Source organism: Eublepharis macularius, chromosome 18, assembly GCF_028583425.1.
Source record: "Eublepharis macularius isolate TG4126 chromosome 18, MPM_Emac_v1.0, whole genome shotgun sequence".
In the NCBI taxonomy this organism is placed as follows: Eukaryota; Metazoa; Chordata; class Lepidosauria; order Squamata; family Eublepharidae; genus Eublepharis; species Eublepharis macularius.
Window position 1 is genome coordinate 37975962 of NC_072807.1, and position 141808 is coordinate 38117769.

A 141808-nucleotide genomic window follows, 5' to 3' on the forward strand; every position below is an offset into this window, starting at 1 on the left:
GCATGTCTTTCAAGGGACACATGCCTCCTTTGTGACACAGCTCTCTGACTGACTTTTGGCGTCTGGATGCTAAAATCCACAGCACAGGCCAGAGACCGCCTCCTTGCTGAAGCCCAGTAGCTCTTGCAACTGAGCAGCGTCTGGACGGAAGACTTCCACACAGCCCTAGCCGTACCAACTTGATGTGCAGTTATAAGCTGCCCTGCGGATGCCCACCTGGGAAAGAAAATGCGTCTGATTCTTTCCCATTCAAGCTATCTGAGCTAGCACCCATCCCCATAACCTGTGGCAATGATTTCCCCAAATTAATGATGCGTTGTGCAAAGAGTGACTTCTTTTTCTCTGCCCTGGACTTACTGCCAACCAACTCCATCGGAAAGTGTGCAGTTTAGGGAAGGGGCTATTTTTTATTATTTATTTGCTCTGGGGCAGGCCTTTTGATTTTTGCTGTGAATCTTACCCTTCCATCACCTCCCTTCAAAAACCTGCAAAAGGGGGTGGGTGGATGAGAGAGAATGAATGAATCCCCCCTCCGTTCGCACACATCCAAATTTAGGAGCACTTCTGTTTCCACGCTTGGCTACCCCTTGCTGCGTATGACAGCACAAGACCCACAACTGCAAATCATTTACACCAATTCAGAAGCTGTCAGGAAATCTGAACTGGACATTAACAACTCCCAGAATATGTTTTTTTATCCTACAATCAGGTATATTCATTAATATGGCATATGGGTGGAGATTTTAATCCAGAACCATCCTATGGCCAAATTCAATGCCCAGTGGTTCTCGTCCATCTAATCTGTATATTCAACCATAACCACAGGTCCAACATCACCCAATGAGCTTTGTGATCCAGGAGGATTTGAGAGTGTCTCTCCAAACTCCTTTAAGACTAACTAACTTTACTGTAGCATAAGCTGTCGAGAACCACCGTTCTCTTTGTCAGATGCATCTGACGAAGAGAACGGTGGTTCTCGAAAGCTGATGCTACAGTAAAGTTGGTTAGTCTTAAAGGTGCTACTGCGCTCTTTACTATTTTGCTACTACAGACTATCACGGCTAACTCCTCTGGATCTAACTCCAAATCCAATGTTCTAGCTACTACACCACACTGCTCGCTGTCTAGGCAGTCTTACAAATCTTGCAGCCCTGATTTTATTCACAGCACGGGAGTGCCATTATGTCGGGTCAAACGATCAAATAAAACTCTCTCTCTCTCTCCCTCCAGCTTTGCATAATGCAGCGTTTGCTTCATGAGCATCCATGACTGGGGAGACTGTAGTTTAATCTTTTTTCTGCATTTTGCTTGATATTTGGCAGGGCCCCCACGGGGCCAGATCCAGATCGAGGGTTGCTATAGAGCACTTCTTTTTAAAGACTGCATGGGACTACAGACACAGAGATGCGATCCGACGTCAGGGAAGGGAAGGTAGAACATGACTGACTCCAGCCCCCAGTCCCTGTCTAGAATAGCCAGTTATCAGGATCACATATATATTTTTAAAGGCTTGCCCCAGTTACTACCACAGGCTGGGGGGACGGCATGTGCAGCAACCATGTGAACATATTCGGTTAAGAAATGCATACAGACAATGCTTCTATACACTTACGAGATCCAGCCAAACCAGGCTGCATTTCTACACTGGCCTATTTTTCAATCTTATTTGTTAGCAACCGTGTTATTGACTCCTGCAGTCTGTCTACCAAGCCGTGGTTGAACTGCTTTACGCGGCTATCTAAAATTTGTTTTTAATGCAATTACAAACGAAGGCAGATTAGAACCGCGACTCGCACGTTTGCAAAATCAGTCCTTAATGAGGTCTCTTGCAATTTGTAATAATCCCATGTTCCAAGCACATTATACATTGAGGGTGATGAATTATTCAGTTTTGACTGAAGGTAAATTTACAGCAGAAATCAAAGTTTACTTTATCTCTCTCCACTCCGGAAAGTGCAATATAAAACGTGCGAATTTAATGTGCTCTTAATTAAGGGTGCTATTAAGGAGGCGTTTTATACTCCCCTAAAGGAGAAGCATAAAAGCACAGATGGAATTGAAATATTTCACCATAAACCGGGTGACTCAAATAATGGGGGGGGGGGGTAACATTTCTCCAAACACAGGAAGATGCCTTGCTAAGTCAGTAGGAGGAAAGCAGAAAATGGGAATTTGTAATGTCTGAACAAAACCAGCAGGAACCTCCCAAATGAAATCATTATGGCAACAAGTCCTAGTTGTTGTTATGCTCCCTTTCCTGCAAACTGTGGTTTGGAAGGAATCTTGTATTAGCAGCAAGAACTCAAACCACAGTTTGTCATCTTGTTTGATTCTGATGACACACTGGAAATGAAATCCTAGGATTTCGCTGTAAGATGACCAAGAAGTAGGGTCACCAACTTCCAGGTAGCAGCTGAAGATCTCCCAGAATTACAACTGATCTCCGGGCAACAGAAATCAGATCCCTTGAAGAAAATGGCTTCTTTGGGATGTGGATTCTATGGCATTACACCTGCTGAGATCAGCCCCCTCTCCAAACCCTGCCCTCTCCAGGCTCCATCCTCAAAATGTCCAGGAATTTCCCAATACGAAGCTGGCAACCCGACCAAGATGTCTTTGAGCCATGAGTGTGTATTCGTTTGTATGTGAGGGGGAGGCAGAATAGCTCGAGAGGTGGAGGGGTTCTGAAGCACTTTCCTGCAGCCTGTGACTGCTCTGCTAATTGCAGAGAGCAAAAGGAAATAGATGAGAACAGTACAAAATAGCCATTGCAAATACATACCATGCCTACGTCGCACAATGAGACAGTGATTTTTTTTTTTAATTGGCACATATGTTCAGAGCACAATTCTATGTTCCAAGTTTGCAAATGGCCTGACCTACACACTTGTTTTCCAGGATACTTGCAAAATGCAATCTGATTGTTGAAGTGAAGCCTCTCAAAAGGCGCACTTTCCAAGGTCTAGGGGAAGAGAAACTCCTTCTTACTGCTAATCTTTGACCTTTTTTCAAATGTTTACAGACAAATGCTCAAAAAAGCAATCCTGCTGTCATGCCGTTAAATGCTTTACATGGAGAATCTTTGATAATAGATTTCTTTGGCCTTGAGTTTTTCTCTCTCTCTCTTGTTTAATTCTTTGTGAGCTGTTAAATATATCGGAGGACTTCAGTATTCATTGTTCTTAACACTTACATTTTTCTGACATAAGAACTCTTATTTAAGAAGTAGGAAAAATCACCGTTAGTGTGTCAAGAAATTGATGTAAAATAACGGCTAACTTTTTCATGAGGTCAGGAACCTTCCAGGGCAGATTATATCTGAGTCAAAGCTCACTCACAGTGCAATCCTAAACAGACTTACACCCTTCCAAGCCCACTGAAGTTAATGGGATTTGAAGGATATTAGTAAGCTTAGGACTGCACTGTAAGATGCTCGCTGTGCTACACAGACAGCAAATGCGCCATAAATCTGCTTATATTTCCATTCCCTGTAAATGGATGATGTTATAAAAGAGAAAGGGGAGGGAATTGTTCCCAGAAGGTAAAAACACTTGAAATTGACTGCGTGCCAAGAAGTAATCTAAAACATGCTCCATCAAAAAGAATGGGAGACGGGAATGTCCCAGAGAAGGTACAGGAGAAGTTCCCGATGGATCATGTCCCAAGATTCTATGAGTATACAGAATTCGTACCAGCTTTACTGGCTTAGACAAGTATTCTGGCATCCACAAAGGCTGAATTCTTAAATTATGCAAAGATCACACTTCTGAAAACTCACACAGAAAGAGCTCTCTTAGGCCTAATCCACGTGGGCCAGAGAATGAGCTGGTAGAGTCCCAGGATGGTAGAACGACTGTACCACTTCAGACCATAGATTGGGGAGGGATTACATTTTTAATACTCCTTCCATGACAGAGAGGGGAATCCCTTCATGTAGAGAAGTAGCACAGGGGCAGGGAGTGAGGGGAGACTGGCTTACTAGAAGCTCTTTCCTGTACAAGCTTTTTTTTTAGTTGCAGGGATTTTGTTAAAATCGGAGGAGCATTATAACTGGTATCTTTCGCATTCATTAGGAGGTGGGAAAGTCCATTTTACCTCTTCCAAGTGAGTAATCCTTGAACGAGAACGGGCCAACTTTACATATTTATTTCATTTATGTTTTAAAGTTCTTTGTACGTTGCCTCTTCAGAATCGGCTTTAAAGGGTTAACAATAAAAGCGTGTCTTCTATACACACTTGCCAAAACGTCTATAAAGGTGAAGATTTTTATGAGACTATTCCTATCAATGAAAACCGCGGCAGAGATTTATGACTTTGAAATTTCTGCCACGGTTTTAATAAAGTATTGCAGGAAAACTGAACCACTGCAAAAATTGATACTGAGATTTGAAATTTGACAGAAAATTAAAATTTCACACAGGAAACTTGTAGACTATTGCTTGAGTCCGGAAACACATCTTCTTTTGTAATTCGTGATTAGTTAAACTAGACAAAAGGGACTACAGGCCTGCAGGCAATTAAAAATAATTGGAAACTATTAAGAACACGTAAATCCATGTAAATGAGGCACATTTGAAATGAAATACCGCTTCCGCCAGATCCCTGTTTCATCTATGCCTATTTCTCATTAGGAATCAAAAAGGCAACTTGCAAAGATGGTGCTTATTGACAGCCATCAACAAGAAATTGCTTAGCAATTGCAGACACCCGTACACGGATCCTATTAGCGAACGGACCAACTGAAGGAACCAATCAATGCCAGTCCTTAGAATGGTGACAGCAGAAAACATGATTTCCTCGGGATTGATTCGTTAAGGGAACACTGGAGCGGGTTACTAGGAAAAAAATCTCTATTTCTTTCTTATTTGCAAACATGGAGCAAAATAACAGGAAGATGACTTAGAAATCTACCAAAGGGATGCAAAATTATGCCCAGGAATTGCCAGGCAATGGGGAAACACCCTTACACGCACTCAAGTTGTGGTGCAGCTAGGCAGTCCCAAACCACCTGGAAAACAAAAAAATTATTTTGGTAGGTTCAGTCGGCCGAGCAGCTTTCCAGTTGGGAAGGGGGCGGACAGGATACCCCAGAACCATATTTGCAACTTTAATTTTCTTTCTCACGGCCATTCACACCACCACCATAGTCTCCACTCAGCACTTAATCAGGAGTTATGATTTTTAAACCCACCCCAGAATCTGAGCCACAGAGGCTGTTAGTTTCCTGTTCCAGCAGCCAGGATCACAGCTCAGGCTTCTTCCAGTTCCACAAGGACTCCACCGCAGTCTTTCGGATGGAGAAAAATCACCGGTTTCCCGTGGGCGCCTATTTGAGCCTCTTCACTCAATACTCGGATCTGTTTCTTCTTCAGGTCTGCTATAGCAGCTGCAATATTGTCCACCTTAAAGAGAAATGGGCTTAAATAGAAGTATTATAAGGTTTTATAATGTGATAGAACTACCACTACTTTTTTTAAAAAGATGAAAATAATAAAGGAAAACCGTAGCAGGGAATCTACAAGACAAGCCATAAAAATTAGTAGAGCCAGTCTAATACAGGAACAGGGCAACCTTTGTCTGAAAATGAGTGTCTGAAAATGATTTGCGCTGTTAGACATCACTGGATATTGCGCTCTTTTAAGCCTTCCAGACTGTGTCCACACATGGTACACACATGGTACATGTGCCTGCTTACCTCAGACAAAATCTTTTAGGAACGTACTTTGTTTCTTTAAACATACAATCCAGTCGAAGTAAAATACTTTTAAATTCCCTGAACTTTAATGGGAGTGAGCCATATTCTTAATTTTTAGCCTGCTTCATCCTGAAGATTTAAGATAGTTAAATTCTTAACCTAGGAACTCACAGACCCAAAAGCTAAAAAACAGTCTGGGCTTTTCCCAAAAGATCGCCCCTTTGTTCCTGAGCCGTGGTTATTTCCCCACCACCACCACCACTTTCTTCCTGAGGGCTAGAAACGTAACTTCTAAAAATGAAATCCACACACACACATGACATGCTCGGGATTCCAGAGAGAGCCCACGGGTGACAGTTCCAGATGACATGCGACTCATATTGCTTTTCCATGAAGCAAAGTGTGTGGGTTTCACGTAGGATAAAGAAGCTTTCAAATAACAAGAAAACCAGGACACAAAACAATGAATACCTCGATGCAGACGTGGTGCAGCCCTCCTGCTTTGTTTTTCTGCAAAAAGCTGGCCACCGGACTTTTGTCTCCCAGCGGGTGCAATAGTTCCAACTTGGTGTTCCCCAACTCCACGAATACCGTATAGACACCGTGTTCAGGAAGAGGCACGGTCTCGCTCACCGGAGCTCCTAGCACCTCCTTGTACAAAGACTTGGCTTTCTCCAAATCAGGCACCGCGATTGCTACGTGGTTGAGTCGGCCCAGTTTCCACAGACTCCCTGGAGACTTTTGGGCCGAGGGATGGGAAATGGACAACGTTCGTACTAGCGGAGCGGCAGCTTGCAGCCGGGAAAGAAACCCTGAGAAGATTAACAGAGATCAGAACAATCCGTTTGCATCCAAACAACAGAAGTAAAACCGGGGTGGGCCTTTCCCTCCTTCAGTGGCACCCAAATACACTCCTCCTCCATGTCATTGTGTTATGGGATTGTTTTGCAAAAGTGTGCAAGGTGGAGCTATGTGGTGGTAAGCATCAGGGAGGAAGGGAGTTATCTACATCCTGGAATCCTTTAATTCCAGGGCTGACTTCACCTCTGGGGAGCTGCTGCAGTGTAGTAGTTAAGTGGTTGGGTTACGAATCAGCAATCTGCCGATTCGAATCCTGCTACTGCCACAATCTCAGCCTTGAGGTGGCCTTAAGTAAGCTACTCCTCTCAGCCACAACTCCCTAGCTGTATTATGCAGAGGACAATAACACGGACTTTATTCACTGCTCTGAGTGGCTCTAATTGGTCCAGAAGATTAGTATAGAAGCACACTGTCGTTATTCCGTGGCAATTCGAGCAGACCTACATCTAGCAACTGCAAGAAGGCTCTCCCACCAGGATTTCATATTGGGAACGAGTGGCGTCCCAGAAGGCCACAAGTGCAACCTGACACCAGCTCCAACCAGCACCATTTTTATCCAAATGTTAAAAGCTGGGCATGTCTGAATGGTTCTATCCTCTCTGCGCTCAGCCTAAGAGTCTCTCTACACACAATATTTTTGACACATGTTCTTCATGTGTCAGGAGATGCAATGTTAGCCAGGAAGTGTAGTTTTAAATTACAGAGCTGGCGGAGATCGCTCCAGAGGGGACGGATTCTCTCACAGCCTTCCACCACCTCTGGCATCTCCCCTTCTGGGCCCTTTATCCTGCTGAGGCTCGGTTAATTCAAAGTTTTAAGTAGGGTAAAAGCTCCAGAAGGGGAGACAGTCCAGCATGCCAGTGGAGGGCTATGACAGAATCCATCCCCTGCGGAGCGATCTCCGCCAGCTCTGCCTTTCAAGACTACGCTTCCCGGATAACACTGCATCTCCCGACACTTGACGAACACGCGCCGAAGCGTCTCGGGCAGAGACTCTAAGGCAGCATTTGACATTTGCCACAACCCTTAACGGGCCTTGAGTGGCAAGAGATGGCGCTGTCCATGCCACCCATCAGGACTTGGGAAAGATGGCACCCCTGAAGGGAGGGGGCAGTTGTGTATGTGGAAAAAAAGGGTCCAGATTTAGATTCTGGGCGAGACAGAAAATGTCCTGAGTTCTCTCCTCCACAGGTAGCCAATCGGCATAAACACTGCCTGTGGAGCATCTCCTTAGCCGGAAAACTAGTATCCATAGGACAAATTCAGACCTGCTTGGCGTTCCGCCAGAGATTCTAGGCAAAATCCATCCCCACATTCTCCACTGCTCATTCTCCCCCGAGTCTCCAGGAACTTCTCCAGGCCAGAGTGGCAACCCTACCTCCTATGGAGCTCCTTCCTTCTCAGGAAAGCCAGCAACCATCTCCCTGGAGGGTTCTCACATCTAATTCTCCTAACTGTAGTCAGCGGTTGATTTTACTTCAAACATTTTGAGGGAAATTCACCTTCTTCTTTGCTTGAAGGGCCCATTCATTCAAAAATACTGGACTGAAATATTTGGTATTATATCTAGGATATTGGGGCTGGGGGGACAAAGATCCACAATTAGCATTCATTGTTACCAATGGTGTAGTGATTAAGAGAGGCAGGACTCTAATCTGGAGAACCGGGTTTGATTCCCCACTCCTCCACTTGAAGCCAGTTGGGTGATCTTGGGCTAGTCACAGCTCTGTGGAGCTCTCTCAGACCCACCCACCTCACAGGGTGTTTGTTGTTGTGGGGATAATAATGACATACTTTGTAAACCACTCTGAGTGGGTGTTAAGTCATCCTGAAGGGCGGTATATAAATCGAATGTTGTTGCTGTTGTTATTATGCCAAAAACAGCTAAACAAAAAGAGGAATTTGATATTGAATTTACTGATAGCTTCTATACTACAATGACTCAGTCACAGAAAACTAAAACAATACTTAATATTTGGGATTGGTTGAGAGAAGTTTGATATATGACATTAATGAATAAATTCACAGTTTGTAAATATTTACAGGAAAACAAAAGCAGAGACATGAATGGTATTTATCCAACAACAGCAACCATTTATGGACAGTGGGGAATCAGACAAACACATTCATTCATTCATTCATTTATTTTTAGTCCACCTTTCTCACTGAGACTCAAGGCAGATTGCACAGAATGAGGTTAGTAAAATCAGAATCAAGGACATTTCCATAAACAATGCCATAGGGTAAATGAGCCAGTTTGGTGTAGTGGTTAAGAGCCCAGGACTCTAATCTGGAGAACTGGGTTTGATTCCCCACTCCTCCACTTGGAAGCCAGCTGGGTGACCTTGGGCTAGTCACAGTTCTCTGGAGCTCTCTCAGCCCCACCCACCTCACAGGGTGTTTTGTTGGGGGGATAATAATGGCATACTTTGTAAACCGCTCTGAGTGGGCAGGGTAGAGGCCACCACAGAGAAAGCCCCGGTACGGGATACTGTTGATTTCACCGACATGCAGGCTGGCACCTGCAGGAGACCCAGTTTGGATGACCGAAGCTGCCGTGGGGGAGCATAGGGAGGGAGGTGGCTCCGTAGGTATGCCGGACCAAGGCCATGAAGAGCTTACATAGGTAAGATGTATGTAAATACACAAGATGTAACATACTGGTCAGATTTAAATGATGCACAGACTTCGGCTTTTTTGGCTTGTCTTCTTTCACCGCTTTAATTTCTGAAGTTTATAATGATTTTTTTTAAAATGTTACAGGTTTGTTAAGCTGAAAGAACAGCCTTTGGCAAATCTCACATTAAGCAGGCATAAACTGGTCTCCCCCATCTGTAAAGACTCCGTCACAGAAGTACAAACTCACCAGGATAAACCTTTGCAGGAGAGCCCGCTTTGTGTGGACCTCCCCGGCTGTTAAGCATACCGTAAAACAATGGATGTCGCAACGTTCACTAATGTGTTCGAATGTTAGTATGAAGAGGCTTCCGCATTTCAGATTCAACATGGCTCCAGGGCTGTGCGGCTGTCAAGTTTCCTCCATCTCATTTCACAAGACAGAGTTCCCAAACCGAGTTTCAGAGCAACAGAGAAAGCCTCAAGCGCCCCAACTGGAACTGGGTTCCGGCTCTTAGCTTGCTTAGTCCTGATGGTTAATCCAGCCCTGAGTCTACGTTAAAAACACCACACAAAAGTAAACAAAAAGGGCAAAAAGAGGACAGGGAAGGGGTAGTTAGTAGCCACCGGTACAGAATCAGCAAACCAGGGTGGCCCACTCCTACTGAGCTAACAGTATTTGAATAAGACTTCACACAAAAGAGGCTAAAATTGCAATCCCCGTTACCTAGAAGACTCTGGCATCAAACTGATTCTTTGTTCTTAGTCCAGCATTAGAAACCGGTTGGTGGTGGGGCATTTTTTCGTCCCCAGTGCCCCATTTGAAATGCACGCTGAAAGCTTTTCTCAATTAGCACTGCAAGATGCGCTGCTCATTAGCTTCCCCAGTAGTGCACCCACACCATACAATCCGCTCACCCTCACTCGTCTTCCGTGCCCACCCCATTCCCCCAGCCACGGGGGCGAAAGATGAAGGCTAGAGAATCCTTTCTCTTAGGGCCACAAAGGGATAGGCCAAAGCGGCGGAGCAGACCACAGAAGTGCAAAGGAAAGGACACGCCACAACATAAAAATTGGAAGTCTTGTCCAAAATGGGAGGGGAGGGGAAAGCCCAAACGCTAAAAAGCCAAATGGAAAGAAAGAATAATCCGAGAAGGGGTTTGAGGAGCTGCTCAGACTACTAATGATGCTAATGCTAATTAGCGAATAATAATTAATCCAAATACTAATAAGCCAGCCAGAGAAGCAGCAAGAGGAGGCCATCAAGAGCTACAAAGGCATCTCTGTGCGAACAGAGGACAGAATAAGGATTCATATGGCCTGAGCAGCGTTAGAAACGCTGAGGTCACGTACCCGGGGGTGGTGGCCTGAAGTGGGTGTCTGCAGGAAAGAGATCTCGGGGCTTTGGTTGAAGCCACCTGAAGGCCTCAGTTGAGTACAGCTGCAGCCATTTAAAACCAGAGAGAGAAAGAGAGAGAGGCGAACATATTCTGGAATTATTAGGAAAGGGGTTGAAAGCATGCCATTTTATTAAAATCTCCATGATTATTGTGTACAAATGCCCACATGCAATTCTGATGGCCTCTCCTTAAAAAGTATCTGATGGTGCTTGGGTGAGGGGAGGAATAAAAAGATGATCTTTAAAAGAATTGGAACAGCTTCCCTGTACGACAAGGATAAAGAAACTGCAGGGGGAAAAAATCAATGAATGCTTTGGGGAAAAAATCAGTGAATAGGGGCATGAAGGCTGGTATAACGTGGTATAACGTGGAGACAAATTTCTATGTCTTCTTTCTCATAACACTTGAGGTCACTCTCTTAAGCTTGCTGGCAGTAGGTGGAAGGCAGTCAAGAGCAAAATTTAACTTATGGAACCCTCTACCACAAGACGTGATCGTGGCCATCAGCTTAAATGGCTTTTGTAAAAGGATCATATTTATTTAAATATTTACATTCCCATCTTGTCACCCAGAAAACCTGCGGCAATTTGAAAATTAAAAATGTTATCAAAATAAATACATTGATTAAGACATTAAAATAAGTCTCCAAGAGAGCAAAACAACAGAGGGTTTTTTAAAAAAAGCAACCAAAACATTAAAACCAGCAAACAATTGCCAAAGTTAAAATCTATAGTATACTGCCGTGAGATGCATACCAATTTAAATGGCTGGATTCACAGGTGTAGAAGACCTGTGAATCCAGCCATTTCTTTGGACAGCCTTTGATCCAGCCTTATCTTTGGACAGATGAAAGAAGCTGGAAAAATCTAGCCCTACGGGTAAATATTTATGCCATAATGCCCTGAGGAGATGCCATGAACCAGCCCCACTGGAAGGAACTAGAGGTGTATCAGGGCCCACTGTGGACTAGTTCCTTGCTAATATAGTCGGTCCAAGACACTGCTAGGTTCGCTATAATTTTATCTCCACCTAAACAATGCTTCTGAATGCTTGCAACTGCAATTTAAAGATGCACACTATGTATTTAATTCAAGCAACTAAGTGTGCAACCACAACACTCACATTCCCCAAAAAGAGGAGGAGGAAATCTTATTTGGGCCAAAAATGACTTTTCCACGGGGATCTGGTACATTTCCAGAATTTCACCAGCTGTGTAGATAACTGCAAATGATTAATCACCAAACATTCAATTGGAACTGAAGCAGGGCACGAAGTCTGCCAAAAGTGGAGACTCTGAACAATTCTCTTTTGCTTCTATTTATTGCTCCCATGCAACTCTCACAATGGTATAACAATTCATTTCATCAGGATGGGGGGGAAATATTTTTTTTAAGCAGATGGCTACATCCTAGACAGCCACTTTTTATTCAAGTGTAGCTATGTTTGGGGCAAAAGGCACCTTTGATAGCTTGCAAAAAGATTCTTTATGAAAGAGAAAGGCAAAATAATACTTTCAAGAGACGGAGAAATCTGCACACCCACAATGAAGCCACAGAATACAAAAGTTAACCCAGAATGTTTGAGAACAGAGAAAGGAGATCCTGAGTTCTCATTATAAAGGAAGCAAATTTCTAGTCCTCATAAGGTTATTTAAAAAGGCCTAACAGTGAATTGGCTGGATGGATCAATGGAACCAGGGCAACAATGTGCCATGATCAAGAATTCAGAATACATCCTGGCTGCTGTTTAGTTTCTCTGTTGTTTAAAATGTCAGGCTTAGAACTGCTTGTGCATTTTTTCTACTCTGAATTAGATTTCTGCAGGTTTTAATTCTTTGCAAATTTGCATTTATAGACCCTATTAAAATTGTTTATTGAAACGTCCTTGAATTGACTGTACTGAGTCACACTAGCTTTAATGTTCATGTGCTGTGCTTGCCTGCGCACTGGATGCAAGATGCGCCAAGCCAGAAAGGACATAGTGCAGTCCTTTGCAGTGTTACACCAGTCTAAGACAAGTGATTTCAACGGGCTTAGAATGGAGTAACTTTGATTAGGATTGCACCGACAATTCTAGGTACCAGGGGGGAGAAAGCAGGATCCTGAATCACAGCTCTAGAAAAGCGACAAAGTGCAGAAAATTGGAACTGAGAAGACGTGACAATTTGCAAAAAGGATTCTGCTTTCCAGGGGCAAACCCCAGCCTGCTCCGTTGGCCAGTGCAATCCTCTGCAGAGTTACTCCAGTCTCAGCCCATAATCAAAATGCAATACAATAATAAAGAGATTAAAATAAGTCTCCAGTAGACTGCAGAGGATTGCGCTAGGAGGCGGGCGGGGGTGCCAAGAGGGGGGTCGTCCACTTGCGAAGAAAAGGCATACCTGCCGCCAGCGTCCGCATGGAGGCCGCCATCTTTGAGCCTGGCACGTCTCTCCGAGTAACTCTACGGACAGCCGCTCCTCTGAAGCCAAAGCGAAGGAAAAAGGGTGGAAACCGGCAAGGGACATCTGGCGGCCTCTAGAACAGCCTGCAATCTATACCCGATTGTACTATATATTGGATGCCCCAGTCATTGATTGCATTGACTTACGCTGTGTTTATCCACCTTGAGTCCCAGAGAGAAAGGTGGACTATTATTATTATTATTAGTGGTGGTGGTGGTGATGTTAATATTAATATTAAAGTCTGCCTTTTTCATAAGAAAATGAAAAATAAAACAAAATCCAAAACACAAACCACAGTCAGCTACAATGGCACAAAATAGTGCACAAGCTCTCGCAGAAGCGGCAGAACTCTTTCTTCAATCGGGATGGATGCGACACAGTCCTAGAATTGCTAATGTTCTGTTTCAGCATTTCTTCAACTCTGTATTGGATCCTCGCTAATGCCATGTCTTTGCAAACTTGCATTTTATTTATCCTGTGGCATAGTGTATGGAAATGTCCTTGCTACCGATTGTACTAATCTCACACTGTGTAATCCACCTTGAGTTTCAGTGAGAAAGGCGGACTATAAATGACATAAACAGACAAACAAACACTTTATTTATTACATATATTTATCAATATATAATTAATAAATATATTTATTAAATAAAATTCATTGTTAAATATGATTGAATATTGTTAATTATTAAATATTAATAAATATATTAAAGAAATAGTAATGAATATAAATAAATAATACAGCATCATCCCTGCTGAGCCGCCTCTCCAGGCATTATGCTCTGCTGAGATCTCTCCCCTCCTCAAACCCCACCTCCCCCAGACTCCACCCTCAGATTCTCCAGGAATTTCCCAACCTGGAGGTGGCAACGGGCAAGCAGATCATTCTGGCGCTCCTCTTGAGTTCCTTTAGGAGTTATCAAGGGCAGGATAAGGCGGAACCTTTTTCTCTGCGGTGCGCGTTCCCAACCCGGACCTCTTGGGTACCGGACGCCGCCAGCAGTGACGCTCCACGGAAGTCGGGCAAGGCCGCGGCGATGGCGGCGAGAGCGGCAGCGGCTGCATGCGGGCAGCTGGATCGGTGCTTGGAGACGCTCGTCGCCGCCGCGACCCAGCCGGAGCGCTTCCTCAGGTAAGGACGGCGGAGCCTCCCCTTTCCTCGCTCCAACGTGGAAGGGAGAGGGGTGCGCAGCCACCTGCCTTCCCCCTCCCTCTCTCTGCCCACCTTCGCACTGGTTTGCACACCAACCCGGTGAGGTAGGCTCGGCTGAGAGACTGCCGCTCAAATGCAAGGCTGGGAATCCCTCCCCCAGATGCTGCATCAAAGCATAGGGTTGGCTTGCGTTTGCACGCCTTGTGTCCAATAATAATCCATTTGGGTATATCATGAGGGGCATCTTATTTATTATTTTCATTTTTTATTTATGGTCCGCCTTTCAGGGTTGCCTTCCTTTCAAGCAAAAACTGTAGCTCAAGATCACCTATTTGCATTTTTATCCCTTTTTTTTCTTCAAGCTTAGGGTGGTTTAAGTGGATCTCCCCTCCTTCTTTTTCAGTGCAATCCTAAAAAGAGTTACTCCAGTCTAAGCCCATTGGAGTAACTCTTTTTAGGATTGCACCGTTTGTCTAGTGAAGTGGGATTGACTCAAGGTAATCCCAGGGAGGTTGATGGCAGAGTGGAGCTCTGAACAGCATTTTGCTATTTGCATTTTTGTATCTTATCACATTGTTATGCTATGTGATTACATTTAATAACAGTATGCTTAATAATAATAACAGCGCACTTATATACATCTCTTCTAAACACATTAGTGCTCCATTTAGAGCGGTGAACAAAGTCAGTGTTATCATTAACCCCCACAAGTACAGCTCTGGAGCTGAGAGGAGTGGCTCACCCAAGGCCACCTGCTGAGCTCATGGCCGTATCGGGATACAAACCATCAGAGTGCTGATTTGCAACCCAACCACTTAATCACTATGCTACAGCAGATCTCGTCTTTCTTCCCTTTCTCTTGCTGTACTCTGTAATCTGCCTTTCATCTCAGTGAGAAAGGCAGGCTATAAATCAGCTAAGTAAATAAATAATTTACAGACCTCCTGTTTGTTTTGTGAGATGTGGCTTGCCAGTCATTCCTTCTGTGATGCCACTTCTTCCCTCCAGCTGTTTTCTTTTCTAACCCTCTTAATCCAGATAGTTTTAGGTGGGTAGCTGCGTTGGTCTGCAGTAGGACAGCAAGATTTGAGTACAGGGCCACCTTAGAGACCAACAAGATTTCCAGGGTGAAAGTTTTCAAGAGTCTTCAGATATAGAGATATATCTCAGATACTTCTCCCTGTATCTGAAGAAGGTAGCTCTTACTCTCAAAAGCTTATACCTTGAAAATCTTGTTGATCCATTGGACTCAAGTACTTCTGTTATTATCCTGATGCCCTCCTTTGTAATCCCCCACCTACCTTTTAGCTGGGATGTGAAGGCTCATGGATCTCTATTCCTACTCACGTCTGAAGAAGGGAACTCTTGACTCTTGAAAGTTTACACCCTGGAAATCTTGTTGGTCTCTAAGTTTCCCCTGGACTCAAATCCTGCTCCTCTTCATCCAGTGGGGGAGAGAGAGAATGTAGGTGAGGGTGAGTGCTGGCCCAGGCTGCCTTGGCTTTCATTCAGGTAGTCCAATTTATGGCTTCTCTGGCTTGTTTTCCATGAAGTACTTAACCCGTTGCAATCTGTTTCACCTCTCAGCATTCAGGAGGCACTCGCTGACAACTTCAGCTCGCTAACGAAAACACTGTACGACTTCCACAAAGCACTTGAGACCGAGACGGTTCCTGGAAGCCCTTTAAAAGAACTGGTGATAGAGAACTTTGATGAAGAGCAGATCTGGCAGCAGCTGGAACTCCAGAACAACACAGTCCTCAGCCACTTCAAAAAAGCTGTTGCTAGAAACATTGCCGAGGATGATCTCCACCTTCTCCCAGACCTGGAGGAGGAGGAGGAAGATCAACTCACAGAGGACAGCGAGCAGCAGACAGACGATGAAGATCAGATGGAAGACCTCAGCAGTGATCCTCTGGAAGAGGAACATGACCTCGAAGAGGAGAAAGGACAATGCAGAGCAAGGAAAGACCACACATTTAGTGACGAGGATTCCGATATTGACTTTGACATCGACAAATTAGAGCAGCGAACCCGACCGTCAAAGACGGCTGTGAAAAAAACAGGCAAGAAGTCCATTGTGGATGACAGGTTCTTCAGACTGGCCGAGATGGAGGCTGTTTTGGATGCAGCGGAGAAAAAAGAAAGCAGAGAGAAGGATGGGGACAGTGACGAAGGCGAGGAAATCGATTATTTTGAGGATCTTCTTTCTGAAGAGGATGAGGAGGAGGAGGTGGAATTTGGGAAAGGAAAAATGAAGGTAAGAGAGTCGAGAAGCAGTTAGTTGAATGGTTGTGCGCTCATAAGCAGAGGATAGCAGGCTGCTCAAAGCTCTAAGAGCTTGTAGACTCCTGGAGAGGGACATTTCGGGGGGCAAGTTTTCCAAATTCTTCTCTTCCCATGGGCTCGTAGCTTGTCCATCTCTATAACAGAATGGCAGGGATTTATGACCCTCCCAAGCTTGCGCACTGGGATGCCTGTTCCAAGCTGAGCTACTCCCAGTGTTAAATAGTGGGTTCAGACACGAGGTGATTCAATAGCTCTTTATTTAGCAGGAACACAACACACACTGACTGACTGAACAGAAGTCCTCAATATATATACAGCAGCTCCACCCCCAGAATAACTGATAGCCAATGAGAATACATATTTTAGAATACCATCATCTGCATAAACTATATACACTGTTTGAAGTAGACAGGCCACTGATTGGTCTTTATTATAGAGGACCGATTGGCTGCTGTCATGAGAAAGTAACCAGTGATATTGCAGGGATTATGGACCAATGAGAATGCAGGCTTTGGGAGCCTTGACTGAACCTCAAGATCAACACAGTATAGTGCATTACAATCAATACAGTAACTACTTTAGAGGCCTTGCTCGGCCCAGTACACCACACCCCTCCCCCCTTAGTTTGGAATACCCTGTTGTTCGCAGATAGGCTGGGGAAGATGAGCCAGAATACATTAGAGGCCCTGAGACCAATACATCACACCCCTTCCCCCCTAGTGTGGAACTACTTGATGCCAACAGAGTCCTGGAGTGGGAATGGGGAAAGGTGAGCCTGCCAGAGCCTGCCCGGTGCAGTCGCTCCAGAGTTCTTTGGGGCCGACAGCCCCGTGTTCCTTGCTGGCTTTGCTCTGGAGGTGCAGTCTCTTGTGGGAGTTTGCGAGCCACTTGAGGCCGTGGATTGCGGAGAAAAGTCCCAGTTCTGTTTCTGCTCCCATAGCGGCCAAGGCAGTTTAAGCTGATGTGACTGAGTGCGGAGTGGACCTGATGCTCCTTCCGATGGCTTGTCTTCACTGCTGGCGTGGAGACGGGCGGCCCTTTGCGGCGCCCTGATGAAACGTGCCTGGCAGGGAACTTGCTGTGTGCTGCTTTGCTTATGGATGGGCTGCCTTGTTGGACTCCGGTAACGCGGATGCCCAACGCCTTGAACCAATCAAGTCCCAGCAAACTCGTGCAGTGCCCCTTAACCACAACAAGAGGAAGGAGGCCGTGAAAGTCCTTGTAGCCGACCACAACTCGGCCAGCTCCAACCACTGGAACCCGACGACCCTGGAGATCCATCAGGCGTAGACTGCTGGGCTTGAGCGGCTGGTTCTTGCCCTTGGAGCACAGGCGGTTGTAGGTGTCCCTGGAGACAATTGAGAGCGCTGACCCGGAGTCAACCTCCATGACACACAGTGTTCCCTCAATACAAACCGTGGTGTAGATCTTATCTTTGTTGCCTGCTTGTGTGTGCATGATGACAGTTGTGGTGTGGCATTCATTCAGCTGGCACTCTCTTCCTCCTGGCCTTTGGCAGCGCGGAGTGAGGCGAGGAGACTGCTGCGGAGAGCCTCCTTTCCTGACAGTTATGCAGGCCCGAGCGATGTGGCCCTTCTTTCCGCATGCCCGGCAGTTGGCATCCCGGAACCGGCATTTCCTTCTTTCGTGGTCTCCCCCACAACTAGAACAAGGGGAACCGTAGTATGGCTGCCTCTCAGAGTGCTGGGCTTGCACTGCATGGAATCTGTGCACACCGTCTTCTTCCTCAGAGCCACTGTCAAAATCCCCATAGTGGACTGGCTCCTCGTTCAGGGGCAGATCTGGACTCCGCCAACGTCGCACCTCCCGGGTGGACTGGTCTGCTGCTTCAGCTGCTAGTGCTTCTTTGAATGCTGTTTGGAAGTCGAGGTTCTTCTGCGTGAAAAGCCGGCGCTGTAGCTTCTCATCACGAAGGCCACACACCAGGCGATCACGTAGTGCCATCTCAAGGTCAGGGAAGTTACATTGTCTGGCTGCCTGTCGGAGGGCTGTGACAAATGCCGCTATCGATTCACCTTGCGCCTGGTCTCGGCTGTAGAACGCATGTCTGCAGGCTATCTCAGATGGCTGTGGTGAGAAGTGCTCCTTGAGTCTGTTTTTTATTGTGTTGAACGCTGTAGTTTGAAGCTGGGCTGGCGCCACTAGTGCCCGTGCTATATCAAACGTGGAACGCCCACACACGCTGAAGAACGTTGCTCTCACGAGATCTGTGTCTTCAATCTTGTTCGCCTCAAGGTAGAAGTCGAAGCGGGTAATGTAGGATTCCCAGTCCTCGGCTGTTGAGTCAAACGGTTTGAAGTGGCCCTTAGCGGCCATGTCTGCCTTCTGGACGACGCGAGCGTATGTCGGATGGCGGAGGTGACAATTCCTCACGCTTAAGATTTCAGCTTAGGTCTCGGGGCTGCCTACCCAAGCACCTTGTTAGTGATTTCGCTCTGGTATTGGGGCTGCCTACCCAATCAGAGATCCCATCCTCGTCGCCAGTGTTAAATAGTGGGTTCAGACACGAGGTGATTCAATAGCTCTTTATTTAGCAGGAACACAACACACACTGACTGACTGAACAGAAGTCCTCAATATATATACAGCAGCTCCACCCCCAGAATAACTGATAGCCAATGAGAATACATATTTTAGAATACCATCATCTGCATAAACTATATACACTGTTTGAAGTAGACAGGCCACTGATTGGTCTTTATTATAGAGGACCGATTGGCTGCTGTCATGAGAAAGTAACCAGTGATATTGCAGGGATTATGGACCAATGAGAATGCAGGCTTTGGGAGCCTTGACTGAACCTCAAGCTCAACACAGTATAGTGCATTACAATCAATACAGTAACTACTTTAGAGGCCTTGCTCGGCCCAGTACACCACACCCAGGTTCTTCTGCTTGAATCCTCATACACAAGCCTTAGAAGGAAACAGTCATTGGTAGCTGGAATAGAAGCTGTGCTTATATAGAGAGACAGCGTGGTATAGTGGTTAGTGGGCTAGACGGCCTGGGTTCAAATGCGTACTCTGTGACATTAAGTTGTGAGTTTGGTTTTGCCATTTATAAATTACAAAAAAGGTATGAGCAAAGCAGATTTGCCCCCCTAGTCCCCCAGGGAGTTGCACAGTGGGCAGGGGCTTGATCTTGCATCCCCCCCAAGGTGTTATCTGACACTCGTAACTACTACGCCACCCTGGCTTGTAACTATTAGAGTTATGTGTGAGCTGGATCTGATCTGTTTAAAGGGTGATTTAGAACTGGAACACATGGTTTGTAAATTGTGTCTGGGTCAGACCACAGCATGTATAGAGCCACACTGGTGATTTCTGAGTAAATTGTCTTGTGACTCCTTTGAGGACTAAATTGAGAACAAAAACATTACTAGAGTGCTTGTTGACTTCCCCGTGCAGATTGACGAATTTCTGCCACATCTGCTCTTGCTTAGCTCGAAGCGAATAGAACTGGTCACGGCTTAAAATCCACTCCGTTTTTGTTAGGGAATTTTGTAATCTTTCAGCCATATATGAGCGCTATTGAAGCAAGACCTTCACACACACAAGCTAGAATCCTTCGTTCAGGGAACGTTCTTCCAAATAAGCTTAGCAGTCTCATGGTTAAAAGTCATAATAACTTTACAGCAACTACAAGAATGTCAACATTTCTTGTTTTCCTTTTCTCTAATCAAGAAATAGCCTTGGAAAGCAGTCACTGTACGAAGCGAGGCGCCAAACTTTTTGACATGTTTATATCAGGAAGTGTTTACTGTCTTGTCATAATTCCTGAAGGCAGCATTTCCAAAGAATTATTTGTATAAACCCTGTGTTAACCCTTGATCTTTTATTCTGTAAACAATTAGCTTTGAAAGGTATATAAGATTCTCTGCTGTATCAGATCTTTATGCATATGTTGGAACATGGCATTGCATCTTTATGGATCACTATTTTGGTGTCTTAATTACTTGTGGGTGATGGCTGTTGGGAAATATAATCTGAATGAAGAGTACCTTTAAGAAATTTTTCCTTAACAGTTTTGCTCCTTATTGAAGCCCTTCCATTCTTCAATACGTTTTAAGAATACGATCGTTTAATCCTAGTTCCTCTTCTCATCATTATGGCTCTAACGTTTTCTTAAACTTCAGCTGTTCCCTTTAGAACCTTGTGCCAATTTTCTTCTCTATCTCCCACAGCTACCTAAAAGTGCTCGCGATCTTAAATATCGAGATTATTTTGATCCTGTTGATGATAGCGAAGATTTCACAAGCGATGACAAAGGCCGTGAAGATGATGACGACCAGACCGAGGGAGAAGAATGCGAAGGTGAAGAGGAAGGTGACGAAGGCACAGCTGACGAGTAGGTGGCTGGCACCGTGAAGCCATACCCTGTTGAGTTAGTGTAGTCAACTTTGAAACAATTAAGTGAACAATCACATGGAAATTTAAGTTCTTTATTGGTAGAGGGAATTTCATGGGGAGCTTACTGTGAAGTCTTACACAAGCGCGCTTGCCCTTTCTACAGCGCATGGGGGACGGTAATTGCTTTCCATGAAGAGGGGCACAGTGAAACATATCCATTGTCATCTAAATGGATGTAAATTAGGGAGCTAAGGCAAACGTAGCTTTATTGCCCTGGCTTTTTGTATGTGCTTTGGAGGCTCAAGCCTAGAAACTCACAAGTATCGTCTTGTGAGATTTGAGACTAACTAGCCTAGAATTCAGGTGGCTTCTGGATGGGAAACCTCCAATTAAGACCAGGGTTGCAGAGGCAGGCAATGGCAAACCACCTCTGTTAGTCTCTTGCCATGAAAACTCCACTGGAGGTCACCATAAGTCAGCTATGACTTTAGGGCACTCTCCACCACCACTGTGTTCAGAGGTTAGGCAAAATTCTTCCCCAAACTTCCCTTTAAGTATTGAACACATAGTGGATTCTTTTTGGATATTCCTGCAGGGTCGGTAGGGGGAGACCATTGAAGCCCATCACTCATGTGGTGGCAAGAAGTACAGAAAGGGTGGGGTGATGGGGGGGGGCAGTAGGCACAGCTTACCTTCTGACCCTTGAGTCCTCCAGAGGGCTGGGGCCTACAACCAGGCAGGGCTCTGTTCAGTTTTTAGGCTACTGTCAAGCCAGCCCTGGTTGTTACTGCAGCCATGACAACTGTGCTGGGAAGGGGCACCATTATTTAGCTGATGTGGGCCTGAAGCTGTCTTAGCGAGAGCCAGTTTGGTGTAGTGGTTAAGAGCGTGGGACTCTAATCTGGAGAACTGGGTTGGATTCCCCACTCCTCCACTTGAAGCCAGCTGGGTGACCTTGGGTCAGTCACAGCTTCTCGGCGCACTCTCAGCCCCACCCACCTCACAGGGTGATTATTATTGCAGGGATAATGATAACATACTTTGTAAACCACTCTGAGTGGATGTCAAGTTGTCCTGAAGGGCAGTATATAAATCGAATGTTGTTGTTGTTGTTGTTGTTGTTGTTGTGTGGATGTGTAGGTATTACAAGGGTATGTGTCGGGAGCTGAGCTTGGGTTTCCCTTGGCTGGAGTCCCCGCAGAGGAGAGCTCCGTTATGTTTGGAGGGATTTTTCAGTGTGAAAATGCTTGGCAGGTGCTTCGTGAATTGCATGAGATCCCTTTTTCTTGAAAATGTCCCTCAACTACAGAATGGAGGAATCGGATAAAATTCAGCAGCCACAGGAGAGTGAAAGGAAGAAAGGGACTTCTAAGAGGGTGACGTTCACTTTGCCGTACGACAGTGACATGGAAGACAAACCCGATGCCTCGGAGGAAAAGACAAGCCGTTCCCCTGAAAAGAAATCCTCCTTTGAGAAAAGGCAGGAAAAGGTAACACTGGCTGCATGCCGGCTTGTGACCCAAATGCATTTTTTCCTCAGTACCTCAAAATATAACCCCCAACCACCCCCACCCCAATTAAAGCAAAGACAGAGTTGAGTCCCAAAAGCACCGAAGTGTCTTGGGAATTGTCTCAGGAGAAATTTTTCTCTTGCAGCTGAGTGCAAAAATTAAGTCTCTTGAAGAAGAGCTGCTGAGAGAGAAGTCCTGGCAGCTGAAAGGAGAAGTGACGGGACAGAAACGGCCCGAAAACAGCCTCCTGGAGGAAACGCTGCTCTTTGACCATGCAGTCAAAATGGGTAAATCTTGCACTACTGCAAGCCTTTCTCATTGGCTGGTCCATGCTAGTATGAGTTCTTCCACGTTGCATGCAGGTGGCCCAGAGGTGCTCCTGTAGAGCCACAATTTGTGTGAACGGGGCGGGGAGGGGGGGCTGCTACAGGCCTGCGAATCACAGCCTCTTCATCGTCAGCCCCAAGAGAAGGGCACTGGGTTCCTGTCTGTGTTGACAGTTGCAAATCCTCATTATCTTTCCTCTTTCAAAACTATTTAGCTCTCTTCCTCAGACACTTTGGCAAGAAAGAAACTTCTTTATCTCATTTTTGCAGACAATTACAGAAGAGGGAGGGAGGGAGGGACAGGAGATAAAGGACTTCCTTTCTTCCCATTGTATCTGAAGAAGCAAGCTCTGTATTACAAATGCTCATACCGGAATAAATGTTGTTAAGTGTGTTGCGTTTCTAAGTGTCCAGTGGCAATAGGGATTAAATCCGACCCCTAGATCAATTTTTATCTTCTCAGCTCCTGTGATCACAGAGGAGACAACGATGGAGCTTGAAGAGATCATCAAGAGGAGAATAAAAGATCAGGTTAATACAATTGATTACATGCGTGCAGTGCTATGTTTTTGTAGGGAGGGGGCTGCAGCGGCATGTGTAGAAATCCCTCCCCCAAGTTTTGATTTCCTGTTAAGGTGAGGCAGTGGAGCATGTGCTTTTAGTGGCACTCCTAGCAGGAGGGGGGGGGGGGAGAAATAAGGGTTTGTCAGTCTGTTCGAAAGGGTACCTGCCTCGCAGCTTCATACACTATGCTTGCTTTTGCACGTCTGTATCTTTCTGACCATCTTTCTTTTTAGGCTTGGGATGACGTTGTACGGAAAGAAAAGCCAAAAGAGGACCCCTATGAATACAAAAAGCGCTTGACTCTGGATCACGAGAAAAGCAAATTAAGTCTTACTGAAATTTACGAACAGGAATATTTGAAGCTTAACCAGGTGTGTTTTGAAAGATGCGTGGATTGTATTGGCTGTGTCTGAAATCTGGAGAGATCCTCTATTGAAGGATGTAGGCTTAAGGGCCCTTGTGAGCGCTGCTCCCTCTGTTATGTCTGTCTGAGCACGGCCACCACCCAAAGTGGTGTCAGGCAAGGAGCTCATTTTGACATCCTGGGTGCTTTCGTGCTACATAAAAGGACAGAGATACTTTCTCTAACACTGGACGGAGCAGAAATGGATTCATTTTCGAATGATGAAGGAGTAGAGCTTCCTTCTAAGCTTTTAATGTCACCTCTGAAACTTTAGTCTTATAAGCAAAATCTCACACTTCTTTTTTAAAGAAAATCAGGATTGAAAACCAAAGAACAAACCATTTTCTGTAAAATCCTGCTGTGTTCTGCTGCAGTCCTGTTTGTTTATGGAAGATCACATAGTAGTTTGTATCACGTACAGTGTAATTCTGTGTGCATTTACTGAGGAGTAAGCCCCATTATAGTTAATATTCCTTATTCCCAAGTAAGCCTGGGTAGAATTGTTGCAGATTTTGATAATGCAGAATATTACTTGAGGGTCATGAGAAGCAAAAGGACATGAATTGCAATAGATTTCTGCTTCTCTCCCTCTTCTAATGCTTATCTCATTTGAAAGAGTTCTTGCTCTTCTTCAGTTGATTTATTTTGAGGAAATTACTCATTCCTCAAACATAAACAAAAATTATCTTTGTATTTTGGAAACGTTAAACCAGGACTTGACAAACTCAGTTCGTGACAACTGGGGAATTTTTCCTAAAATAAACCGTGCTTCTGTTGTGAAACGTTATAGCATCTGGAGTTTAGCCTCGTAAAAGTTAACATATTTCACTTTGATATTTTGCTACTGTTTTGATTAACTCCACATTATTGTTTAACCCAGAAAAAAACTGAAGAGGAAGAAAAGCCTGAACATGTAGAAATTCTGAAAGCAATGGATGCTCTTTTTCTCAAACTGGATGCCCTTTCCAATTTCCATTTCACACCTAAACCGGTAAGTGGGTTAGCAGAAGTCCATAGGCATCATTCTGTGTTTTAAAAAATATTAAATTGGGGGAGTCAAGGCAGATGTCACTGAGCGGCATACGATTTGTACTTGATGTGTACCCCAAATCTTTGGTGTGGCTGTAGAGACCCGAAAAATCTGTGCACGACGGTTACCTTCAGTGGGACTGAACTGATTTGGGAAATCCAAGTACTTCGGCTTTAAATGGATGGTGCATCAGCCTTCATTTTCACTTAATGTGTTGTGCGTTTCTCTTTCGCTCTAGCCCGTGCCAGAAGTTAAAATAGTCTCCAATCTCCCAGCAATAAGTATGGAGGAAGTTGCTCCGGTTAGCGTTAGTGATGCTGTGCTTCTGGCTCCGGAGGAAATCAAGGTAAGGCATTTTACAGAAGCTTCCAGTAGTAGTTTCTCTGGCCCCTCCTAAAAATGTGCAGAAGCAAAATAAAAACTTGGTAAGTTTTCTGACTTTGCTTCACTTCTGCAGCTTAATATACATGGACAAGCTGGGCGATTAGAAGAAACCAATCTGAGTGGTCCTTGTCGAACTGGAAAACATTGCAAAGGTTGCTTTGCGTGGACTTAGCCAGTGGCAACAATGACAGGTGTAGGTTTGCCTGTTGTGGCGCCTGCTGGTTGGGTTCAAGGCAAGCAACCTCTGTGGTGCTGAATGGCTAGTTTACTCTCGTCTACCAGGCACTTCCCTGGCAAGTCCAAGGGCCAGTCTGCTCCATGTGGCATGGAATGTAAAGTGTGTTGGCACATGGAGAGCGCGCACCCAGACAGCCAGTGCTTCTGTACTCTGGGGCGTGAGCATCAAGTGTCCCTTTAGAAGGCATTGTCTCCTATCCCGATCCTAAAATGTGCCTGTGCTTTAGGAGAAGAACAAAGCGGGAGATGTGAAAACAGATGCCGAGAAAACCTCCACGGACAAAAAAAGGGAGCGGAGGAAAAAGAAGCTTCGGTGGCATATAAAGCTGAAGCAGAAGGAGAAGCGGCAGAAACTCCTGGAGAAGAAGTTGGAGCAAAATCCCAAGGTGAACAAACAAGTTTCAGCGGAGCAGCTGAGGAAGCTCACCAAGGAAGGCAGAGCATCTCTGCTCAAGGTAAGGCCTCCGACGGTCCGTGAGGTGGTTTTGCCTGGGGAAGCTCCTTCCCCACAAGGAATCCCCCAGTGCTCTTAACAGTGGTGCATGGGTTCTGTTCAAATGGCTACAGATAGAGCCGTGTGTTGCCTACCCTGTGGCAATGAGCAATGAGGAGGCTCCCGCTGCGTCTGCGTCTGCAAGGAGAGCTATTTGAGTTGCAAATAACCAATTCGGGGGGGGGGCAGGTTTGAGTGAAAACAAGGGAACCCCCACCTCTGCCCATTTGTTACATGCTGGCGAAGCACGTGGTGGAGGAAACGGCTCCCATCTGCTTTGACCAGAATGCCTATGTCGATCGATTACTGTATTGTTGCCAGGTGAGACCAGCCTCTTGCTTGGTTCAGATCCAGAGTTAGCCGTGTTAGTCTGTAGTTGCAAAATAGTAAATAGTCCAGTAGCACCTTTAAGACTAACCAACTTTATTGTAGCATAAGCTTCCGAGAACCACAGCTGTCTTCGTCAGATGCATCGTCAGCTTTCGAGAACCACAACTCTCTTCGTCAGATGCATGGTGAGGAGAACTGTGGTTCTCGAAAGCTTATGCTACAGTAAAGTTGGTTAGTCTTAAAGGTGGCTACTGGACTCTTTTACTATTTTGCTTGGTTCGGTGTCACTTGCTGCAACTCACTATGTGGGCAGATTGCTCAGAGGGGTCCGACGGGTCGTTCCACTGCCTGACTCTGGCCTTTCTCAGTTGATTCCATCTAGCTGTAATGGAGAGAACGTTTGGCAATCGGGGCCAGTCCCTACATGCCCTCTCCAAGTCCAAAAGAAAAGGAGAGCCTGTCCTAAGTTGGCACTGTGTTGGAAGCAAAACTGTTCCTACCAGCTGCCACAAAATTAATGCATTAGAACGATAGCGTTTCCTGTTTTCTGGAACACCTTGCCAGTGAAATCTTACGCTCTCCGAGCGATTAAAGAACTTTTTAAAATTCACCCGGAGCTGTCTGTTGCTCTTCACTCCCCCCCCGCCCCCGCGATAAAGGGATTTGCTGCTTGCTGGCAGTCTGTGCTTCTCTCTCATTGACATGCGCTAAGCAGACGAGCGCACATCAGAGCGCGTCCCTTCAGCTTTTGGGATTCGTTATGTTGCCAGAAAAAGGTATTGCATAACACAACAGCTGTTTTGCCATATAGGTATCAATTGGAACACAAATGGGGGTGTGTGTGTGTGTATCTTTCGAGCATTCTCTCGGAACAATTCAAGTGGCTGGAACTGGTACGTCGTGCCTTGTGTGTGTGTGTGAGAGAGCGTTTCCATTATGAAGCAAATGTGACTCTCTTATAGGATGACGGCAAAGACAAGACTTTGAAGTCCTCCCGAGCCTTCTTCTCTCAGTTGCAAGATCAAGTGAAAATGCAAATTAAAGATGCAAAGAAAAGCCAGGGGAAGCCGAAGAAACGTGAACTCTCTGCCCAGAAGCTGAAGCTGTGATATATTTATGCATATGCTGATTTGTACCAATTAAAGCCAGTTTTCTAATTTATGCTTACGTTTTTAATTCACTTTCTCTCTCTCTCTCTCTCTGTTTGGTTATACACAGATGAGTTATATTTCAAATATTTCCTGCATGTTACTTAAAGCAAGCCTCACTTGATGGGAGGGCAGGGTTCACAAGTCGCATTCTGGAAGGCACTAAAAGGGCAGGGGCTTGTAATCAAAAATGTAGATTTTCCACAGTCATAGATCTAGAGGAGTTAGCCGTGTTAGTCTGTAGTCACAAAATAGTAAAGAGTCCAGTAGCAGCTTTAAGACCAACCAACTTTATTGCAGCATAAGCTTTCGAGAACCACAGTTCTGCATCTGACGAAGAGAGCTGTAGTTCTCGAAAGCTTACGCGACAATAAAGTTGGTTAGTCTTAAAGGTGCTACTGGACTCTTCTTTACTATTTTCCACAGTGTTTCACAGCTGCCTTTTCCCTAATAAATCAGAGGCAGGCAACCTTGTTCCAGGCTCTGGGGCAAACCCTGATCATCTCCCTGTGAAGCTGAAGATGTGCCCATAAGCAAAATGAGGCTGGAGACAGAGAGAAGGGGATTGCACTCGGCAAGACACTCTGGGACCAAGCTGATATGGCACATCAGGGGGTCACTTCTTTCCTGCGTGGGTCTAGGGGACAACGGCAGGCATAAGCTACACCCAGCATCTTCTCCCAGGGTTTGATTGATGGGGGGGGGGGAGTGTTGCTCTCTCCACCTGTGATCAGCCAGACACAGCGAGAAATGCTTTAGGATACCAACTTCCCTAACACGATACCCTGAGGCCTCAAACACGAGCCACGGCATTCTGTTCTGTGAATATTTCCTTTACTGGTCATGTTTCATAAATGTGGCTTAGAAGCTGTAAAAGTTATTTTGCACTGAGACAAGAGAAATGCTTTGATAGTATGTTCTTTTCTGATCAATCTGGCTGGGGAGCATATTTGCATGCAGACTGCAGAGACGGCGTTAGTGCCATGCGTTTCTGAAGAGACCGAACTCTGGGAGGCCCCTCCTCCGAATCTCACCTCTGCAGTGAGGTTTCTAGATGAAGATACGACGCTGCCCTTTACACTGAGTCAAGCCATTGATTCTTCAAGGTCAGTCTTGTCTGCACTGAGACAAGAGAAATGCTTTGATAGTATGTTCTTTTCTGATCAATCTGGCTGGGGAGCATATTTGCATGCAGACTGCAGAGACGGCGTTAGTGCCATGCGTTTCTGAAGAGACCGAACTCTGGGAGGCCCCTCCTCCGAATCTCACCTCTGCAGTGAGGTTTCTAGATGAAGATACGACGCTGCCCTTTACACTGAGTCAAGCCATTGATTCTTCAAGGTCAGTCTTGTCTGCTCAGACCGGCAGCAGCTTTTCTGGGTATCCTTTGAAACGGAGATGCTGAGCACAGAACCTGGGACCTCCTGCATGTGAACCAAAAGCTCTGCCACTGAGCCACGGCCCCTCCCCTGTGGTGGCTTTAAGCAAATCAGTCCACCCCCACCTGCAATAAGCAGGTGATGGTGACCTACTGTACAAGGTCATTGTAAGCATGAATCTCTACAGCCAGCTCTCCATGCTAAATCTTTTTAAGAGTCCCCTGTCTGTCTGCCGTCCCCTCTCCCAATGACCCCCTATAGAATGCACCTGCTGCTCTGAATTTTCCACCATCACTTGGAAGTGCCTTGTTTTAGTTTAAGGATGCCTTGGATTGGAAGCGATAGGGAGCAATTGGGCCTCCCAGGAGGATAGTTGCACATTAGGAAACAGCTTCTCTGTGTCAACATTGGCTGACCTTCACTCCATTTATTTCTGCACTCGGAAAAACGTGTGCTAGTTTTACTCTCTTAAGGTCAACGCTAGAGAAAGGGAAAATTGCTGAGCGGCGAAGATCGGTACTGAGAGTATCTGTTCTGCTGGAGAAATTACCTTGTAGAGCTCTAGCTCGGCTCCTAATTATCCCCTTTAAAGTTTCCAAAGAAGGTCTGTCCCTTAGATGCATTATGTCCGACTGCTGGAGGGGAGGGAGGCTGGGTCACCCATCTAGCGATGCTATTAAATACCTGAAACAAATGTGTCTCGGTTGGTTTAACAGGGCACTCCAGTTTTTTTTTTCCTTGAGTGACCTCATAAATTATGTGTTATTTGCAAATGCGCTTTTGGGAGAAATTTGTCACAGTTAATTAAAGTCACACAGAGGCTGAAATTGCATTAGTTTAAAAATATCAAGCCCAAGCCAGAGAGCACAATTACAGCTAATAGGGGGAGGCCTTAAGGCCAGCATCTGAAAAATAAATTAAAAGACTCTCTGCTTAATAGAAAGTGATCGAGGCTACCGTCATGCCCACTAATGGAAGTGGCAGGTAAATTCAATCTATGCCAAGTGACAGAAGACAAACGGCAGTTGGCGTGCCTTCTATAATGGAAGAAAGCAGTGCGGCGTCCCTGTGCGGTTTCCCAAGGAAAGTGGGGTTCACTGGAACCTCCCTGAGGCCACAGCTTCTCACATGGCTGTTGCCATTCCTTTTAGGTAATTCTCTAGGCAAGAAAATGACTTTGGGGCGGGGGGAGAGGGACAGACCCTCACTCATAGATCTGCAGTTGTAAACGATGCAGATTTTTAAATGTATTGAAGGCTTTGAGTAGCATGTGCGCACTTCATTTAGCTTTGGGGTCGCAGCACCAGCTTCTGTCCACCTCAGCCTTCGAAACAGAAGTCTCCCATTGTTGGCTGTCAGCTGATGAGTCTGGTTTGCGACTCCCTTGCACAGTGGGGTTGCAATGGTGGTATCATTTCTGTTGCAGATGGTGGTGCTTTTTAAAGAGAGCGAGCGAGTAAAGATTCATGCGCTCCTTGTAGATGCGCATTAGAAGACGGTGCCATTCACTTTACAAATCACATTAACACAACTTCTTAATGTACTGCTGTGTTAACTTCTGATGTCCCCCATACATGGCTTTTGAAAAGGTTATAAAATGCATATCTAATTCAAGACGGCTTGCCCACCACTAGGTGACTATTGTTCAATCCCTGCCTGCAATGTGCTGGAGAGACTGCTGGGTATCTGTCTAGAGCCACCCTCCCACGAGTCACGCGAAGCCACAGCCAGGTACAATTAACTGGATGGGAGGCTCTGGAATCTTCCCAACATTCTTTGCAATTCTGGCCCAGTCGGCGCCTGAAGCAGAATGAGGAGTAGGTCTGTGACTTGGTAGAATGGGCTGTACTATCCAGGCTGTGGGGGGAATGCCATTTTCCCTCCACTGTGTAAAAGCGGGAAAGTTTTATAACCACTATGGTAGAGAGCTGGCAGCCTAAATCTGATGCGATGGATCGGCAGCCTTCATTGTTTCCTACTCGAAGGTGGCCAGTTTTGTAAAGTGCTTCAGGGAAATGCAGAGCTCTAAGAATGCGAAGTGCATTCGGGTTGCCAGGACTCCCGGAGCCAGAGATCCAAGTGGGGCGGCCAAGCCCCTTTCTTCGTTGAGCTGGAGTGGGCCAGAGGGGGAATACCTGTGGAGTCTCAAGACCCCTGCTTCATCTTTGAAGACGTGGAATGCTTGACAGTCTCTTTGAGCCCCCTTTAAGCCCAAAAAAGCTCCCTGGAAGGTTCCTTTCTCCCCCTTTGCCAGATTCTCTTCCTCTCGTATGTGATGTGTGTCACTTAACAAACAGGCAACGTGTGTCTCTGCAGCCCCGCCTTCCTTTTGTTACCGTCTCAGTAAAAATGCACTTTTGTCCAGGTTTGCCAGCTTGTGGACACAAATGGTCTCAATGCCTCCTTAAAGAAATGCAGATGCTCCAATGATCCCTGCTTGGGGAAGGGCCGCGGCTCACTATCAGGGGTGTGCGTGCGTGTGTGCTGTCAAGTTGCCTCCAACTTATGGTGACCCTATGAATGAGAGACCTCCAAAAGATCCTACCATTAACAGACTTGCTCAGATCCTGCAAACTGGAGGACGTGGCTTCTTTTACTGAGTCAAGTCATCTCGTTTTAGGTCGTCCTCTTTTCCTACTGGCTTCCACTTTTCCTAGCATTATTGACTTTTTCAGAGAGTCTTGTCTTCTCATGATGTGATCAAAGTACGATAGCCTCAGTCTTGTCATTTTAGCTTTTGGGGAGAATTCAGGCTTGATTTGATCAAAAAACCCACTTATTTGTCTTTTTGGCTGTCCAGGGTATCTGCAAAACTCTCCTCCAGTACTACATTTCAAATAAATCAATTTTCCTCCTGTCAGCTTTCTTCACTGTCCAAGTTTCACATCCATACATAGTAATGGGGAATACCAGTTTGGATTCTCTTGATCTTGGTCCACAGAAGGATCTTCTCTCGCTCCCTCACAGCTGCTCTTCCAAGTCCCAATCTTCTTCTGAAAGACCTTGAATCGAGACCCCAAAGAGCCACTGCTAGTCTGAGCTGGCAGTACGGACCATGACGGCCCAAGGGCTGATTCAGTATATGGCAAGGACAGTTTTGTCTTCTAGCCCACAACTGTCCCTGCTTACCCTTCTGGGGAGATTTGAACACTTAAAATGTAATTAGCGTGCACTGCTATGAAGCCGGCTTTAAACTCTTTAGGGGGGACTGTGTCTAGACTCCAGCACGCATGTCTGGAAGTGCTTTGCCGCCTGAGTGTTTCTGAAGGGTCTAAACCACCTCTGCTTCTCACTTGTCTTGACAGCCCCTTGCTGGGGTCGCCATAAGACATGGTGGCACTTTACACACACAGGATGTAATTGCACACAGGACGTGCAAATCTGCAAAAATCTGAAACCAGCAGAAATCCAGGTCAGAACTGAAGAAATGTTGAAACGGAGCAAAAAACAATTCTAAGGTTGAGAAGAAGGAAGGAAGGGAAAGAGAAAGAGAGAGGGAAAGGAAGGAAGGAAGGGAAAGAAAAGAGAAGGAAAGAGGAAAGGCAGAAAAGACAGGCAGAAAAATAGAAAAGAAAGAATAAAGAAAGGGAAAGAACCAGCCCCTAAGCAAGAGATGCTAACACTGAGGATCGATCACTCTGCAATTGACCGGCCATGCCTGAAGAGCGACGGCTTGCGTCTGCCAGGCCGAAGAGCAGAAAGAGCGCAGTCCATTCTGGAGCATGCGCACTTGGACTCATACGCTCTCGATGCCCGGTCTCGCGCTGCCCGGGATGCCGGGCTCGTTTTGCGCCTGCGCGCTCCATCGCAGCTGCTGAATTGCAAGAAGGCAGTCAATGGAGGGAACTTCGTAAGCGGTCTCAACCTTTGCACCCGAGTAGCCCTCCTCCCACCGCCCCTCCATTGATTTATTATCTTTGCTTAAGTGCAATAGCCCCTACTTTGATCTTGATGGCTCGAGCTGGTGCTTGCTCGTGCCCTCTGGGGCTCAGGTTTGGGAAGCCAGTTTTTGCCCTTTTTTAAAAAATAGGGGGAAAGTTGCACTTGTGAAGCTACAGAATCTCTCGCGTGTTGGAGTCAAATGGCTTGTAGTTGTCTGGACTGGGATGCACAGCCTGCTTTCCCCCTTCTGAGCAGCAACGGAGAGGGCCCGGTGTAAGACTGGAATGTTTCCTACGCAGGTGATTAGAACAGGCGCTCACCTTATTTTGTCCTGTGAAGGTTAAGGGTGATTTACATAACCCTATCCACAGTGCAATCCTACACAGAGTTACTCCAGTCTCATCCCATTGATTTCAGTGGGCTTATACTGGTGTAACTGTGCTTAGGATAGCACTGCCAGTTTACTTAATGGCTAAAGTTTGCTTTGAATCAGGGTCTCTGGCAGCCTGGCCTACCCACTGCTTTGATACGTTTCATAGTTTTTTTGTTAAAAAAATATGATTAACTTCGTAGTACAGTTTCAGATGGGTAGCCGTGCTGGTCTGTAGCATGGTGGTGGAGAGTGCCTTCAAGTCATAGCTAACTTGTGGCAACCCCTAGCGGGGTTTTCCTGGCAAGAGACTAACACGGGTGGTTTGCCATTGCCTGCCTCTGCAAAGCAACTCTGGTCTTCGTTGGAAGTTACTACCCAAGGCCAACCCTGCTTAGCTTCTGAGATCTGGCTCACCTAGGCTATCCAGGTCAGGGTGCTGGTCTGTAGGAGAAGAGCAAGATTTGGGTCCAGCAGCACCTTAAAGATCAATGAGGTTTCCAAGGTAGGAGCTTTCGAGAGTCAGAGCTCCCTTTGTCAGATCCAAATCTGAATCTGACTCGAACACTCGTACCCTGGAAATCTCGTTGGTCTTTAAGGTGCTGCTGGACCCAAATCTTGCTCTTCACAGTACAGTATAATCAAAAGCACAAAAAGCTAACGATATCTTCATCGTACTAGGGCAGTGTAATGGCTTTTTATTGTGTTCCCAGTGTAAGGAAAAGCCCAGTTCCCTGCCTGAGTGACGTGGTCTTGCTGTTGACAGTGGGATGGTGGGCAGAGCCCTGGAGAGAATATCACCTATAGAGAGAGCTGTGTGTATTTATGCTTTATTTCAGTCAGGGTTTAAGATCTCAGGCATTGAGTCAGAAGCTGGTGGGTTTTGAAAGTAGAGAGCGGTATCTTCCTCATGCTGTTCCAAGACAAATTTGGGGGTGAAGGGGGAGAAACGCAAAAGAAGACGGGAGGGCTGCTCTACCCTTGAGCCTGATATATCACAATCCTGTCTGAAAGTACCCTTAAATTTGTTGATTTTACTGACGCCTCCCACAATGTTCAGTTTGGAAGAAATTCTAGAGCTCTCACAGAAACTTCTGTGCACGCAGTCACTGCCCATTCTAAATGTTCTGTCTCTGCCATGTCCTGATGAATGGCTCCAGCCAGCTGCGCTTGCAAAAGGAATCCAAATGACACCCCTAAGTAAATCAGCAACTCACAAATGATTTGAACATGTTGCAAGGTCACCAGCGGTGAAAATGGTGGGTTTTTTTTAAAGCAAAAAATTGTTCCTAATTCTTTTTTCGCAGGCAGGGCAAAGGAGGATGCTTAATAATGAACAACAACAACACATATTTCAACTTTCAGTACTGTTTGTGTGACTGTTATTGAGTGAGTCCTGTGTTTTGGATTCTTTCAATGGCAGAAAATGGAGTTCCAGAAAATAAAAGGCCTCGAAGAAGCTTATCCCTAGGTAATAAACTCAGGAAAAAAGCAAGCAAGAAGTATGGGGCGGAAGCTGAAGGTGCATCCCCTTCTGCCTCTATTGCTTCGTTTTTTAGTAACACTACCCCTTCGCGAGTTGCCTGTCCCCTGTGCGGGCAGGCAGTGCCAAGATACAAAATCAATCAGCATATTGATGAGGCATGTCAAAAGAGCCGCAGCGCTGAGGAGGACGACGTGATTCTGCTTGAGCCTCCATCGGAGACTTCAGGGGGCAACCAGCGGAGCAGTTCCAGTCCAGATTCTGCAAAGGACACCTCGACCTCAGAGAAGAACCCAATACCTCCGGAAGGCAGTGGCCTTAAAAGAAAACTTGGGGCTGGAGAACAGACAAGCCCTTATTTTAAAGCGGGCGGCAACTTGATAGGGAGTGACAGCAAGCCCGTGGTTCGAGTAGCTAAAAACATCTCTCTGGGAAGGTTGTCATCTAAACTCTCCAGGAGACGCTATGTGCAGGGCGATAATGTGGTATGCGAGCATGCTGAGACCTGTCTGGCTCCTGACACGCAAAATAATGCTGTTGAATGGAACCCAGGAGATACGACTGCTGAGAGTGGCTCCCAGAAAGAAAACTGTTCTCCTTTTTCAACATTTGAGGAACAGCGAAGTCCCAAAGAAAGTTTAAGACATGCAACTGGAACTGTGGGCATAGCACGAGACGCTGATCCAGGAGCGCTCCAGGTTGGGTCTGAGAATTCTACTCCTGTGTTAATTCCTTTGGCTGATCTTGGTTGCAGTGAACTTGCCCTGCCATCAGCAGGGGCCAGTGAGCAGCCAGTTCCTGATAATGGCCAACATGCAGCGTGTTCAGCGGCTTACACAGAAGTAGGGCCATCCGATCGGGAAAGCCAGGAGCTCTCATCTGGTGAGCACGTTCTGTCACCTCTTGCAAAACCAGAGCCCTTTAGGCAAAACCCGAAATCCTCCGTTGGGAAGGGTCATGCAAAACAGCTTCTTCCTGAAGACCATCAGGACTTATGGAATGATGTGGCCGAGGGTCGTGCGAGGCCTAATGAAGAACTGACTTTTGGGAATACAAGAAGCGCCATTTCTGGAATGCTCCTAGATCCGTCTGGCTCTGCCGCGGACTTGGGCGGGCATCCATATTATCTCCAGAACTTTCTAAAGGTCGTACGAGCTGTGCTGGAGGACTCGGATGATGTAAGGCTTTTCAATGCGAATGAATTGCTGCTCGTTGGGAAATTTTATGAGCTCTCAGGTACCTTCCTTGCTTCTCCAGTTTTTTGGGGGGTGATATCATGGGAGAGGTGGTCTGGGACACTACAATGGCCATAGAGGAAGCTTTGCGGGACTGGCGGGACTGTAGGGACTGCTTGGCTCAGACCAGGAAAGCAGGTGTCTGTGGCCACCGCCAGTGGCTGGGCTTGGCTTAGCTTTCTCAGGGCTCCCAGCACCCTCCAACCTATGCTGTCCTGTGTTCCTTGGGGGAAGAGGCTGGTAAAAACAGATGCATAGATCTCAAATTTGGACACCAAAAGTATTTTAGCCTGGCTCAGTCTTACGTCCTTCCTTTTGCTGTCACCCGTTTGAGAGAGGATGTATTCTTGGGACTGAGTGCCAAAGGTCACCTTGGAGCCTTTGAGATCACAGGAAGTGGAAATAAGCTTTATTCCCTTGTAACTTAGCAGGTGGGTGGAATTAATATCAGCAGCATGAGTTCTCCTTTCCCCTTGGCAAAAGGGTAACTGCAATTTCAGAGGAGGGAGTCGGGTCCTTGGAATGGCACCACCTTGTGCTGCCACTGTGCCTTCCGGCCTGGGCCATGCTGCGGTGACGTACCCCCTTTCCAAACGTTTACTGGCTGACTAGGGAGTAACAGAAAGCTGTGAGCAAGATTTTGGATTGCACAGCATTGTTCCTGAGGCTCCAGGTTAAACAAAGGCAGGGAGGGGAGAAAAAGGGAGAAGAATAGAGAAAAAATATGCTGGCAGTGAAAAGCATGGCGGAATATGTTACAGCCTGCCTTCTTTGGATAATTTATGCCTGCTGGCCTTCCTTGGGCACAGCACAGGCACCGGTGGTGGTCTGCCCAGGAGTAAGAACTGGGGGTGGACAAACCTATTGCTTGTGGATCTACAGAGATGGGGATAGAACCACTAAACAGATCAGTCCTTAGAGAAGCCGCAGCACTGTTTCTAGGCACGGATGTAGGGCACCCTTAGTGCAGCTATCTGCATAATGTGCACGCTCTGAAATCCGCTGGTTTCTGCTAAGAGGCGTGCATAATTTCCGCAGCTTCAAGCCTTTGATGTCGGGCTGTTGATTAGGGCCAGGCAAAGAGGCTGCACGGGGGCATTATTACTCCACTTGAGTGAGAGATAATTTCCATTTTAGGAGGCACGGCGGTGGCTGGAAAGCCGGCTTCTGAGCTGCTCTGCGGGGACCTCTTTGACGTGAAGCTGAATTTGCAGGAAATAGGCCCTCCAAATCTTTTTTTCCAAGTCGTTCTTCTTTGCCCGGGTCTTTGCTGAAAAGGATGTGTGAGGGGGAGTGCATACTAACCTTGCTTGCAAAGATATCTGTTAGCCCTGCTTACTTATAGGCTCTGAGGCCATAGGGTGAAGGGACGGCCGCTTGTTTAGCTGGCTTTCAAAGGAGAGGTCCTTCAGTAGCTGTTGGTCATAATGACTAAATGGAACCTCCATGTTCAGGGCAGTGTACCTGTAACACCATTGTTTGGTGGAGTTGATGTACAGAAGATTCAGTTCAGCCATTGCATACCGAAAGCTAGCACATCAGGGACAGGCAAGCAAGAATCTTTCTAAAGTGCTGATTTTCTGTAGACAGAGAGATTTTTATTTTTAATAGGGGGGTTGATTTCAAACCCATGAGTGGACGGGCACGTCCCTTCATGAGTTCCAGGACAAGCGTGAATTTGAACCTGGCTCTTCCCAGTCCCATGTCTGACGCTGTAATTGCTATGCGACAGTAGCTGTCAGGCTTGGCATCCCTAGATAATGAACTGGGGTGTTGAGAGAGAATGACTTAGTGGCAGAGGGGAAGATTGGAACAGGCTTTTCTAACTGCCCTCTCTCATGATGGCTCGGAAATGAATTCATTTCATGTTAAAAGTAGCTTTAGTTAGATTTTTAACCGGGCTGCCTAATTTGTTAAAAGCAATTCCAAATATCTACAGTTATTCTGCATGTGTGCAATCCATCTCTTGAAAGCACTTTTCTCTCTCTCTTTCTGTCCCCCCACCCCCCACCCCCGGCCTGATTTATACTGAAATTTCAGCCAATGGACAAAAATTGTACGTAAGGCTTTTTCAACGCAAACTGAGCTGGATAAAAATGAGCAAAATAAAATATGCTGAGATTGGCGATGATTTGTTGCCGTACGTCGAAGAGCTCATTGGAACAGGATTCCTAGAGTCAGGTATGTCCATTGACAAAAAGCATGCCAGATGCCATAAAGTTGCTTGTTTGGCAAAACTGTATGACTGCTCTTTTTCGGACATCAAGTGGGAGGGTGTAAGCCCTAGTGTAGTAAGAAATCGCAAGAAACAACTTGCATTTTGAAAGCTAGCTCATCAGGGAAAGACAAATGAGAATGTTTTTTTGATTTGCAACTTTTGTACATGCAGGGAACAGTCTCAAAGAATCCTTTCCAGTGCCCCAAGTTATAGCCACAAGAGGCCATTCATGAGATGTGGGCTTCATTTCCCTTTGGAGTGTGTTACAGTAACATTTTAGGCATTAATTGGTGTAGGGACTGCAGATGATCATTTGGGATTGGTAGAGGCAGAGGGCTTTTGTACCGAAATGGCAGAAAAAAGCCTCTGGGTTCTGGCACCGGTTCTGCTCTGCTGCTTTTGTGTTGTACTTTAAAGATTCTTGGTTTCTTTACCTACAGGAAGATGTCTGAAATTATTCTTGCATTTTTTTCCTGTGCATCTGTAGACTTAGATTTACAAGATTTGTCCGAGGTTCTTGACTTGCTTTCCGCCCCTGAGCTGAAAATCTTGGCGCAGACCTTCCACCTGAAAAACCCAAATGCTCAAAAGCAGCAGCTCCTGGAGGAGCTCCTAAAGCTGGCAAAGCAGCGCTCCATCTTTGGCAGCAAGGCCTCGGGCATCGGAAGCGTGATTCTGAAAAGGTGAAGTCCAGAGACGGCAAGGCTGGGTGTGCAGTGGCCTAACCTGCAGCCTCCCCATCACCCACATTCCATGTCAAAATCAGATGCTGCTAATGAGGCGCGTGTGTAACGTTTTTAAATTTGCACCATATATTCTATTTCTGTTGGTTTGTTTTTTTGCACTCTAACCATACAGAATCCTGGGATTTCATTAGCATGAATTATTCCCATATACTTCCATGCACATCTTTACATCCATGAGAACTAGCAACTTGCTTTTTTTTTTTAAAAAAAAGGTGTGAATTAAGCTACTGAATGTTAATAATAACAGCAACAACAACATTTGATTTATATACCGCCCTTCAGGACAACTTAACGCCCACTCAGAGTGGTTTACAAAGTATGACATTATTATCCCCACAACAAACACCCTGTGAGGTGGGTGGGGCTGAAAGCGCTCCAAGAAGCTGTGACTGCCCCAAGGTCACCCAGCTGGCTTCAAATGGAGGAGTGGGGAATCAAACCTGGCTCTCCAGATTAGAGTCTCGCGCTCTTAACCACTACGCCAAACTGGTTCACAACAGAACAAGCAGCCGTTATGCTATGATCCACCTCAACTTCCTTTTATTTACTTCGTTTTTGTTCCAGTGGGGACCTAAAGTGGTCTAAACATTATCTCCCCTTCTCACAGCAGCCCTGTGAGGCAGGTTCAGCTAAGTGCGTGCGGTTGGTCCAAGGTCACCAAGCATGCTTCCCAGATGTCAGAGGGTTTCAAACCCGAGTCTCCCAAACCGTAGTTTGGTGCTCAAAGTGCTATACAACACTTCCTTTTAGCTTGTGGAAAGGGCAAAGAGGCCCTTTTAGAGGCTAAAACATTTGGCTGCTGCTCCCTCTTAATAACAAGCTGCCTCCGCCCCAAGCCCGTTTCAGGAAACACAGTTTTTTGAGTCTAACCCAGTTCTGAAGAGCTGCTGTGCCACAGCAGCTGCCTCCCAGGAGACACTGTCTCTGCTCCATTGCTATTAACATACTTGAGCTCCGTGCTCATTTTGAGCAAGGGATTTATCTTGGTTGACACAGGCATAATTTTGCAGCACTTCAGCTATGTTAATGTATGTGGGAGAGGAAGAGAGAAAACATTCAAGGCTAGGAGGAAAATGTTATGTTTCAAGGAGACATCGCAGAGTAGAAGCTTCAGAACTGTTTTGCAAATGCTTTTGTGGCCCTTGTGGCTGGGGAAATAAATGGCATAAAAAGGTTTGAAATAACCTAAATTTTAAGGCTCAAGAGTGGCCACGGGTGCCCTGCCAGAAGAAGCCCATCTTCTAAATATTTATGGGGTGAAACGGAGCAAATGGCTGAGAAGAAGGGGAGAGAAGGAGGATGGCCAACCAAGAAAACAGAATTAGGTTTTATTTCAGTTTGGGTGCGGATGAGTTGGCTTCATGGAGAAGTTGGGTTTGGGCAAAGAGGAAGTGATGGGGGCTAAGGGTGGAGGAGGAAAGAAATCAGACATCAGTTGCAGTTTTGTCCTGTCTTTCCTCCAAGGTGATGTATGTGGTTTCCCCAGTCCATTTTACCCTCACAACAGCCCTTTGAGGTCAGTTAGGCAGAGAGTGAGTGGCCCTAAGTCACCCCGCAGGCTTCTGTAGCAGAGCGCCAATTGGAACTCTGGCCTCCCCGGTCCTTCTGTGATGCTGTAACCTAACCACTCCAGATATCGGGGAACAGGTAGAAGCAGGAGACAGGCATAAGGTCATGGCAAATGTGGAGATATGAAATGTGATAAGGAATTTTCCTGCATTCCTCCCCTTCGTGGTAACAAATACACTTTCCTAGGACCCCAGAAGCATGTCAGATATTTAATTGTAACATCAATGTTATGTTTTCCTTTTGCAATGAAAATGGCTGATTCCACACACGTTGGATAATGCACTTTCAATGTATTTTATCAATCGTTTGAGGTGGATTTTTTGTTCCACACACAAAAAAATCCATTCCAAATGATCTATAAAGAGGATTGGAAGTGCATTATCCAACGTGTGCGGAATCAGCCAGTATCTGCAAGCCAAATGCCAGGAAGTACTTAAATCTGGAATGGTTGTTGTTGCTAGCGCCGCACAACCCCACTCTTGCACCCGATGCATGAGAGTCCATTTAATGTTTACGGTCCTGCGTGAAAGAGAGGAGCATTGATTTGTGCGGACTTCTTGCTTGGTGCCCAGGGCGAAGGATCTGGCGGGGAAATCCATCCGGCTTTGTAAAGGCCCCCGGGACATGTTCTCACGGGTGCTGCTGCTGTTCTCCTTGACCATCCCCATGGAGGAAGAGGAAGCTGGCAGCGGCGGCCAAAAAGCTCTCTCCACCATGCTGCTGGTCAACTTGGGCCGGACAGCCTTCCCTGCTTACACAGTCAAGACAGAACATCGGATATTTCAGGATCGGGACGACTTCCTCAGGTAGGAAGGAGGGTAACCATCCTGTAGCGCTTGCCCTTTGTTTTGCTTCCGTGCAATTCCTTTGGACCAGCTCAGAGGGTAGGAAGGAAGGACAGAGATCAGGCTTTGTGTGTGAGAAGACAGACTCTATATTGTCAGGCATCTAGCGTATGCCCCTTCTTGCTTCCCTTCCAGCAGGAGAGAAAGAGGGAGGGCAGCCCCAGAATACAGTACCAGGGAGAGGATTGTACCAATGTTCCTTTCTCACTGGGCTGGGTCCAGGTATCTTGTTGATTTGATTGATTGATTTGATTGACTTTATAATCCGCTGTCCCGGCGAACGGGCTCAGAGCAGATGACATCAGTGTTAAAATTTGCAATAGAATTTACATGAAAACCATAAATAACATAACAATGCAGTAATAAAACAGCTCTAGATGGGGGCTCAAAGTTCCATCCCCAACCAGACATTCTATGGGGTGGGAGATGGAAGAGTGGTAATGGTCTAGCTGGGGGGGAAAACAAGATCAGGGTGGGGATTTCGCGCCCCCCTCCCCCGCCCAACAGGAGACCAGTAAGAAGGTTCACTAATAGCCCAGCCTCAACCATATGCCTGGCAGAACATCTCTGTCTTGCAAGATCTTGTTGGGCCCAGGTTTCAGCAGACGGAGAGTTCCACCAGGCAGGCGCCAGGACAAAAAGGGCCCTGGCTCTGGTTGAGGCGAGGCACGCTTCCCTGGGGCCAGGGACCGCCAGCAGTTTTTTATCCGCTGACCAGAGCCCCCTCGGGGCACAGATGTCAAGAGGTGGTCCTGCCTGAGCAAAGGTACACCCACCCCTGCTGTGTGCCACGTGAGCCCAGGACAGGCTGTCGGTCTCTTCCCATGCTACTGGGACTTCCAAAGAGGCTCTGGGGCTCATTCACGGGTCTAGGGGCTGCAATGTGGCCTGAGTGTCCATATGATAAGGCAGGGCATAGAGTTTTCCAATAAAAATAATCGCAAGAATATGTTTCCCCAGGTACGCCACTGCTGCGCACACATCCAATGACGTCTCTTTGGCTATGGCAAATCAAGACTGGGAAGAAGCACACAGGCTTTACAAGGCTGCAAAGGATGCCTGGCAGAAATTGGCGGCTCATCCTTCTCTGAGGTATGAACTTAGGGAAGGGAGGGGGTGTTGTCTGATAGACTGAAGTAAGATCTCCTTTCTGGTGCAGGCTGGCGTTGAAAAGGGGGGCTTGTATCCTTCACTGTAAACAAGCTGAAGCCTGGAAGCCTCGAGATTTGTTAGTTTTTCAGCTTCATGGAGATGAAGTTGGAACAAAGGGATGTGCATTCCCTGCCCACCCAAAGAATCTTGCAGGAGAATTTATAAGCAATGATAAAATGCTTAAGCGGCTTGGTGTGTGCCAAGAATGCAAGAGAACAGAAATGCCTTGTTTTTGTAGTTCTAAGGCTAAGCAGCGGCCAGCAGAATTCTTAAAATTGCAAGGGAAAAAAAGGAAGTGGGAAAAGTTGCCAGGAAAACCTGGTTGGCTGTTTGCGGGGTGTGTGTGTGTGTGTGAAACGGCACGTTTTATGGAGTGGACAGTGGGCTGGTATATTTTGTGTCTGAGCAGGGGCAGAGGAGGGGAATCCATGCAAGCAGTGGGGTTGAGAAAAGACTCACAAAAGCCTGATGCTGCTCACACCCCTTAAAGATGACCCTGCAGTACACCTGTACTGACCCATTAGTGGTGGTATGAAACTGGCACCAAAGTGGTCATAGACCCTGGCCTGGGGGTGAGAGGTAATGGTACTGGAGTAGCAACTTGTAGGTACACCTTGACCTGGATAGCCCAGGTGAGCCCAGCTCTTGGAAGCTAAGCAGGGTCGGTCTTGGTTAGTAATCGGATGGGAAACCTCCAAAGAAGACCTGTGTTGCAGAGGCAGGCAATGGCAAACCACCTCTGTTAGTCTTTTGACTTGAAAACCCCAACAGGGGTCACCATAAGTCGGCTGTGACTTGACGGCAGTCTCCACCACCAGTTTGTAGGTACATCTGTGCTAGCTGTTATCGAGAATGAGCTGGCGCTGAAGAGCTGTGTCATAACTAGCTAGTTATGGTCGTAATCGGTAGGGAAGTTTTCCTGCAAATACCCCATTTGGCCTGCTCAAGACTGCTATTCCTTTCCTTGGTGCTTTGCTTGATGCAGAACTTTCCACCTTTTTTGACATCAAAATTGGATGCTGGCCTTCCATTCTAGTTGAGCACTGATTCACCAAAGTATTGTTAGGATGGTACACTCCCCACAAGGCACTTTTCTTTTTTTCCCCTTCTATTTTTGGCACGATGATGTATGCTTATTAAGCGGCCTCCACATGAAAAGATGCCCTCCTCCTTAAAAAAAGGCCAGTTTCCAGTTTGGGGAAGGTAGTTGTGTTTGTGTGTTCCAGGCAGCGTCCTGAGAGTCCTTGAGCCCCTTAAAAGCCCAACATGTGTGTGTGTGTGTGTGTGTGTGGCATAAGTTTCTGTGGGCCGTTATCTTCTAATGACGAGCTGCATTTGCCGGCGTGCACGCAGTTTCCAGAATGATTTTATCATGGACACAGGGAGAGGTAAGTCCCACAGCATGTGTGAACCAGCACTTCGCGACCTGAGAACCTTCTGATATTACAAAACCTGCGTTTCTTGGGTAGGCACCACGCAGCCCTCCCGGAGTATCTGCGGTGCTTCACAGTGGGGTGGGTGTATACACGGATCCTGTCGCGGGGCGTCGAGATCTTGCAGAGACTTCACATGTACAAGGTAAGAAGCTGGGGAATCCAGATGGTTCATACTTTCCTAAGGATTGTGTTTCCTTCTGGGGAACTAATCCTGTCGTCCCTGCATGGTTTTGATTGTGAACATGTGGACAAGCAAGGCTTTTTTTCAGCAGGATCGCAGTGGAATGGAGTTCCAGCACCTCTTGAAAGTAATCACATGTCCAGTGGCCCCACCCCCTGATCCTGTTTCCTCCCATGTGCAGCCCAAGGCATCTAGCTCCTTAGCAACACTTTTCTTGCCGCTTGCAAGTGGCAAGAAAAGTGTTGCTTTCAAATGCCTGCTTGCTTTTTCAGCTGAGGGGAGGGGAAGAGGGACCCTCCCGTCAGCTGGAAAAAAGCTGTTTTAAAATGCCGGCAGCTTTTTCAGCTGAGGGGAAAGGGAGGAGGGACCCCTTCCTCCTCCTCCCCTCAGCTGAAAAAAAGCAGTGGGGCATTTGAAAGCAGCAACACTTTTCTTCCGTGTGTTTCTCCCTCATTTCCCTCTTGAGAGTTCCACCACCTCTTTTCCTAGAAAAAAAGCCCTGTGGACAAGTATATCTCACTTTTCACTCCTCTTAGCCTAGGGAGGAAAAACAGCTTTGCAAGTCTCAGCAGAGTAAGGAGGGGGTGCAGTCTGGATGTGAAAGTGTGTGTGGTTGTCCAAATTCAGCCCTTCTCCCCTGTGTGTCTGGTTTGCATGCCCCTGAATCTTAAGCCCCTGAATCTTTGACAACAGATCTCTCATCTGGCCATCTCTTTTGACCCCTGTTTGGCTGCCAAAGGGGAAAAGGTTTCTACTCCTGTTTGGCAAATGGTGCTTTGTGAACGGTGGAGCAATTTATTTAGATCAGTAAAGTTAGTGCATCTGTTGGGATCTTGGGGGGGGGGGCGGGGGGGAAGCCAGGTGTGCCATTAAGCATGGATGCAATTTTGAAACGACATTTGTTTTGCTACGTGTGCAAATAGTGGGAGGTGGGAGAGGGGTGTGCCCTTGTCCCAGGGCAACACCTCAGCCTCGCAGTTGGGTGGAAGGTGGACTCCTGCCATGTCCTAACGGGAGGCCTTACTGCATGTAGGAGGCCGTGGAGCAGCTCGAAGACCTCCTGACTCAAGAGGTTTATTGTGCTGACAGCAGAGGTCGGTGGTGGGATCGGCTGGCCCTTGATTTGCACCAACACTTGAAGGATGCAGAGAAGGTAATGGCTCCGTCGCTACACTTCAGCTCTGGGGTTTGCAGTCCTGGTTGCATGCTGTTACCTTATGCAGTAATGCAAGCAAGCAAGAAGACTTTTTAGCAGGCACTTTCACTCAAATATGATGTAGAACAGATGGGTCTGTTTTGGTGGGATGGCACCCTTTCCAACTCTGGGGTCCACCTGCAGCTCCTGTCCCTGCCCTATGGAATCTGCCAGAAGTCAGACGAGAAACGTCTGTCCCCCTGGATCCTTAATATTTTTGCATTGGGTTTTGATTGCCGCATGCCAGTTTGAGCGCTAGCCCTGGCGGAAAAGCTTGAGATGAATATAAAGAACACTGTCCTGTATGATAGCTCCACGTGGGAAAGAGAATGGTTCCCGACAAAGGGAGGCAGTGAGGGTAGTCTTTGATGCCATTTCTTGGCCGGTTGTCTGTTGTTCACCTCTCTGTAATGGCTGCTTGTCTGCTAGGCCATTGGCTGCATCAGGAAAGGCCTCTTGGATCCATTCGTGCGCACAGGTCATCGGCTCGCCCTCTCCCAGAGGGCCCAGCGGATGAAAGAGTCCCCAGCTTGTAAGAAACTGAGACATCTTCTTCAAGACCTGCCAGTCATCTCAGCGGAAGACGTTGCACATGTCAGTAGCTCTTGTGTTTCTTGTCACCCCTGCCATTCCTTCCCCTGCAGAGCTTAAAGCACCATACAGGGAGGAGGAGCCTGAATGCGGATGGTCAAATCAATTGGGTTTGTTGGTTAGGACCACATCAGGATTTCAGACAAATCTGAGATCGCAACATCCCACAAACACACACACACACAGACCTAGGTGTGATCTGCATATGCACTGACTGAGATGGTAGAATGGGGGGTAGTGTTTGACACCGTAGATGGGGAAGAGTCATATTTTTGGGGCTCCCCAGTGTAAACACTCCCTGCAAGAAGACATGTAGCATATTAGGCAGAGAGGTCCTCTTGGTGCACAGTTACAGTTTTCCGCTTAGAGGGAATTATTAATGTAAAGGAACTTTGATAAAATGGATTAAGTGGGTAGCCGTGTTGGTCTGCAGTAGAAAAGCAGGATTTTTGAGTCCAGTAGCACCATAGAGACCAACAAGATTTTCAGAGTGTAAACTTTCGAGAGTCAGAGCCCTGAAAAAGGGAGCGGTGACTCTCAAAAGCTTACACTCTGAAAATCTTGTTGGTCTCTAAGGTGCCATTGGACTCCAATCCTGCTTTTGATAAAATGGTACAGTCCAGTCTACTCTTGCTGCATTCTGCTTTGTTCTGACGCAGGCAACACGGCTACCCAGCCTGAAATACACACAATACACATTCTCCTGTACAGAAAAATGCATAAACTCTATTTTCCATTTTTTGCACTTTGCACTCTGTCAACATGTGCCTTTTGCGTCTTTATAACTCTATTTTTCCTGAATAGAGTTTGGCCGAGAGCGTCTATTTTTGTGTTCTCACATAGCCATCTGGACGCCACGCTCATCGATCTTGCCACGTCTTATTTCTGCACTGGGAAGGCATCTCCACCCCCACCCCACCCTTCTGTGCCACCCCCACGCAAGAGCTGTTGCCAGGCAGAGCCGCCTTCAGCGAGATGCCGTGGGGTGGAGGTGGGGGGTGCGGCAAGAGCTGTTTTTCCCATCCAGACAACAGACCTATTTGACGGTCCCCAAATTGAGTCAAATTGCCAGTGAGAGCGTGGCAGCTCAAACGCCAACCGTTTTTTATTTTTAGCTTGCTGCTTAATTGGAGGTACCAAGATCAAGTCAGAGTCTGTAGCTCTGAACACCACGTCGTGTGATGTATAACGACAGATTGCCTCTGAACGTGGCTGTTTTTAATTCTCCCCCCTTCTCACCAGCTACAGGCTCTGCATTCAGTCATTTTTTTGCAACACTCTGTGGTGTCATGGTTAGATTGTCAGACTGAGACGGGGGGGTGGGTTGGGGACATGAGTTCAAATACCCAGTCGTCAGCCCTTTAATCATTGAACAAATCAGTTTCCATATCACAAAAATAAAACTGCTCATTCAACAGCTGGGATAGTGGTTATAGAATGACATACTTAAAATTGAGAAGACCTGGGTTCAAATCTCCATGTAACTCACCAGGAGGCCCTGAGCCAGTCATTTTTTGGGGTTGGGGTGGTTACAAGGATGAGAGTGGAGAACCAGTCTGAATTCCTTAGAGGAACGGTGGGATAAAGATGTATGTGTAGCCAGATGTTTGCATGCATATAAATATATGAATCTTTTTTCTGACACTGTAGCCTGTAGCTGCTCCTATCTCTGGGCCTTTTGTGAAATGTTCTCCTCCCTCCATCCCACTTCTTTGGCCCCACCATAGCGCACATCTTCCTTTGGCCTCGATCTGAGGTTTTTGCTCACCCCTTTAGCCTCCTGACTCTCCGCAGCTCTTTTACTCGTCCCATTTGAAACGCTCTAGCTTTCCTCCCTGCTTTGCAGTCACTGCATAGCTGGCTCTCTCTTCCTTGTCCCGTAAGTAAAAAAGACCCAGGCTGGAACCATCATCGCATGCCCTTCTAGGCTAACCAGAGCTTCTTACTTGCTCAGGTTACCATCAAAGGGAAGCAGTGCCCACAGACTGGGATGGGGAAGTCAGTGTTCATCACGGAAGATCTTGGACCAGAAGAGGGGGGAGAAGATCTTGAGCCCTCTGTGGTCGTGTGCTCTGTAGAGGAGCTGGCCTTGGCCCACTACAAGCGGGAGGGCTTTGATCAAGGTACGGTGTATCCCTCCATCGTGCATGCAAGAAATAGAACCCAGGAAAGAGTTCTGCAGCCGAAGAGATGGGGCTCAGCAGTGGGGCGTGTTAACAGTTGGGGAGGGGTCACTTGCTTGGGACAGGGAGCAGATTCACCCCATGCAGTGATTCTTAATGGACAATGGGCAGGCTGCAAAACTGTCCCTCTCTCATTGGCAGCCCCATCTCTCACTGATCCTGTAAGGACTTCAGCTTTCCCTCTGAACACCTGCCCAACGTGCCGTCATTTCGCTAGTCTCTAATAAGCAAGCGATGAAGTATGAACCAGAAAACGGGCCTCGTTTTTTAAAAAAAAATTCGGCAGCTGAAGCATCCATGTCTTGTTTTGAAATGCTAGTTTGTTCCGAAATGCAATATCCAAGAAGACAAGGAAATTATACTTTTAAAAGTATTTAGACACACGGTATACGCCCAGTACTTATGATCATTGGACATCACAGAACGGCATTTCTTATTGCTGCGTAAAATATCCCAAATTACTTGGATGAGCATATCGCTAATATTGTCGGTAACCGTGTTGGTCCATTAGAAGATAATCTCCCCATCCCCAAGCCTGAACTCGTCTGGGTCACTGTTTCGAGACAGCTGCCTGGTTTTTAAAACGTCTGCGATTCTTATTCAGGCATTCATGGTGAAGGGACGACATTCGGCACTCTCTACGGCCTCCTAATGTGGGATATCCTCTTCATGGATGGAGTCCCCGATGTCTTCAGAAACCCTTATCAGGTAAGGCTTCTTTCCAGGTTCATTATGTTCACAGCGACACCGTGACCAACAAGACATCCAAAAGAACTTTTAATCTTTACAGAATTCTTCCCGAAGGAGGTCTTCGAATGTGTTTTGTTGCCCAAATGAATAATGAATAACTTTCAGGTTGGTGGGCAGGGGTTAATTCTTTTCACCGGCCTACGCACGCATCATCCCATTGGCATTTCCTAGTTGGATTAAAACCAGTGACCTGGAGTTGCCTTTTTTTGTTTTCAAAAAGGAAGGAGCAAGCTTGCTGTGTGGATGAACCAAGCTGCAGATGCACTGGGCGTACCACACATTCTGAACACTTGCCTAGATCTATTGTGTATAAATTCTACACCTTCCTTCCCATGGAGATTAGAGGTTATATACTTGGTTGGGGTGTGTTGTCTCAGTTTTACCTTTCTGGGGTGAGTTAGAAGTGTAAGAGCAGTTGGACAGCATTGGTTGGTTTCCAGCATCATGGAGAGATCTGTGAGGCTTCGGTAACTTCTGGAGTTCTCTTGGCCTTGTTCGTTATTGCAATCTTGTTCCAAGTTGGAGGGGGAGGGGGGTCTCATTTTAAGGATGTCAGATTAGCATGCAATTGGATTTTGGTTTCTTGACCTCTGGTCTTGGAATATGGGGGTGACTGGTGGATAGGAGCTGAGGCAGTAGAACTTAGTAGACCTTGTCCCTGAACTGGCCTCTGTAGCAGAGGCAATTTAACTATAAGCCCCTGTTGTTGGGCTGGTCGTTTTGAAAAGATACAGAAAGAAGCGGATGAGGGCTACATTCAAATAATCTTCTTCAGATAGAGTCTTACGTTCTTGGGATGAAAGGCTTCCTGGTTTAGAGCTAGCTGCTGTCAGTTGCACTTTTCAAACGCAGCTAAGTTGAATAGCTATGGATAGTTTCATCCTGATAAACCAGAATTCTAAACATGAAGGGCCTGAGGCCTTCCTAGTTTGCCGTGGGACCAAACCAGCCATCTTTTATTCATTCATTCATTCAGTGGTTTGTTTTAAAGCTTTAGGAAATGAAATTTCATTGAATTATAATCGTTAACACTGGTGGTTTCAGACTTAAGTTGGCCAAACCATGTTAAGAGCAGAGCCAAGTAATTTGCCAGTATCACAAGTAGCTGCAGCGCATGTGGTGTTCCTGGAGACCCATTTTGTCACGTGAAAATCAAGAGAAAGAACCAAGTTGCCTGAAAGCCAGTCTTTTGTCTGTAAGATAAGCATGCACACACCGCCATGCTCGTGTTTCCCCACAGTCCTCTCCCCTGGATTTATACACTGACAGCTTTTATGAGAACCGGAAGGAGGCCATTGAATCCAGGCTGCGGTTACTGCGTGATGCTTCACCGGAGACCCTGGCGGAGTGGATAGGTGACGTATGGAATGCACAGAAGGGCAAAGCAGCAGCGCTAGTCAACTGGGACCGGTTCTCTTCCCTTGAGCAGGCACAGGTAGGAGCCAAAGCCCGCAAGCTCTCCTCTGATGATATTCAGGCCATGCTCCTTTATCACACCATATTTGGGGTTGAAGCTGCAGTGTGCAAACTCCTGTTGGCAGACATGGGGCGATGGTGGGTTTTGCTTGGTGGGAGAAGGCAAAGTTCATGCTTGGTATCTTCTAGACATTTTTTGGGACTCAGATTTAAGGCCATGTGACTAACCAAGAGCAGAATGTATCATCAGGCAGAAACTCTGGCTTATTCCCCCCCTTCTTAACTTGTTAAAAGATAAATGACAACAGCAACAATAATAATTGCATATATACTGCTCTTCTAGACAGATCAGTTCCCCACTCAGAGCGATGAACAAAATCAGTATTATTATCCCTGCAATACTGCTGGGGATCTGGACTGAGAGGAGTGGCCGACTCAAGGTCACCTTCAGAGTTCATGGCAGAAGTGGGAGTCGAACTGGTAGAGGGCTGATTCTCAACCCAACCACTTAATCACTATGCTACAGCAGATCAGAGAGCAAAACAAGATATGTGGAAAATAAGAAAACCCGTAATTGTGACAAGCAGTCCCTGTGGGCTAGTTCTGGCCCGGTCTGACATCGATGCTGTGCCCCATTGCCTTTCAGTGGGGACATCGATGTTGTCCCCATTGCAACACAGAATGCATTGTGTTGATTCCCCCACACTTCAGAGTGAGAAACGGGCCTTGGTGTTTCGCAGAGTCTGGTACGTTGCTTTGGTGGTCCATTTCTGAGCGGAGTTTGTCAGCGGCTCTCCAAAGACCTGCGCCACTGTAGGGGCGGCCTTCCCGATCTTGTTGTGTGGAGAATGGAAGATCATCAATTTAAGGTACGTTCCTGGCTGCACGGGAGAAGTTGCGGACTGCGTGACTCAGTTACGTGAAGTCAGACTGGGTCAAATTGTTTGTTCTCCTCTTGGAAAGCCAAACTGGAACCAACTCAAATCACCAAGAGAGAATCCATGAGTTTAACAGAGGGTAGGTATTCTGAGCCCTGAGTGGGCTTTTCCCACCACCCAATTAGAAGGCGGGACACTTTTCAGTGGCAGCCTTGGAGCTGCAGCCCTGCCTCTGAAGAAACCCTTACCTTCAGGAGTCTGGCGGAGAGAGGAGAGCTTATAAGAAAAGAGTGATCCTGGCTCTTAAACTATCTTTGCTTATTTTAGTATGCCGGGGGTAATTTGTTAGCTGTGCTGAGCGGCCTTTGTGGCCATAGAGCAGAATATACATTTTAAAACACACCTGGTTGTTGTTTTTTTATTATTGGTTGTATTCTTGTGGGGCCACTCAATTGTAGTGATATGTTTTTTTAGTTTTAATATATTATATTGTTCATCCTCTCAGCTGGGTATACAGTGCTAAAGAAAATTAAAATTCTGTATCTAGAACGGCTGCATTCCGAAGCTGTGAAATTATGAGTTACGGTAAAGCATGGAAAAACATGTAGGACATTTGTCTGCAAAGGAAATAAAGAGATGTCAAGGTTTATAGCATTTCAATGGATTTTGGCACTACAGCACTTCTTGGACTAATTATGACTTTGGACTTTCTTATGAAGGTTGCCTATATGGCATAATTATTGTACTTATGACTCCTTTTTCATATTTATTGTATTTATGACCTCGTATTCTATATTAATTGCCTTTGCACTTTAACACCTATGTAGTTGTATTGAGGTCTAAATGGTATTTGTTAGTGTATGTGTGTACTTTACGCTTGACTTAAAAGGATCTTTTAATGTTATTTTTGCATATTTTCATAAGTGAGCTGATGATGGTGGGAATTTCCTGTAAGATTTTTGTTCCTCTTCCTCTGCAGAATTTATTTCTGGAATTTTAAACAAAGTAGAAGGGGAAAGGGGGTATTTGGAGGGAAACATAACATCCTATGGATGCAATTTATTAACAGGTTTTAAAATAATCTCATTTATCACTCAAGTTAGACATCTTGATCTGCTTGATGCTTGTAGCAGACATTGTTCATATCCTTGCAAGCTCATCTCCACAGTCCTGAGGGCTGGAAACTTCATTCAAGGCATAAGTAACAGTGGAGTCTGCCCTCCAGTGGAATTGCAGCACCCACCACAGCTTGTTCACGCTATCATTTCCCCCAAAGGAAACAGGCACAAAACAAGTCAGAATTGGCCTAATGGAAAGGGGAAGTATATTGTCGAAAGGGGAAGTGTTTTCTTCAAAATGTCCCTTAGCGTAGGCATTGTGCTTTCCTCTTGCTAGATGTCCCTCCCGACGCAGACCACCCTTTTTGTATTGTTTTGCTCTGATGATACAGCTTTCAACATAAATGTGTGAGTTGGACACCGAGGTGGGAGTCCGCCACACGTCACAAACAGTATCCTGGTGGATGGTAGCCAAGTGCTTTACTGTGACCAGCGGTTTCTGCTGAATCCAGATAAGGATCGGATTGCCAAAAAAAAAGTCTATTAGCTTCTGTTGAGAACCAGAATACAATAAAAACAGAAGGTAGATGAGAATTAGTGGCCAACTTCAGCTAAGGGGCTGCTGGCAGTCTGTGGGCCTGGAGGATGGGGCATAGCTGTGTGACTGCTGCAGTTCTACAGCAGTGAAGATAACATGATATGGGGCACAATGTTCAACTGGCTTGGAACTGCAGGGACTTTTTTTTTCCCCCTTAAAAAACGCAAATTACATGTAGGCCTCGTGGCTGCAGAAAGATACTCTACGCTGATCAGACTATCCCCGAGTCAGAGGAATTTGTTTCAATAAGATTTCTAAGGCCCTTCTGCATAGCAAGGCTACTTGAAATTCACTGTGCAAAAATTAATTTATCCATTCTTAAGAGTCAGGCAAGAATTATTTTCTAACAGAGCTGCACTCCTGGTACATCTCAGCCTGCAGTTTGGCTGCCTTACTCTCTCAAGCAAGGTCCAGAGCCAGGAATTCTTATCTCTTTCTCCGTATTTCAGGTGGTGGAGGTGAAAGGCCCCAATGACCGCCTCTCTCCCAAGCAGATGCTGTGGTTGGCTGAGCTGCAGCGCCTGGGAGCAGCCGTGGAGGTCTGCCACGTGGTCGCAATTGGATGTAAGAGCAAACGTCTTAGCTGATGGAGTCTGTCATGGTGGTTGAGTTCCAAGCCCGGGCAACAACACCAAATAAAATTTCTGCTATGTATCCCATTGAGTTGCCATTCTTGGTTTTTATAAAAGAAACACAAATCACAATTCTTCTCCATCCCCTGTTCCCGCGTGCACCTGTTAAAGAGTTGGAAGTTCTCCTTTCGTGTTTATTTTAACAAAATAGGCACTCTTTCTTTTTTTCTTGAACAGGACTCTTCTAAACTCAGGTTCATTATAAAGCTCATTTGTCCCTAAAAACTAAATTACTTGAGGTTAATTATGCTTGGAGGACCAAAAATAAGCCTGGCCGATTCTCTGTTCAATCCAGGTAGCTGCCCAGAACCATGAGAAATCAGAGGAGAAAGGCAACCAAGATATTTTCTTTTATATTTTTTTTAATGTGCCACCAGACAGGCTGTTCCGGGGATTTCTTGTCTTTCTGCTGTTTTAGACTAAGTTATAATTTGAAATACAGAATCTTGAAGTATGCATTAATTTTTTTCAAACTGGCTCTGAGTGTTATTCTACAGAGAAAGCAAGGCATAAAAGCCCAGCTGTTCTTTTCTCCAGCATATTCGATTGTGGCTTCATAGCATCCTCTTCCACCTACCATTCTGTCTGTGAATTTCAGCATGAATATCTCTGTCTAATGGATGTACATTCCAGAGGGGAAGCAGCGTTAGCCTGGAGTAGCAAAATAAAAATAGCACCTTTAAGACTAACCAGCTTTATTGTAGCATAATCTTTCGAGAGACGCATGTGAATTTCTGTGCTTCTGGACTCTACTATTTTGCGACTACAGACTAACATGGCTAACTCCTCTGAATCTAAAAGTTTTGTGGCACCTTTAAAAATGAACAAAATGCACAAGTTTTTTCTGAGCCAAAGCTCACTTCCTAAGATGCAGATGTGTGTGCATCTAAAGAAGTGAGCTCTGACCCACAAACGCTTATGCCAGAATACATTTTGTCACTTTAATTTTGCTGGCAGGGAGTGGCATCGTCTTCCCTCCCTTCCTCCACCCCATGCTGCCCTGTGACATGAAGCATCGTGAACCTCTTTTCCAGTTGCAGTCCTGTGCACACTTAAGTCTAGGAATAAATCCCTTTGACGTGAATGGTACTTCTGACTGAAGCATGAAAATCAAGTCCGAACAGTTCTTTGCAACGCATGTTATTTCATAAATGGAGAAAAGCTGTAGTTGCATTATTTAAAAAAACAAACAAACCATGCCTTGTTCACATCAACAACTTCCTGGCATGTGAAATTCTGATTTCTTTTTTGCTTGTATTATGTTTTGCCACATTCACAGCAGTATACCCGTTAAAAGCCCACCCCCCACCCCGAATCAGAGAATACGATACAGCAGGACTGGAAAGACTTTTTTTTAATAATTATTAAGCCTGACTTACTTCACATTCACAACAGTGACAGGATGCTTCCCTGCCAGCTCCACTTTGCTCAAGTAAGGCATTGTTAGGCATCAAGGCTTTAGATTCCATTTTAAAGAGAGTTCTCAATGTCGCCGATGCCTCCCATTTCATAAAAGCCTTATTTCTTTAAGTAGCAAAGAACTCATGTTTTCTGACCTTTTTAAATTAAACATTAGAGAGGTTTGGCTTTTAAGGTATCTCTCTTCCCTGGAGATTTAACAGCTAAAACTTCCCAGCTTCTACTTGTTGTAAAGAAAAACCACAAATACAAACATTATTGAAATGGAAATTCCTTTTGCCGTTGCAAAACATACTTGTCAAGGAATTTTCCTTGGATCTTTGCCTGAATAAGAGTTAACATAATTGCACTTCCACAGTAAAGGATGTAACAGTCAGCTTCATTCGGCAGTAGCTGAAGATATCAGATATCCCTCTCGGACCACATTAGGTAGGTAGCAATTCCATCCATCAACAACAATAACAACAACAAAACTCTAACTAACCCCTCCCCCTTAGGAAATCCAAGTAGTGCCTGTTGCTAGGAAAAGATACAAAAATAAGCATTTATCACTTTCTACACTTACCCCCCCCCAAAAAAACCCCTCCAACTTTTTTTTAAAAAGTACCTAGTTTTAAAAAGCAGATAGCTCACTGGGCACAATCTCCTGCATGCCCCTCCTCTAATCTAAACAGAGAGAGGAAAATTGCATATAACAGAAGAGGTTGTAGAAGTGGTATGGATTTGGTCAGCTAAATAGAGCTCTGCTCCAAGGATATTTTTTTAAAAAAATGCAGCTGCATTCATCTCAACTCTTGAATTTTTGTTAAGAATTTGTGGTTGCTGCAGCTGCCCTTCCTCAGAAGTAGGTGAAGTGACTACTTGTGAGTGCACTGTGGAACGGGAACAGGGGAGGCCACTGTTGCCAGAATACAGCATGATCTAATCCTGGGGCTCTAACAGAGCTGGTGCCCAAATGCCCCCTAAATCCCACATCGCCATGTTTCAGCTTCCGGCAATCCTTCGAAGAGATGCTTGACAGTAACATTCCACTAAAATCAGTAAGGCATCTTTGTGTCCAAGTCTGCATTACTTATGGGTATTCACAAACAACATTCTGCTTAACCCACAACAGTTTTAAAGCCATTCTGTTGCATTTGGTAAACGTACACAGGCAGCTATCCTTAAAGGCAAGTTTCTGCAACATTAGAAAGTGAAGGTAAGCTACAAAAAAAACCCTGCTGAAAAATCCTCCGCAAAGAGGGACCTTGTTCGGACCCAGAACAAACAGAAGTCAACATCTTCATATTAACTCTGGCAAAATATATTCATCCGATTTTGTTAATTAGCAAAACTAGGCACATATGAAACGCTCTTAAGACTATTCGGCATAAGTAATTAAAGACCTGGTATAAAAGGAAGTACATAACTTGGATGCTTGTGAAACGTAACCCTTGAAGGAACAAAATAAAATAAGCTTGATGAGAGATGCATGCCTCAGCCAAGCGGGTAAGGCCTTTGAGCGATCACGCAATCAGCTAGCCCTTGGGTGGTACCCAGCAAAAAGCGGTCATCTCACCCTTTATCAGACACACGTTTGGGGGGGTTTGTGTATGAGAGAAGAATTGATTGGAAACACTCTCATGCCTTTTACTTAGCACAATGTTGAATCAAGGCTAGAATGAGCAGCAGCTATAGGTCTGGGATGTGTGTGTGTGTGTAAGCTTCTATTATTCTTACTGATCTTCTATACAAGTACCACTCTTCCTGGGACTGGTAATATGCCATAAAACTTACTCCTACCTTCAGATAACAGCTTGCAAAAAAAAAAAAGCTGTCCACTTCAAATTTAATCCTGGCCTAAGTTTCCAGGGTTGACGCTTGTCCTGTGGCCACACACACCAGTACCCAAAATAACACTGACTTTGGGAGCATGGCAACATAACACCAAGTTTCTCCACGCAACCCCACCTCGCTCCATTATCCCAAGGATGCTGTAGTCACTGCTTTGCCCATTGTTCAGAACTTTACCAAAAAAAATGCAAAGTAGCATTTCCTTCAGGAGAGATTTTTAAAGCCACCTCGATTTTGACTTCTGCGGGAGTTCTCACGCCTAATATTCATTGCTAACTCACAATAATACTTTTGTTTCTGATCACAGCGTCAAAAGGATAATGGATGCTAGCAGCTTCCAGAATTCATTGGAAGAATCGGACTGTGAACACGGTTCACACAAACAGGGAGAATGTTAGCTTACTGGGGAGGGGGAGGGAATAAAATCCTGAGGAGGAGGAAGTGAGAGGTGTATGCGAGGAAAAGGCACTTGGAAGATTACAATTCACCCACTGGTAAAGGATGGATTTTGTTGTCTTGGGGTAGTGCAGCTACAACTGCCCCCATCTCCTAGCTGGTGTTACGACTGCAAGAGCAGATTTCTCCCAGGCGCCCCTTCACTTAGGGCCTGAAGCCCACACCTGCCACGGTTTCAGATCCCGGGTGAAGAGGATGCCATGCTTAGCCTTAGCCACAGTTAACACTGGTGTTAGTGTTTGTATTAACTGCAACTACAGCAAGAGTGGGACGTTTGCTCCTGAGAGGGAGACATACAGCTCGCCCACCACTGCTTTGGGGAAGTTATGTCGGCACCAGGCCCACAGAGAGAGCAGTTTTTTTGGGGGGGGGGCAGACTTTAAGTGATTTAAAGGCAAACACATATACTCAACCAACAAGGAGAAAACACAGGCTTGCAAGATGGGACCAGATCACCCTAGCGTAGGAACACCATTGAGCAGAAATGTTTAGATCTCATGCTTTCCAATGGCTCAGTCAGTATTTTAAAGTCCCTGAAATGTATTGCTCTGGCATTCGCACAAGTAGTGGTAGGGAGATCTGACATGGCAATTCTAATTTCCTTTGCTGTCTGTCTGCGCCTACTGCTTAATCCAAGCTGACGAGATTCGCTTCGGTCAGCAACTAGGAACTGCAGCCTGGCAACACAACCAAAACATAAGAGTTAGTCACCATGCCAAATCTGAGGAGTGGGGGGCTTACAGGCCTTGCACAAGCAGCTAATTTTAGAAAGCAGAAAGGACTGTTAGAAATGGGACAAGATGCTTGACAGCTGCAGCGAACAAAACATTGTGCAATTCTGAAGCACGATGCCCTTGCTTTTTAAATATTTTGTGCAAAAAAACCGATAGGTAACCTTTATGTATAAAATTATTACAGCTTCGGGCAGAGCAGTGTTGCGTGGCAAAGAAGCGCCAATCTGCCTCCTCCTCTGTGCTCTAAGCGGACTAGTCCTCGTTGGCAAGTGTCTCGGTGGACAGCCAAATTTTGGCACCACTTAAGAATTTGCTCAGCGGTGTTCCCAGAATGCTCCTCCGGCAGAGGTTTCCCACAGGAGAAAAGGGGAAAGAGGAAGAGAGGAATTCTGGGCTCGCTGAAACATCATTCAGCCCATTTGCTCTAAAGTACATCCGGCTCTGATCCAGTTCGGAATTGTTCGCTAGCAACGGCAGGCCGCTGTTGTGTTGCCGCAAGCTCCGACTCAGCACGTCCACTTCATCTGCCAACAAAGAGATTTTGTGAAAGGCAGTAATGAAGCCACCGCTGGCGATCTGGGCCTCGGGAACCCAGCGGAAGTAACAGAGTTTCCAGAGTTTGATTTGCGTTCCCGAGAGACGAGGGAGAATCACGCCGTGCAGGTCAACTGGCTTGGAAAACCACTCTCTGAAATATTGCTCCGTGACGTTGGCACTGCTGTCCGTGTGCTGAAGGAAGTCCGGTTTCAGTTTTAGTATTAGGGAATTTCTTCTTGGAAGGAAGTCCGGCTCGCTGATGATTCCATTCTTTAAGGATGGGGGGAGACCTCGTAGTGTTGAACTGTAATTCTTCTGAGGGCAAAAGTGACAAGAGACGGTCAGTCTCTACCTGACTCCCTTTGCCACCATGGAATGAGCTCCAGTTACATCTAAGACCCTCCCCCAATTCAAAATTAATGCTGCTACACAGCAGGCTGCAGACTGGAGAATCTTCCACATCAACCGTATCTAGATGCGTGCCTCTTGCTCTCTGAGGACCAGTAGGGGTAATCAAGATGGAAACTGCCCTCAGCCATGGCCTCTGCAAACCATTACCTACATCAAGGTCCTCATTCTGCTTGATGAAACTGGTTAGTGCCTGGCCTCACAGAGTGCAAGACCGGTTATTAAATCAAACATTTTTAGCATTTTAATCTGGTGATTAAAACTGTTACATTTGAAGTTGATATTTTAACAGGTTAGATGTACTGGCTTTTAAGTGTTTAAAAATTAAAATCTCCCAACATACAAGCAAGTATTGGATTGGATTCTATGGAAGTCTGCCTTTACTGATGCAAGAGGCTGTTCCCGAGTCACTTCAAACGGAAGTCCTGAATGTTTTGTACTTAAACAGATGCTGACCGAACTGACTATAGACTGTCTCCAAGCATTAAAAGACCATTCCCTGTTTCAGCTCTGCAGTCACAAAATCCTTTGCTGCTGCCGATTCCCAGGCATCTCCCCTTTAGACAAGCTGTTAAAACTATCCAAGTGAGGGAGTTCAGCTCCACATACACTGTTCTCACTGCTGTTTAGATAATGCTTCTCATTTGGTTGACGTTAGAGATGGGTACAAACCAGAAAAAAACGAATCATGCAGTTCGTAGTTCATCACATTTCACGAACCACAAACGTTCATGAACCAGCCCCAGTTCATGAATCAGTTCGTTTTGGTCTGTGAAAATGTCACTTCCGGGCTAGCAAATCACCACTTCCGGGTCAGCAGAAGGTCTGCAAGAAGTCCATCCCCTGTTGCCTAGGAAACTGATTGATCAGCGCCAGGCTGTCTGCAGTGATGAACTGAAAAACGAACCAAACAAACCAGTCTAAAGTTCGTGACAGTTCATCAGAAATGGGATCCGACGAACCGCTGGTTCACGAACCACGAACCAGCCGGGTTCGTCACGTGTTTCGGTTCGTGCCCATCTCTAGTTGACATTTTCCCCTCAGATGTTTTAATCATATTTTTTTCCATTTTATAAATATCGCTGTCTGCATCAAGTTCTTATTTGACTTCAAAAGCCAATTATAAACCCTTTAAGTAGTAAGTAAATAATTGGGGGAGGATCTAAAAGATCATCACACCAAATCAGTGTTTTGAAGTGATCTCAGATAGATCACTATTAAGAAACTTGACACCGTTAGCAGCTTTGGTGCCTGTGTAGCTAGGAAGCACCCTTCTTTCTATCTGTCAGGCTTTTATGGAAAATAGTAATATATATACTGTTATGACAGAAGTATTTAGCCTAGCTGGGTAAGTCCTTCCTTGTGAAGCCAACTTGCTGATCCCCATTTCCCAATACAGCTTCCCCTCCCCTTCACCCCAATGTAGCCAAATAATCCCCTACAAAGCCTAACACTGCATTTCCAGCCAGTTGTACTCTATGCAGATTTCCTCTCAATACAAGGATGAACAGTGAATCAATCAACCTGTTACATGTGAGTTCACACTCGTTCACCAGCGGCCAAGGCCACAGAGGCATGCAAAGGCCACCACTAGAGACTACAGTCAGTGCCCACTAAAAGACTGAATCATTACAGGAACATCTTACTAGCCAAACCAGGCCCCTGGGCAACACCACGAGTCTTACCTTTGTCCGTTTAAAGGATTTCACAGCGCCGTTGTGGACACACGGTGTGCTTTTGCCAATGTACAAGGGGTTGTGGAAAAGCATGCGGTCTCTCAGGGTGTGCTGAAGAGACCAGTCCCACACCGAGGGGAACTTCAGGCCTTTCTCGTCCCCCAGCTGGATATTTTTGCTGATGGCAAATTCCTAAGGGAATGCAAATTCAGATGTGTTCAAAGAGCCACGCTGAAAACAAAGCCTTCGAAGAGACTCGTGATATAACAGCTCCAAGGAGCTGAAGCCAAACACGAAGGCATAATATGAGGAAATACCACCAGAGTGACCCTTTATGAATTACAGTTTTTTAAAGCAGTTTGATAGGCAACAGTCTTGTTTATTGTCCTCTAGGAGTTAGAGAATGTTACAGACATTTGAGAATTAAAGGAAAAATGTGAGTGAGGGGGTGGAATTGGGCCTTGCACACACCCCTAGTTGCTTATAATATTCTGAAGGGTGGGAGCTATGCTTGTCCATGCAGAACAACAAGAGGGAGATTAAAAAATGCCCTCTTGCACTGTACTGTTCATTCATGACTAGCAAAGCATCTTTCCACACATCTTCCTTCAAATCTCAGCAATCCACACCACAGCATAACAATGCCAAGCTAATGAGGTTCAGGGGTATGCAAGCAATAAACTACTTAGCCCCAAAGATGAGGTCTCCCGTCCACTTGTTACCCCTGCCCAATTCCTCACAGGCCCTCAACTTGTCATGTTATAAGATTAACACCACTCTGCAAGTCAGCTACCTGGTTCATAGCATGGCTCAACCTTCGGTGCACCTTTTATTATTTTATTTTTAAGTGACTGAGACTGCTACTGAGCAACTTCAGATTTTGTAAAAGACAGCTGGTTTGCGCCAAGAGGAGCTGCTTTTTTGTCGCTGGTGGTTTGCCACCACCCCAAACTGGTGCTATACTGGGGACTTTTGTACCCACCGTGCTTTGCTTTACTCTCTGATGCGGAGAATTGAAGAGGAAAGTGCCAAAGAGCGAGATGCGGGTGCTGTCATACAATATTGTCAAGTAAGCTTCAGAAAATTCAAAGGCTGATGGGTACTGCTCTAAAAGTTGCCAAACGCAGTCCAAGAACATCAGGAACAAGGGAGACTGGATTTGGAGGAAAGGGATGGAGAGAGATTATTACTAACCGCACCACAAAGGCATAAATCCAGCCAGATCCTCAAGTAGTTGCCGCCACTAAATCTGCACTGTGAACACAGAATGGTGCTATCCAACTCCACATTTCATGCAAGTGCGCCAAAACTGGGCAATGACCAATATATCTGAGTAGCTCTACCATAAATGCTCTGCCTCTGGAAAGAGAATAGCTTTACGTGGGTAGCTGGGTTGGTCTGCGGTAGAAGAGCAGGATTTGAGTCCAGGGGCACTTTAGAGGCCAACAAGATTTCCAGGGTATAAGCTTTCAAGAACCAAGAGTTCCTTTCTTGAGACACGAGTAAGAATGGAGATCTGTGAGCCTTTACATCCCAGCCAAAAGGCGGAGGGAGGGTATCAGGATGTAATGGTACCATGCAGCTACAACCCTCCTATGTAATAAAGCTGCATGGTACCTTTGCATCCTGATGCCTTCCCTTGTAACACCCTACCCACCTTTGGCTGGGATGTAAAGGCTCAGGGATCTCTATTCCTACCTGTGTCTGAAGAAAGGAACTCTTGATTCTCGAACGCTTACACTCTGAAAATCTTGTTGGTCCCTAAGGTGCCCCTGGACTCAAATCCTACTGCTCTGGCAAAAGAGGTGCTCATTTATCACTTGGCAATGGGACTATAGGGCAACCAAGCCCCACACACCCGTTTCTTGAGAACTGAAATGGGAGTTTCTTTAAAATATCCCATTTCTCAGGGTTGGGAGTGGGCTTCGAAAAAGATTACAGAGGAGTAGCCATGCAAGATTGTTGCAGCCTTCACAGAGTGCTGCGGCACCTCAAAGACTAATATTTGTTGTGGCAGAAGTTCCTGTAAGCCCAAGCTGATTTTGTCAGGTGTATGATAAAACACACACACACACACAGAAACCACATCGGTTGAAGACTCAGGATGGAAGCAACATTAAGCTTCTAATGACTTGCAGGGAGAGGCTTCATTTCACAGCCCCAACCAAGTCTCTTTTGAACCCTGTCTCTCTACCTTTTCAATTATTTGGCAAACTGCTTGTGGCTCTCTCCTCTCTTGACCTAGCTGTCACTTCCACTGTTCCATGGATGTTTTCATCCTCCCTGCAGTTCCTGCGTACAGACTTTGATTCTTGAAGATGACTGTGCACATAGGTACCCCTGCAATTCTGATTCGTTATGTGTGTGGGAAGAACCTGGGGCTCTGAAAGAGCAAAAGACTTCTGACAAGATCAGGAAACAGCAGCCCTGTGACGCTCAACAGGTATGCCAAGAGAGGCAAGAGGCATAGTACCCTTATTCCCTCATGCAGAGAAAAACAAAGAAAAAGCCAGCCTCCTAAGGGGTTTGTGATGCAGTAGGAAGGGCTCCATAGCCCTCATGTTGAAACTTTCTGTTCTAAAGAATAAATGCAAATCACCAGGCCTGCCTGCTATTAAGCTCCACAATCACCTCTTTGTCAGATTTCTTCAGATGGTTACACCTGTCTAGGAACGGGTATCCCGCCATGACCCACTCCTTCTGTATCAGGCTTTGAAATCCAGCAATGGTTCGAAAAAAGGGATCCAACATCACTTGAACGAGGGAAGCCACGCAGCAGCTCAAGTCTCGCCCTTCCTCCTCTGTGGATGCCAAGGGGTGAGGGGGGTGGGGAGAGAAGAAAGAGTATTAAGGATGTGGATAATTGTTTTTGTGTGAGTCTGAAACCAATCAGAATAGAGAGTTTTGGCTTTTCTTCCTACTGCCTCACTGTAGAATAAAAGCTACAAAGCAGAGGCCACATAACCAAGATGCTGTTTTTCAGTTTGCTTGTCCTAAATTAAGTTTGCTAAAAAGGGGCCAGCTATGCAAACCTGAGAGCACAATTTGCTAGGACAAAACCTGGGTAACTGATCGCACCAGACTGTGGTGTTCCTTCATCTTCAATGCAAAGCAACTTTTCTGTGGCACCAAAGTTTGATCCAGAGCACCTGCCTAATTTTACTTATTTTATTATTTATTTGATTTATAGTCCACTCTCCCTGAAAATCTATTCTGCGCAAGTGTGAAAATAACATTGTCTAGAGAATGGTTAGACAAAAGATCTGGTGCCCAGTGCTGTTGTTATTATTTAGTCATTTGGATTACTACAGGCTCTTGTTTCTATGCTGCCTTAGGACACCAAGTTTCCACAACAACACAGGTTAATTCCAGCAACAGCATTCTATTAACTGGGTCCCAGAAGCTTTTCATGGCCTGTTTGGGTCAGTGTGCCAGAAAGCCTGAAATAATCTTAATTAGGAACACTCTGAGACTGAATAACTTCGAAAACGAGGACGGCTTAAACTTCATGTGAGCAATGATATTACAATGGTTTACAGAGCTAGCGGTGTAAGAAATTGGGATGTCTGGAAATACGGGGCTCTTCCTTGCCAAAGCACCAGGAGGTCTTACAGGGCTCGGGATGTCTCTTCTGTGGAACAGGAACATTCGTATCAGTGCATTCCCTGGAAAGTTTTACTCTGCCTCAAGGGCCTGAAGCACCATGAGAGCTAAGGATGCTTACAACATTTTGAGACTTGTTACTGACATGCTCCTTACCTTGCAAAACTACGGACACGTGTTTGCTGTCCAACATATATACTAGTTCTGCAGAATGCTTGAGGAACAGCCTAGACAAAAAGAAAACACAAACAAAACCCTGTATGAATTCGCTTATATAATTAAAAAATTCAGTAAGTCCATCATCAGCTTTATTTCAAGGCGAGCCTCCAAGAGAGATGTCCCACCATCCTACCAGCAGAGATCTCTCTCTGCTGACACCTTGTGAAACAGATCTGCAGGATCCAACCTATATTCTCTTCTAAGATCACGGTTTAATTTCAAGGGGGTAGCTGTGTTGGTCTGTAGTAACAGAGCAAGATTCCGATCCAGTAGCATCTTAAAGACCAACTAGGTTCCCGGATTATGTGCTCTCACAAGTCAGAGATCCATTCGTCATCTCTAATGAAGATCAGTCAACCCCCTTTTTGCTGATACTGTTATTGTTAATAATGTTAACAAGCATTTGTCTAACAACAGTTTCATGAGTGCAAAATGCTCTGCATACATTGTCTTCTCGTAGTCCTTATCACCACCCTCTAACACAGATGGCTATTATCATCCCCACACTGAGAATGAGAGGATGGCTTGACTAAAACCACCTGGTGAGTTTACGCAAAATGTGAACGAGGGACTTCCTGATTTGTATGTACTCAGCCTCATTGCTGGCTGTCACTTCTGTGCATACCTGACATACTCCAGCCAACGTGAACTTTCCAGCGAGGATAACCATTTCTCCTCGGTTTCTTCAAAAGGCTCTGTATGTGAAAACAGCAGCATTTCAGAAAACAAGGCCTAGTTGTCAAAGTTAATGGTTTCTGTGCACTTCAGATCTCTCAGGATTGTCTGGCATTTTTAAAAAAGCAGATCAAAGTACAAAGTGTGTGTGTGTGCGCGTGCACGTATCTGTATCTATAGTGTGTCACTTAACCATGGTTAAGAAACTGGCATTTCCATCATGAACTTTAACACTCTAAAAGGGTTTCTATAGGCTCCTCTTCAGCCCTTTCATACCATCAGAGAGACAAAGCATTAGTTTACATGTTTATTGACCTACACTACACTCTTGAATGTTGCTGAGACAGTGGTGGTTTCCTGCCATCGCCAACAGATCACACACAGCTTGACATTCAAGTGACATCTCCGTATTTGTTGGAGAATATTCTCGGAGAATCTAGCCCAGCACCCCTACTAAATTATCCTCGCAAATCCGAGTGGGCTGCGTACCATTCACACACAATTGCTTGAGCTTGAGAAATGCTGCTTGGACCTCATGGATGGCGGGCAGACTCTTGTCCAAATCAGATTTGTAAACATCGCTTCTCTGTGGATGACTTCTAGTGATCGCATTACAAATCCTAGTGTTTGAAGAAGAAAAGAAAAAGGAACCTATATGAATAATTTCTGACAAGCCACATTTGTGCAAGTGTCCCAGAGCCACACTTTTGTCCCCATGATGAAAAACAATAAGCACAGCTAAGTTCTTTGTACAAATGCCCAATTTCACCTGGCTTTTACTTGCGTTGACCACAAACCATGGCTACTGTACCTTTGCAGGGAATGTGCTCAAGTGTAATGCATGCCTTGCCACAGGACAGACAGCGTACATGATACGAAGGGACCTCTGCTCAGGAAGATCATGCACGTCACAGCCCTCAGGAATGCGGACCAGGGAGCACACGGGCATACCTTCTGACAGGTGCACCAGCCGCATCCCTTATGGGAGGGCCCCCTCAGACACAGCCTTGTCCCAGCAAGAACAAGCTACACAGCAGCCAATAAACATCCCCAAGTAAAACGAGGCTTTTTAGAACTTGAACCACCATTTGCACAAGATTAGATGATGGAAGAGGCTTTGAGTAGATGATCGCTTCCAAAGCAGGAGTGGAAGACTGAAACATAAGTACTGTAGCCTGCCCAATCTGAAAAACTTAATTTCTATTGCTATAAATCACTTGGAATGAATTCAGCTCTGAACAGAACCCTGCAAAAAGACAGAGCTTTAAGGCCCCCCTGCTGAATGTGCTTAGTCAAACAATGTGAGCTTCCTTACCGTTGGTCAATTTTTCGCTGCTGCAACGTGTCTTTAATGTTGGCCATTCTCACGAGAGCACTTCCATTGGAATGATTCCAGCACCACATCTACGAGAAAGAGTCAGGGGTTTTTTTGTGCGACTAAGTTACACAGCACTTGCTGTATTCAACGAGCCTACAGCATCTTGAGAACCAAAAGTGGTTTAAAACAAAATTAAAAGTAGTTAGCAGAACCCAGCGCAAGCAGAGGATGACAACGTGACTTACTGGCACCAGGTTCTGTGAGTCACTAGGTGGTTGAGCACCTCCATGGTGCTGTGACCAAGTTCCAGGCAGCTTCTTATTGCCTCCCAACATCTTCCAGCAAGGATGCCACGCCCCCTTCCCCTTCAGTGCGGGAGGAGCCAAACATTCCATGCAACCTGCCCCAGTAGTGGACAGAAGAGAAAAGGAGCCTTCTCTGTCCGGAGCGAATCAGTTGCTGGAAAGGGTTAGGCCAGCCTTCCTACTCTGTTTTTGTGGTCCTCCCGGCAGTACTGAGCGGCCACTCTTGGACTACACTGTTACACCAGCGCAGCACTACCTGGAGCACAGGGCAAGAGATCAGCTCATAGCACAGGAAAAAGCTGCCCTCTTAACACTGCTGTGTGACTGAGGAGAAAACAGGGTCACCAATCTGCACGGCGCTCCCCTAGAGCACAGTCCAGTGTCTTGCTCTCTAACAAGGCAGCAAGCTCTAGCAATAATGCAACACTTATCCACGCACATTATCAGCTTCGCACTCACCGGCATCCGCCTTCCCGTGAAAGCGTGGGAGTAGAGCTTTAGATCCTGATCTGCCAGGGATGATGGCACTACAAAGTACTCTGGAAGACTTGGGAACAAGACAGAAAACACGCATAATAGCTCCGCTTGAAATGCAATTGTGAAAAAACAGTCCCTTTAAACAGCTGTCTTGCTGAAATCAAACAAAGCTTTTAAATAGAATGTTAAAACCAAAGAGTAAAACCCTCCCATTTTCCCCCACTGGAGAAACAACTTAAGCAGCAGAACTCTTGACCTCTACTTAAAAAAATAAACGCACACAGCTCTAACTACATCATTTTATTGAACAACCGGTGCTTTTTCAGCAACCAAAGGAACTAATTCCCTCCCCACTTGTCAAAGTATCCAGCTTTTGCCAGTGGCTGACATCAGTGGCTCATAAAAATACTAGGCAGCCACAGACAGTCCACATCTAACTCTTTATCTCCCAACTTTGGTGTGGTTTCTTGGTAACAGAAGAACAAACTTACCACGTAGATATCATGTAGCCCTCATTGACTGAACATACACGCCATTCGAAGGCCCCCGTTCTCTTGATTTCTCTGTCCCAGTCCGAGTATGTTTCAAACAAAGGTGTTTGCTGGCTGCTGCTACTGATGCCGCCACCGCCTCCTCCCCCTCCAGGGTCTATTCCATTCACCTTTTGGGCTAGAAGAAAGTAAAGGCAGGCTTTAAAAATATCCCTCCCAACTGCAAAATTACCAATGCACGATACTGCCCACTATAAAATCAACCAGCAACCTTGCGAGTGCACTTCTGGGACGTGCTGGCAACATCAATTAATTTCGTTGTATTCCAGTTGGGGAGGTGAGAATAACTTGAACTTACAGAGAACAGTAAAAGGAACAAGATGTGTTGTTCTGACAGTCCTATATGCCAACTTATTTTAAGTGCAATAACGATCCATCTGAAAGACCGCAAACGATGTCCTGGCTTTAACAGGTTTAGAATTCAGTTCCAGCACTCTTCCACCTCAAGCTAGTCTCCATGTTCAAAACGGCCACTCTGGTCTCTATTGCTTCATTCCCACGATAGCTTTTATTGAGCCTCTGCTGCATGGGCTCTCTCTGCAGGTTTCTAAGAGACCGAGCATAGCTATGGATGCGGCCTTTTGGTTTTTAGTATCACCTTAAAAGTCAGCACAAAAGGCCCACAGCAAACAAGAGCTCGACAGTGCTTGGGCCTTCACCCCCCAACACAGATTGCAGAGTGTTAGGGAATTTTATAATTTTGCATTATTATGAGTGCTATTGAAGTGGTCCTGCCCATGCACTTGGAAAATATTTCTTACTTAGCCAAGCGGTATTATCATATCAGAGTTAAGAAGTCAATGTAACCTCACTGTAGCTGTAGAATGTCAACAACTTTTCTAGTTTCCTTTCCACTAACTGAAATATTGCCTTGGAAAAGCAGTCTGTAAAACCAAACGGTAAGAGAAGGCGCCAAGCCTTTTTACACGTTGATATCAAAAAGTGTTTGCTGTCTTGTCACCCAGACCCATCAGGTGCCATAATTGTTTAAGACAACATTTTCAAAGAATTGTTTGTTTAAACCCTATGTTAACCTTTGATCTTTTATTCTGTAAACAATTAGCGGTAAAAAGTATATAAGACTGTCTGCGGTGACTATCTTTCTATGCACGTGTCTTAATGAAGGCATCTGCATCTGAGTTCGTTATAATAAAACTCATTATCTCCTTGGATCACTGTTTTCTGTGTCTTGGTTAAAGTAAGTGATGGTTATGGGAAAATATAATCTGAACACAGAGTGCCTGTAAGAAATTTTTCCTTAACACAAAGCAGAAGGGTGGCCATCTCAGTGCTGGAGGATGGAACAAGCTGTTTCTCCCTTTGTAGCTTGCAGTGGCCCCAGGACTCAAATGGCAAGGGGAAAACTCCTGAGAGCAAAGGATGCTCTTCCTTTGGCCTCCCAGAACTCCGCAAGGGAGAAGAGAAGCATCGCCTGAGCTCAGCCTCTGTGGGGGGTGGCTCTCTTTTCAGTCTCTGCATGCTGTGTGCATACTGCCCTTCACAGAGGGCAGGCCTGACACACACAGGACAGGGGAGGGCAGTATTCAATGCGGAATTTCAAGGTGAAAATCAAAATGAGATTCAAAATCATTTCTTTGTGTGTCCCCCACCCCTGCACTCTAAGCCAATGGCACACACAGCCCATTGCTTGTGGAATGCCACTTTTGCAATTACCCTCAACCCAAAGAGCCACATTTACTTCCATCCCTGGCATGAGGCCTGCACCTCAGAGAGGCTGATGGCTTACCTGTTCTTCTGGCGATGGCTGGTTCAGACTGGGAGCCACCTGCCAATCCCAAGCAGCCCTGGGCAAGGGTTTTGCCCACTTTCCTGTAACTGGGGAACAATGCTCAGAAGAGCTACAGGCGGCACATCAAAGAGCCAGGTGTGGCTCCCAAGCCACCACTTATCACTGCTCCCAGCATTTCATTACCGACAAATAGCACACAGGATACTGACCTGCTCTCTGGCACAGCAAGCCAGCCGCAGCCTTACTTGAGGCAGGTCAGGGACACCTTTATAAAAACTCTGTATGGTGACCTTGTGGCGGGAATGAGAAATCTCAGGTTACTCTAGTCTAGCTAGGATAGGAACTAGGAGCAATGAACCTCATTTTTTCAAGGTCAAGATCCCTCAGCTAAACTCATTTATTGGGCAGGAATGAGGTGACTCCACTTTAGAAAGAGGGCAGCATAGCTGTGCTTTTTCACAAGACCAAACTTAGGAGATAATATCTATACTGAAAAGGCTTCTCCTGCAGCCATGGAGGGCACATTTCCTTCTCTTGCCTCACTGTGCAGTTGACAAGAGCCTAGCCCACCTCTCGTTCACATGGAGCTCAGGACACGGGCAGCTACCAGAGACATTACAGATCATGTCTCACAGAGAGCCAAGCACTTTCCTTTCAAACTGAATCACACCCTTTACTGCAAACATGCCTAAGGAGCAGCCAGGGGTCTACGAAAAGTCTAAGACTACACCTGTTAACATCAATTTACTGCATCTTTGGCAGAATCTCAAAGCCAAGCTGTTGGGCCTCCTGGAGTGGAAGAAGAAAACCTGAAAAAACACCATCTGCTTCAGCTAAAGCATAGAGGATTTAGATTCTGTCTGCAGCAGTGACAGAGTGGAACATCTCCACTGAGCACAACATCAAGGTTTCAGCACGCGTATGCACATGCACACACACTCCATTTCTATGGGTTTCTGATGCCCTGCACATCTTCTAACCTCTGAGTGCCAGTTTGGTGTAGTGGTTAAGAGTGGCAGGACTCTAATCTGGAGAATGGGGTTCAGTTCCCCACACTTGAAGCCAGCTGGGTGACCTTGGGTCAATCACAGCTCTTTGAAGCTCTCTCAGCCCCACCCACCTCACAGGGTGATTGTCGTGAGGATAATAACAACACACTTTGTAAATTGCTCTCAGCGTGGCATTAAGTTGTTCTGAGGGGCGGTATATAAACTGAATATTAATAAATAAATACAGTCTGTGGCTCAGATAGCACACGAAGGCAGGGCCGTGTTTTCAACAGACTCTGTGCTATTGCGTTATTTTGGGTCCACCCATTTAAGAAATGTTGGATGCCCACAGTCAGTGGCTGTACCACAAAAGCTGTGCATAGAAGCAGGATGAGGCTGACAGTGGAGGTGGAAAGAGGCTGTATGAGTGCTGGAAGTAGTTAATTCTGCTATGCAGCACAATCCAGCTTCTTTTGTGAAGGGGAACAAACTTCTTCCCAATTCTAGATTATCACTTTCTAACACAAAGAGTTTTTTAAAAATTGCCATCTGTCACCCAGGTTGCTTCTGCTTTCAAATGTCAGCCTTAAATCGTAAGACCTTAAAACTGGGCATGCTAGGGAATCTCTTCCCTGGCGATCTTGCAAGCCTTACACTAGAAAATGCCACTCCACAAGCATCTGTTCCAAGGTTACTAAACTGAGAATGCACATTTAGAGGCTGGCTTGAGTCAAGAGGGTGTGCTCCAACTCAGCCAGGAATGGCTAAAGCTCTGAAGGGGCTGCCTAGCTAGGAAAAGGAGGCACGGAGTCCCAAGTGGAATAAATCCTCCTGCACAGCCACCAGAAAAGAAACATGCAAGAGAAGGACTAGACGACAAACCTGGTGAAACGGGGATTATTTGGATGTTTTATGGACATGACGGACACAAGGAAGGGAATCGAGATGTTATTCACGCCAACAGAATGTGCTTTTTTGCACCTATTTGTACAAGTCTTCTGAAAGTATGGCAAGAAAGGGGGTAAGAAAGAGGCATACAGAGGTGCACCGTAAGTCACTGTCATGTTTTGCAAAGCAAACCTCTTGGGGTGTTTTGGAGGAAACTTCACACAGATGTTACCAACCACTCTACATCTTAAAACGCCCATCTGAGTCATGACAAAATGCAAAACAGTTACCTGGGTTATGATATTTCTTCCCCACATATTCAAAGGCAAAGAGGAGCTGAAGATCTGCTGGCTGGGAATAATGAGCTATCGCAAGGCACACCTGAAGGAGAAACCAAAAGGAAGTGTCAGGCACTCCAAGCACCATCATGACTGTTTACTAGAAAGGGCAGCTTAGGCTGAGAGAGACACACAGGCTGGCCCAAAGGTCACCAGTGAGCTTCCTGGCAGAAAGGGAACTGGGCCCCAGGTCTTCCAGAGCTTAGCCTCATATTCTAACCACCAAGCTGAGCTGGCCCAGCAGACTCTCAGATTGCCCTCCTGGACTGAGCACCTGAAGAGTACTTTTCCAGCATCAAATCCTGGGTGTGTTGCTTGGTTAATAATCTAGTGAAATGCAGTAACAATACTCTCGTTACTGCAATGGTGACTCTATGGTTCAGGCAGTTCCTGCAGAGAATCCAGGCAACATCACTACCGAATCGCTTCAGGCCAGGGTTTTCCGTTATTCTCCTTTTTTCAGACCTTGTTTGTGGCTTTTTGCTTTTAAAACTTTTAATGGATTATTGTGCTTGCCTATTTTGTTTGAATGGCACAGGTGATTGGCCTGGCAGGAAAAACGGCTGGATTGCTGGTGACCTGCTGCTTCTGAGCTGCATGGGCCATTCAAGCATCTTCAGACACAGTCCCTTCCTGTCATCTCATTTCAAACAGAAGGGATTCCAGACAGAAGAGATTCAGGAATGTTACATTAAAAGGCTGATTACAGTCAAAGACGGGGTGGAAAGCATACTCTCAAGCTGTCTCTGTGTACGGGTGGGGCACTGTGGGATTTGACTTGGGGTATCTAAATAAATAAATAAATACAGTGCTGTAGCAAATACAGCGTGGAACCATAATGACAACTGCGGTGGCATTTTCAGGCATTAACTTAAAAGAGTATTTACTCGTAATTCTTAATGAATATATTTTGTGAGAGGGTTCCCCCATTTTTCCATTTCAGGCCAGAAATGGAGAAAAGTAAGCTTTCCTTTTCATCTTGCAGAACTTCCTCCCCTTCTGTCTTAAGACCAACGCAGGCGGCAGATAAGGACAAGAGAAGATCGTGTTATTCTGCTACTCCTTATTTACACCGAAAACAAATACAAAGAGGAATGGCAGACGCAGCCCTGAAAAGCGAATGCTTTGTCGAGGGCAAAATCCACAGGCAATTTTAGACAAGGAGACACCAGCGCAGAGATGGAAACAACAGTTTCCTTCCTGACAAAAGCCTGGCTTGTTTGCTGTTTATCCCTGAAAGAGTCAAGGCGCATAGTGGTACCGTTGTTCAGGGCTTTAATGGAAGCAGGCACTAAGTGCCAGACTGCACATTCCTTCAACTTCAGAAGAATGCCACAGAAAAAAGAGAAAGCTCAGTTTTTCAGTCCGCCATGAGAAAACATTTCTCTGGTTCATCACTTTCCCCTGGGTAGTGCTTACTGTGCAAAAAAGGAAGCTTCTCACCCCCTGAGCGCACTGCAGCTCTTGGGTACTGCCCTCTTGAAACTATGTCCCAGGAGACTAAGTCCCACGAGCCGTTCATAACACCAGACATGCCTTCACCTTAGAGATTGACCCATGTGTTAGGCCAGGCTTAAGGTTCTTTTAGCTGCCCATGTTACTTGGTTTTACTGCACTGCCAGGCAGGAGATCTACTTAGTTGCTGACCAGTTTCTTCTTACCCTCCATGCATCTGACCAAGAGAACTGTGATTCTCAAAAGCTTATGCTACAGTAAAGCTGGTTAGTCTTAAAGGTGCTACTGGACTCTTTTCTACTTAGTTGCTGGATACCAACTGTGTCCCCCCTCCCCCCACAACCATACCAGCCCAAATGTTGCAATTCTGGGTGGGAGGAAAAGAAATCAGTGACTCTGACATACTGAGGCAAATTCAGAATCGTGTCAAAAAACTTAAAAGTCACAGCTCTGCCCTGGAAGAGAGGAAGGTCTGCACTGACGGTTTTGTTCGGGAAGGGGAGAGGGAGCGGAGGCTGCATTTTCCAAGGCAGACAAACTTTCCATAACTCAAACCATCATCTCTCCTCCGCCTCCCACTCATTTCTCTCTTCATGCACCATCCCAGTGCCATGGAGCATGGTTCTATTTTCTCTCTGCTGCCAGTGCAGGGTAGCGGCACACCTGACTGGGATCTGAGGGATCCGGATTCAAATTCCCACGTTACCATGAAGATTGCTGGGCAACCCATCCTGCAGTCCAAGCACTTAAAAAGGGAAATTAAAACTAAGCGGATAAATAAATGCTTAAAATGAGTTTCTTGATTGACTGATTAATTGAACAAGGTAGTCTTGCTTGAAGTTAACCACTAGACTTGGAAGGGATTTACCCATTTAAGCTGCATCACTGAGCCCAGACGAGGGCCTCACGAGTTCCCACGGAAACTGTTGCATTCGACGGCTATTTAAACACTTGTTGCTTCTTTCAAAGTTGCTGACTTGGCCTTTCCACAGCCTCCACTCATTTATAAGCAGCTCAGCATCCCCTCCCTGCACTTCCTCGGCTGTCTTCTTTGGGAGACTTTTCAGACTTAGTTTAACAGCAAAAACAGCTGAACAACAAAACTTAAGCAACAGGGAGTTTGAATTCCCCCCCCTTAGTTCACAACTCAAGCCCAGCCACTCTCTAAGCACGCGGACAGATCAGGTAAAATTAAGGCTGGAACTCAGTCCTTTACAGCCGAAGGTTTTTGGCCCCTTCTGCTATGTGAGAGTTGTTCTGTTGAGGATGGCAAGTGATCCCTAAAAAAGCGTAATGTGCACTACACTGCCCCAACAGTTTGCCTCCAAAGACCACATCAGCCCTTTTAAAATCTGATTTGCTTTAGTGTGACAGAGCTGTGGGAAAGGGACCACTGGAGCACAGAATATGCTGCAACGCTCACTTTTGTTCTGCGGGATGTGTGTAGAACGCGCCACTAGGTACCCTACTTTTGATTGGTGTAGGATGCTGGACTGCGGATCTGCACTCGGCTGCCCCCCACACAACAGCCTCCACCAATTGGCTGGCTCCAGCAACTGCTGGCAGGGATTCTTTCCTGTGTCACATTCCAGAGCACAGGCAGGAAGAAAGCAATGGTAGATTTGATGCAATTTTGGAAGCAGGTCTGAACCAAGTGTGCAGGCACACACGAAATTTATTTAAGGCCGAGGAAACTATTCGCTGTCACTGCTCAGTTTTCCTAAAAATTGGTGCAAGGTCTAGTGACCCTTTTTTCCTGGGCTAACTAATCCTTCTGCAGAAAGGAACAGAGGCCTTTTAAAGTTAACAATAGCTGCACAAATTCAGATCAACCGTGGCTGCACATAAGTACATCCAAGCTCATCACTCATTCTTTTGCAACAGACGAACTAGACAGGTATTGACTACTTCCACCTCTTCTATACACTGCTGAATGAGAAACTTAAAACCTCAAATGGCAAATAAGTTGGTATAACCTACACTGAATGAACCTCTTGTTCTCATTCAAGCTGGTGGTGTTTAAGCCAATGCAGATGCCAGAGAAAAACATTACTCCAACTTTCCGGGAGCTACGTGTGAATTTTCACATCCTAACTTATGTGAAACATCAGGTTCAGGACAGCCACTGCACGCATGGATGCTGGCTCAGAGTTTCCATTCCTAGCATCAATGGATGTCACGTATTAATACACAACTGTATTCCAGTTCCAGGAGATTTAACCAAACCATCAGAGTACTTGATGCATTCATCTTTAAATTTTCATAGTGGGTAGGGATCTCTGGAGGGATCACAAAAGCTGGGACTCCGGCAGCGGTTCATTATTGCTAGAAGAGGAGCAGCCAGGTGTGTGAGACTGACCCCTCCTCATCTCTCAAGAAACAGCTTTGAAAAGTGCTGCTGTAGAGAAGAGCAGCTCCATTCTTCCCCAATGTGTGGAGCAGCTCAGCAAGCCCTATTATAGAATACAACAACAGGAGACTGGGAAACACACTTGCTGAACTGATATTTTGTCTTGATTCATGGATCTGAGCACACAGTAGTGGGATGTCTGTTGACATGTATGAGAATCCAGTAAATTCCTAAACTATGAGCCCTGAGAAGCAATTAGAGGCTATCATGAGCCGAATGTACTTGCTCAGTGTGGAGGCCCGCCTACCCTTTCGTTGCGTGATTTATTGCCTTCTTTCACCTGACATCCAGTGAGAGCAGGTAATTCTGCAACCCCTCTGCATGAGGTACAAATTGATCATCGCATCATTTCCCAATGCAGAAGCTTGGCAGAATTAACTGCTCTAAAAGGAGGCTGACCGCTGCACCTCTGCACAAGTCCCTGCTCAGTTTTATTCTCCTCCTGGCAACTTGCACAGAAAAAGACTTATTCTGTCTTGCTTTTACATGTGCTAAAAATATTTTATTCAAATTTGCCCCTTATTTTTAACCAAAAGTATGCCTCAGCTATCAGAGTCCAGGAAAAGCCACACCAAAAGGCTGGAGGGCTCTTGGAAGGTTGCCCATGTTAGAAACAGTGCATTACTTTACGTTGTACCAAAGCTCCCCCACTAAGAATGCCAAGTGTTCAAAGCTCAAGAGCTAATATATGGAAAGAGACTGACTAGAGTGCATTTCTGCAACCACAGTGGCTAGGGAGCACTTTGAACAAATGATGGGCAAGTTATGCTGCAATGTGAGCCAGCCATTACAACCCCTGGTGATGATGAGCCGTATAGCTGAGATGCATTCAGGGCCAACCTGTGCATGTGCATGACTGGGAAGCAGGTTGCTACGCATCCTCAGAAAACCCCCAAGATGGAATATTCTAACTCTCATTTTATAAGGCACCTCCCCGCCCCCATTCCCTCAAAATACACTTTTCACAAAGAGTTCACTTCAAGCAGCTTCTCCCATTTTTAGCAGGCACTACTGTTTTCGTTCCACAGTCCACCAACTGATTTGAGACCAAAACCCATTAAGGTTCCAAAAAAGTCCATCCGGTTTGAAGCCAGCATGGTGTAGTGCTTACACTATCAGGCTAGGAATCTGGGAAACCCATGTACAAATCCCCACTCCACCACGGAAGCTTGCTGGGTGACCTCAGGCCAATCAACCCCACACTCTCGGCCTAACCTTCCTCACAGGACTGTTGTTGGCTAAAACGGAGCAGGGATGGCCACTGAAAGCAGCTCTGAGTCCCCACTCGGGAGAAAGCACGGTGTATAAATGGAGTCAATAAATAAATTTGTGATAGTCAGTAAGATATGCTACAGAAGAAACAGCAAGCAATGGATGAATCCTTAGAGACACAAACACTTAAAATATGTCCCAGGATTGGGAGAAAAAGTACAAGTAGCCAATCCCAGTAAGCCAAAGTAAATGTTTACATCTTTCCTCCCATACCTGAGTATGCATCAACTCTAAGCTATATTCAGCGGGGAAAGGACATGTGCAGGCTACCATACCTTTTTTGCACTTTCTGGTCCTGCTTCATCAAAACGAAACCGAACAATTCGGAAGTCTTTGCAGTAAATAATTAATTCTGTTGGATTAAATTTGAGTTTTTGGTTGGGGCCCAGAACTTTCTGTTTCCTCTTTGTGTCATTTACTGCAAGAGAGAGGGGGGAAAGGCAAAACACACTTTTAAAGCAAAACATCCAAAACACCAGCTTGCAATGCTGACGATAATCCTGGTGATATTTCCTGACTACTGAGAAAATAATAGCAATTTGCAAGACGCAGCAGTGGCCACACCCTTTATGGAGCTGTCATAACATCTGCACCCAGTTCCTCCTCTAAGGAGCTCAGCTTGCCATTTCAACTTCCCAGCAGCCCTGGTAGCCAGCGGAGGCTAACGAAGGATGGGTTGCCCTGCCCAAGGCCACCCAAGGAGCTGTGCAAATGAGACGGGATTTGCAGCTGAGTTTCACACATCCTGCCCCACTGGTTGTCTCAGGGATAGCGCATTTTGCCTGTTCCTACTCTTTGCTTTGCCATGCTGGGACTTGGATTATGAAGGTGACTCCAGAGAGGAAAGCTTTAATGCTTGAGAGCCTTGACGTGGGTCTTGGAGAAGGACAATCTTCTAAGCTCTGGATCCCACCTGATATAGAACCTGGCTGCTGCTGTTTCAAACCCACAGGAAGAAAAGCAGAGGCTTGCTGGGTCTGCTGAGCCAAGAGCTGACTAGATACAGCCTGCCCCTGGTCCATCCACCCCACCCTGGCCTCACCCTGGCTTCCCATTACTTAGCTTGGTCTCATTTAACGTGCCCCTACCCCACAAAGCAGCCGCTAAAGTCCTCATGTTGGCCGAGCTGCTTGATTGTTCAGTTGAAAATACCAGACGAGTAGCATACCCAGCTACACCGTCTGGCCAAGTGCCGTGAGAGCTACAGGGGGAAGTGGTCAATTGGCCTGGCCCTATGCATCAGACTGCATATGAAGGTTCACTGCATGGCCTCAGGGGCCTGCTCTTCCCCCACCCTATCCCCTGGGTCATGAAACGCTGCTCCCAGAGGAGGGGGGACCCCCTCCTGCTCCGGAACAGCGTAAGAGGAGAGTCAGAAAGGAGAAGGTATCACCCCCCTCCCCTTTTCGCCAGCAGAAATCTACCACTGGTGCCAACCCACTGAGATGAAGCCGATGGTGACAGCCTCTTTGCCTTATATCCAGAGGAGTTACCTGTGTTAGTCTGTAGTAAAAAAAATAGTAAAGAGTTCAGTGGCACCTTTAAGACTAACCAACTTTATTGTAGCATAAGTTTCAAGAGCCATAGCTCTCTTCGTCAGATCTGCACCTGACAAAGAGAGCTGTGGCTCTCGCTAGCCCATTTGGGTAACTTCACACTTCTCCCCATGAGAACATTCAAAGGACACAATTCCTTCTGGGGTTACATCTAATACAGGTGCCCGATTAAAAACAATTCTGAGCACTCCACGCTGACTTTGCTAGGCCTAAATGTGCTGAGAAAGCAAACATTTGACTTTCTGCCACCGGGGGCTTCAAACATACCTGTGACTATCTGCTCAATGCACGTTAGTGCAACGTCATGTTCCCCCAGAAGAAGATTCCTGTAATGGAATTTCTGAAAAACAGGCCAGAAGTTCATCATAAATACTTACAATTCACTTTTGATTTCAGCATAGTTACTATGCGGGCAACAGCTGGCAGATGTTTTGTACAGTGAGAGTGTTGCGCAATGCTACCCCAAAGCCCAAACCTAAGCTGAGCTTCCTGTACACTTCTGTGGAAGGAAATATTTTAAACACACACATGGATTTCCTCCATTGGGCACGAGCCGTTCACCAGCTTCATGAGAATTGGGGAAACTCCTGTGCATGCAGAATTTTGCATGGATGAGGCTGGGAAGTAGTCAATTGGCCTAACCCTACGCATCAGACTGCGTACGAAGGATGTCTCTGTTGCATCCATTGCTGACCCATCAGAAGGAAGGGAGTCAGCAGCACCCAGCCACCTTTCTCTCATGCCTGGATCTCATCCCAGTAGACAGCCCTGCAGCTCCCGGGCATGCCTAAGGCCATCGGACGGAAGGAAAGCCATGTCCAAGCAGTTTCCCTCAGCACCTGGATGCAGACCTTGTTGAAAACCACCTCCCAGAGCAGCATTTTGTATTATAATTTCATCAGTACTTGCATTGTATTTAAGGGCTGTTAGCAGCTTCAGTAATCAATTTCTGGCTGAAAATGGAATTTAACACAGTGGAAAACCAACCAAAATAAACCAGCCTATACAATCTAATTTTGTTTCATCTCAGCCGCTTTGTTTTGCTATGATTTTCAGATTCAGAAGGACGAGAAAGGGATGGAATGTCACTTGTTTTTTTCTCGCTCAATTTTTGTTTCCTAAATAGGGACTTGGCTATTCCTAAGATGCTTTGTCAGAAGACCTGACAAAGAGCAGGACAAAGCTTAATTTGCTCTTAGGAAGATTGAGCAATAGCTGATGTGTCATTCCCGATCAGTAACCTAGGGTTTAAGTCATGCAAACCATTTGGGCTATCAACTTTTGAAGAAGTCAAACATGCCTTGGTATCAAGCGGCAGGTCAAGCTAAGGTGGGATGGGGGGACACAAAGCTCTACCACCTTGCGGTAGACACCAAATTGATATTCCATCTCTGCGGGCCCCACCCATGGAAACAACAGCAGTCTAAAGAATCCAGGGAACAGCCAAGAACATACGGTCAAAGAATGGTGGGTGACGGTTTATACCCTATTCACACACTGCCACCCCAAACAAAGGCAAAATTCTGGGCCGAGACAGTAAGCTTGTTTGAAAAGCAAGGACTTCAGAAACTGAATAGCCCAGAAAGAGAACAGGCCTCAACCAGGCTTCTACACGGCCCCAGGACTGCACGTATTCAGGACATGGGAGAGCAGTTCCACAACAGACAACCCAAGTGCGAGGGGCATCTCACTGCATGCAGGCCCCGCTTGGTCCTGCGCAGACACCAGCATTGCTCAAGGCATCCAAATTCATGTGACGATACTGCAAGGGGATCAGCATAACCCACCTGAAGTGGCATAGGGTCATCCGTGATGAAGGAAATCTTGAAGTTGCTGCAAACCAGCTTCCCCCATAGATCGTACTGGCTTGTATCGGTTGCAATGCATTTCCTCACAAAATTCACTTCATTGACCACAATTTCACCTTCAGAAAAAAAGGAGGGGGAAGTTAATTAAGTCATTCAGCCCCTTTTGTTGACAGAATGCTGACTTTCAGCCGAGCTAAAGACACAGCAACAGCTAACACAGAAAACTCTAACCCATAAAGATGTGCCTTATAAATAAATAACTGTGTGCCCTTTAGCAGTAGGAAAGAGCAAGAGTCCAGTAGCATCTATAAGACTAACAAAATTTGTGGTAGGGTAGGAGCTTTCGAGTGAGCCGTGCCTCACAAAAGCTCATGCCCTACCAGAAATTTTGTGAGTCTTATAGGTGCTACTGGACTCTTGCTCTTTCCTACTGCTACAGACAGACTAACACGGCTACCTATCTTGATCTGTATACCCTTTGAGAGTTTAATCTCAATGCACACATTCTTTCAGAGCTCTGTATGGAAAAAGTACTTTAAAAAACATGTTCAAATTGTCCTAATTTGGAGGGGTGAAATGAGTTTCAGGTGCCCAGATATCCAATGCAAAATACCCACTTGCACCTAGCAATCAAAAATTGTGTGTCACGCCCTCACAGCGGCCAATTCCTCTCTCTCCTCAGTGTTAAGCGTCTTCCACATATTAGATAACTTCCTCTGCATCATGTTCTGCTTCCTGCCCAAACCCTTGGCAGTCCCCCGCCCATCCTGTCTTTTCAAAATTTGGGTTGTTTACAACAGTCAAGAAACAGGCAGGTCTGTAAAGCAGGTGTATGTGCTGCGTGGATCTGCTTTTAGTTGTGCTTCATTGTGTATTGGCATTTTTAACCTGTTGCATACTTATGATATGCATATGCTGCAGTGTTCACAATTTTGTCAATTGCCGTGAGGTTGTAGAGATAAGAAATATTTTAAATAAGCTAACAAAATGAACATTTTACAGGTGCACATCCTAAAGGGCAGAAGGCCACGTTTGTTTAGCAAGACTGGGATGCAAACACTTTTGTCTGTGACAAACAGCGGCCTCGGTGTGGCCACAGCCCAGCCCTGAAGTCAAAATACATCAGGAAGATTCAGCAATCCCAGCACACAGTTGGGGTTCTTGCTGGGCTGAGCAAAAGACAGCAGAGCACAGTAGGCTGGATCTCACGGAACCGTTCTAACCGCAGCAATGAGAAAGGTGCCTTGTGCTGACAGATGACAAGGGAGGCAAGTGCCACTGCTAGTAAAATGCATCCAAGGGTGAGGTCCCTGTGCCTGTCCCCCATCCCCCAAAACCTGGAGGGAGCCAGAGAGAATTAAAAAGCAGGGTAGTTAAGACTTGGGAGGTGGGAGAAGACGACCACTTCATTCACAAGTCTCGTTTCAAGCATTCAAGGTTGGCTCCTACTGGCTTTTCTGCTAGTGAAAAAGGAAGGGCCCCTTTTGACCCAAAAGTCTATACCGAAGACCATGGGACCTGCATGGGCAGAAGACATATGGGATGGGGGCTGCAGAGGGGAAGGGAACTGGGAGAGATCAAGTGGGAAAGATGGTAGGATCCAACCCTTAATCTCTGAGCAGGAGCCAGGGGAAGAAGAGCACAGGGCTCCTGTTATCCTACTTCCCCAACCCACACACTACAGGAAATACACTAAATTAGATTATTTGGGGAGAGCCAACCAAACTAAACCTTAGAGACACTTATTATTTTCGCCAAACAGTTTCTGGGGGAGGGGGGCAGACAAAGCAAGGCTATTTGCAGGTATTTTATACCATCGTGTTTACTCGAAGCTGGTCACAGTGCTGTTCCCTTCTCTTTCCGTTTTACAGGCACAAACTGTTCCAAGCGCAGAGCAGTAGTCACTTGCGTGTGACTTGAATAGTCAAAGAGCAGATGCAAGAGACAAGAAAGTTGGCTGTGCTCAGCCTGTCAAGAAACGGGGGGCGGGGGGGGGCGGGTGTTATGATGAATAAAGACATTCAGCGACACAGCCAGAGGACTGCCCGGCCCAATTAAAATGGCGCATTAAGGACCCGGAATCATTTCAAAGATCTGCTCTCAAAACTGAGTTGCACATTTCAGATGCAATCATATTAGCAATCAGAAGGAAACATGAAAATCAGCATGGCTTCACAAAAGCCTGGTCTCTTGAGAGAGAGCTAGTTCTGGGGAAATCTGGCTAGGTAAATAACCTTTTGAGCGCCAATGTTTAAGTTAGCAGTTAACACACAGGTTTGTCTGCAGTAAACAGCAGAAAACATATACGCAGTAGTTTTCTAAAATCTGCCAGCCTAACAAACCGTAGCTCCCCAACACAAGAAATGTATGCAGCATGGAACCACAAGGAGGCAAGAAAAAAGGGAGTTATGTGATTTTAGCTACTATTTATTATTATGTGTAACTTCACTCTTCCTTCAAGAAGACTTGAGCACAATATATTTATCAACTTTGTAGGACAAGTCAGGCCAGAATTTCCCCCTTTTGCTAAAGGTGAAATTTCAAAACAACTCTGGTACTTTCAATACATTCAAACTTCCTCTCTAAAGAGCCAGATGCAGAATGTAGGCACCTGCTGAATCACTGAGAGCCACTCAAAGAGGTGAAATGAATGTCCTGATGATAGGTAAGCAGGGCAACCTGAGCATGGACAGAACATGGCATTTATCACGAAATCCAGCAATTGAAAATAAAAACATGAACAACAGGGAACAATCCTACGGCACTTTCAAAATGAGACAGCGGCCAGAAATACTGCAACTTTTAGTGGAGGGAGAACCCTAAAATGACAGCTGCTGCAGGCTTTGAATCTGCACTCTGCTGGCTTGACTCCCACGACTGCCATGAGCTCAGCAGGCAGCCCTGGGGTAAGCCACCCATTTCAGCCCCAGCACCCCAGCTGTATTGTGGGGATAATGATAACACCGACTTTGTTCACTGCTCCGAGTGGGGCACTCACCTGTCCCGAAGGGCGGCATATAAGCACACTGTCCTTGTTATTAAAATGGTACTTCGCATAAATTCTGCCAAAGCCAATCAGATTTCTTAAGTTTTGTTTATACTGAATTTACTGGGGACCTTGTTTGATAGTTCATCGGTTCTTTTCCAGGGAGAGGAGATGAAGGTGATGGATAAACACGCAAACATTTGTGGAAAATTTCTTTCACCCAGTTTATGTTGCATTTCATTTGGATTCTTTATAAGGTGCTGTTTCAGAGGCCTGTTTGATTTTCCTTGGATAATCCCACCACCCAAATCCACTGCTCCAAAAGCACAGCAATGGAATAGGTGTATGGTTTATACAGGCTATTCTACAGGCTTACATCATTCTCTTCTCCATTTTATCCTCACAACAACCCTGTGAGGTAGGGTATGTTGAGTGTGTATGACTGGCCCAAGGTCACCCAGCGAGCTTCCATGGCAGAGTGGGGTTCAAACCTGGGTCACCCGGATCCTATTCCAACACTCTAACCAGTACACCACACCAGCTCATAGAAAAGTCTACTTACTTGGTGAACAAACAATAAGGGTGGGCAAACCAACTACCCACAAAACACAAACCCAGTCATGGGCAAACATCTTCTCAAAATCTAAGCGAGATTCCCATCTTAGTACTCTTCACCACAGGCTAAGTCAGACAACAACTGCAACTGTATTGACCTGTATCATATTAATAATGCCTGTGCTTTGAAATGTGCGCTGGCAGTCACCATAGAATTTCAAGATCTTTGATAATTTTTAAAATCGCTTGAACATTTTCAATCTAAGATCCAAACACCATTATCTGTTCCAGTGAGGGACTGAACAAACAGCACATGCTATTAACCAACAAGAAAATGCCCTGAGATGTGAATTGGCATAAGACAGGGGTTGCACGACACATTTGTTGACTATTGTTATGAAAGGCTGTCAACTTTGAGATGTTTTTATGGGATCTCTTGATGCTCTGAAAGCAAAAGGCCGCAAGCATGCCTGCTGCCAGGTTCCAACTCACGGATCTACATTCTCCCCAGGTCAGCAAATATCAAAGCAACTGTACAAGCTCTTGCACTACACACTATTTCTCTCTCGACTAAAACCTCAGAGCCCTTCCAGCATCTAGCACACACTCAAAGGTTTATAACACTGTTCCCACCTGTACATTTGGATGGGTATAGATCTCAACTGCTTAGTGGAATACATGAGTCCACAGACCAATACCAGAAGAAACAGAACTAGTATTTTCACTGAAAAAATATACTGAAAATGTTTGCTTCTCAAACACATTATGGCCTTCTGGTGATTTCTGTCAAACAATCCTTGCTGCAGAGCTGAATGTTAAAACAGAATGGGTTTATTAGCATGCTCAGAGCGTTTAAATGTAAATTTCTTCTAATCCACTTCTAAATGAAGCTTCTGTTCATCTTGCAGAGTAGCTATTTTAAAGTTCAAAAGGGAAAAAAAGAAATATTCTGATGAGATTCTACTTGTAAGCTCACGAAGTGCTTTTTGAAAATCCTTTTAGGGAATTTTCATGAGCTCTTACAATGAGTTAGCGGCCCCGCAAGATATCTAGAAGTAATTGCATGCTTCTTTGTTAACTGTTGCCACCTGTTCATATTTTATTCAATTCATCCTTACCTATGAATTAATGCTTAAGATGCAAGAACTGATGGCAAACAGCACTTTGAAAATGTTCAAAATATGGCATTTTTATGATACATGCATAGCAATCAAATTATTTGGACACTGTAAGGAGAATAATGGAAATACTGTGGTATCTTGACACCACGACTATTATGTCGCAAGAAGAGGAGACACTATGAAATGATAAAGAAACATGAGAGTGTGTGAATGCATGAGAGATTCTGCAGAGAGATAATTTTTACAACAGAAAAAAGGATAACTGTTACGGAAAACCATCATTACTTAGCATAGCGCACAGCATTCTTAGACTGAAATGGATATAATGTTTTTAAACAATCATATAATATATATAAAGCACAGGGGTTTGTGCTTTGTAACTATGACTATAACATTTAGACTGTTAACTGGTTAGGTTAAAAAGAGGGCCCTCCTTCATAAAAAAAAAAGAGAGAAAGAGGGCAGCAGACAGCCTTAGAGCACTTGCTCTTTCCCTTCACGCAGAAGGAAGGCAAGGCCTCTTCTGCTCAAACTGGTGTCTGCTGCCCTGAACCGAGCAGGCCTCATCTATAAACCAAGAAAGCATGCTTCTTTTTTTCAGAGCTCTTGCCCCTCCACTGAATCATGATGCAATTAATCAACTCAGATTTCTTTAATCTAGGGACAGCCCTCATTTTGCACTAATGAGAACTGAAGAGAGAATTGTTTACTAGTAGCCATGAGAGTCTGACCTCAAACACCTTCTGGGCTTTCTTCCAGCCCACTGTGGTGACCTGCAGTCTGTAAAATACAAACCTGGCCTTCGGTTCTCAGACTCACGACGAGAAAGACAAGCCTATCTATAAAGTCCCTTATGCTAAGAGGAAATATCTGAGGGGTGCTATTTTAAGAATCTTACCTCTGCAGTTCCTTTGAGGTTTCCACTGCAGCTGCTTGTGCTGCTGAAGTATCAAGCCTTTGGTTCTAAGATGTGGCCTGCCTGATCAGCAGTGCAAACAGCTGCAGGACAAAACCCCACAAGCTTTCCACCTGCATGTGCACTTGTCTGCTTGCTCCCTTGAACTCCGCAGAACTTTGTCCAGTCATAGCCTTTCTGTAATACCATATATTAGGTAACAACAAACATTTTTGCTTATGTCAATGGCCAGAATTTAAGTATTTCAAAACCAGAGCTCTCATTTGTTGCCCAGTCTGTCTGTCCCTATTTTCAGCTACAGGGCAGCAAACAGACACACAGTTGAGCAAAATAACACAGGAAGGCTGAAGCAGCCAAAACGCCCTTCAGCCAAGTGCCTGGTTTTGGAAATATGTCATTTTGGGATCTGACTATTAAATTAAAAAATTAAAGGTGGGTGGGCACCAGCTTGCTTTAGCTGATCGTATAAATATAGCCACAGGTCAATTAATTGTATGTATCTGCATAAGCACAGAACCTAGAATTCAGTGCAGAAGTTTTGAAGAGAGAGAAACTCAATTTAATTAATTTTCAGGGGGAAATATACCAAGGGTTAATTTTTACTGCATTGGTAAATGACTTTCTGAATAAAACTGTTCAGAATGCAAGTGGTGCTTTATATGATGGGATTTTTCTTTATATAGTCTCCCTACAGAGATCTAGCTTGTCAAGGAGAGGTACAGACCAGATCCCTTCTCTCTGACTTGCTAAATTTCTAGGTAAGGAGAACTTACCTTTGCATGGAGGAGAAATCTATCAAGTGATCCTAAAATGACCCAGGCCAGACAGTGGTTCATCCCATCTTCAGTGACAACTAGGCCGAACGCCCACAGTTATAGTGAAAATCTTTGAGAACGTAAAGGAAGCCTTCGTTAAGACTCCAAAAGTCTCAGGGTGTTGGCAAGAACAGGACCTGTTTCTAACAGTAAACCTTTCAGAGTCCAAGAGTGGAGTGTGTGCCTTTCATTTTAATTCAAAAAAGCAAACATGCATCAGAAGTCTGGAAGACGCTGCTTTAAGAGAAAGTGTCCTGCAAGGCCTGCAGAACACAGAGAAGAACACAGCAAAATTTCAACCACAATGTTTGTTCCGTATCTATATATAAATATGAATGTATTCCTTGAAGAAAGTTATAACCCATCTTTCCATCCCACGGGGCTGGAGGCTACCAAGCAGCAGCATAAACAGAACAAAACAGCAAAGAGGGCTGCAAAAACCACAGAGCGCTGAAGCCGTAAGCACCTGGCTTGACTTAAAGCTCTCAGAAAATGCAGGGGGTTGATCTTGCCAGCCTGAATCCTAACAATAAGGGGAACCAAGTGACACCCCACCCCAAAGAACAGAGTGCTAGTCACTTGGTGCCACCGCTGAAAAGGCCTGTTTCACACGGACTGCCCATCAGACACCAGGAGTATGCAGAGCAAGACAGCCAATGATCATGGAAGCAAGCAGATACATTCACACTGAATAAAGCCGCCTTCAGAACAACCTTCAAAGCCATAAATGGTCTGGATTAAGGTTAAAACCTGTATTTTGGACTGTGCTTGGAAAACTACTGGAAGCCCATGAAGCTGCCATACAAATAAATAAACGGAGAGCGAGCGAGAGACAGAGAGCGAGAGAGAGGGAGAGAGGGAGAGAGAGAGAGAGAAAACATGGATACTATTCAATAATTTGTACCAGACCAAAGCTCAATTTAAAACAGATGAAAGAACCTGCATGCCATGTTCTCTCCAAATCTTGTAAGAGCAGGCTGCATCTTTGTAAAGGGTAGTGCACAGATCACGCCACCCCACCTCAAAATAACCCACACCTCAAAATTCAACCCTATGTCAGTTCTCAGTATATGAAGACACACGTTCATGTTATAATTAAACCATTTCTGGCTACGAAACTTTGATTAAGCAGTACCAGAATGTCAAGAAGGCACATACGGACAACACATTCTCAGGCCAGGGAAGAGAAACATACAGAAAAATGGCATCACAGAGTGCCAGGATGCTCTGCCCAAGAAGAGTGCACAAAAAAACTGTAAGGTAACCACAATTTAAACCACAAACTCAAAGGCCTGATTGTAAAAATCACTGGATTTCAAATGATGACTCCCACTCGCCATGTCATGTATAACAAACAAAAGATACTGCGATCAGCAGAGAGGCAGTGCCCTGCTTTGAAAAGCCATTTTATCAGAAGCTACATTTGTCCAGTTGGCACATGGGACCTTCTAATTGCCACCAGGTTAGGGGAAATTTACATGTTTTAACTTGGTTACTGGTAATGAGAATCACAGGGTTATTTTTGACTGAGTCTCTCTCACACACACACATACCCCCCAAAAAAGAAGGAAGGAAAACTGTCCTGAAGCCAGCTTTTCGATCTACTACTCTGATCTTTCACGGAACTTTTTTATTCACCCTGCTATGGATGGTGTTGAGGTCGAGATCTTACAATTTCCTGGCGTTCATTCAGTATCACACACTTGGATGAAAAGTATATAGATGGGATAAACCATGGATATGGAAAATGCAAAGAAAACAAAATGCTATCTGGATTGGCAGAGCTTGGTGGTAGGTTTTTACAGAAAGGATGACTCACGAGGGTCTTGAACTTCTCTCAACTCAGCTAGGCAAAAGAAATAAAAAGATCCTAGAGAGCCTCAGTTCTAGAAGAGGACATACAATATAAACATATCTGTAATGGCCTGATGGAGAAAGCTAAATGCTACAGGTCATCCCAAATTCTAGTTAACTTTCAAGCTCAGCAACTTATCTCAGAGTTGTGAGCCTAGAAGAATTCCAGTGCTTTGATTCTTATTTTCTACATGCGCCAGTGCTTTCTTGTCCAACAATTACTGTACATTTCAAACAGTGTCATCACCTCTGCAACAACATAACCAGGTAAAGAAAGGAACTGGAGAAAGCCACAAGTTGACAGTTCTGGATGTGCTGCTCTCTGGCACAGTGCCTTCCCCCGGGCTCCTCTCCACCGTCTATAAGCAAGCTAATCCTTATCTAAACACCAAGTGCCTCTGGTCAGGATCCACTTCATGGGAGCCTGCTTGCCTCAATAAAAAGGAGCTGATATTTAACTTGGTGAGAACCATTGTTCCTGGAGAAGGTCCGCAGCCCAATACCTGCTCAGAAATGAGAAGCATGACCCTTCGCTCTGGCACAGAGAAGGGTGTCCCTCCCAGCTGCCTCGGCACAGGCCTGAGCAGCACGGGAGGGGATGACATTGTCCACCGTGATGAAGTGCGGAGCAACTGCCCTCAGCTGAGAATGGGGGGAGGCCGCTGTAGAAGCCTAAGGGAGATCCCCTTGGTGTGGGTAGAAGCAGAAGGATGGTCCCATGGCTTCCCTTTAAATAAAGGAAGGAAAAGTTCCTATTTGTGTGATTAAAAGCTGCGGCTGTTCAAATTTACAAGAATATTCATAAAAGAGGATGTGGTACTACAGGCCAGGGGTGGAGAACATTACGCCAAAAACTCTTTCTCCGAAATATGGAAGCATTCTCCTGGCTAGGAATTTTAAGGCCGGGGGGGGGGGGGTCAGTGCAGCAAAGACCTGCTCTCCCACCTACATTCTGGCAGAATGCCCAGAGCCCCTTGAATGGAACACAGGGAAGGCTCTGCCAGCACTTTTTACTTGCAGGCTCTCTCCCATGGCTCCATACAGACAGAGAAGTCTTTTATTTATTTAGATACTAAAGACCTGATTCTGTGAACCTGGGCAGGTCATGAGAGGGAGGACAGGAAGCGTTACATCGGTGCTTAGTTCTTGTGGCCCCTTCTTACATGCCCAGGGTAATGCCGATTGCCACTCTGGGGTCAGGAAGCAATTTTCTCCAGGCCAGTTTGGCTAGGAATCCTGGAGGTGTTTTGCCATCTTCTGGGCACGGAGCAAGGCTCACTGCGGGTGTGTGTGGGGAGGAGGTGGCTGTGAATTTCCTGCATTGTAGAGGGGGCTGGACTAAATGACCCTGGAGATCCCTCCCCACTCTATGATTCTATGACCCAAATGGAGAGAAGTGAACAAATTTAACAAGAAAAGCTCACATTTATTTGGGTTATATCTTGCAGGGTTCAAATAGTCATGCCATCTCCCAGTTAATGGGAGAAAGGGGCTACGTGCACCTGAAGCAAACACCCCTAGCCTCTTCCTAGGTATGAAGTGGGTGGGGGGAGAACAAGCCAAAACTCTAAGAAGACTTCAAGGCAGGCAATAGTGACTGCTGTTCCTCCTGAGGATACTGCGTATTTCCCATCACATATACAAATCCACTAAGAGAGAGACGAAAAGGGTTTTCTGCACACCGAGTGTTCAGTCATGCTGACATTCAACAATGTGAGGCTTGCATGCCTACTTTAGCCACCTCTACCAATCACTACATAATCATGACAATCCCGACCTTACTTAAGTAAATTAGCTCATTTGCCCTTAAGCAGGCATTACTGTCTGACCAGCCACCTGTCATGGCTCTCTTCTGTATACTGAAAACACATGCACAGCTCCTTCTGTAAAGTTTACATAACTATTTTTTTAAGGAAGGAAGGAAAACTCAGCTGCTGAAGCCAGCTCTTCAAATCCCAAATATGTGTAAAGGTCCGATTATTTCTAAACAGACCAGGGAGAGTCTGAGGGAATGGAACACCTGGGTTCAAGCAAGCTGCAGTTTTGAGATGCACCTACATCAAGAGTCAGGGACCTGTTCACTTTATACCTCTGAGAAGTCTCTGGCTACACTGAGGTATCACCCTGTGTTTTGAGATCAACGGATCTTTCCTTGCTGGGTGTACCTTTATCAAAAGAAGTAAGGGTGATGGATACACACGACAAGGACCCTTCAGTAGTGGCCTCCTGAGTCATTTTACTAATCACCACACACAAGTGGCTCTGTACAATTTATATAGCTCATCTGGGGTACAGGGCACAAAAAGCATACTTGATGTACTCACTCCAAACCAAAGCAGGAATGCCAACAAACAGAATGCAACTAAATGTGTTGAAATGTACAAGCAAGGAAGTGATTTTTGTGCCTTGCTAGACATCACTCATCCCTGGCCACAGAATTTAGTGCATCCCGCGGCATGAGCAAACCTTCAAAACGTCTGTCTTTACATATGAGGTCAATGGAATTCTTTTTCCAGAAACAATATCTTATCTGCAGGATTCTCCCACAACAAGACTAGTTTCCACTTGAGCCAACACAGTGATAAACTTGGAACAGGGAGACTCAGGCTTGACTGTTCAATGGGGCTGCTCTTTTCAGCACACACCCCAAGGGGTCTCAGTCACTGCTTATCCTAGATCCTTCTGCATCCCATCCAACTACAGAAAGGGAACCAAGGAAACAAGGCGTCTATCTTCAGATCTGTCAAAGCATCCAAATCCCCCTTTGGGCAGGTTTGGCTTTGCAGGATCAGCAAGCGTTAAAAGCGATCCTTTCTTCAGCCCTCAATGACAGTCACCTCCCACTGCTGCCAACAATTTTAGCATGTTGTCACTGAAGCTTTGAAATGCGTTTGTGCAACACCTACAGGAAAGCTGCACCATTCTTCCAGACAGAACACCAAGTTCTGCTAACTTGAGAGCCAAGGCGTTTTAACCCTCTAAACGACCCCACAATGTATTCATGTTAACAGAGAGTTGTGCTAAAATTATCTGCTAGTTTTCCTTGGAGACACTGTGCATCCCCCTACATGGGTTTACTTTAAGATTGCTGCAACTCACAACACAGCCACTGTTCATTCTCTCTTCCCCTTATTCCCACCCCAAGGCTTGGCAGCAGTGACCACATTGCCAGGAGTGGAGAAATCTCAAATACCAATAAATCACTAAGTGTAAACAGCTAAGCTTTGTGCACTGTGGCAGAAGCAATTGAGGCATGAGTGGAACATGCCAGCTTCTTTGCCCTTGTGTTTACATAAGTTATGGCAAAGGAGAAGCCAGAGGGACTGCAACTCAGGGCTCAACATAAACAGAGGACAAGTAAGAAACACAGAGACTCAAACAAGGCAATAATATACCTTCATGCAAATGCTTGTTGTTTCTTTCACAGATTTATTAACTTAATGCTTTACATCATGTGTTAAATAATTCAAGAAGTTTTTCACCGCGGGGAGCATGTCCACAAAACCACTGGACATGACTGCTACTAGTTACATAGTGTGAGAACACCACCCACGTACCTCCACATACAGTGCCCCCCCCCGACCATTTTCACATGCAAACCCCATCTAGAAGGGAAATCCATATTCGGAAGCTTGCTTGATCAGCACACAAGCGCACCTATCTCTCGCCAAGTCCCTCAGGTATTTTTTCTACAACATGCACCTGCCAAAGACAGAAGGTGTGGAACAGAAAGTAACCCAGAGATTCTGCTGGTTCTCTGCTGCTGAAATTCAGTCTGTGTGGGTGTCACTTTGCAGTTGCACAAAGCTCAGCCTACAGAGCTCTCGTTGCAAGGGATAAATCTGGTGGCTCAAGGAGAGAAAGGCAGGAGATAAGCATCTGAGACACTGAGCTTTCTCTCGTTACTCTTAAGGTATTAACACACACAACTGTGCCTTGGGTGTAGAAAACAAAGGATCCTTCTGTGAAGGGTTGACACCCAAAGGAAAGTGGAGAAACTTAACAGAGCAGAAGGAAAATAGAAGTGATTGCTGTGAACTTGCGAAAACGTAGAGAACGCAGCAAAATTAGAAGCACTGCATCCCAGCTACTAAGACAAGTATGACAGAAGGCCCCCAATGTTAAATCAGCGCAGAAGACATGGCTGAATAAAGACCACACCCTTCAGAAACAAGAGAGAGTCTGGTGGCACCTTAAAGATCAACTAATGTGTTGTGGCACATGGTTAATCCATAGAGGAGGCTGGGGGTTCAGCCACAGAGCATCGGCTTTGAATGAGGAAAGTGCCAGATCCAACAATCCCCAGCAAAAGTTCACATTGCAGGGGATGTGACAAGACCTCAGCTTGAGACCAGTATTTGAACGACCAAGGCTCTGGCACTGTATAAGGTCACTTCACGTTCAGGCAGTTGCCAAGTTTTGTTGGCCAAAACCCACCCTGAAGACACAAGGACTGTTTTACCTGGCAAGAGCACTGGCTCCAACTTCTTCAGCCTGGGCTCTGGTGTTATCTTCTCTTCTGCCTGAAATGGGGTAGCAATAAGAGACAGGCATTGAGTTACTGAAATTATCTGCATAGATTTTGAAGTGTCCTGGTCTGCAACAAACAGAAATCTGTACAGCAACGCCAAGGCTCTGATCCTCCATATGCTCTCTTATCTTAGCTTTCCACATTTCATTATGACAATTATATTTCCAACCACAGGTACATGCAGCTCAGAGCCACAGCCAATCCCAGCCCACAAGCATGCCTGTCCCTATCTCTGCTGGAGCTGAACACATACATTTGTTGTGTACAGATTACATTTTTAGGTGCAATACCTATAGGTGTATACCTAAAAACAAACTCTGAAACGGCCATTAGATTTCCGGATTTAGGCAGCTTGGTTTTCACAATCTGTGGAAGATACAACACAAGGCCAGTTGCCTGAACTTTGCACTTTCAACAAAACTCATTCTTGACAACATTTTGCAGTTATTTCAGCACACTGGCTGCTAACATGGCTGGTCATCTTGTGAATGGACTGATATGTCAAGTACGGTGTTATTTACTTGGTGTATTTGGTGCATGCCACGTAACCAGCACTTGCTGATATTTCAGGAACATATTGATAATACGAATGTTCTTGGCATTCACAAAATTAGATATTATGTTGCTTGAGGCAGGGCAGGGCACTTTCCCAGAAGCCCACTAGCCCTCCCTTCTATTCTGTGCAGCATCAAGAACTTGTTTTTGTTTTCCAGTTATTTTTATAGGGATATAAACCCTCATGCTGTTCATATATATTCTAATTTTTCTTTATTTTTTCACAGTTCTTCTACATAGCCTCCTGTATGTTTTATAGAGAGGTGATGGTCATATTTAACAGACAATAAACCTGTCTTTGCAGTACTGAACTCCAGTAACTGAATTTTTAAAAATCCTAAATCAATGTTGCTGTTTTTATCTCTGTGTGACAAAAAAGTAATACATTATTGATGCCAACTGGGGATAACTCTCGGTCCAGGGGTGGGCAACTTTCAGCACCATCCACTCCTCTTGGGATCTCTGGGGAGGATCTTCACTGCTACATTAACTTCCCGCTACAAGAAGCAGCTGTTACTGTAGTATAGCACTAAACTTGGTACAATTCACACAAGTCCTAATGCTTCCTCATGAGTGCAGTGAGATACAGCTGTATATAGCATGGGAGGCAGCCTTCCCCTAAAGAGGCTGATCCAATAGGCCTAAGCTTGGGAACCACTGCTTGAAATAACACTAAAAAGTTAGTGAGCAAGTTTTGACAAGCACCATGTGTCAGCTTTTCCTTTTTACTTATTTTCTGGTTGTATTCAGGCATGCTAGAATGTCTCAGTTCCCACCCTTTTTAAAAGCAGCAGTCCCCACCCAAGATTTTTAGACTTAAAATTACTCATACAATGAAGCTCACAAACATATGCTTTGTCATACTGAAGAATGAATATGCTCTCTAACACACCTCTGATTTTAGCAACAAATATCTGTTGTTTGTTTGAAGAAGCCAGCTTTAAACTAAACAGCTGTAATGCCTGATCAGAGTTCTGTTAAAAGGATAAGTATTTGCTTTTGTTACAAGGACCTTGTATTTGAACACTGTAAAGAAACTGTTTCTACTACATTTCATTGTACCTTCTCCCTCCCCCAAAATCTATCATCCTGTATCGCTAACCAAAGAAAGTTGAGAATTGTTTATATTACAAAAAGCAGAGAGAAAGTTACCATTCTGACAGTTTGAAGAGAGCATTCTACAGCTGACAGGCTATCTTTCATTTTAAAGAGTTACAGTTTGGGTACTGCCATGATTCAAACCAAATTAAATTATTTAAGCAATTAAAATAGGCTCACATGTCTAATACAATTCCATCATTCAGGTATAAAGCCTGTCTTATTAATAAATGTATGAACTTGTGAAAATGTGTGTTTGCCATCATATAATGTTTTTAAAAACTAGAATGTAGTCTGGGGAACTGCTGAACTAAGAGTCACCTCTGAATGAGATACCTGGGAAGGACTCTTCAAAATCAGCCCCCCCCCCTTAAAATACCTGCAATATGCCAAAGACAGATGCAGGCACCCAATGTTGCAAATGCTCCCCCACTCACCCTCTCTCGTATTTCCCTGCTAAATGGTGATCCTATGCATGCTTACTCAGAAGTCACCCTGCACTCAACAGGAGCTGTTTCCCAATAAATGCACAGATTGGTAGCCTTGCTCCTCAACTACCTAAGCAGGAAGAGGGGTTTGTTTATTTAGTTTCAGGAGGGTAGCTATGTTCGTCTGCAGCAGAAGAGCAAGATTCGGGTCCAGAAGCACCTTCATGACTGACTAGATTTCTATGGTATGAGCTCTCGAGAGTCCTTTCCTCAAATATTTAGAAATGGAAAAACATACTTGCGATGTATCTGATGAAGGGAGCTTTGACTCTCAAAAAGCCTATACCCTGGAAATCTACTTGCTCTCTAAGATACTACTGGACTCAAATCTTGCTTGTTTATCTAGAGCACTTGTTAAACTGGTCCGCTCCCAATATATGAGAAAGACAACAATCATAAACAACATGGAAAATTAAAAGTTATAAAACATCCAGGGATGCTTTCCCAACAATGCTGTAAAAGTCACTTCTCTTCAACACAAGTGCTTCAGCGCACACCGGATGGCACCTTTCCAACATCCTGCCAGCTCCACTTGTTTTCACAAAGAATTGAGCATGCTGTAGATAGCAGCCTCTCACAGGAAAAAGTAGTAAGTTGGGCTTCCTGGCTGGCATGGGACTCTTGGTCCCAGCTAAGAAACGGTGCATTCCTGTGCAGAGTCGCTCCAGTCTAAGGTTGTCAAAATGAATGGGAGGATTGGAGTCCAGTAGCACCTTAGAAACCAACAAGATTCCCAAGATATGGGTGTAAGCTTTCGAGAGTCAAAGCTCCCTTCTTCAGATCTTTATCTTTCTGACAAAAGGAGTTTTGACTCCCTAACAGTGTCATGCTAGAGTGACACCTTTCTAAGCCCAGTGACCTCTACTGGTGTCATTCTGTTTTGGACTATGCTGTTAAGCTGCCAGCAAAGTTGACTTCCAAACCAGCAGCAGCAAGTGTGGTAAAAGCTGCTATACAGTGCAATCCTAAGCAGAACGACACCCATGTACGTCAATAGGCTCAGAAGGGTGGTCCTCCACTTAGGGTGGCGCTGTTGGGGAGTCAAAGCTCCCTTCCTCAGATACAAAGAGATCTGAAGAAGGGAGCTCCAACTCTTGAAAGTTCATACCCTGGAAATCTTGTTGGCCTCTGGACTCAAATCCTCCTGTTATTCGAATCCTGCCACAGCAGACTGATATGGCTAGCTAAGAAGACCTAAGCAGGTAGTCATCAGATATAGTTAGATATCTGAGTAAGGGGACTGTGACTCCGAAAGCTCTGACCCCAGGAATGTCGTCAGTCTTTAAGGTGCTGCTGGACCCCAATTTTGCTATCCTACTCAGCGTTACACCCCTCTAAGCCCACTGGCTTCCATGGATTGAGAAGGGTGTAACTCTTTTTAGGATTAATCAAGATAGGTTGCCATGTTAGTCTGTCTGTAGCAGTAGAGAAGAATAAGAGTCCAGGAACACCTATAAGACTAACAGTATTTGTGGCAGGGGATGAGCTTTCGAGAGTCACAGCTCATTCCTTCAAATCTGAAGAAGTAAGCAGAAGAAGTGAGCTGTGACTCACGAAAGCTCCTACCCTACCATAACTGCTGTTAGTCTTATACCCTGAAAACCTTGTTGGTCTCTAAGGTGCTCCTGGACCCAAATCCTGCCGTAGACCAATACAGTTCTTACCTGAAATGAATGGACTTACTCTGGACTAACTCTACAAGGGATTGCACAAGAAAAGTCCCACTTTCCAGCAGGCTGACTGACCCAAGACGGGCTCCACGTGGGAGCAGACCGTCCTTTGACACGAGTCTACTCCCGAGCCAGCCCCTCGTTCTTTCGGAGGGGTCCAGTCTCCCAAGCCAACCCATCATTTCGCAGCTGTCCCCTTCCCCAAGGAAGATCCTCCTCCCCTCCGCCCCAGAAGCCGGCTGTCCCGAGCCAGCCTGCCTGGGCTCCAAACGCACGTTCACACGTGACGCCAGACGCGTGTTCAGACCCAATCCTCCCCTGCTCCGTTCAGGACGTAATTCAAGGCGGGAAGAGGTTGGAAAAAGCGGCTCCTGAGGGATCTCCCTCGCCCCCCGTCTCGCCCGTTCTCCTTACCTGAGGTAAAAGGTAGGACCGGAAGGTGGCCTTCGGAGGCCTGAGAGAAAACATGGCTCCGGGGACAGTAATAATAATTAATAATAATAATAATTAATAATAATAAGAGCTGTGGCGGGTGAGGCGGCGGCGTCTGCTCGCGAGTCAAGCCGGCCCCTCAGCGCGCTTCGCCCCACCTCACGGCGGGGGGAGGGGGAGGGGAGGGAGGCACGCGCGGATTGGCCCCTCCCGCCCGCCGTCGCGCGCGCGCGCGCCCTTGGCCACGCCCCCGCTCGGCTTCCGAGCGCCCCGCCCCGGAGGGAGGAATCCCAGCCGGCGACTTGGGTGGGCGGGGCTGGGTGAAGCTCCGCCTCCTCCCCTTCTGCCTAACCCTCGTCTTTTTTTTCGTTTCCTAGCAACCCTGCTCAGGAGGACGGCGCGATGGAGGGGCCAAAAAGAAGCAGCTTCGATAAACAGGGCTTTAAAAAAAAATCTCATGCCGTGCCTCAGGCTTTGGCGGGGGGAGGCGCGGGCGTGAAGGATTCTGGGAAAGAGCAAAGGCCGGCGATTGGGAGACGTTGCCAACCTCCAGATAGTGCCTGAAGATCTCCCGGAATTATAACACCTCCAGGCCGCAGTTTCCCTGGAGGGGGAAAAGTTGCTTTGATGGAGTTGCCAACTTCCAGGTGATAGCTGGAGATCTGGAGAAAATGGTTGTTTTTGAGGGCATCCTCTACGGCATGGATTATACCCTTCTGTGGTCCCTCTGCAAACCTCACCCTCCTGAAATCTCCAAGAATTGTGGAATCCACAGTTGGCAAACCAAGCTGGACTCTCTGGCTTTAACCCTAATGAGGTCCCTCTCCTCCCCAAACCCCGCCCTTGCGCTCCTCAGGCTTTATTTGGGGTTGCCAACTCCAGATTAGGAAATGCCTGGAGATTTTAGCTGTGCAGCCTGGATAGGGTAGAATTTGAAGAGGGGGAGAGACCTCATTGGGATATAAAGTCATAGAATCCACCCTCTAGAGCAGCCATTTTCTCCAGGTGAATCGATCTGTGTGGCCTGGAGATCAAGCAGTTGTAGTTCTGGGAGATTTCCAGGTGCCACATGGAGGTTGGGAAACCCAATATGGAGGGAAGGCAGCAAAAACTTTTGGAGGAGTTGAAATTGACTTCTATGAAGTGAGTTGCCAGCCTCCAAGAGAGTTGCAACTGATCTCTAGACTGCGCCAATCAGTTCCCCTGAAGAAAATGGCTGAGCTGAGCTCCCTCCGTTCCCAAACTTCATCTCCAAATCTCTAAGAATAATTCATAGTTGGCAACCCATCAGAATAACACTGCCAACTCTGGCCTGGAAATTCCTGGAGATCAGAGGGCAATGCCTATAGAGCGGGAAATTTGGGAAGAGATTTTACCAAGAACCTGTAGAGTTTGCCCTCGGATGCTACCATTTTCTCCAGGGGAATTGATATCTGTAGTCTGGAGATAATTTGTAATTCTGGGAGGTCTCCAGCCCCCACCTGGAGGCTAGCAACTCTTTGTCAGACCTTAAGGTACCTCTTGTTTAGTCAGAATGGCAGCAGCAAAGGAAGAAGGTGGGAAAGTCTCTCCTGATGCCTGTGAGTTAAAAAAGCAACAGTGCAATAAATTGTTTGACATATTTTAAAAATAATTAATTTATTATTTTGCCCTTCGATGTTAGGTACAATCTGTATGTAATACAGTTTTAAAAATTTTTACACACACCAACCATTATGCAACGTAAGAAAATAGGTCATTTGAGAGATTTCCATGTTTTTAATGGAGTAATCGTGTGTAATGAAATAGTCATTTCAATTTTGTAAATAAACAGTTTAAATGAAAGCAGATTTAACAGGCTACTTCAGAATTATGTCAGAAGAAGCATCCTGCAACATAGCATCATGTAAGTGCCGTATTCAATACTGAAGAGTGCTTCCAAATTTTTCATCCAAATTTCTCTGCAGATTTTGGAATTTTGAAATACCTGGACTTGATCCTGAAGAGGAATCAATGCATTTGGAATCTTCACTGCTCCTTCTTTTTTTATTTCCAAATTGTATACAAACTGTTGAGCCTGTGCAGTTTGCCTCAGCTGCAACACTTCCTTATGTTTGTGTATTTTCCCCTCCTCTACATTATTGTGTGCATGTGTGCCTTGTGAAAATACTTAAACGATCAAATCAAGGCTGGCTTTTTGAGGTGCTTTGTCAATGTGCCTGTATGCACTCGTCATGATTGAAATGGAACTGAAAGCTACTGCAAATGGCCCATGCTCCAGCCTTGGAATTCTTCGGGTTAAACTGTAATAGAGGAGGCGGTGATGCCTCTGGAACTCTAAAGTGGCCCAGGAAGGGGGAAATCCGAGCATTCCTAATGCGCACTGCTTGGTCAGACAGGAAAAGCTGCATCGCCTTTGAGAGCCAAGCTACAAGTGACGCCTGACACAGGTTGGACACTTTTCAGTTGACCTCAAGTTTTGATGGGAAATGTAGGCATCCTGGTCTTAAAGCTTGACTCTCCATTTAATTGAAGTTTACAGAACCCCCCACAACACCCAGTGGAGGGGAAGGGGGGCATCCTGCGAGAGCCCGACGTCTGCACTCCCGACTGCATGTTCTCCCTCCCGTAGACTGCCGCTCTGTAAATTTCAATTAAATGGAGAGCCAAGCTGCAAGACCAGGACACCTACATTTCCCATCAAAACTTGAGGGAAGCTGACAAGTGTCCAACCTGTGTCAGGCATCACTTGTAGCTTGGCTCTGAGTCTTCAGTGGAACTCAAGTAGGAATGTTGATGGGGTGCAGGCAAAACACAAGGCATTTCCATATTAGAACAAACTATAACTAGACATACAAAAACCACCAGAAAATGGCATCAAACCATCATACAGAAGTAAAGTGCAAGGATATCAATCCTCATTCCATTATTGTTTAAATTCAGCATGTCTTAAATGCTAAGAAGATGATTAAGAAGAAGATTATTATTAATTAAAGCCAATTTCTCTGTTCTGCCTATCAGACTCTGCAGCACTAGGAATATAACCATGGCTGAGCTTGCTCAGAGGAGATGGAATCTATAGATGAATTTTCCCCCTGAACTCTATAGGGACAGAGTTCTTTGATTGCAATTGGTAAGCTTGGAGCATGACAAAACCTACTGCCCCCAAATCTATGAAGGACTGAGAGTAGAGATGGGTACAAACAGAAATACGAACCAAAGTTCGGCATGAACCGGGCTGGTTCGTGGTTCGCAAACCGGCAGTTTATCAAAGCCCATTTCTGACGAACTGCCACGAACTTTAGGCTGGTTCGTTTGGTTCGTTTTTCGGTTTGTCACTGCAGACAGCCTGGCACCGATCAATCGGTTTCTTAAGCAACAGGGGACAATGGGCTTTCTGCAGACCTTCTGCTGCCCCAGAAGTGATGTTTTCACGAACCAAATGAACCGGTTCATGAACCGGGGCAAGTTCATGAAACTCGACGAACTACAAACCGTACGGTTTGGCATTCTTCCAGTTCATGCCCATCTCTAATTGAGAGAAAGCACCTGCCCCTGTGACGTTGAGTACATTTATTTTCTCTTACAAAACTTACTTCCCTACACTTCTGTCAGAAAATGGAAAGCCTCGGTTTTGAGGATGAGGTTGTGGTGGAAGAAACCAGCACCCTCACCTGGCAGCCTGGCCTCCACCAACAGGGGTTTCCTATAGGGGCACTTTCTGCACAGACCTATACAGTGAAGGCCAGGAACAAGTTTCATGTGTAAAGGATATATTGATGTTGGCAGCTTCTAGTGATTTATATCTTTTTGGAATAATCAAATAACTTTCTGATTTTTGGACACCAGAAAAAGGACATTCTGAGCAAGCAAAGGTCGACCCTGTACCAAAAACAAGAGGACTGGAATTTCTCCTTCACGCACCATTGGCTACAAATCCCAGAAGTGCAAACCTTTGACCAGTAAGCTGTGAAAAATTAACTTAAGCATCCCAGTTAGCTCGAAGCCTTTCTTTCTTGATACATTTGTTTTATTTTTTTGAGCTCGGTTGGAGAAGTAAGACATCGTTCAAAAGTGAATGCCCATTCGGAGAACGAAAGACTTTTAAATCCACACAGGCTTTGAACTAGTAGTTCGAACAATTGGCAAGGACTGTGTTCACCTTCACCATTCTTTGTAGAATTAAACAAATGACACGGGGGGATTTGGAGGGGAAAGGATATATCCTGTGCAATTCTGTCAATGGCTCAGAGGCAGATTAGTCACTTGAAAACATTTCAGAATTTAGAATACTTCGCAAAAAAAGTTAGTTGGGCTGCATTTTAGAAACAGCAGCAAAATACAGCATCACGTAAGCAGTCAGAGGTGTTAGAAAACCAGGTTGTGGCTGCTTTGGAACCCTTTGGCCCTCTCTCCCCCAACACCACCAGGGAAGGGCTGCCTAGCTATACAGGAGGCACAAGCAGGACTGGGGGGTGCAGATGCAGTCCTGTTGCCACACCTTGCCACATGACGCATGTTGAGTTTGCCTGTATTGCCAAATCTGTGAACACCTCTGAGACATATAAGCAGGGTGTGCGGTGGGCAAACAGAATTCCACCACCATCTCCTGGACTCCACCCCTTCATAGAAGATGGTGGGAGTTGGTGCGTGGCCAGGCTGCGGCACAGCAACGTGTTCTACTTCTGAGCGCTTTGGATAATCCACTTCTCTGTGTGTGAATAAAAGCAGCTCTCACTTCCTCCTTAGCTACTTCTGAAAGCACCGTCTCTGGAAGCCACTGAATCAGCTCAGTGAATAATACCCCCCACACACACATTTAAAGATGCTGCTTGCCCAATGCGATCCCTTGAACAGAAAGGGGGCTGTTCTGGAGCGGCACTTGATACAAAAACCATAACTCAAAGAAACTACCACATAAGGATGCCAACTCCCGTTGGGGGCTTCCTGGAGATTTGGGGACAGTGCCTGGGGAGGGTGGAGTTTGGGGAGGGGCAAGAGCTCAGCAGGGATGTATGCCAGACCGCCCACCCTCCAAAGAAGCCATTTTCTTCCAGGGAACTGATCTCTGTAGTCTGGAGATCAGTAGTAATTCTGGGAGAACTCTAGACCCCATCTGGAGATTGGCAAACGGGAACTACATGATCTTTGGCCACTCCACAACAGAAATAAAAGTTCCCATTAACAGCTTCTCTACGAGGCAGCGTCACCTGTGTAGTATCACAATCTTAAGGCAACCAGCTCTGTCTGTTGTGTTTTGCTCAGATTCTACGAAGGCGACATACGTTTTAGGCATTCTGTACTGTGCCAAAAATGCAAGATTTTGTTGGGGGGGGGGAGTCAAGCAAGCTTTACTGGCAGACACATGTCACTCATCACCATGGTTACCATTTTTGAAGCAAAAAAAAAAAAAGCTGTTCCAGAATGGCAATCCAGATTGGAGAAGGGCCAGAGGGAGAGAGTGTTTAAAACACCTCCCACCCATATTCCTTGCTCCAAATCCCACCTTGAGCAGCTTTTCTCCTTGGGAGGTTCTATTAGAGGAAAATGTTGCTGAAGAGGGGACAGACTATGGGCAGTGGGGGAAACCATGTTACCAGCTGGGAAAGGGCAATGCTACATTATCTGCAATTCGGTGTGCAAAATCTACAATGGCCCACAGAGTTAATGGAAGTTTCATGTTCCAGTTTGTGGTCACCTGGCGTGCATTTTCAGTAATGAACGCCACAGCCTTGAAGTGAGAGCATGTAGAAGAAATTCACATGACCCTTTCTGTGTGAAGAAAAGCCCCCACGGAAAGCCCCCCTGCAGGCTAAAGTCACAAGCTATCGCTTCTTGAAAGGGTCTCAGTTTCAAGCATTTTCCAGGACATGTTAAAACCGTTACCTCACCACACAAGCCACCCCTTCTACCACATATCACAACAAAATCACTTCGGAGTGGCTTTGTCATTGTTTTTTTTTTAAAAGATTGTGTTCCTCAAGTAACCACAGGGGGAATGAAGTTGCTTTCAAGATGGGGTCCCTTTGTGAGCCACCCTGTGTCCACACGAGATCCCCACATGGATTGCAGCTTCTCTAAATGGGCTGGCTGGGTCAAAAACTACGGCAGAAACATTGCAAAAACAGAAAAGTAGAATGGCGCTCAGACACCACTTCTGTGCCCACCCTCCATACACCTGACTTCCTGCCGTGATGGCTGGGAGAAGCAGCTATTTCAAAGGATCCCATGAGAGTGGGGGGGGGGGCAGAGTACCAAAGAGATCTGTCGACTCCAGTGCCCAGTGGTTGTCTTGGGCGCTGGAGGACATGGCTGCCAGATGCATAATATATGCATAGCAAAAGAAAGAGCTTTCGGTCACTAGAATTTGGGGACAGCAGGATTTGCTGTAGTACCTAAGAGACTGACAAGATTTTTCAGAGTGTAAGCTTTTGAGAGTCAGAGCTCCCTTAGTGTCTGAAGAAGGGAGCTCTGACTCTCAAAAGCTTACATTGAAAATGTTGTTGGACTCTAAGGTGCCATTGGACTCAAATCCTGCTGTTCTACTGCAGACCAAAATGGCTACCCACCGAAAACTATCCCCAGAATTTTTGGATTATGCAACATCTTCAGCTTGCAGTGATATGGTGCTTTTATGGGCTCTATGCAGCCAAGCTCCTACCCCTTGAGTGACATTTCTTTTGACATTCTTCCCCCTGAGAAGTCCAGGAGGGGGAGAGAAGAAGCTGTACATTTGGCTTTTTGTTTCAGGACTCTGTATGCATAAAATATGGACTTTAGAAAAGAAAGCTTGTCAACATAGTTACTCAGGGCATTAATGGACTGAAGAATCCATATGGCATTGCTGGCCACAGATAAAATACTACATCTGCCTTTCACCGAACAGCACGAAGTGCTTCTGAAAAGGAAACAGAGTCTTGATACGTTGTCTATAAAAAGGAACACAACAAGCTACCAAATGCCAATGCACCCTTTAAGAAGGAGATGCTCGTCTGGTGGTGTGCCAGCTTAGCCGTGCAAGGCGGTTGCCCCATGTCTACAAAACGGCTGTGTTAACATTCTGTTTCCGTGGAGGCATTTTCCGGCTTCATTTTCTGCTCTTCTGTTGCGCCCCCACAAGCCACCGCAAGGCTGCTGACGCTGCTGGCGTGTCCCGGCCTGTTCAGCTTGTCCTTAACAGACTTGGCTTTTCGAGAATGGCTGTGTAAACTCTTTGACCGTATGGACAGAAACCCACAAGTCCTGTCGGACGTCACGGACAGCAGATTATCCATGTCAGTCCTTTTGGGGGTGGTGGGTGAAGAAGGACGGGAGGCACTGAGAGCTGTGACGTCACCAACGTCACTGTCCTCTTCTGTGTCGGTCAGCAGCTGCTTCCGTTCGGCCTGCATCTCTGCTTCGGACACAATGCCCGGATATTCAGGAGGGGGCTCGCTGGCCAGTTTCTGCTGAATCTCGTACTTCCATTCAGCGGTCCATTGTTCAATCGTAGATGGGCACACTCGGTCCATGATGCTACTGTATCCTGTCCAGCTATTCAGCCCTCCCACCATCTTTCCCCCTTGTGCAAATATGTAACTCCTTGACTTCATCGTGGTTTCTTGACACGCATTGAACGTTTCTGAAGGGTAGTATCTCATTGCTCTAGTTTTGTCCAAGGGGTAGGAGATGGCAGCTTCTAATTTGCCCCTTTCCACTGCTAAATGGGTATTCTGAGGAGCAGGTCTGGCTGCAGTTTGTCCGTTCATTACGATATCCACTTGACTGAAGCTCTGGGGTATAGCCTCTTCACCCTTATAGTGTTCCTGCCCAACGCCCAGACCAGAACGGGCTCTAGAGATGGTATGGGTAACATCCAAGGTATTTTTGTTGTGATCTGCATTTGTGCTAGAGGCGGACAGGGGACTCCCTTGGCGTTCCGGCACCAGCTGCATTTTGGAATCGGCTTTACGCAATGCTAAGGCAGGTGACGTGGGGGCAGTCATGTCATCATAGGCTACTTCATCTCCACCGATGTGGTACCTGTACACACTGGAACCCTCAGAGCTGTTCACGCTGCTCTGCCTGAGAAGGTACGCAGCATCACATTCAGAGGAGGCCCGCGAGCGCGTGAGAGTCAGCTCAGCTTTGTCGATACCCGCCAGCTTTTCCAGCGCATTCGCCATGCGGCTGGAGACCTCTTCCAGCTGAGAAAGTCGAAGGTCAACTGTCTGTAGAGAAGCTTTCATGAAATGTTCTCTTTCATTCACTTCTTCTAACCTCATGGACATGTTTTCAACTCTGTAGAATGAATTAACATAGAATTAAGCAACATAGATCCGGCCTATTGACCTCCTGAGATCAGTTTGGACAACGATATAGGAAAGTCAGCTGGTCTTTGTTTATTATTAGGGCCTCCATCTTTAATCACTAGGCAAATCAAAGTATTATTAATTTTTCTGACACATTACAAAAAGGTCTGACACTGTTTTAGATCTTTTAAGTCACCGTTTTTCAGAAACTGGCCAAATCGCCTGCTGGTCTGTCTTAAGAGTGTTGCATAGTCCACAAAGGACGTTTTCCTGATATCAACAACCGACACTTCTGGCAAACTGATAACATTATATAATAGCCCATCTAACCTTGGACTGGCTTTTCTGAGTGGTGGTAGGTTGCTAAGTAAATTAGTAAATAAAGTAGATTGCCATGTAAATTAGTTACGCTTTGTTTCAGAAAGATTTCATCTCTATGCTAACTTTATGCTTGTTTTTTTCAAATTTTCTGCTACTGTACCCTCTTGTATCCTTTTCATTGAATGTCCTATCTTCATTATTCATTATTGTACTTTGCCCAGCGAATGTCCTTGCTGTTTGATTATATTGTATTTTCACTCGCACTGTATAATCCACCTTGGATCTCAGTGAGAAAGACAGATTATTCGTCAGCATTATCGTCATCAACATCTCTGGCAGAAGTCTCTCTCAGTGCTGCTATCCAGTCCTTTCAGCTGGAGCTGCCAAGTCACTTGACATTTTGTATGCAAAGCAGGTATTCTGCCACTCTGTCCCAACCCCTCCCGGCACCTTTGTTGCTTTTGGTATGAATAAAGGAACGTTTTCGCCAAATACCTTTCAGAAGTGACTCTGATGCGCTCATCATTCGACGACTGCTGTTCATCCTCTTTCTCCCGGAAATATTCCTCGACGCACTGCTCCTCGAATTCATACAGCTTTTTGAGCTCTTCGTCCTTTAGAAAGAGTTCTGTACAAGAAAGGAAAAGGGGGATTTTCATTCCTTCTGCAAATGCCTGCCAGACAGCCTCGTAGCTTAGCATAGATTTTGGGTCACTTTCAGACAGCTTGAAATGAGCTCCAGCTGCAGACTCGTAAAACTACAATGTTGTGCAACGTGGAAACATTCTCAGTCATGGATCTGAAACTTTGGAACCCCCTCCCGCAAGATACTCATCTTTCCCCTTAGGTCATTCCTTAGTTGGAAACTTTGCGATTCTGCAGATGAGGCAGCAAACCAGCTGCCCCTCCTTGTCCTTGATACCACTTCCAGTCGTAAATGCACCATCCTCTAAACCCACTGACAGCACCCCTGTGACCCAGACATGGGAATTCTGATCCATTGTGTTGGAATTGAGTACAATCAGGCTCAAAAAAGAGCACATGCTGTCAGCAAGCACTAGTGTTTTTACTGGGACAGCCAGCAGAATTCTTAGGATTATATACCCTGTCAATTGCCTGCGAGCATGTGGGGTTGCAGCTGCATAGAGGGAGGTGATGTGCGCATAAGCCAGCACACCCCAGTGTGAACATCAGTGTGGCTCAGCAGAAGAACCTCTGCAATCCTGCAAAACATGACAGAGGCACAACTAGTTCCAATGTCAAAGGCGGAAGTGAGCTGGTAGAAACCAGTACGGAGTAGTGGTAAAGTGGCCAGAGTGGTACTCCCTTCTTCTGCTTTGAGCCCTCCAAGAGACACAATATCAGTAAGAAATTTAAGTTGCCTAATGCAAAGATGCCAGCTCATACAAATATCTAGGGGCAACCCTGTGGCAGCCATCGGGCATGTGAGCTGGCCTCTCGCATGCCTCCCCACCCCCCAGCTACGGAGATCTGCCAGACCGTGATTATAGCACAGGCGACCCTCCCCGTACTCAGTCCTCGGTCGCGCTCGTCTTGGTCTCCCTCCTGTCTTTTCTTGCAGCGACAGCAGAGGCGAACAAAAATGATGTAGAGGTGACTAAAGATGATCATAGGGGGAGGCAGCACCGGGCGGTCATGGAAGGTCATGATCAGCTGATACCGTTGGAACTTCCAGACTTGATTGGAGATGGACTTGACTTCAAAGAAGGTGTTGCTGCAAGAGACAACCACGGTTAAACGTCTCCATCCATAACCTGCCTCCCGCCCAAGATGGCGGTGTTGCCGTGGAAGCTAAGAAAATGTATATTTGCATTATATACTGCCCGTTGCTGCAAATATGCTCCTAACAGGGTAGTTTCCGCATCATTTAATATATCGTGTTAAATTGCTTATGTTTTATTCCAGCTCTGTACTGGACTTCTGCTTGTTTCTGCAACCCATACCCAATTGTATTGTTTATTGATCATATTGATTTACAGAGTGTAAGCCTCCTTCAGTCTCGGTGAGAAAGGCAAGACTATAAATAACACAAATAAATGAATAACATTCTACTACTGGCTCTCTTCTTGGCTTCCAGGAACATGAGGCGATGAGAGGCAATGCTTTATTTGCAGGGAGGTTGGCCGTGGCACAAGCAAAGCATTGTCGCTCGTGGTGCATGCTCCTGCCTCCCACTCGTCTCCATTCACAGGCTTTGCAGAGTGTTTCACACACCTGCCTAACCCTATTTGACCCAAGATGACAGAGGTGAAAATGACACAAGTGAGCAATCACCAGACAAAGAGGGTTCTGCCATACACTTTTCAGCGGTTGGCGGTCTCTGGCCTGAAGCCCCATGAGCACGGGAAAGGAGAACAAAGAAAAGAATTTGCCAGCAGAATCAGATATGTGTATGGGGAAGGGAGGGTACACGTCTCAGGTGTGAGCTAGGATGGTCCAAAGCTGATCCCCGGTTGTTGAGCCCCAAATAGCTGCATGAAGCACAACGTAGAGAAGAGGGAGCCCGCCAGGGCTTGGATAGCAACAAGTGAGTTTGCAGCACCGCCCGCCTCACACACAAAGAAAGATCTCTGCAAAACGTCGTCCCTAATGGGGCTGCTTGTTTGAAGCACGGCAGAAACGGAGCATGGCTAACAACGCATCCCGGCGTTTGATGCTACATGAAGTGCTCGGGCTATGAAAGGCCCTTTGTAGAATCAAAACCCTCCCTGAAGCTTCACGTTGTTTCACTTTTAAAATGCTGATCAGTTTGACCTACATAGCAGGGTTCTCAAATCTCTCTCTCTCTATCAGGGGGAAAAAAATACCCTCCCAACCTAAATTCAAAACTGTGTTCATAGAAACCTTTTGGGAGACCGACAGAGCTTGGATGCTTGCAGTATAAGCATTCAAGTATTCCAGTTTCAACCAATAATGCAATTAGAGCCAACCTACACATTACACTAATAATCCAGGGTTAGCAGTGCAATCCTAAAATGAGTTCCTCCAGTCTAAGACCATTGAAATCAATCGACTGGAGTAACTCTTCTTAGGATTGCACTGCCTAACTCCCAAAATTTAGGTGCCACTGGATTCAAATCCTGCCAAAATACACGTTAACCTTAAAAACCGTTTGGTGAGGCGGGTGAGCTGAAACAGACTCTGTGATTTGGCACAGGGGGACCCCTTTCTCCTATGCTGCTCCCCTGAAAGAAAATTGGCCACTGAAGCTGTTATCCGCGGTAGGAAAAAAATACAGACACGATTCAAACACTTGCCCTTTTTTTTCTTGCTGGCACAGATTAACAGCTTGGGAGTGAAAGGAAAAGATGCTTTCTACTAAGAAAACGGGCCAGGAAAGGGATCTACTCGATCTGGACACCATCCAATCCAGATCCCTCCTCTCCAACGGCTTTCAAAGACGAAAGATCTGATCGCGTGTCCCCAAGCTTGACACATATTTTGGTGCTTGGTCTGTAGCTGAAATGACATCAGAACTGGGGCTTCATAGCTTAGCCTTTTTAGCTGCTATATGATATCACCTTGCAAGGACCGTCAGCTTCTGAAAGCAGGGCTTTTTTTCAGCGGGATCTCCCCGGATCTGAGATCCGGCACCTCAGAAAAAGATCATGTGTCTGGTGGCCCCGCCCCCAGTGCCCAAAGACCCGTGGGCTGTCTCCCTGGGTGGAGCTTCTCCCAGGCCACCTGCTTCCCTGGCCTCTTCCCCAGCCTTTCTCTCCCTCCCTTTCTCTTTCTCTCTCTTCTTTCTCTTTCACATGCATAAGTGGGTGTCATCAAAATATTGACGGCACCCAATACCAATGCCTCAGACAATCTAATTCAAAAGCCTTTTAATCAAATGGATTCTGGTTTTGGAAAAGGTGTGACCAAACTTGCAATTTGCTGCTCACAAAGTAGATTTCTGGCTCACAACACTGCACCGCTTAGAGGGAACATTGCTTCTGGGAAGCGAGGTCACTTCCGGAAGAGATGTCACTTCCCGGAAGTGACATCATTGTGTGTTTTCGGTGACGCACATGTGATAAGAGAGAGATCCACCACCTCTTTCACCAGAAAAAAAGCCCTGTCTGAAAGTATGTTTTAGGACAACAATTTAAGTATACTTGTTGATTTCATAGTATTTCATTGTGAGACCTCTGGTGCAATTTCTTTCCATTTCTGGTGGATGGTGCCACCCAAATCTGGATGGTAAAAGGGGCTCTTCCACTGCCAGGGAGCACAGCCCATTTCTCCAACTAATGCCAAGCACGGATGAGTTAACAGTATGACCTACTTCCTACAGTGCTGATTTTATTCGTGGTCCCTCCAGATAACCCCCATTGCTTTCTCTCTCTTCAGACAGAAATTTAGCTCTGTGACTGGCATGTGACTCCTTTTAAAAATGCATGACCTTTTCTGCTATTGAACATTCTGCCACAGACGGCAAATAAAAGATGGCTTGTGTGCGAAGCTGGGTTTCAAAAACATGGCCTTGAATCTGGGCGTAATGCCCAAGACGACGGTCTCTATCAACACCCACTGGCTCTCCAGTTTGGGGCACAGGCAGCGAAAGATAAGAGTGTGACCGAGCAGCAAATATTAGCATCCCCTTCTCTTTTGGGAAGGGAAGCAGGCAGATAAGTCACAATGGTAGGAGAAGGTAATCTAGATAAACGAATCTATTCCAAATTTGCAGGGATGCATATATAAATATATAAGTGCTCACTTAATGTGAGGTCTGGGTAACATTTGCAAGTCTAAGGTAATTTATCTGAAGCAAGGAAAACATTCTGTTTACAGGAAGGATATGCCAGGTGAGCACTTACTTGAAGACGGCAATCAGCAAGTTGACAAGGAGAATGTTGGCTACCAGGAGGTAGCAAGCCATGATGGCCGGAGTCAGCCAGGCGCCAGGAATGCAGGGGGGGAGGCGCTTGCCGTCCTCGTCGTACAAATTCTCCCCACAAGGAGCTGAGGGGGAAAGGGATGGAGCTTTACAAGGTGCAGGGCAGTATTACTGTAGGGGAAGGTGAGCACGGGAGCAGTTCTTGTGGGCCATGCCATATATTGGGAAGCCTGGCCTCTGAGCAGACCCAGGAAAGTGATGTGCGCGCACATGCACACACTCACACACACACACACAGAGGGTTGCCAACTTTGGGTCTCAAAAATAGCAGCTCCCTACGCAGGCCAGAGGGATGGAGCCAAGACGCGCAGACGTTCAAACCTGGAGGATTAGAGGCAGAACTTGAATGAACCTGGCAGGGCAGAAACTGCCAAGTCAAGGCGGAGCCGAAGTGAAACTAGGTAGGTTATCCAACTTTATTGTAGCATAAGCTGTCAAGAGCCACAGCTCTCTTTGTCAGGTGCATCATCAGAGACATTTGACAAAGAGAGCTGTGGTTCTCGAAAGCTTATGCTACAGATGCATCTGACAAAGAGAGCTGTGGTTCTCGAAAGCTGATGCTTCAATAAAGTTGGTTAGTCTTAAAAGTGCTTCTGGACTCTGTACTGTTTTGCGACTACAGACGAACACGGCGAACTCCTCCAGGTAGGTGATGAGAGGGGCCAGGGTGGAATCTAGTGAGTTGTGGGTGGAGCCACGGTGGAATTCAGAGTTCACTACTTTTTGAAAGCCTACGCTGGTTACCAGAAAGAAAACGGTTTTACTGGTCAGATGAATAAAATACTGAACAGTTGGCAACCTGTGGAGTGTGCATGGCTATGCACTCACTCACTCACACTCACACACACAGAGTATTTTCCATGCCCACTTAAAAGCACACAAAGTCTCTCTCTTACCACCACGCAGCCAAGGCTTGGTTTTTAATTTATATTTATTTAGTCTTATATATAATTAATTCCAGAGAAGACTATCTCTGGCAGGTCAGCCTCCGCTGGAAAGTCTCGTTCACTGGAATACCGCAACCCTAAACAATCTGCGCTTTTTTGTTAGGGGTGTTGTACATCTTTCCCTCCCCACCAAATGGATATCTGTGGCTAAACTTGGGTTTTTGGCAGGCTTGGGCCCTTACCTGAAACTTCTGTGTGCCAGCACGGACTAGTTAAAATACTGGACCCTGCTGATACTACTCCAGATTATAGGAGGGGGGTAGAACAGAAGGAGGAGAGCTCTCGGGTGCCAGGCTCCCCCAACTACAGGCCTGATACTACACTTGAGGAAGCAGTAGTCGGGTCTGGATCAAGGCCCTGGATTTCTTATCTGACTGAGGCCCGATCTAGAGAAACAACTGATCCCAGGGCAAAACCAACCATTTCATATTGTAGTAGGATTCCCCCTCCCCCAAAAGATACCTACATACAGAAATCTAGCATGTCAGGGAAAAGATAAGGCTCTAATCTCCCGATTCAAGGTGTCAGGGCAGAAAGCGACCCGTTCTTTTAGGTAGGGGAATTAGAATACTGGTCAAGACAGGCCAGACTACGGCTGTGTGTATAACTGCATATAGCTGAGTCCTAATTAAAAAGGAACAATACATGCAGTGTTGGAAAAAAGAATCCACGAATCAAAGCGTTTAATTAATTTGTCAATGTCCAACAAAGACTTACGATTAATTTCCATGGCATAGACTACTCGGCATTCCGAAAGCAATGAATAAAATTTTTTAAAAGAGAGTTATATAAAAAAAAGAAAGCACAAAAGAATAATAGGAAAGGAAAGAACACACAATATTGTTGCTCTTCTGCTGCCAGAGAAAGATAAGACCCTCAAATACAATGACAGGCAAGGCAGAGGCTTGGAGACAATGGTTCTGACGGGCCCTGCAATTTCCTTTTCTGTAACATTATGGAGGGCAGCGAATATTTGGAAATCAAAAGAGAATTACGACAGGCAGGCGGCAGATGATCATGTCAACACGTGAGCCATCTCCGGTACGCAAGGATGACGTAGTTTCACTCCAGGCACAAAACAGCATGAAGAAATCACAAGATGGGCAGTGTGGCCGGCCCAGGAAATATGGAAACACCACGATCGTGGAGGGTGCCGGTTTTGCACACCCCAGTGTCAGTTGTACCCAGAGCTCGATACTGCAATTGACCTGAAACCTGCCCATTTACGACATGTGAGTTTTGTTCCCACAGGTTGCAACTCCTGATGTTCATGAAGATGTTATGAGCAGGGGCCAGGCTTTGCATGCAGAAGTCCCAGTTTCAACCCTTAGTGTCTCCAGTTAAAGACCCGGGGAACAGTGAAGTGGAGAGCAAGTGGAGATCAAGTGAACAGGGAGGAATACACGTGAGGCTGTTCACTTGCCGTTCAAGTGTCATTCCACACTTGTAGCTTGGCCCTCAGGAAAGGCAGTTTCGTGTGTTTACCATTTGTGGGCAGGCCACAATCCACTGTTTTGGGTCAGCCCTGTTGAAATATATGGAAACAGTGCAAGGCAAGAGAATCCAACTACTGTTTGTTACACTCTAGCCTGTGTACCAACTTTTATAATATTTATAAGGTGCAAAGGTTTTCTGTATGCAGGGGAGGAAGGAGGCAAGTTTCAAGTTATTTTTAAAAAATGAGCAAGAGCTCAGTAGCACCTATAAGACTAACAAAATTCGTGGTAGGGTATGAGCTTTCGTGAGCCACAGGTCACTTCTTCAGATACCGGTAAGTGAGCTGTGGCTCATGAAAGCTCCTATCCTACCACAAATTTTACTAGTCTTATAGGTGCTACTGGACTCTTGCTCTTTTCTACTGCTACAGACATATTAAAACGGCTTTAAAAAATGAATACATTTTCCTTGTCAAATTAAATGCAAAAGGTTTGATGTTAGGGTGAAAGGGAGACGGTCACAAGCACAGACTAGTCTACGGCAGGAAACGAGCAACACCGGCTCCAAATTAAAACGGGGATGTCGATTAATTTGGATCTGATCATCTGCCTCGGAAACAGGAAACAGAATCTTACTATGAACTCTGCTCTTACGGTCTATCTGGTCTGCAAACACCTCTCCGTAGATCATCCAGTAGGGCATGTAGAAGATGTTGCGGGCCAGCCGCCACGACGGCTCCTCATCCGGGTGCAGGATGGCTTGGCGGGCCACCCCAAAACTCATCAGTACCACCAGCATGATCACCACAAAGTACAGCATGTCGATCATCTGTACAGGGAAAGAGTCCAGACCCACCTCCTGATTATCAAGAGTGTGCATGGGCTGAAAAACCTGTGCAGAAAACAGGCAAATGCCTAACCCTAAAAAGAAGCAGATGAGAAGACCACGGGCAGCTCCTTAGACCTCCATCTGCAGCACATGGAGGGATCTTATCCAACAACTGTGATGCTCTGGCCTGAGCATGAACTGGTATGAGTGATGGTGGCTAATATTTAGAAGGCTCAAAGGAAAGAAAGAGCTGCTGGTGGCCGCTGAGTATGCTGAAAGCCAGTTTGGTGTAGTGGTTAAGAGCGTGGGACTCTAATCTGGAGAACCAGGTTTGATTCCCCACTCCTCCACTTGAAGATAGCTGGGTGACCTTGGGTCAGTCACAGCTCTTTCAGAGCTCTCTCAGCCCCACCCACCCCACAGGGTGATTATCGTTGCGGGGATAATAATAACATACTTTGTAAACCGCTCTGAGCGGGCATTAAGTTGTCCTGAAGGGTGGTATATAAATTGAATGTTGTTGTTATAAGCAGGATAGATTTCATCTCCATCTTCTGAGGCCACTGTTGGGAAGGGGGCACAGAACCAAATCTGCACAGAAGTATTATGACACTCTTGAACAGTGGAGTAGCTAACCTTTTGGTTTCCTCCAGCATTCCCTTAATGATCCTTCCTGCCTGTCATACATTTTAATTACTGTTGTATGTGCTTTTAAATGTGTGTTGTGCCCTGACCTCAGGAGCCCAGGTGAGCCTGATCTTGTCAGATCTCAGAAGCAAGGCAGGGTTGGCCTTGGTTAGTAATTGGATGGGAGATCTCTAAGGAAGCCCAGGGTTGCAGAGGCAGGCAATGGCAAACCACCTCTGTTAGTCTCTTGCCATGAAAAGTCCACCAGGGGTCGCCATAAGTCAGCTATGACTTGAGGGCACTCTCTAGTACCACCATTTATGTGTTGTAGTTTTGGTTTTAATAATTTTTTTAATGAATTGGTTTTATAATATTTTATTTTCACTGTTAACCACCTCAGTGGTCTTGCTTGGACAGAAAGGCAGCATATAAATTTTGTTAAAGAATAAATAGGTTGCATAGACCTATCCCCCTGATTGATCTGGGATTCACTAACATGATGGCAGCAATTTTCTCCAGGTCGGCTCTGACACTTGGAGTTAGCCTTCCGCTTGTTCGGCCCCTCCTCACCACCCATTCAGCATTCATACCACGGCACCTGCCTTCTCAAGGGTTCCAAACACACAGACACCTACCATCTTTCCAATCATCATAACGTAAGGCCCCAAGTACTTGTTCACACCGAAGATGTCCAATACTCGGATGTACCAGAAAATTATATCCACGCAGTAGATGACTCTTCCGTAGCCCATATAAGGCTGGTTTTGCAGACGAAGCATTGCTCCGATCAAAAACATGGAGATAGCAACCAAGTCGGTGATGTTCCAATATTCCTGTAGCCATACTTTTATTTTCTGACTTAGCTTACCCGGTTCTGACATCAAAATCTAGAAGAAAACAACGATGGAAGGTGGGGGATGGAAAGAGGAGAAAAGAGGCCAAGGCTGCTTCCACACACATTGGATAATCCACTTTCAATACTCTTTAATGAACATTTGGAACTGCTTTTCCATGTGTGGAACAAAAAATCCACTTCCAAAGGATTGCTAAAGTGCATTGAAAGTGCATTATTCAACGTGTGTGGAAATGGCCCAAGTCAGTTTTAAAACAATGTTGGGGGGGGGTAGAGAGAGAGAGACTTGGGGGAATTCAGGGCTTCTCAGTGGCAACTGTGTCACAGAAAATGGACCTACATTCAACCAGTCTTGAACTAGAGTTCTTGAATTTGGGGATCTTGGACCAAACCAGACTTTGTGACACTGAGAGATCTCTGAAGATGCCAGCCACAGCTGCTGGCGAAACGTCAGGAACTACAATGCCAAGATCACAGCAATACAGCCTGGAAAACCCACAACAACCATCAAACCAGACTTTGTTTGCCACTGTTATAGCCTGGCCTGTTGCCAGAGGATGAAGTTCAGGTGTAACACAGGGCACCGCAACCTGATTGGGGATAGGCTAAGGTGCAACTACATCCCCGTATCAAGAAAAATGAGGAGGGGTGCCATCTGCAGAAATTTGGCAGAGGCATTGCAGGCCATTTTATTTGCTGGGGCTTTCACTGGAGTACAAACTGCAGGTTATCTTTCGGGGGTGTTTTGTTTTGTTGGTTTTTGTTTTGTTGGTTTCTAAATTGTGATGCTTTTTCATGATGACTTGTAAGCTGCCTTGAGCTACAAGGAAAAGCGGGATATAGATATTTTCCTCCCAAAAATAATTTGCATCCTCCTGACTCAGACCTCTTGTTTCATGGCAGGGTACCTCCCACTGACCCCTGTAGGAAGGTCCTTCCTACTGCTGCATCTCTGCTGCTTTGTCCAGACATTTCCGAGCAATTCTGGCTCCGCTCGAACGCCTGCATCATCACGGGACTAGGTCCACTGCCTGATCTCCTCCCACAACGTTCCTTGCTTGTCAGTCACTGGAATCAGCCAGTAACCCCCTGTCTTTTCCATTCTCATTTCCCTTTCTCTTTCCTACACCTTTTCCACCACCCCAGTGTGAGGAATACGCATCAGTCCACTCCTCTTCCCTCCCTGCACCCCCACAGGTCCGGGACCGCCTCCCTCCCTCTGTCCCTCCACGGCAGCTTCACTCATCTGAACAGGGTCTCTTGCAAGTGGCAGGGCTTTCTCTGTGGTGGCCCCTACCCTGTGGAACAGCCTGCCTGAGGAGGTCAGGAGAGCCCCCAAACTCCAGGCTTTCCGCAAATGATGCAAAATGGAATTATTCAAAAAGGCCTTTCTTCTCAGCTAAGAGGGTGGTATTGTAGGAAAGGGGTCCCAGATGTTTCACTCATGAGTTAGGAACCACAGACTTCACCATTATGTTGCCTTATCTGTTGCTTTAAATATGTACTCCTATATACTACCTGTGCTTCATGTTGTTTAATGTAAGTCCTAGAATTGATTATGTTCTGTTTCAGCAATTCTTCAACCCCATATTGGATCCTTGCTAATGCTATGTCTCTGTAAACTTATATTCTTTTACCCCATGACATTGTTTATGGAAAGGTTCTTGACACTGTATGGAAACGCCTGCCCTTGTCCTTGCCACTAATTGTACTAATCTCACACTATGGAATTCGCCTTGAGTCTCAGTGAGAAAGGCGGAATATAAATAAATAAATAAATGGAAAGGTCTCAATTACCTCTCTTACTTTCTCCAAGGCCAGCGTCACGATGTAAGAGATGACCACCCATTCTTGAACTGACGGCCAACGTTCCATCCGTACCAGGATTATATAGTTGAACAGCAGTAAGTAACCCAGGTAGGATATCTGGAAAAGAAGAAAAGAAACTGGCTTTTTTAGAAAAAAGGTATTCTTGCTACTGATTCATTTATGCATCTCCCGGATGACCGTGGTGACACTTCGGTCCCACGCTTCTTTCTGGAAACTGAAAGCTGCTTCTTGCCTTATCTCACATATTTTGTCGGTTTCTTGGTGTTTTCACAAACACCAACACAACACAAACAGAGATGAATGTGGGACGCAAGAAGCAAGAGTGTACGCCACAGAAAACAGCAGCACAGTAAAGAAGACCCCTTCAAATTTGTGAAAAACTACTGTCCGTACTTCTCAAATTGTTTATTTTTCAATCTGAGGAACGTAAGGAAGGAGCTGAGATACCAAAGGATCTGCTGTAGTCCTACAGTTAGCCCAAGTCAGGGATCTGTGGTGGACCTCAGTAGCTGCAAGTCGTAAAATTCTGGTGGCCCCTGTGACACCAAACCACATCTCTTTTCTCCCCCTCTTCCCTTAGAATCAGGAATAGAAGGAACATTGTTTCTAGGAAGAGTTTTCTACCGTTGCCCTTGGTCTTCATTCATTCATTCATTCAGACATTCAGTCAGTCAGTCAGCCGCCCTCCCCACAAGCATGCTCAGGGTGGGTTATAACAGTGAAATAATACAAGAATAAAACATTAAATACATTAAAATACATTTAAACCAGAGTCACCAATCTGTGCAGTCAGACCCCAGATGGCAGCCTCCTCCACTCCTGCCAACATAGCATAAACAAGGGGGGAGAGGGGCACAACTGGTCCTATCACTGTGACTTCGCATATCGGGAGAGGTGGTTATGTAGCCCCACCCTAGCAGGAGTCCAGTCGGGAGGCATTCCCAGAAAACCTCAAGCTGGCCTCGGCCATACGCCTGGCGGAACATCTCTGCCTTGCAGGCCTGACGAAAAGACGTAAGGTCTTGGCAGGCTCGGGTGTCTTCCAACAGAGTGCTTCACCCGGTGTCCCCGCTTGACGCCTTTGCTGTGGCTCTTGGGTGTCTGCTGATTAGGCAGCAGTTCTTTCTAAGACCAGAGAGCGCTGCAGGACAACTGGAACGTGCCTGGCTCTGAGCAGAGGTGCCATGTCGAGAGGAGGATCCCTCTCCCTTAAGAAGACGTCAGCAACGGGAAGAGGAAATGATGCTTTCACGTCAGACATAATTTTGCATACCGTGTAAAACCAGAACTTGACGATCGGGGCGTTATAAAATTCATAGATCTTTTTCCCGATAGGAAGGCTTCTCTGCTTTTTATTTCCATCCTCTTCATCACCTTTTCGGGAACTGGTATCGACATTTGCATCCTGAAAGACAACTGCAACTTATTTTAGGTTTTTAGGTCTGTAATTTTATTTTATTTTAACTCCTGGAGGCTATCTAGCAAGTTACCACTCTAAGTTATTAACAAAAAGAGAGAGAGTAAATGAGTGAAGACAGATAATAGTTGCTGGGATTTTTTTAAAACCACATGTGAAAAGCAGCATGCAAAAGCCATTCACACTCGTGTTGTCTGCATTAATTTCTCTCGTCTCCTTCCTGTCTCTGGTCAAACAAGTTTTGCAGGTTTCTATGCTCCTTCCAAAGCCTACAAATCCTGTTTGACTGGAAACAACAAAGAAATGAGGCTCGCAGGGAGGAGGATATATAAGCAATTCACATTTTAAAAGCACAGTACGGGTAACAAACTAACCGCATTATCCTCTTCCTTGTCTTTGCCACCTTCGTTTTCTTTGGACGTCTGGTAGGAATAGTCATCGGAGGTTCGGAACTCTAGGAACAAGATGGTGGGTGGCAGGAGAATGCCCATGATCACCTGTACAAGAAGAAGCATGTCGGCCGTAAGAGATCTTTATGATTTTGAAATAACAAAATCTACATTGTGTATTTGGGGCAGGGCATGGAGGGAATTACACTTTGCCAGTTATACAGAAAGCATATTTTTGTCCTTCCCTTCCTCCTCTATAAATCTCTATCTGGTTCCCTGCTTTGATTGCTTTTATTCAACCGTAAAAGCCCCATACTCCTTAGTTCCAGAGGAGTTAGCTGTGTTAGTCTGTAGTTTCAAAATAGTAAAGAGTCCAGTAGCACCTTTAACCAACTTTATTGTAGCATAAGCTTTCGAGAACCACAGCTCTCTTTGTCAGATCTGACGAAGAGAGCTGTGGTTCTTGAAAGCTTATGCTACAATAAAGTTGGTTAGTCTTAAAGGTGCTACAGGACTCTTTACTATACTCCTTAGTGTTTCCCTCTAGGGTGGCTGCTCCATCCCCTCAAGCTTTCACTGCTTCAGAGTCAACACATGTTCCCATCCAGAGAGATTTGCACCAACCTTAAGCCCCGGGTTCTTGCGCATGCGCAGCCTGCCCATCCACATGTCTGTAAGCAGCATCTGGCTGCAGGTGTGCGCAATGAAGTCCCTGTGCTTAGCTGCTACCGCCAGCTTTAGACAAGTGGAGTTGCTCCAGTTTTTCAGTTCGTATGTCAGGAGTTTCATGGCCACTTGCTCATCATGTTTATAGGACTGATCCAGCAGCTCCACAGCGAGCTGCCCAAAGTCCCTAGAAAAAAATTGCAGAGTTTGTGTGGCAGAGGGATCATACAACACACATACAGCAATTTTAACAACACTCCAATCATCTTCTTGAGGAATTAGGAAGTCAAAACATGGAGGGTTTTCAGATAAATGCCTGCCGGTATTAGCACACTGCTCTGGGTACATTTTGCAGAAAAGGCATCCCCAAAACTTAACTATAAATGAAAATATATTTGGAGTATATAATTCTGAATGTAGGTGAGGTTGCTTCAAGTCCAGATGGCATATCAGCTGCTGGGACAAGAGGCTGAACTGTTGTGGCACCAAAGCAGGGGTGTTGGGCAGGAGGGGAAAGAATGAGGATTATGGGGACAAATTTCTGGGAACCACACGACACGGTCAACTGCACACAAGTAGACCCATTGCCCTCATTTCCGAGCGGAGTCGGCTTGACTGGAACTCCCGGGCAGCTCCGTTCTTTACAGGGCACGCTGTCCCGTCAAGCTGACTCACTTGGAGTTGTTGTCCAGATCTTGCGAGATGTCGTCCACCAGCTCACTCTCGGAAGACTCGTGAGCCATGGCTTTGTAAAGCTTGCAAGCGACGAGCGCCTTGGCCATGGTCTCCTCGCCTCGCTGCCAAAGGAAGAGGGCCATCTTCTGCCTCTTCATCAGCACCGCCCACACCATCAGCTCATGGAAGGGGTAGTGGAAGCGGCTGACCTCCGGGTCATCGATATCAATGTCCACTTCCTCTTCTTTCTTCTTCTTCTTTTTCTTCTTCCCTTTGCTGGGAGGCTCATCGTCCTGCGGAAAAGAGCCCGTGTTAGAAACACAGGCCTCCTAGTCTGACCCCGTCTTCCTTTGGCCCTCAGCATGCATTTCCAAATTATGCTAACAATTAAGAAGTTAGATCAAGATGGGTTGCCGTGTTAGCCTGTCCGTAGCAGTGGAAAAGAGCAAGAGCTCGGTAGCACCTATGAGACTAACAACATTAGATATCTGAAGAAGTGAGCTGTGGCTCACGAAAGCTCATACGTCTCCCTATAAGCGCAGTCACGAGATTATTATAAACTGTGGCCCCACCCCACCTCTTCTGTTCTGCTTTGTTTTATACCATGATTGAGGAAACTGGAGGGGGCCCACCATCCAAAATGCTGTTTTGTATGTATTCATGGTATTTTTTCAATGTATTTATATGTTTTAATGCTTATTGAGCATTTTACTGTAACCCGCCCTGAGCCTGTTCGTGGGGAGGGTGGGCTAGAAATCGGATGGATAGATAGATAGATAGATAGATGATAGATAGATAGATAGATAGATAGATAGATAGATAGATAGATAGATAGATAGATAGATAGATAGATAGATAGATAGATAGATAGATAGATAGATAGATAGATAGATACCACTAATTTTGTTAGTCTTATAGGTGCTATTGGACTCTTGCTCTTTTCCACTGAATTAAGAAGTTGCAAAGAAAATAGTCAAAAGAAAAAACATGCTCGGTTCATGCATCATACTATGTTCTAATCAGTTGACTTAACAATAGGATGCTGCTGAATATACCATGGGGGACACCCAATTGTTTCCCTCTGATTTGTAATACAAGCTTTTTACAATATCTGTCTCATCCAGTAATCCCCAGACTGTGAGGCGGAGCATGACAGTGTGTCTGTGACCCTGAAGAGGCTGCCTGCTGCATCTCTGTATGAATCATGCACGTTTCCAATCAGCCTCCGCTGAAGCCAAAGAATTTTGCCGCCTCAAGTGTGACTGAAGCATGCAATCACACAGAAGCGGGACAGCGCTCCCTTCCATGAAGGGGAACCATGCAAAAGCACAGACGGTGAGCTCCTTGGTGGGGTGCAATTTTCACTCATGCATGCATTCAAAAGCAAATAATTTCTGGTGTAAAAACAAAACATGCCCCCAGTTTTAATTCAGAACAAAACCGCGTCTTGCCTATTGGAAGTTTGGGAAGCACCGGATAAATAATTTAAAATAGTGACAAAAGACCAACAGAGGCTTTATGCTTTGGCTGCCATGCAGAGAACAAGCAAAATGACGAGCGAAAGAAGACAACAACAGAAAGAATCCTTACGAATGCTGAAGGGGCTCGTTCACCTCTCACTCATATGGCCCCAAGCGAGGCAGGGCTGCCCCATTTCTTTTAGCATCAAGGAGGGTAGATCACTACTACAGCAACCGGCACAGAAGGAATGGAAAGGAACTACTGAGAGTGCAGCATGAACCTTAATGGGGGTGGGTGGGTGGGTGGGGGGAGAGTCACAGGTGGAAAAAATGTCAGGCTTTGCAGGAAGAAATCCAGTTTCTAACAGCTGTCCATACAAGTTGGGAATGGAGGGACGGGGGCTTCCCATAGTCATGCATTCTTCTGCTGAACTGCTGAACAGGAGACCCCCAGAGCCTTTCAACTCTGCCAGGGGCAGATGCCCCGTTCCCCACCCACAAATATCAGTAGCTTGTTCTACCCAAAGGTTTTCATCACACTTTATCATGGGGGGTGGGGGGTGGAATTCCAACTTCGGTGAATATAGACCAGGAAGATGATTCCAGAGTTTCCAAACTCTTGAGTCTGTCATCCCTCCAACATGAGAGGAAATGGACTTTCCTCTCTATATGAACTTTCGCCAACGTCAGGTTTCAGTGCCACCAAACGTGCATCTCCAAGACATTGTCTGATTTTCCAAAAAATTGTGGGTCATTCTTTCTCAAAAAAAATCCCAAGTCTGGACTATTTTAATGGTTGTCTTAAGATTATTATTGATTTTATCATTTCATGATTAACTCATTGTATTTAATGACTGTTGTGAGCTGCCCTGAGCCCATTCATGGGGAAGGCAGGTTATAAGTCAAATCAAATCAAATAGATAAATAAATTTGCAGGGGCACATGGCACACCTTGTGTCACCAAGAAGAAGAATTGTCAAGAGAGGACAGAGACAAAATTTGGCCCCCAGTCTTTTCCTGCTTCTCCTGTGCTGGGATTTAGGCCCTTCTCTCTCCCAAACAGGTGGCCAGCACTCTTGAAGAGGACCTTCCAACCAGCTCTCAAGAGGGAAGGCATCTTCAGATATGTGCTGCAGCAGGACACAAACTGCTGCATAAGTGCATCTCTGGAACTGGGCTGTTCTCACTTTCACGCTCTTTAAATCCTGCCTCCTCCTGTCTTGGCAGAGCTGCCAGAAAAGACAAAGAGATTTCAAAGAAGATTAAGCCTCGTTTGTGCTGCCTTTGTACAGTGAAAAGCCGCTTACCAGCTTTCGGACTGACAAGCTTTGCTTTGTATTTTTATATTTTATAGCTGACTTAAACTGTGATATAACAATGCAGACTTGTGCCTGTTTTCAACAGGAGCCGATGCGTTCCCTGTACAGCCACGTTTTTCTTTATTCTAATAGTTTAAATGTTGACCTAAAAGCTCAAGAGCATCTGAAGTCCCAAAATGCCGAAGTATTGTTTAACAGGCTGACAGTGGAATGAGCCTGCACCGGTACGCATAGTTGGCCCAGCAGTTTCCTGTCACATGCGCTTGGTGTGCTGAACATCTGGAGCAGCTGTTCAGTCAGCTTTAATAGAGAATTCAGACATCATTATTAATAGCATCATTGCAGGCCAGTGAATTCTCTGCCATGTTTTTTCCCCCAGTCCTGATTTCGGGCAATTTTAAAAACACAATTACAGTACCAGCTAAGTCTAGACAGACAAAGGACTAAAAAGGTTTCGCAGGGCTGCTGGCTGTCCCTTTAACATTTTACTCCTTCTCCTGTTGACTCGCTGGACAAGGATAGCATTCAAGAATCAATGGTTAACTATCAGTTCTTGTGTGTGTGTGTGTGCGTAGGGGGGGTCAGGTTAGGAGACTTCCTTGTTTTTCTGGCTATAAATTCCATTTCTCTTTTTTAAAAAGTGAGCAGTCAATTAGACTGCAAAGGGGAAAGCAGTACTTAACGTGCAATACCCCCCCATCCTGGAATAAGAACTGATAATGATCTGTTCATTTAGTGCTGTGTGGAAATGATTATGGGAAAAGATATGACTGAGCCTCACAGAAGTATGCCAGCAGAGAAACAGGGGTTATTTTTATATGCCTGTTTTACAGGGGAGTAAGTTCCCCTGTGATTACTTCTGTTTAGAACTGCACCATATACAGTTCAATGTCAGTTCAGGGAATTTCCTATGATTGCAAATAAGGGACAGGTTACAAAGTCCAGAGAAGCCAGCCAGATCACACTCATACAAAACTACAGGGCAGTTTTCATGCTCAGTTATACAGGCCTCTTCCCTTGACATTTGATGAAATTATCCTCCTGACCTGCAATCAGTATCATCCATCACCTCCCCCTTAAACTGAGAAAGAGAAGTGGGGGGGGGGGAGGCGGAACTACGTATTCTCAAGGGACACAAGCAACTTACCTCCATCCCTAGAAGTTTAAGAGCTTTGGGCTGCAAACATTACACACAAAAAAGAAAAAATATATAGTTACTAAAAACAGTTTTTAAAAACATTAGTCATATTAATAAAATGCCAGCCCCTCAGTATCTTTCCAAGAAAATTTATGTTTTTAAAAAATATGTGCTAGGTACCGTTCTACACTTGCCTGTTCTCCCTCTCCTGAAGCAATCGTTTTAAAAAATGAGCACGCTGTTTTGCTAGCCATAGAGTCAGAGCTTTTGAATTCAGACGCAGGGAAAAAACCAACCACCCGAGTTGCTGTTATTCCATGACAGAACTGTCTAAAAGCACCAACAAGTTGGACAACAGCACTACATTGGTTGCTGTCATGCGATGGAAAACAATGTACTTTTCCATTCGGATATTCATCCCAGGTTCAAAGTTGTCAGGAAGCATTTTTTTCTGCTCCCCCCCAGGCACATTTGTGTCCCTCCAGGAGTTTCTTCTGCTTTTCTCTGATTTTTCCCAAACCTGTATCTGTGAAGTTTGGGGAAAGAGTGCAGCAAAACCTGGATGGTTGCCATGTGGATGGGAAAATTTGGATTTTCCTGGTCCCACACAGTAGCCATGTGTGGCAGACATCCATCCCTCTTCTGTTGTGTTCTTTAATCTGCAACTGAATATTATTATACCATTATAATGTTATTACAATGTCTGGATCAATTTCTCTAAATTCCCAGCTTTCGTTTTTTAAAAAGTCTCTAGTCACTTTCATTGTCTACATATACCTTTCCCTGTATATCTCCACAATGGAAAGAGGTAGAGACTTTTTTTAAAAAGAAAATAAAGCTGGAAATTTAGAGAATGTGATCCACAGATTGTAATATCATTACAACCATATTTAAGTGCTGGTTTAAATGCTGTGTCCTGGTGGCACAGAAGTGTGTGGCCTCTGCCAGGAGAATGGAGCAGGGAAATTGTGACAAAATCTGCCAGATGGAAGCCCCATTTCTACTGCTGCAATCACAGAAACAATGATGCATCTGATGAAGAGAGCTGTGGTTCTTGAAAGCTTATGCTACAATAAACATGTCATACATCTTTCTAAGACTGGGTTTGCCAGACTGGATCCACCTAAATAGCTACCTGGTTTCTAGGGGCAGTCAGCCAAATTTTAATTTTATATCACAATTCCCCAGGGAGCTCAGGATGGTATACACGGGGCCCCTCCCCTAATTTTAAAGAGCTCTGAAGCAGATACGTCAACACTGGCCTATATCCAACCAACCATCTTGGTTACAGTTCACTTTCTTCCTGTGTTTGAGCCAGTTTGGTGTCGTGGTTAAGAGTGCGGAACTCTATTCTGGAGAGCCGGGTTTGAGTCCCCACTCCTCCGCTTGAAGCCAGCTGGGTGATCTTGGGCTAGTCACAGCTCTCTCAGAGCTCTCTCAGCCCCACCTACCTCACAGGGTGTTTGTTGTGGGAATAATAATAACACACTTTGTAAACCACTCTGAGTGGGCATTAAGTTGTCCTGAAGGGCGGTATATAAATCGAATGTTATTATTATATTATTATTATTTATAGGATTGTTAATATATACTTTCTCCAATATAGGCACAGCGGCACCAACACTTCCCTCCAATAAATTGGATCTGGTTTCCCGAAAACAGGAGCTGAGTACACTCCATATTTGCTACGAAGAGCTGGGAAAAGAAGAGACATCTATCATGCAGAAAAGGGTCTGGCCAACTCTTACCCTCTTTGCTCCAAACAAATTGTTGTAAAGGGTCCGAAAGGTCTTCCGCGTGTAGTTGCTGCGATAGGCTCCGCCCATGAGATATTCCAGCACAAGGCCAATGTCGATGAGGCTGACGTGGTAATCGGGGGGCAGGTTTCCCTGTGAAACCCCAGAATGTTAGTTGGAAGAGAAATGCAAACCAGAGGAGCATAAAGCAATTTTCCTTCAATGCCCTGCGCAAAACCAGCATGGGAAATCCTCATTAACACCTAGACTAACTTCTTGAATTAACTTCTTGGAGGTCTTCTGCAAGAGTTTGAATTACTTTCTTGGGGGCCTTTTGGAAGAGCTGTGTGGTAGCCCCGATCAAAAGCACAGCCTTGCAAGGAACTTCATTCCCTCACCTCTGCCTGGCACACGCCCTTGCGCTCTCCCAATAATGCAGAAAGACAGGTCATTCTGCCACATTTTCGCACCGAGTGTGACTGAGCATTCAAGCACTCGTGAGTTGGAAATGCAGCAGAATTACTTGGCCTTTAAAATTTGGGGGGGGGGCACACAACAGATGGACTCCTGAATGCTCATTTTACAAAAATCCTTCTGTTGACACGGAAGAGACATTTTTTCGAAGCACTGAAAATGATGGTGTGCTTTGAATGGGTTCTACATCGTCAACCTAATCTGATCAGCTTTTGTCTACTCACTGGGAGCTTTTATTCATTCAAGAATTCATCTTTTTTCTTTTTCTTTTTTAAAGCTGACTTAAAGCACTTTGTATAATGCATCGAGCCCCACCCCCCAACCACTTCTGAGATTATTGCACTTGGACCGGACTGGAAAAAAATCACTTTAACAAGCTAAGGGTTCAATCTGCCAGGAACGCGGCCTGCTGTGCTGTCTAAAGGACTGTATCCTTCTCAGTAGGATGTGATAGAACACTGATCAGTTGTGAATTACGGCAGGTAAGATGCCTTTGTAGGACGGACCTGGAGCTTGCAAGCAGGAACATCCGCTTGAGATGATGAAAAACAGCAGTGAACGTTCTGTTATCTAGGCAAAGCTCAACTTCACGGCCACCACAATCAGGGCTTTTTTTCAGGGGGAAAGTGGTGGAACGGAGTTCCGGCACCTCTTGAAAATACTCGGCAATAGTGCTTGAAAATAATATTATTTCAAAGAATCCTGTGTTTCTTCCTCATTTCCCTATTGAGAGTTCTGCCACCTCTTTTCCCAGAAAAAAAACCCCTGACATGTCTTATAAATGCTTACTAAGGGGCCCAACCTCTCCTGGAATCCTGAAGAAGGCTATGCACACAAGTGTCTTGTAAATGAGCTCTGTGTGTTCAGAAGTCTTTAAGCGCCTGCAGCAGTTGCTAGTTCCAACAGTTGCTACAGGCACTGACAAAGAGCCCACTTCCAGCCATCTCATTGCCTCTGTTAGTGGGTAGCTCACCAGGCTGGGATTTTCCAGTTAGAGACTCAGAGCTAAGCTACAAGTGATGCCTGACACAGGTTGGACACTTGTCAGCTTCCCTCAAGTTTTGATGGGAAATGTAGGCAGTCTGGTCTTGCAGCTGTAATGGAGAGCCAAGCTGTAAAACCAGGACGCCTACATTTCCCATCAAAACTTGAGGGAAGCTGACAAGTGTCCAACCTGTGTAAGGCGTCACTTGTAGCTTGGCTCTCAGTTCCTCCAGAACTAGGGAACAATGCTTTAAATTAGTAACGAGTCCAGTTGCACCAATGGTAGCATAAGCTTTCGAGAACCACATCATCAGATGCATCTGACGAAGAGAGCTGTGGTTCTCGAAAGCTTATGCTACCATTGGTGCAACTGGACTCGTTACTATTTAGCAACTACAGACTAACATGACTAACTCCTCTGGAGCTATGCTTTCAATTATAATTTTTATATAAAGGGGGAGTGAAAGTTAGGCATCAGAGTCAATGGCAGGAAATGCCCTGTGTCTCAGTTTGGCAACAGAAGGTGTGCCCCATCTCACTTTTAAAAATGGGGTGCCTTTGTGGTCCTCTTCGCACCCACCTTTGTTGCAGCAGAAACCAGAGAGGTCTGGAGGATAGCACAGCCCTATCCTGGCCAGAGCTCTTGACTATCCAAAGCCGTTTAGCAGTGTCGAGATACCAAGCAAGCTTTTGATTAATCTGCAGCGCAGAGCCAGTAAACAAGCAGGTTGTATAACTTCCACTGGCATATTGTGGAAGATCAGACAGTTATGTTAAAATCTGGCACTCGTCCTGGAACTTTGATGTGATCACAATGCTTCCCTGATTAATCTGGATCTTTCTGTGTGCAGACAAGCGAGAGGGGTCTAGTCTACAAAAAACACATAGCAAATCACCAACTACGGCGGAAGCGCTGTGTTCTCAGCAAGCTATTCACCTCCATGTTAACCCATCCAAATCCCCTAGACAGCCGCTGAACGAGAATGAGGAATGCGATGGAAAGGGAGAGAAAGAGGGAGAGATGAGAGAAACACACGACAGGTCGTGAACAAGGCCAGCCATGAAACATGAGACACGAGCTTGCGACATGCAAAGGTTTCACCCAACAAACAGGTTGTTGTGAATGCAGGTTGTTGTGAAATCCCCTGCCACCCTGGGGACACACAACCACCATTGATGCGCCTGTCCTCTCTCTATGCACTGGTCTCCAGAAGCCACCCAAGCTAGTGGCCGTGACCACTTTTTATGGTGGAGAATCCCACGTCGCATGGGAAGAACCATTTTCTTGGACTATCCCTGAACAGACAGACATCCCCTTAGAAGCGACAGAAGAGTTTCTGCTCAGACATCACTTTGCTTGACATTCGCTCTTCCCACTGACGACTGAGACAAATTGTGAAAGACGTTTAGCTCTTCCCAGCTCCTGGTTGGACTTACCTTCTTTACATCCCTGACAAGTAGATGCAATGTGTTGGGTGGACCCAGCCTCTGAAACAGACAGCCCCCCGGCAGCGTTAAGAGAGTTACAGAGAATCCAGCATAATAAAAGGCCTTCTGTTATTCTTCAAAGCAACATGTGAATCTTAGCAGTGCCTGACTTCTCATTTCTGCCTCTTTATCCTCCTCCCTATCTACACCGCCTGCTCGTTGTAGCAGGCACCTTCTTTTCCAGCAGAGGTGATATTATTTCGTATCTACATGACAGGCAGGAAGACAACAAGCGCACCTTTTCTAGTCATGGACACCCCAGCCTGCCGCTCAGCTCTCAAAGGAATGCAAGTCTTGCCCGGAAAAAAGGTGTCAACCTCAGGGGAACACGGGACACCACTGGGCAGAGCAGCATTGGTCTCCAGAGGCAGGTCAACTCACCGTGTTGTAGAGCTCTTCCAGTCGAGGGATGGTGAGGAAGCGCTGCATGTTGACTCCGTTCTCGATCAGGAGTTTCACGAAGTCCACTCGATCGAGTACCAGAGCGTCTAGCATCGCCTGCTCCAGGGAGTTCACCTGCAAAGAGGGGCAGAATGCTCTCCGCATGAAAACGGCAAGCACTGTGCAGCGACCTCAGGGGAATTCTCCAACACTCGGTGGGCCACTTCCATGCACTTGGTGGCTCGTGCTTGGTGGCCCCCCAGAGTGCGTGGCAGTTGAGGCGCTTGCATCACTTATGGCAGACAAGCTGGGCCCTTTGGAATCTCACCCAGTTGAGCAGTTCAATTTTCCTGGGATCCGTCTCTTCTTCCAATTCGTCTTTCTGCTTTCCACCTCTCTTTTTCCCTTTCCCTTTCCCTCTGGTTGCTTTGATTTGAGGTGCTGGAGATTTCTTCTCCTTCTCTGGGCCTGACCCATCTGTAGCAGCGAGGCTTCCCAAAGGCTTAACAACACACAAATACAAGTGAAGACCTATAGAAGTGCACGGGGGGGGGGGCTTTTTTGCATACAACACTTTCTCTGTGTCTATTTGCCCCTCACTATCTGATATACCCAAACACACATGCCGCACAGACACAAAATGCACACTAGTCACATACGTCTCTCTCCAGTAGTGCTGCTTCCTCCTTTCTGCTCTGAATGTCTCACCAGGAGGAAATAGCCTCAAATGTTCTCATATTTTGGGAGTCAGCAGTTTTTTAAAAACATCTGAGCAGTGGGAATGTTTATAATCATTCCATAGCACCTCATAATTACTGAGATTTATAAAATTGTGCATGGGGTGGAAGATGTATACACAGAGAGTTTTTTCTCCTTCTCCCATAAGAGCAGAACCTGGGGGCACCTAATGAACACAATGGACAATAGATTCAGGGCAGACAAAAGGAAGTACTTCTTCATTCAAAGAGTAACTCACTTGTGGAATTCTCTGCCACATGATATAGTGAGGGTCACTAGTTTAGTTGGCTTTAAAAAAGGATTAGAGAGTCATGGAGTAGAGGTCCATCACTAGAAACTAGTTGTGATGACTGAAGAATGCTGGCGGCTAGGGGGTAGGTTGGAGGGGGTTGACTTCTATGCCTCGTTCACCCCAGGTTTTCACAACATGCGCCAAAGGATCTTGCTCAGGAAAACCTTACCGGCCAGTGGTGACCAAAGACGAAGATTTGGCTGCGCGCAATATCCACACGGTTCCATGCCAACGCCAAGCTCAGCTGGTCCGGCGCAGAGGCGTTGGTGCCTAAGCCAACAAGCACTAGTTACTTCAAAGGGACTACAGGCAGCTCCCCACCAATCAAACAGCACAACTGGGCAGAACTCCAGTTTTATTGGTAGGAAGGCAAAAAATGATGCAACTAATATGGGATATACAAATTTCTTGGCTCCTGACCAGTTTTTATTTATTTATTCTACTTGCTTGGCTTGTTTTATTGAATAATTTTTTTACTGGTTTGTTTTTAATGTCATGATTATTTTATTATTTTAGCTGAAAGCTGCCTTAGCTTCCTTAAATAAACTGTCTTAAATAAATAAAACTAAACAGCTGGCTACTTTGGTCATCAGTCACATCCGTACGCGGTGACAAGCGTTGCAACTTTTCCGTTTTCTGCCTCCTCGCTTGGGAAACTCACCTTTAAGTAGAGCTGTCAAGATAGACATCTCAATATCTTGCTGGCCTTCGGAACCCATGCGGAACACAGTGATCTGAAGAATGGCAAAAAATAAAGGGGGAAGGAGGGGTACAGTAACCAGGGCTTTTTTTCCAGCTGGAATGAGGTGGGACGGAGTTCCGGCACCTCTCGAAAATGGTCACATGGCCGGTGGCCCCGCCCCCTGATCTCCAGACAGAGGGGAGTTTAGATGGCCCTCAGAGGGCAATCTAAACTCCCCTCTGTCTGGAGATCAGGGGGCGGGGCCAGCAGTCATGTGACCATTTTTGCCAAGAGCGATTTAAACTTTAAAAAACTCCCCCTTGTTCTAGCTGACCCAAAGTGACGTCATTGTGCGGCCCTGAGTTCCACCACCTCTTTTCCCAGAAAAAAAGCCCTGACAGTAACAATGATTTTTCCACTCTGTCTGCTGAAGACTTCCACTCTGGGCCAAGCTACACATGACGAATGACACTTGAACGGCAAGTGGATTGAGTGGAGGGCAAGTGAACAGGGAGAAATACACTTGCCGTTCAAGTGTCATTCGTCATGTGTAGCTTGGCCCTCAGTCTGCTGAAGATTTTTCCACTCTGTCTGTGCCATTCTAAAGCTTGCCTACACCTTTATCCAATACAATAGGACTAGCTTACATCTCAGCTGGGTTTTTCAATAGCATAGTGTCTCATTGAAATGAGGTACGCTAGAGCAGAAGATGGAACAAAGCCCATGCAGGCACAAGGAGTGGATTTTGCCACAAAGGGCCAGGCCATTATCCCTTCTCCTAGACTTCATTCCCTGATCTAATGGGCTTCTTTGTCAGTGCTGCGGTTCCCTGGATCAGGCAGTTAACCCTGGTGATTTCTTTTAAGGAAAAAAAAAACCTCTATGAAGATCTTGTAGCGTGCAGAGAGATTCGCAGACCACAAGGAGCCCTACTTGATTTGGCAGAGGGGAGAGAACGGAGGGGTTCTGCTTGCAGCCGTCAATCCCAGAAGTGGAACATCAGGATTAATGGTTTAATCTGATCAAGTTGGTCTTTTTGCTCCTAGGCTTTCATTTTAAAAAAAAATGACAATACTGCAATTCCTATCACTTAAAAAAAGAAAAGAAAAAAGGACATGCTGTAATTTTGCATTCCTTATTTACATTGTGAAAAGGAAGATGGGGGAAAAAAGCCATTTGTCTATGGCAAAAGCAGGGGGCAGATTATATAAGTAGAGGGCATTCCCAGCTGCGCCAGATGGCTGTGCCATGTGACCGACGATGCTGAAGGCGAGGGTTCCCCATTCAGATGGCCAGGCAATGCCCTCTGATGCTGAGCCACAGAATTCAACCTAGGTCACGTGAGGAGGGATGCGTTTCTTTTCCCCCTGTACTCTGCGAGCATCAGTCCAGCCTGGATACAAGCAGGGCTTTTTTTCTGGGAAAAGAGGTGGTGGAACTCAGTGGGTTGCCCTCGGAGAAAATGGTCACATGGCCGGTGGCCCCGCCCCCTGATCTCCAGGCAGAGGGGAGTTGAGATTGCCCTCCGTGCCGCATGGCACGGAGGGCAATCTCAACTCCCCTCTGTCTGGAGATCAGGGGGCGGGGCCACCGGCCATGTGACCATTTTCAAAAGGTTCCACCACATTCCAGCTGAAAAAAAGCCCTGGATACAAGCAAGCCACGAGGGGAACTGTTTGAAACCATTCACCCCTAGCAATGAAGCCGTGAGTCATAGCAGAAGTGGTGCAACGGTTCTTGTGAGGGCAGATGGGAGATTGCGTAGCTGAATGCTTCCCCATGCAAGTATGGTGGGAATATCTTATACACAGAGAATATCACAGAGATACCTTCTCCCTTGACTAGAAACCTGTCCCTCTTGACATTCGGTTGTCTATGTGCAGATCTGAATTGGATTTCTACTTGTTTTCCAGTTTCTGCCATCCACACCCTATTGTGTTATTTATTGAATCTCCAGGCTGATTTAAGCTGCATGATCCGCCTTGAATCTCAGTGAGAAAGGCAGGTAAATGATGTAAATAAATAAATGAACGGCAGAGGCCGAGGCTCAGTGGAAGAACCTCCGCTTGGCATCCAGAAGGTCCTAGGTTCGATCCTTGGCGTCTCCAGTTAAAAGCACCAGGCAGTAGGCAACATGAAAGACCTCCTCAGCATTCACAAAGACAGGCCTCCTTTCGAGGGGAAACACACAGGAACATAGTTCCAGCAATTCCCCAAAGAGGTCACATGTCAGGTGGCCCCGCACACCTGACTCTCGGCCATTTTGGGCCCGTTTCAGCCTGGGCTGGGGCTGAAACGGCCCGGATCGGGCCTCTGACAGGTGGTGGATCACTCTCCCACTCAGCAGCGGCCCGATCCTGACCATTTTCAGCCCCTTTTTGCCATTTTGGGCCCAATTCCGGCCCTGAATAGCCAGGATTGGGTCCAAAACAGCCAGGATAGGTGATGTCAGGGGATGTGGCATATGCAAATCAGTTATGCTAATGACACACTTCTGGTGATGGCAAGGGGCGTGGCATATGCTAATGAGTTATGCTAATTAGTTCCTCCGGCTCTTTTTCTACGAAATGACCCCTGGTCAAAGACATAACAATGGAAGCTTGAGTTTGTTAGATGTCTTGTCTTCTTGCTGAAGCATATTTTCTAAGGTTCTCTGGGGAGACAGGATAACTCTTAAACTAGTTTCAGTCTACACAGCAGACAAGCCCTGTGTTTGTGAATCGCTGGGTGGGCAGGGATATAAAGTTATGCAAAGCTGCTGCGAACAAGACTTTTGTTTCTGCAAATAAAGAGTCAAAAAAATCCTTACAAGCTCCTTTTTCTTCATGCATTCCATGAGAACGACGAACAGCTGGTGGGCCTGACTCCGGCTGTAATTGAAGGTTTTCTGAATGGTGACCAGAAGCTGATCCCGCAGAGATTCACTTATGATGCTAAAAGAAGTGAGAAACAGAAGATTCGTTTTCTGTTTTCATATTCAGATTCTGGGAATTACAAAAAAAGCTTTGTTGTGTGTGCTTATTATTACTTAAGAGTTTAAAGAAGTCCTGCAACAATGAAACATTCACACCTGCAGATTGGTCTACCTTACAAGGTTGTTGTAGGGGTTTACTGTAAATGAAGTATGTTTAACTCTTGAAATGTGCTATACAGAAGTTTATTAACTATTAAGATGATGAGGATGTGGAGAGTTAGTGGAAACTTAAGGTACTTCAATAACTAGTTCTTAACTATGCAGACTCTTGCGACATTAATAGCAAATTGGGAACCTATGACAGTTGGCAGACATGCAGAGGAGGAAGGAACAGGCTCTAAGGATTAATGGAAGGGGGCAGCTATGCAGATTGACAGCCTGACACTGCCCTCCCAAACTTAGCCACATTGTGGTGGCCTGCGCTTGAGATATAGGGTACAAGTGGTCTGCTTTACTGTAACTTTACAGCAGTTTTGCAGCAAAACACACAGTTTTTCCAGTTATCCGCCAGTTGCTATTTTCCATCTCAAGGACTCAGTGAACTACAGCAAAGACAAAGCTGGAATTGTGTAAATGACTTGTTTCTTTGCACATTTTAAGTTTTACCTCTGATCCTCTAGCTCATGGGTTGGGCAAGGACTGCATGCAATTAAATTCTTCCAAAGTATCCTTTTGTGCTCTTCTTACAGTAACACAAGGGCAGATTGCTAACTCCCTGTCCAAGAAATATATAGATATTCCCTCCACGTACATTCATAATGGCAGGCTACTAACAATAACAAATCCTAGAAGCTCAGATGAGGATGGGGGATTTTTTTTTTTCAAAAGCCATTTCATTTCCATCAGAGTGCAATAGGATGCGTGTCCTCCAGCCTGGCCCAATTTCCTCTTATTTCGGTTTGACTGGCAGGCAATTCATTCCAAGCCAAAAAGTCTGCTGAGGCCGCAAAAGGGCACCGAATGCCGAACTCATCAGAAAATTACGCTCTCTAATCAGAGCCACGCAGGAGAGCTCTCAAAGAGCCCCCATTATCAAGGCAGCTCTTTGGCCTGAGAACCCTGATCGCATCAGCGCCGTCTGCCAGGAAAACAGCCTAGAGGAGGTTGGCGGTGGTATCAAATAGATGGCGTTTCGGGAAAGCGCTTCTTTTAAATAGGACTTGGGAGGGTCTTGCAGGGGAGGGGGCGATATTTGATCTTCAGGTTTCCAGGGCAATGTTCTGAAAATGAAACGGTTGAATCATTATACGTGAGTAACAGTTGCCAACCTCCAGGTAGGAAGTACTAGGGAGAATCATAGAATAGGATCCTAACTAGAACAACACAGCCACTGTGATTATCTAACTACATTGGTTAAATCTTAAATTAGTCATATAATTCAGTATTTCAAACATATTCCATCAAGGAATCATTAAAGATAAAGCAAGTAGGTGCCAAATGTACCCTCAAAGAATCATCACACAGTTATACAGTATAACTATTTGAAAACAGCAATTAGGAAATGTTTTGTGGAGCATTGTACACTTTAAGAAATGTACACTGTACTGGAACACTGTGCACTTTAAGAACTGTATGTTGACAGGATGAATTTTTGATGTACCACTTGTTTATAGGTCTATGCGAAGATTCTTTGAGGGTACATTTGGCACCTACTTGCTTTATCTTTAATGATTCCTTGATGGTATACGTTTGAAATATTGAATTATATGATTTGTAAGTTTTATGACTAATTAATGATTTAGCCAGTGTAATTAGATAATCACAGGTTCCCATGGAAAAGTTTACTAATTTTCAATATGGTGCAAGAATGCAGAACATAACACAATGGCGACGAGACAACACCTTCTGTAAGTAGCTCTGCAGTTTCCTGTTTATACAAATCTAACTCCAGATAATCACAGTGGTAGTGCTGTTCTAGTTAGGAACCACCAGGCAGGCCCTGGAGATCTCCCAGAATTACAGCTGATCTCCAGGCGACCGAGGTCAGTTCCCCTGGAGAAAATTGAAGCTTTGGAGGGTGGACTCTACAGCATTATACCCTGCTGAGGTCCCTCCCTACCCCAAACCCCGCCTTCTCTAGGCTCCACCCCCCAAATCTCCAGGAATTTCCCAACCCTGACGTATGTATAAATTACCATCTTTAATCACCACATCATTGTTCAAAATGCTTGCTATTAATAATTAGGAGCTTTCAGGAGCTCCAGTTATAAGCTTTTCCACCACCTTCAGGTATTAGGCGACCTCCCCAATAAACACTGGCATAAACAGTGCAAGTAAAGTAGCAAGATGTAGCTGAGGTCCAAAAGAACTTGTCTGCGCAGCATTTGCTGGGCAGGTTTTAATGGGCTGCCTGGATAAACGGTGGAAAGCAAAGGGAGAACTTCAATGATTAATTCTGTGTGTCACTTTAAAAAAAATGTTTTTGCTAACTTTTACTTCTGGTGTGATCGTGAATTCAAGAGACACTACCCAGTCCTGTAAGCAAGTACTGAGAGAGAAGTTTATTATATGTACGGACAAAGGCTGTTACAATCAGGAAAAAAATAGGCTAACACTTTCCAATGAGCTACAACAAGTGAAAAGGTTTTTCTTTCTAGCCTGGAAGACGGAGGTGGAACAGAAAGCAGAGCACAGCCCATCTGCGGATTCCTGGCAAATTTCCAGTGAGCTGCCTGCGGCCGGATGGTTCCAGGGACTCTTGCAAAGACCTCTGGAATGGGTGATTGGATCCACCGTGAACTTGCTTCAGCACACTCAGGACTGAGTCAGGCCTAAGAGGTCCCAGAGGATTCACATTTGTTTTGCAAATGTAAAAAATGTTGGTAGACCCTAGAGATTCTGGTAAAAAGAATTATAGACCACACAGGGCTTTGAAGACTCCCCTTGCTCTGAAGTTATCCCATGTGCAAGAAGGTTACATTTGGGAACTTGTTCTTCATGAAACTTTTTTTTAGGGGAGGGTAACAGAATTTCTGATTAGGATATCTCTCTTGCTTCATTTTCATTTCCTTGTTTGACTGATCAATCTGATTGCTTTTTATTAAACATGATGATAAAGAACAACATATGGAGGTTTGTGTTCTGTCGCAGTAGAAGGGGTTTGGGATTAGTATCTCTTTAGAAATTCTGCTCAGTAAAAAAAAATGTAATCTATCAGACAAAGGCCATTTCCGCACACGTTGAATAATGCACTTTCAATGCACTTTTGTAATCCTTTAGAAGTGGATTTTTTGTTCCACACATGGAAAATCAGTTTCAAATGTTCACTAAAGAGTATTGAAAGTGGATTATCCAACGTGTGTGGAAGCAGCCAAAGAGGGATATGAAAATTGAGAGAGAAATTTCAATTGTTTGATCACCTGAAGATCTGAGGAATTTATAGCATTAGAAAATTTGAGATGTTTGGAGTGAAGAACTTCTTGTTTCTTAACACCTGTAAAAGTTTCATTTCTAGCTTCTGAAGTACATACTTTTGGTTTCAAACATATTTAGCGCTTTGCATCAGCTTTTCAAAACGGCCATGTATTAATTTGTATCCAACGTGGTATGATTAAGACTTGTATTAATGCAATGACACAACGACATAGACAGATGCACCTAGCAGTTCCAACATATTTTGTTTTTATATACTCTTATAGCAGTTCTTAATATCTGTGATTCTTTTCCTCCTATGTGAGCTTGTCACTATAAAGATCATTGGCTGATATAGACCATTTGGGCTGCTCACAGGATAGCGACACACAGCATTTTTGAGTATTTACATAATGCATTAAGAGTGTTCAAAACCCTTCCCTATAAGTCTTACAAAAGTTCTATAAGATAGTCTAGCATTATCATTCTCAAGTGGCAGGTGTTTGTAGGGGTGGGGCTGAGACTCGTTTTTAGTTCACCACAAGGGCAAGATTTGAACTGGACCCTTCCTGATTTGCATCTCAGTGTCTGTTACACATTTGGCAAATTATGCAAAACTGAATAATCCAGGAGGACTTTCAGCCCAGTTTATAGGGCTGTGTCATAAGAAGCAGCCCAGAGAGATGCATCGACAGGAGCAGGGACTATAAGCTACTCTACTGAGTACTGGCAGACACGCACCTACTAGGGAGTTTCCTCATTGCTAAACATGCCATGTAATTTAGTTATGCTTGGTTTCCGAAAGACTTCATATCTGTTCTCAGCTTTATGCTTGTTTTTCAGTTGTTTTCTGCTTCCACACCCTTTTGTATCTTTTTCACTGAATGTCCTAACTGCTGCTCATTATCGTATCAGGGAATGTCCTATATTGTATTTTCACTCGCCCTGTGTAATCTGCTTTGGATCTAAGTGAGTAAGGCGGACCAGTAACAAAAACAACAACAACAATATTAATTATAATTCCCTGCAATGAGGCCGTGGAGCTTACCCTCCTTCTTCCGAGTACTTGTGCGCAAAGGACAAAATGTCTGATGCTCGTCCGCTGCCATCACAGACCACAATGGGAAGAGGGGGCTCTTCGCGGAGGCATTCCAAGACAATGGATATGACGTTGGGGCCCCCTTCGACGATCAGCCCAACCACAGGCACACCCTGACCAAGCCCTGTGGAAGAAACCAGGTTACGTGAACATTTTCAAAGGAAGGGAGTTTCCGGTTCTTTGCAAACTCAGGGCCAAGCTACAAGTGACGAATGACACTTGAACGGCAAGTGAACAGACTCACGTGTATTCCTCCCTGTTCACTTGCGCGCCACTTGATCACTATGTGATCAATGTAGTGATCAAGTGGAGCACAAGTGGAGTGCAAGTGAACAGGGAGGAATACACGTGAGTCTGTTCACTTGCCGTTCAAGTGTCATTCCTCACTTGTAGCTTGGCTCTAAGACACTGGTGTGAATGCCAAGGGATGAGAAAAGCGAAGGGAAGTTTCCTCCCTGAAGCAGTCTGTGAAATCATCCAATGCCTCTTTGAAAGAACTGCAACGAAATGCCTCCTTTGGGGGCCATGAAGATTAAGCCGGTGCAAGTGTTCACGAAGGAAGGCTCGTCACTGGACATTAGCCATGAAGACTAACGGGAACACCTCCATATTCAATGGCCAGTGGCTCGGAGGCAGAACTCGGAAGAATATCCGGCCTTTGTGACCCTGGCTGTGGGCCTTGTGGCGTGCCTGGCTGGCCACCGTGGGAAGCAGGATGCTGGACTAGACAGAGCCATTGATGGATCCGAACCGAGTGCATCGGTGTTTGCAAAATCCGCGTGCTCCTTTGCAAAACAAAATCTGCCCAAGGGAATAAAACCATCGCAGGAGCCTTTTGGTGTAAGGCTGCAAATAATGGCTGGCCGACGTTAGAGACGACAGCTAAGCACCCCTTTGCTGTCCCTGCCTCACTGCGATCTCCAGGCATAGGATGACAAAGGGAAGCCCACAGGTCAGGTCATCACTGCAGACTTGTGCGCATGACAACTTTCAACTCAGGAACTCGCAGGACTAAAAGGGAAAAAAATCATTATCCTAAAATTGCAGCTGATGCTCAGAATTCAGGGATAGGTGTTTTAAGAGCTGGAAACTGGGGGGAAACAGCCTGTACCCTACCACTCCAGTCAGTGAAGTTCAAAGCCCTCCTCCAACTTAAAGTGTCCCTTCCTTCAACAGAAAATGGCAGCTGTGCCGGGTCACATACGTGAAGAACTCTGTTTACGGAGTCCCCAACCGTGCTCAATCCTTATTTGGAGGCATACATAATCCAGGACAGAGATTCAAGAGAGGAAGGATCTCAGAGTCTAAGCTCAAAGTTCAACCTTTCTGCTGATCAGGCCATTCTTCCTTTGCCAGGATAATCAACGAGGGCATCAGTTAGTGTCCATATGCATTTTTAGGTGGCTGGCAGTAAAAGGCCCACCAGTTTCAGTACGTTTTTAGATTCCGGACATGAATTGCACAAAGGAACCATTTGGGACACAAAGAACAAGGACATGGCCATAGCTCAAAACAAGGGCATGTTTGATTATAGATACTGCACATCTTGCCTCTTAGCACCTATGGCCCAAATCAGTGCGCTTGTTGTACAAGCATCATGTGCCTCACAACACATTCCAAGAAGGCAGTGATGGAAAGTGCACACAAGTTGGGCCATTTCCCATGGGAGTGCATGCGTGCAAACGACATAGTCATTGACACAGTCCAGATGTAAGGACAAGCCGCAATCTGTCATTAGATGAATGGACTTGGGCACCCTCTTCCCTCCCGTCACATGTGGCTGGAAACGCACTGTCACAGCAAACCAGAGTTAGTTCTTCTGTCTAAGGCCCCAAACTACGGTTTGGTTCTACTGCCTCCAAGCTGGGATAAGACCATGGTTTGGAATCCAGGTTTGGAAGCAAGAGAACAAACCATAGTTTGCAATTGGAACAGAACAACAACCTATGTTTTGCTGGGAAAGTGCAGGGAGCGCACACGTGCCAAGTTCTCTCGCTTAACGTTGAAACCATGCAGCTATCTTTCAGTCTAGCCTAACTCACAAGATCCCCCCAGAACGATGCTCTGAGTTCTCGGAGGAAGATTGGGAGAAGTATAATTAATAAATAAAGCCAAGCACTCGGTTAGCAATCAAGCAGTATGCAGGTTTGATATGAGGCCGATCAAACTGTCACTTGTGACATATTGTTGGAAGCGCCAGGAAAATAAAGTTTTACTTCATACAAATTCAGCAATAAAAGGGGCACTTTGTTTACAAAATTGGCCACTTACGGGTGTTGATTTTCTGGAGCGAGATGTGCTTCTCCAGTTGGCGCCTCAATTTCACTTCTGCCCCGTACTTGCCAAGGGTGCCGTTGTCGGCGAGGATGAAGTGTGTATGGGAACTGTTGAGCACAGAGAGTTTGCTTAGTGGGTTTGACATGGTTTGATAAACTCTTGTCACCTGTCAAAAAGAAAAGTGCAATTTTTATTTGAGAACAAAAAAAAAACGTGGATTTATCTGCTTGTCTGTTTAAATGTACAGCTCTCTCTGGGAACAGCTCTCTACAGACTTCAGCTTGAGTTAGACAAGATGCCAAAAAAGCAAAAGCTCTCCTACATGGGACATTTGCACAACTTCTTATTCAACCACGAACTGCATGCACCAGCTACACAAGCACACTGTTCAAGTGAGACCACGTGCTAGGGAGTTTTGTGATTTCTTTCCTCCACATGCTTTGTTAAAAATACTAAAACTCTGTGTAGGCCTTTTCCCACTGACTGTTTTTCAGCTCAAAATCATCTTCCCCTTTTGATTGTTTAAAAAATGCATAGAGGGGAAAATGTCTAATTTCCTAATAAAAACTTGATTAGCTTTTTAATGATAGAAATGATGAGTATCAGAAAAAAATTAAAAAGGATGGGTATCTATCTTCATTCTACACTTTTTAACAGTATAGGGACTTGATCAGCAAAACCATGGATATGAAGATATGGAACGGGACCCTACGCAACTGTAAATCAGCTATAAAAGGTGCTGATCATGTCTCACCTGCTTTGACCCTTAAAAAAGCACCCTCAGTCTATGAAATAAATCTCAGGCCTTTCAATATATCTATGCGGTGGTGCTGAGTTGGGGACTCCACAGAATAAATGGTGCAAAACAGGTAGGAAACAATGTATGCTGGTGCGCACATCAGGAGATGTTCGTCTGGTGAAGAAGCTTTCTCTCCCGTACGCAGCGTGAATTGGCCTCAGCATCTAGTAGCACCAAAAAAAGCAGAAGCACAGAGAACTTACGTCTTTCCCAATGAGGTCCTCCTTGTTTTCCACAATGCCCCAGGGGGCAATTCCTATGGCACAGATGCGTCCTCTGGACTTGGAAGAATGATCTTTCAAAGCGTCTCCTACATGGCGAATGACCCCTGCCAGAGGGAACAAACCCATTAAGAGAAAAAGCCCATCATGGTTTTTGGGGGCAGCGACGCACACCTTAGAAAGTGTTTCTTCCATAGAAACTCACATATTCTTCTCATTAATTAAGATCATCCAATGACGCTGTCCTTTAGTGCCCACGACCTGCCCCCAGACCCTTTCAGGTTCTGCCTCTTATTGACTCTTATGCCATTCTCCACTGCTGCTTCACAGTTTTGCAGCAGTTTGCAAAACAGTGAATCATCGGCCAACTTCCCATCCCAGAGTTTTGCTCTGCAGCGCTCAGGAGTATGCTAGAACCCAAACTGAGCTGGAACGACGGCCGATATTTATTAATCAACAAAACCGTTTTCCAGTTGAGGAC

At 45.6% G+C, this 141808-nt stretch overlaps 5 protein-coding genes across 6 annotated transcripts in view; 2 read left to right on the plus strand and 3 right to left on the minus strand.

Annotated features, from left to right (window-relative positions):
* Window positions 1-4130: 4130 nt before the first annotated feature.
* Window positions 4131-13026, minus strand: MCEE (methylmalonyl-CoA epimerase). The gene is made up of 3 exons (XM_055002663.1): window positions 12953-13026; window positions 6167-6507; window positions 4131-5402 (listed from the first exon to the last, which is right to left on the minus strand). Exons 1-3 carry the CDS (start codon window positions 12981-12983, stop codon window positions 5250-5252), a joined length of 525 nt encoding a protein of 174 aa, XP_054858638.1. The 5' UTR covers window positions 12984-13026; the 3' UTR covers window positions 4131-5249.
* Window positions 13027-14034: 1008 nt separating this feature from the next.
* MPHOSPH10 (M-phase phosphoprotein 10) lies at window positions 14035-27266 on the plus strand. The gene is made up of 11 exons (XM_055002129.1): window positions 14035-14147; window positions 15756-16428; window positions 20662-20825; window positions 22137-22317; window positions 22484-22625; window positions 23128-23195; window positions 23462-23599; window positions 24512-24622; window positions 24900-25007; window positions 25510-25737; window positions 27068-27266. Exons 1-11 carry the CDS (start codon window positions 14053-14055, stop codon window positions 27212-27214), a joined length of 2055 nt encoding a protein of 684 aa, XP_054858104.1. The 5' UTR covers window positions 14035-14052; the 3' UTR covers window positions 27215-27266.
* A 5189-nt stretch (window positions 27267-32455) lies between these two features.
* On the plus strand, window positions 32456-53245 carry FAN1 (FANCD2 and FANCI associated nuclease 1). Its single transcript, XM_055002119.1, has 14 exons — window positions 32456-32813; window positions 34192-35603; window positions 37643-37783; window positions 38308-38503; window positions 40708-40941; window positions 41941-42072; window positions 43602-43710; window positions 44783-44902; window positions 45374-45538; window positions 47490-47658; window positions 48323-48426; window positions 49709-49903; window positions 50625-50753; window positions 52868-53245. Exons 2-14 carry the CDS (start codon window positions 34301-34303, stop codon window positions 53003-53005), a joined length of 3135 nt encoding a protein of 1044 aa, XP_054858094.1. The 5' UTR covers window positions 32456-32813; window positions 34192-34300; the 3' UTR covers window positions 53006-53245.
* A 2505-nt stretch (window positions 53246-55750) lies between these two features.
* MTMR10 (myotubularin related protein 10) lies at window positions 55751-96854 on the minus strand. 2 transcript variants are annotated; one of them, XM_055002554.1, is made up of 16 exons: window positions 96731-96854; window positions 92437-92497; window positions 79707-79843; window positions 78187-78259; window positions 76639-76781; window positions 71179-71269; window positions 67202-67379; window positions 66693-66780; window positions 65926-66014; window positions 65100-65230; window positions 64561-64630; window positions 63873-63943; window positions 62745-62914; window positions 61096-61266; window positions 60123-60305; window positions 55751-58341 (listed from the first exon to the last, which is right to left on the minus strand). In XM_055002554.1, the coding sequence occupies exons 1-16, from the start codon at window positions 96782-96784 to the stop codon at window positions 57745-57747; spliced, it is 2307 nt and encodes a 768-aa protein (XP_054858529.1). In that variant the 5' UTR covers window positions 96785-96854; the 3' UTR covers window positions 55751-57744. The 2 variants fall into 2 exon arrangements, with proteins under 2 accessions (XP_054858529.1, XP_054858528.1); XM_055002553.1 differs by having other exon boundaries at window positions 55751-58344.
* Window positions 96855-103301: 6447 nt separating this feature from the next.
* Window positions 103302-141808, minus strand: part of TRPM1 (transient receptor potential cation channel subfamily M member 1) — a 40348-nt gene continuing 1841 nt past the window's right edge. The window contains exons 3-24 of the mRNA XM_055002625.1: window positions 141310-141434; window positions 140302-140473; window positions 137980-138154; window positions 133416-133539; window positions 130586-130658; window positions 130094-130194; window positions 128895-129029; window positions 128463-128513; window positions 127963-127998; window positions 125580-125720; window positions 123841-123870; window positions 119915-120207; window positions 119198-119426; window positions 118555-118681; window positions 118041-118189; window positions 116735-116863; window positions 114720-114971; window positions 113283-113457; window positions 110166-110310; window positions 106872-107074; window positions 105835-105967; window positions 103302-105007 (exon numbers count right to left, since the gene is read on the minus strand). Of these exons, the coding sequence (XP_054858600.1) occupies window positions 103780-105007; window positions 105835-105967; window positions 106872-107074; window positions 110166-110310; window positions 113283-113457; window positions 114720-114971; window positions 116735-116863; window positions 118041-118189; window positions 118555-118681; window positions 119198-119426; window positions 119915-120207; window positions 123841-123870; window positions 125580-125720; window positions 127963-127998; window positions 128463-128513; window positions 128895-129029; window positions 130094-130194; window positions 130586-130658; window positions 133416-133539; window positions 137980-138154; window positions 140302-140473; window positions 141310-141434 (4226 nt within the window). The 3' untranslated portion in view covers window positions 103302-103779. The remainder of the gene's footprint in view (window positions 105008-105834; window positions 105968-106871; window positions 107075-110165; window positions 110311-113282; window positions 113458-114719; window positions 114972-116734; window positions 116864-118040; window positions 118190-118554; window positions 118682-119197; window positions 119427-119914; window positions 120208-123840; window positions 123871-125579; window positions 125721-127962; window positions 127999-128462; window positions 128514-128894; window positions 129030-130093; window positions 130195-130585; window positions 130659-133415; window positions 133540-137979; window positions 138155-140301; window positions 140474-141309; window positions 141435-141808) is intronic.

Bases quoted from the DNA above. Each gene is read 5' to 3' on its own strand.
- MCEE (XM_055002663.1), bottom strand. From the start codon at position 12,983: ATGGCGGCCTCCATGCGGACGCTGGCGGCAG. The intron at 6,508-12,952 runs GTATGCCTTTTC...TAATCTTCTCAG, and splicing joins CATGCGGACGCTGGCGGCAG to GGTTTCTTTCCCGGCTGCAA. The intron at 5,403-6,166 runs GTATTCATTGTT...TTTCTCTTTAAG, and splicing joins TGCACCACGTCTGCATCGAG to GTGGACAATATTGCAGCTGC.
- MPHOSPH10 (XM_055002129.1), top strand. From the start codon at position 14,053: ATGGCGGCGAGAGCGGCAGCGGCTGCATGCGGGCAGCTGGATCGGTGC. The intron at 20,826-22,136 runs GTAGGTGGCTGG...CCTCAACTACAG, and splicing joins GACGAAGGCACAGCTGACGA to AATGGAGGAATCGGATAAAA. The intron at 23,600-24,511 runs GTGTGTTTTGAA...TGTTTAACCCAG, and splicing joins AATATTTGAAGCTTAACCAG to AAAAAAACTGAAGAGGAAGA.
- FAN1 (XM_055002119.1), top strand. From the start codon at position 34,301: ATGGCAGAAAATGGAGTTCCAGAAAATAAAAGGCCTCGAAGAAGCTTA. The intron at 45,539-47,489 runs GTCAGTAGCTCT...TTACTTGCTCAG, and splicing joins CAGCGGAAGACGTTGCACAT to GTTACCATCAAAGGGAAGCA. The intron at 47,659-48,322 runs GTACGGTGTATC...ATTCTTATTCAG, and splicing joins GCGGGAGGGCTTTGATCAAG to GCATTCATGGTGAAGGGACG.
- MTMR10 (XM_055002553.1), bottom strand. From the start codon at position 96,784: ATGTTTTCTCTCAGGCCTCCGAAGGCCACCTTCCGGTCCTACCTTTTA. The intron at 66,781-67,201 runs GTAAGTTTGTTC...CTTGTTCCCAAG, and splicing joins GGCTACATGATATCTACGTG to TCTTCCAGAGTACTTTGTAG. The intron at 66,015-66,692 runs GTGAGTGCGAAG...TCTTTCTCGTAG, and splicing joins TCACGGGAAGGCGGATGCCG to ATGTGGTGCTGGAATCATTC.